Source organism: Balaenoptera ricei, chromosome 13, assembly GCF_028023285.1.
Source record: "Balaenoptera ricei isolate mBalRic1 chromosome 13, mBalRic1.hap2, whole genome shotgun sequence".
NCBI lineage: Eukaryota > Metazoa > Chordata > Mammalia > Artiodactyla > Balaenopteridae > Balaenoptera > Balaenoptera ricei.
Genome location: NC_082651.1, coordinates 87,048,230 through 87,183,974, shown reverse-complemented (window position 1 = coordinate 87,183,974; position 135,745 = coordinate 87,048,230). Strand labels below are relative to the sequence as shown.

Sequence of the window (135,745 nt, the reverse complement as noted above, 5' to 3'; positions counted from 1 at the left end):
CCTGCCCAGGAGCTCATTTGAGAGAAAAGTGCTGTGACGTACTCTGGGGATTTCTACAACTGCTCCAGGAACTGTACCCCATGGGGAGTAACAGGCCAAGCGAGGAAATCCCCTGCCCCTGCCCCGCGGCTGGTGCCCAGCTGGGGCTCACCCAGAGCTGGCTGAACCAACGCCTCTTCACCTACTTTGCGATAAGAGGCTGAACGTGTGGACTTACCGGGAGCTCGGCGGCTGTGGGCAATCAGGCAATCAAACCTGCCTGCCTGTAATTGGGCTATTTCTCTCCTAGTTGAGCTGATGTCTAACAAGCAGAACACCGGTGGGTGCCCGGGACGCCAGGCTGGGTTGACAGAGGCCTTGCTCTCAGCCCCCTTTCTCAAGGACCAGCCATCTGACCATGGCTGTGGAGCCCCTCTCTGCTTCCAGGTACCAGATGGCATAGCCCTGGCTTTCAAGGGAGCAGCTGAATGTACCGTGGAACAGGAAAGGGAGAATTTCAGAAGCAGAGGTGGGCAGCGGACCTGGGATGGTGCGTCTCTAGCAGCTACAGGGAGGCACCAAGAGGAAGGATGCACCGGGGGGTATGTAAGTGCAGGGTGCATCTGTTCATTTGTGTGTGTATGGGTATGTGTGTACGTTCATGCAGATGTGTGTAGCCACGTGTGTGTGTGCCTGCTGTCTATATACAGGTGTTAAAAGATAAATTGAGGCATACTAAACATTTTAAGAGTTTATGGGAGCAAAATCGATTTGAACTGGGCAGTGCAAGAGGAGCTGGGGGCAAGACTTTTGTGGAGAAGGGGCAGAAGCAAAGCGAGGACATTATTTGATTGGCTACAGCTGAAGGGGTTGCCTTATTTGGGAGAGCCTAGTTGGCTGCTTGTGACTGGTGGTTCTTAGGTTTCAATTTTGGTTTGCTTACATAGGCTACTAAGGCATTAGAACCACCTCAGTATGTTTAACTTTTAACAGGTATTTCTGCGTTCCTGTGTCCCACGTGCACAAATGCATATGGCCCTGGTCGATGTTAACATGTGTGCTTACATGCCTGTGTATGTGCTTAGGTTACTGTCTCCAAGGGCCCACACTCAGACTAGCACAGGCACTGACCAATCAGAATGACACTGTCAGTAACAGGGCGGTGGCTGGAGTGGGGGTAGGGTGGCCCAGCGGGTCCCGTAGGAGGGGCTAGGGTGACGGGGGCAGGGCAGGAGGCAGGCATGTGCAGAGGTACTGACTGCTTCAGATATATTTCAGTATTTTAATAGCTGGTATGGCCTTCCTAGTGCATCAGTTCTGCTGTCACCAAAAATAAACTTGGGTGAGTAATTAGGAAAATATATTTCAGCTGTGTTAGGTTTTCAACAAAGGGAGCCATAGGATCGGATTTACATGTTAGAAAGGGTACTCTGTTAATCCTCCTGTAACACTGGGATGACCATACCCACCTTTATGTAAGGATGAGGTAAAGATGAAACGAGATAAACCCATACAGTGTGCATGGGCGGGAAAGTTGTTAAAATTATTGGTGTTATCATTTGTATTATACAAATGGCACAGTATATGCTTCCAGGTATGGTTTTGGAGATCACACAGATCTGAATTTTAAGCCCAGTTTTCTGTGTATAAGTTGTAAAGTTGAAGCTACTCAACCTCGGTTTCCCTGTCTGTAAAATAAAGACCACAGTGTGCTGCAGTGGGTTTGCTGCAATACTGTGAACACTGTCTCACACATAGGAAGTAATCTGTAGATGAGTCCATTAATATTATTTCTGATGATGATGATGGTAAAAGAAGAGACACAGTCTATCAGAACCTGAAGGCCTTTAGAAATTACCTGGTTCTGCTGTGGTCTGGAGAAATGTGACATGGGACTGACCTCCTGAGGGGCCCACTGAGGCATGAGAAGGCCAATGGGCCTTCAGCTGGGATGGCTTTCTTCACTTTGCTGAGTCCTGGGACTTAGTGACCTTGTGACCTTGGGACTTTGCGAGACGTTGGTGCCACGCACGTCTTTCATCACTTTTGATCAGCTTGTCAGTTGTTGCTCATCGCTGATAACTCGGTCCCATTCTTCGTATGTGTGTTGTGTCAGCAGCCTCCCTGGAACCTGGGGTTCTAGTAACTTTGGAGCAAGGGGAGCAGCGGGGAGGGCATCGTGGAGCCTCTTCTCTGCTGGACACAGCAGTAGCCTGGCTGGCTTACCCAGGTCAGGGCTGCCCTGGCCCCATCACCTGAGAAACATCCTCTCCGTGTTGTGAGGTCTGTGTAGATGCTGCCTTTAAGTTAGAGGCAGAAACTCAGTCAAGACAAAGCCTCCTAGTTCTCCAGGTACCGAGGTTACAAGAACTTATTGCTCCTTTTGGGGCTGGTGAAGTAGGTGGAGGCTGAGGGCCCACAAGGTGTTCAGTTGGGTCTCAGGGAAAAGTGGGGTTCAGAAGTCAGATCATCAGATACTAAAGACAGCAAGTACTTCTATAGCCTTCACATTGTGTCAGTCACCGCTCTAAGCAACTGACACGTATTAACGCCTATAATTTTCACAAGAACCCTCTGAGGTAGGTACTATTATGATCCCCATTTTACATCTGAGGAAATGCAGATACAGAATAGACCAGGGATCTCAGAAGCCCACAGCCCGGGCACACGACAGAACTGGAATTAGATCCAGGTGGCCAGGCCCTGGAGTCTGCTCTGCGTCCTCTGTTGGAGGATCGGATCGAAGGACAAGGCCCCTTCCTTCCCCAGAGTGAGATCTGGGCCGAATGCTGGGAAACTGAAAGCATGGGCATTTCTTCTGCACAGGAAGCCCTGGAGCTCCGCGCGGGGCTGGGCGGCTTGGGAAGCGGCTTACTCTGCATTCCACCGCGGCCACGCGCGGTTGCCTGGAGAGCCTCTGGGGAGCATCGTTAATCACGGCGTGGCCCCTCGTGGGGACCGGCCCCACCCGCCCTGCCCCTCCTCTCTCAATTGCCGAATTCTCACTGAGAAAGGGAGAGTGGCCTTCCCTTGAAGGGTGGGCTCCTGGCCTCCCGAAGGCGTGTAGTTGGAACCAACTCTGCCCTAAAGTTGATCTTAAAGGTTTTTCTGTGTCCCTGCCAGGGGCTTGGGTCCACGAGGCCCAGTCGTGGGCTACGGATGGGATGAGATGTATGAAACCCAGGCCTGGCCCAGGGCACACCCAGGCCACACGGCCAGGAGCCAAGAGGGCAGAGGGCTCACAGGAGCATCGGGGACCCTGGGTCAGAGAAGGCTGACCAGAGGAGGGGGAATCTGGGAGCTTTGTGGCAAAGGCGTGAGCAGACAGGTGTGGCGTGCTACTGGGAAAAGGGTGGGAGTGACAGGGGCTGCTGGCAAAGCCCTTGGGGCCACGTTTGTTGAGCCCTTTTCCTCCCGGGTCAGGAGGGCTGAGATCCCTCTTGGCGCTGGGCCGCAGGGCCCCATCGTGCAGGCTCCGGTATTCACCCCTGTGTACTGGCCTCACCCCTCTGTGCGCACCACGGGGCAGGGCCCAGAGCACATGGTCAGCACTTAGAGGAACAAAGGAACTAAGGACAAGTAACCGGGTGATTCCCCACCAGACCTTGGCGCCCCAGCAGAGCCTACCTGCAGCAGAAGCCCGGGCCAAGCCTGGAGGACGTAAGCGTGGTCTTCCTTCACCTTAGCTGTGTGCCTCTCCGGCCCGCCTGAGCCCTGGATTCGTGTGTGGGGCAGCTGACCCTGAGGGTGCTGCGTTCTCATCCAGGGTCCCACCCTCAGCCCAGGCACCTGGTCGGGGGCCCTGGGGAGCCCTCAGCACCCTTCCCCCTTACACCCTGTCACCAGGCAGGACTGGGGGAGATGCCGGGCAGTGTCAGCAGGGGGCCTCAGCCCTGATCAGTGCCCCTTACTCATTGGTTTCGGGGGGCGGGGAACACCCTTGGCCCTACCTTGGTTTAAACTGACCTCAAAGCCAACACGGTGGCGTTTCCTGGGAGCCAGGCCATGAAAGTAAGAAGGCTTCTCCCTCATCGCCAAGGGAGCACCACAGAAAATTCTGGGCCACCCTCTCCCCGTCCTCTCTGGAGTCTATGCATCTCTAGTAGGGAGCTCATCAGGATTTGCATACCCTGAAGACCTTTAAGTTTGATTTTCTATCTGTGGGCAGCTGGGAAAGCCTGTGGAGAGTGTGCCCACGGGCGATAGGCTCCTTCCTCCCCGCCCTGAGTAGGTCTCAGTCAAGCCCAATGACCCCACCCCTGCCAGGCTGGTGACATGGGGAGCGGTGGCTTGATTCTCAGGGGTCGCCGGGCCTTGAAACGTAACCTCTCCCAGAGCCGTTTTATATTCTCACCTCCAGCTTTATGTTTTGCTCAGAACTGTTCCCATTATACTTTAGCACTTAATTCAACAGCCATGGAAAATATGCTCTTTTTACTTTTTTCTCTTTTTGACCTAAGATCATGTTGGTGCCAATTTCCTTTAAAATAATTCATTACCTGTAGGCCGCTGGTGTGAAATCTCAGCGGTAGCACCCACTGACCCTCTCTCTGTAATTCCGTGGCCTCCCCTCGCTCACCCTCTCCTCGGGGAGCCTTGGCCTCTGTGTTTAGACACTAATGTTTTTTCTCACACATTCATTGTGCGGCTTTCCTTAATTTGGTGTCCCGCCGGGCACCAGCGGGAGGCCACTCAAACATTATGTCAGTGATCTCAAAACTGAACCCCAGGGCTTTCTTCTGCCAGCGGCCCGAGCAGATGTGTGGCACACTTTATTAACTCAAGTACCCACGAGTTGAAAATTTCATTAGTTTGAGGGGAGGGCTAAGTCCCATCCAGAGACCTGGTCTGGACAGATTCTTTGTGTCAACCTGACCCCTAGCAAAACGGATTATTGTTCTAAGTGAGACAAGTGACCTAATGTTCTGCCTGTTACGCACACATGGTCTGTAACCTTTTAAAATATGAGTGTGGGAAAACAGCGCATTTTGCCACATCCCTGACTGCAAATTCCTGACAGGTGGCAGCCGGGCTCTTAGCAACGCCACCAGGAGCCTGGAATTATCCAGGGGCCACGGTGCTTCCCTTAGGGCAGGTACAGGCCGGGTCTGGAGAAAGGAAGGGGGAACCTTGGTGTCCAGTGCTCCTGAGACAGACCAGGGTGCAGCCTTAGCCTGGGGCACAGGACGGACCCCTCCTAAGCTCCCTCAGCCTGGGTCCTGCTTTCCGGAAGCACTGGGGGGCTCAGCCAGGGAGCGCGGGAGACTAGCAGGGGAGCGCCCCTTGGTTTGCTGTGTAAGAGACTTTTCTAAGGCTCCGTGCTGGGCGTTGGGCACAGCCACGTCCCTGCACAAACCCATCTGCTCACCTGGGTCCCCTGCCGCCATCTAAGTGACCTCATGTTCTACCTGTTAGGTGTCCATGGTCTGTACCCTTCCGAAACCAGAGTGTGGGGGGCACAGCACCTCCTGCCTCCTCTCTGCCCACAGATTCCTGCCCAGTGGCAGCCGGGCCCTGGGGGAGAAAGGGCATGGTGAGTTCACCATCTCCTGAGGTTCCCTAGCAAGGCCATGAGCTGAGGCCCACGTGGACGGGGTGACCCCGCTGTGGCCTGGTGTGGTGTAGGCAATGGTCTGTCGGTCCGGAGGAGAGGATGGATGAACACCCAGTCGGGCAGGGGGTACGGTCTCCATTACATGATGTGGCTGGAGGGGGGAGGCAGATCTGACCACAGGGCCTGCAGAGAAGGAATTGAGCAAGGCTTGAAGACGGAGAGGAGTGGGCGAGGGTGGGGCCTGGGGAGAAGGAATTGAGCAAGGCTTGAACAGGCAGAGGAGTGGGTGACGGTGGGCCGTGGGGAGAAGGAATTGAGCAAGACTTGAACAGGCAGAGGAGTGGGTGAGGGCGGGCCCTGGGGAGAAGGAATTGAGCAAGACTTGAACAGGTAGAGGAGTGGGCGACGGTGGGCCGTGGGGAGGAGGAATTGAGCAAGGCTTGAACAGGCAGAGTGGGCGAGGGTGGGCCCTGGGGAGAAGGAATTGAGCAAGGCTTGAACAGGCAGGGGAGTGGGCGAGGTTGGGCCCTGGGGAGAAGGAATTGAGCAAGGCTTGAACAGGCAGAGTGGGCGAGGGCGGGCCCTGGGGAGAAGGAATTGAGCAAGGCTTGAACAGGCAGGGGAGTGGGCGAGGTTGGGCCCTGGGGAGAAGGAATTGAGCAAGGCTTGAACAGGCAGAGGAGTGGGCGAGGGCGGGCCCTGGGGAGAAGGAATTGAGCAAGGCTTGAACAGGCAGAGGAGTGGGTGAGGCCGGGCCCTGGGGAGAAGGAATTGAGCAAGGCTTGAACAGGCAGAGGAGTGGGCGAGGGCGGGCCGTGGGGAGATGGAATTGAGCAAGGCTTGAACAGGCAGAGGAGTGGGTGAGGCCGGGCCCTGGGGAGAAGGAATTGAGCAAGGCTTGAACAGGCAGAGGAGTGGGCCAGGGTGGGCCCTGGGGAGAAGGAATTGAGCAAGGCTTCAACAGGCAGAGGAGTGGGGCAGGGCAGGGGCCTGGGAAGGAAGACCGCAAGGTGTTGGTTTTGGTTGGAGTTTTGGGGGTGCTAAGAGGTGGCTATGATCATCTACAGTGTGCTTGCCCTGGACTGTGTTTCTGGCTGAGAGACAGGGCAGTTCCTGGGCAGAGAGAAATATCCATGTGGAATCCTTGGCCACCTTTCTGGTGGCACTGAGTTCTCCAGTGGGGCCTGTCGTGGGCGTCCACCTGTTGACAATTTCAGCTTTGGTGGCTGCATACGTGGAGACCTAGGACGCAGCCCCTAGGCCTGGGCTTGTCTCTCCCCAGAGGCTCTGTGACCTGGCCTCCCAGGGAACTGAGGAGAGGGCGGCCGTGGCCCCTACCTTCTGACAGACACAAAGCAGAGCTGGTTGTAAAAACTTAATTAAATGAAATATTTTAACAAGAAATTCCAAGAACAGAATGCCCTGCTCGTAAGCAAGCCCTCACAGAAATAAAAGCTGACGGGAAGCGTGTGTTCTGTCCAACAAGAGAAAGTTTCTGCGGGAATCAAGATGGTGCAGAGAGGCAGCCTTGCAGGACGGGCCAGTGAGCCAGGCCAGTTCCTGGGTCAGAGCCGGCAGGGGAGGGCTCAGCCCTCCGGGAAAGCTTGGACCATCCTTCACCCCATCAACACACGTTACTCAGCATCTCCTGTGTGCCAGGCAGTGGGCAGGCTGAGTGTGTCATGCCTTCAGCCGGCACCGGTGTCTCTGTGCTCCTGTGAGAGGGATTTTTATAAGATGCAGAAATGGAGGCTCAGGGAGGTTACGTGACCTCCCAGACTTAGGTCAGAGGTGCGAGTGAGGAGGAGCTGGGACCAGAACCCAGACCACTTGACCCCCAAGTCCAGTCTGCTTTCCACCTGACCTGCCCTTTCCACCACAAAGAAATTGCTGGCTGGCCGGAAGCAGGGCCACTTCCAGGGCTGGGGTGTGCCGTCATTCCTTCCCTTGGGGGGGTACAACTAAACTCTGTCCCCACAGTGAGCTGAGGGGAGTGGGGAACCTCGTCCCCACTCTGAGAAGAGGGCCCCGGGCCGGTACTGCTGAGGTGTCACAGCGAGACCAGCCTGTGTCAGGCCCAGAGGGCGCATCATATGATGGAGACAGTGGGGCTGCATTGTGGGCAGACAGATAATCAAGACTTATGGAGCTCAGGAGAGGGCTGGCAGGTCTTAGAAGGCTTCCTGGAGGAGATGGCACTTGAGAGGACCCTGAAGAGTTCCTTAGAGAGTCAGGGGAGGGTGTTCCAGGCTCGGGGAAGGAAGTGAGCAAAGCCTGGGGGTGGGTGGCTAAGCGCCCTGTGTAGCCAAGGGGGCAGGAGGTGCCCGCGTTGGAGGTGAGAGAGGAGCCTGGATCCGCTGACTGACTCCCCAGGGTAACCTTGCCCTCATGTATGTGCCAGTGACGATGACGTGGCAGGAAACATCTCCTACCTCCATGTCAGACTGGGGCCTCTGTGAGGAAAATGCGCCATATGTACAAACCAAGTGACCGGCCTGATTTCTCGATTGGATTTTTCCTAGAAGTATTTCTGTAGTCCTCCCTGATGTAACCTGGTATATTTACTGCACACTGTCTTCCAGTGCCTTCCAGTGGCCTCAGTAGGACGTGGCTGAGTACCACCCTGATTGAAGAAAACTCCATAAAACTCTGAAAACTGCGAAGAACATTCATTTTAGGGAGAACGTTTCATAGGATAAGAGTAAACTGCTTTACGAGAATCTTCCCCATCAGATTCTCTTATATTGTACATTTCAAATATTCTTTGGCAACATCAGCTACTGAAATGTTATTTTAAAGACACTTTACTTTTTTCCCTTTATCTTCCCTTCATTATTTTATTTATTTATTTACTTGGCCGCGCCGTGCAGCGTGTGGGATCGAACCTGTGCCCCTGCCGCGGAAATGCGGAGTCTTAACCACTGGATCGCCAGGGAAGTCCCTCAAATATTCTTTGATTTATCAAAGTGAACGCTCACATTTTCTTGGACCTAGTAAATGTGTAAAGTGAGTCAGGGATGTGATTGGCTTAGAAATCACCTTCCAATGTAAGTGACTTTTTTGCAGCAGAAAAATTGCCTGCAAATTCTATCCTCCACTCTCTCCTACCTGTTTCCTTCCCTTAGACACCAAAAGGGAATGCAGAGAATATTCTTTTTTTTTTTTAGAATTTTTAAAAAAATTATTTATTTTTTATTTATTTATTTTTGGCTGCATTGGGTCTTCATTGCTGTGGTTGAGTTGTGGTGAGCGGGGGCTACTCTTCATTGCGGTGCGTGGGCCTCTCACTGCAGTGACCTCTCTTGTTGTGGAGCACGGGCTCCAGGCGCGTGGGCTTCAGTAGTTGTGGCATGCAGGCTCAGTATTTGTGGCACGCAGGCTCAGTAGTTGTGGCGCACGGGCTTAGTTGCTCCACGGCATGTGGGATCTTCCCGGACCAGGGCTCGAACCCGTGTCCGCTGCATTGGCAGGCGGATTCTTAACCACTGCGCCACCAGGGAAGCCCCCACAGAGAATATTCTATTAGGAACCTGCATCCACAGGACCCACCTCTCACAACAAAACCAAAGCCTTGACTAAGTTTCCCCGTGCAAGGTTCTCATCTCACCCTCTTGGGAGAAGGCAGAAACACATGGGGGCCTCTCGTTACCTATCTAACTTGTCACAGGAAAACTGCGTGAAGAATTTTCGATAAACAGATTCTTTTAAAAACATGGTAGGATGAATCACTGCCCCATTTTATTTGTGAAAGGTAGGAAAAAATTATTTTAAAGCCGGCTGCAGTTGGAGCCTGTTGGCCTAAAAGGAAGGTAAAATGTTTCCTGGTAAGAAGACTGCTTGTTTTGTGTTAAAGGAAAATAGGTCGATGGGCCTTTGTTGGAAAACGGGAGGCCCCACTGCCTCCCCAGGAAGAGTCAAATCCTCCTGCCCTCCACAGTGACAGGAGTCTTCCTCTGTTGGGTGGGCAGGCAGGGTTTGGGGACCTGGGGAGAGTTGAAGGGGGAGGAGGAGAGAGCCCGAGAGAGATGGGAGCCATTGGCTCACAGGACAGCCATGTGTTAGGAGACCTCGGGGAGGGGGCGTATGTGGGCTGGAGCTCAATGGGTTGATTCCGATAGTAAAGAGGAGGGAGACCTTGGAGGCTGCATAATGTGGGCACATCCAGGCAGCCAACACTTGGTTGCATAGTGCATTTTAGGTTTGTGTTCTGTGTACATGGGATTTGCTCAAAGGGGGGCATGCCGTGGTCATACTGGACCCCCAGGCTGTCAGTCCTGGGAGGACCATAAGGAGGCAGGGTGACCTGCGCAGCTTCACAGCGCCAGTCAGGCCTGCAGCAGAGATGGAGCCACGCCTCCTGACTGCCGTGGAGGGACTCTTCCGAGTAGAGGCCCCGCTTGCAGATGGAGACTGCCCCGCTGGCCAGATGGAGGACTCCCGGGAGGCCAGATTTCCACTGGGGTTTCCCAGGACATGGTGGCCCTGTGGGGAGCATGGAGAAGCTGAGCAGCCGTCAGAGAAGGAGTGAGGAGTTGGGATTGGTGTGTCCCATGTTTGGACTATTCCCTGCCTCTGGTGTTACTGGGGAGTTGGGGCTTTATGTGCCTTCTGTCCTAGCCCCATGGCTTTGCCGCATACACAGATCTGAGGGGAGTTTGCATCTGTACCTGTTATAGAATAAGAGTCAGTCCTGCATGGCCTAGGAGACCTGTGAATGGGGAGGCGGGGTGCCAGGGCTGGGGAGGATAAAGCTGAAAGGTAAAAACACAGAATCTGGCATGGGAGCAAGCACCCAGAGGGAAGGGAAGAAGGCAGTCCAAAGTATCAGGCTCCAGTCAGTGAAGGTGGCCTTCTGTTATCCACCACCCGGGGTGTTAAGAGCCTTGACCAGAGGTCAAGGTAATAAAGCAGGCAGACAAAGTGATCTAAGACATCAGAGAAAGGAGGTACAATGGGAAGTGCCACTAAAAATGGACCAAAGGAACTGGCCTGATTAATTAAAATGCACACCCAGTCATCTTGGAGCAGAGGAAGTAGTGGTGGCTGGGTGGAGGCTGGGAAGGCAGCAGGTAGGTTGGAAGGGGGTTGGAGTTAGGAGGAGGAGGCCAGTTCTTACAGGGGGGATGTGGGTGTGTGGAGGGGCAGTTCCAGGGCTAGGAGCAGGTGTGGAGGAAAGAAGAGACACTTCCGCTTCCCACCACCCTGAGCAGCCCCTGGCAGCTCAGCCTCCTTGGAGGACATGGATAGTCTCTCCCCAAAGAGCCAACATCAGTCTTGTGGGTTTTCAGCCCCCTCCTTCTTCCATTCAACCCCTTTCGTGAGAGAAAAAGTCTACAAGTACCACTTCAGTGCAATGGTCACTCAGGCAGCCAACAAACAGCCCACAGCAGGGCTGAGTGGGTTGTCTCAGAGGAGTTCACAGAAGGGAATCATTGTTTCACCAAACTCAGGGGACCCTCAAAAGAGGCTGGGAAGGTTCCACAAGGTGGAACGTAGAAGAAAACTGACAAAGTCTTAGTGGAAGCCCATTGCAATGGCCTGGTTGATTTCAGAATTTGGTCTGGGGCAGCAACATGGGTCAGCAAAGAACATGGGTCAGTGCAAGCATGTGGCCTGGCTGTGCATCATAGGTGACCAGAGAAGGTTTCAAGGACTAAGAGCCATTATTTTCATATATATATATATATATATATATATTTTTTTTTTTAATGAAGTATAGTTGATTTACAATGTTGTATTGTTGTATTAGTTTCTGGTGTACAGCAAAGTGATTCAGATATATATATATATACACACACACACACACACATATATATCCTTTTTCATATTCTTTTCCATTATGGTTTATTACAGGATATGGAATATAGTTCCCTGTTCTATATAATAGGACTTTGTTGTTTATCCATTCTCTATATAACAGTTTGCATCTGCTAATCCCAACCTCCTAATCCATCCTTCCCCCTTCCCACTTCCCCCTTGACAGCCACAGGTCTGTTCTTTCCATCTGTGAGTCTGTTTCTGTTTCATGGACAAGTTCATTTGTGTCATATTTTAGACTCCACATAAAGGTGGTATCATATGGTATTTGTCTTTCTCTGTCTGACTTATTTGCTTAGTGTGATAATCTCTAGGTCCATCCATGTTTCTGCAAATGGCATTATTTCATTCCTTTTTATGGCTGAGTAATATTCCGTTGTGTGTGTGTGTGTGTGTGTGTGTGTGTGGTGTGTGTGTGTGTGTGTGTGTATATATATATATATATATATATATATATATATATATATATATATATATATATATATACATACACCACATTTTCTTTATCTGGTCATCTGTCGATGGACTTTTGTTTCCATGTCTTGGCTATTGTATATATATAGTGCTGCTGTGAACACAGGAGTGCATGTATCTTTTTGAATTATATTCCGGATATATGCCCAGGAGTGGAATTGCTGGATCATATGGCAACTCTGTTTTTAGTTTTTTGAGAAACCTCCATACTGTTCTCCATAGTGGCTGCACCAATTTACATGGCAAACCAACAGTGTAGGAGGGTTCCCTTTTCTCCACACCCTCTCCAGCATTTGTTATTTGTAGACTTTTTAACGATGGCCATTCTGACCGGTGTGAGGTGTAGCTCGTTGTGGTTTTGCTTTGCTTTTCTCTAATAATTAGTGATGTTGAGCATCTTTTCATGTGCCTACTGGCCACCTGTATGTAAGAGCCATTTTTTGCTGAGGCTTGAAGGATTTTCCTGGAGAGAATTAAAAAGGATCAGTCATGGAGATAAGAAAGTTTAGATACTGCAGAGGACCAAGACTAATTCAGTTTATCTGGAGTGCATGACTTTTGTGTTCCCATTTTGCAGATGAAGAAACTGAGGATTGAGAGGCAGAGTGACTCCCCCAGGACCCCACATCTAGTTTCCCTCCCTCCCTCCCTGCCCCTACTGTCCCCTGGGACCCTAGGGTTCCTGTGAGTCCTTCCCATCTGGGCCTCCCCCAGCCTCCCACTGCAGAGCCTTGTTCATTTCTGTGTCCTGAATGCTTAGGAGAGTGCCTGGCCTAGGGAAGGGGCTTAATGAATAGCTGCTGAAGATATGAAATAATTTTCTTTTGAAAGAGGAGTTTGTCCATCCAAAAATCCCAGGTTGATGCCATAAAGAAAGGGAACCACAAATTAAATTAAGTACTTAATATTTGTCAGGCCCTTGCAGGTTTTCTTTTCTCTCTTTAAATTTTTGAATAAAGTAAAAAAAAATAATTAATATATTTAAATTAATTAATAACATAATAAATGCCCCCAAACTCATCATCCAGCATGAGAGTGAAAGCATGACATAACTCACACCTACCTTTGTGTCCTCACCCATTGTGACAGTTAATTTTATGTGTCACCTTGACTGAGCCAAGGGATACCCAGTAGCTGGTAAACATTATTTCTGGGTGTGTCTGTAAGGTCGCTTGCAGAAGAGATTAGCACTTGAATTGGTAGACTGAGTAAAACAGATAGCAGTCACAATACTGGTGGGCACCAACCAATCTGTTGAGGCCTGGATAGAACAAAAGGCAGAGGAAGGGTGAATTTGCTCTTTCCTGAGCTGGGACGTCCATCTTCTCCTGCTCTTGGACATTGGTGCTCCTGGTTCTTGGGCCTTTGGACTCTGACCAGGGCTTACACAATTGGCCCCCAGATTCTCAGGCCTTCAAACCCAGACACCGCTGGCTTTCCCGGTTCTCCAGGTTGCAGATGGTAGATCATGGGACTTCTTGGCCTCCATTTTCTAGACAATTCCTATAATAAATTTCCTGTTAAATCTGTTTCTATGTGTATATATGTGTGTGTGTGTGTGTATATATATATATATATATATATATATATATACACACACACACATATATATACATACATATATATATATATACACACACACACACACACACACACACACACACTATTGATTCTGTTTCTCAGGAGAAGTCTGACTAATACACCCACCCTTTCCACTGCCTCTCTCCACCATATGTAACCTATTTTGAATCTTGAGTCTACCATTCCTTTCCTTTAAAACTATAATTCCAGAAAATAAGTTGTTTGGTTTTAGTTGATTTTAACTTTATTAAAAGGGTATCATGCTGTGTTTAGTCTTCTGGGACTTACCTTCTTACTCCATTTATGTTGGTAAAATTCCTCTACATGGTTGTGTGTAATTGTAATTATACTTCATTTGCTTTAACTTCTGTCAATATGATGCATTCAGTTAATCCACTTTCTGTGTGCCAGGTACTTCATATACAGTATTTCATTTCACCTTCATTACAAGCCTATAATGTAAGAGGGAACCACCCTCTATTCCAGCTCAGAGTGCTTCAGCCTATTCTTTCATTATTCCCATTTTAAAGATGAAACTAGAAAAATCAAGTGACTTTCCCGAGGTTATATAACTCATGAATGGTGAAGCCTGAATTTGGCTCCAGAGCTGAGCCTTCTTTTGAGAAGAGGGAAGTAGTGGCTGCCCCAGCTCAGCAGAATTACAGGCAGGACTCTGCCCTCTTTCTACTGTTCTTTCCGTGAACTTCCAAGGCATCATGTAATTCCAGGAGTGTTCTAATGACCTCAGCTCCGATCCATCTAGCCCAGCCCAGGTACAAGGCTCCTGGAGCTGTCCTAGGCCTCACTGCTCCATAGGGGCCTAGGTGCTGGCCTGAGTGGGACCTGCTTGATGGAAGGGAAGAGAAGGAGTGGAGAGTCCACCTGAGGGGCCAGGGAGAACTGGGGAGCTGGGCTGCTGACTGAACTGCCCTTTCCTCAGGCTACTCTCTAGCTTAGAGTCTGAACTGTGGATGCCTCTGCTCTGTGTGGTACTCATGCTGCACAGCTATGGCCCAGACACAGCTTAGAAACAAGGGTGGGGACACAGGCCTACAGCTCACGGACCAGGCTACCTCCAAGGCCTGCGTTGTCTCTCTCACTTAAAACTGGGCCTCGGTGGTGCCAGTGGAGGGGTAAAGTTGACACAAAGGTCAGAGCTTAGTGCCTAGCGCCTGGGTATCACTGACCCAGAGCACTGCTCAGATTCGGAGGAGGCGTGAGCCAGTTTGTACAGGAGGAGAAGGGCAGGGCCCTCTCCTCCTAGAAACATGTGTACCTACTCCACCAACTTTTACGAGGCCCTGGAATGTTATTTGTTAGTGACCACCCAACCATCCCACCAACAAATGGAGTGCTTGAAGGGAGTGCAGCTGACCTCTTAATGTGAAACAGCAAGACAAGGAGATGAGCTAAGAGGTAGGGTCTGTTTCTGCACATTTATCTCTGGTTATTAGACACTTTTAGAGGGAACATCTGTTTGTCCACTCTGGCTCCCATGTTACAGGCCCCATTTGAGGGCCAGCTTGGCCCCTTCTCTGACTGAATGGGGACTAAGTCATAAATTAGAGCCAGAAGAGGGACCTAGAATAAGAAGTCAGAGGGGGTTTTGCTCATCTCACCAATAAAGGGCAATTGGGTTCCTCAACTGACCAGCCGTCAGGTGAAAAGCAAAGAGAACTGAGGGGGCTCCAGATGCACCTGGTGGTGCCCACTCTCAATGGACCCAACGATTACAAGGTTTATTCTGGGGACAGCACCACTAGTCTAAGGCAGGACCTGGGAGTCGAACCAAAGCACGCAGCTTGATCATGCTTCCAGAGTTCCAGGGACCTGGGCTGGGCGCCATTATCTTATTTCTCCTTTGGTTTTAAACTTTGGATATTTGTTTTACGGGAGGAATAGCTGTGTTTATAGTAGTACTTTCCGAGTCATCTCACAGTATGTTCTCAGGACATGTACATGTTGGCTCACTCTCAGGTCAATAGGCCAAGTAATTGTACAAGGGGACAAACTTTGTTTTCTTGTTATGTTTCTAAAGGTACGTATAAGGACATAAAATCAATACAATTGGTTAAAATTCTCCTTAGTCCCCATTCCTTTGGATGTTGTTTCTCTAGCCCACATCTCCAATTTAATATTGGAGATATTTCTGCTTGGACATACCACTGCAACTTGAAACTTACCATGCGATCCCACACTCCCTTTCCAGCTGTCACTGATCATCTGTGGGTCCATGCCTTACATTAATAGTCTACCCTCAACACGTTTCTCCTATTTCTAGTGATGCCCCATAGGTCTTCAAGTTATGCAGGTTCAAAATTTCGTAACTCTGAAGTCTGCTTTAGTCATTCTTCCTTGTTCTTCAGGTCACTCCAGCAACCCCTCCAATTTTTGGTTCCAGTGAGTTTCCAAGGCAGCTCAGTTCTAATAGCTTTTGTACCCATCCCTTCTGTCCTAAACAGTCAGCCCCCTGGCTCTGTCTTATGTCTTCATGATGCTTCTTGTATCCAACCGGTCCTCACCATCCGCAGCATCTATGACTCGGCTGAGATGCTCAGCATCTTTTACTTGGACCTTGGAACAGCCTCATACCCAGATTCATCTCATTACAATTCGTCCTGCAAAAGCTGCCATATCAGTTTTCTTAAATCACAACCCATAACACCCTCCTGTTCAAATACCTTCATTGGATGCCCTCTCCAGCCAAGAGAGTACCACCTTTCACTCCAGCTTTCAAGACCTCTGCTGCCTTTCCAATCCTGTCTCCCCTTGACTTTTCCTGTGCCTTGGCCACCTTCAAACACACCCATCTATCTTTATTTGCTATGTTCTTCTTCTAGAATGGCATTTCTCCCTTATCTCTTATTAAAGTCTATGTAACTTCAAGATCCATTTCAGTGGTCTCCATGAAAACTTCTTGATTCTTATCCTTTCCTGTTATAAAACCTTCATAGTACTTTGTTTATACCCATCACGAGACAACACATTCCACCTTTGATAAACAGATGGACAGACAGACATCCAGGAACTGTGTCTTACTGATTTTTGTCTCCTCTGTAGAGCTTTTGTGCTTAGCACATAGAAGCATTTAATAAATGTTCACTAAACTGGCCAGTTCTCCTTGTCTCCATTCTCTCTCCTTGCCATAAACTTGTTTAAATAATAATCTAATAATAATAGCACTTCATTTCTACACAACATTAAAGGTTACAAAACTCTTTCACGTTATTATTTCAACTGATTTTCATGGGACAGCCTTACAAGGCAGGTAGGATAGATATTACCCTCATTTTGTAGATAAGAAAACTGAAGCTCACAGAGGGGAAATAAGATGCCCAAAGCTCCAAACAAGTAAGGAATGTAGCCATTAACTGAACCCAGAGAAGTATCCTGATATGTAGTGGAAGACCAAGGTAGAGGACAAGAAAAGTCCAAGCCCTGCCAAAGATCCCTTCTTCCAACTTTACTGAGCATGATAAAGATATTCTAAGCCAGCCAGGGGCACCTCGTATAAGGGATACCAGTCAGGGAACTGAACAGGTGGCACTGTGTGATTCTATGATCATTTTGAATTTGTGTCTGTTTTTTCCTCCTCTCATGCCCCAGACACAGATATGGCCATGTGAGCACCAGGAAGCTTGGACTCCTCCTTTCCCTCCAAATTAAGCCATAATCCCAGGCCTCCTTTCAATTTGAACACTCAGTAGATCCTTGCTGCTCACAGCTCGTCAGGGAAAGTCTCATAGAGTTATGCCTGGAACCGCTCATGTGCTGCTGTGGGACCTGGGCCTAATTTCTCCCCTTATCTCATGCTTGGAACTGACCCCTCATCTACCCTCTCATTCATTCACTCAACTATCTGTCCATCCATCTACCCATCCACTCATCCACTCATCCATCCATCTATTGATTCATTAGCCAAAAGACTTTCCTTGAGTACCAGATCCATACATATTCCACCTCCCTATGACTCTTTCTGGCTCCTCAGTTCTAGATAGAAGAATCCTGCTAAGGTACCAAGAGGCTAATGTGTTATCTTTTCCAGGTAATGCTTGTGTATTTTAAGAGTGGCCTTTACCAAGGGAATTTGAAGGCTTTATGAAAGAATGTTGCAGCTTGAAGGTATCTGGGGATAAAAAGGGCCTTTTCCAAACAGGTCTCATGTAGGACTTGGCGGTGGGGTGGTCTCCAATTTCCTATTCCCCAAAGGTCACACCCTTCCTTTGTCCTCCAGTGCCACTGAAATGCAAGTTATAGCTGACCTTCCCAATGACATTAGTGACAGCTGGGCTGCACAGCCTTCCCTCACCAGAGCTCATCCTGGATGCTCTGACTGGATGTTGCCAGTGTTTAAAATCAGAGTTTGAGGTGAGTGGATGTAGTAGGGGAAACGCTTGGGTTTTGATTACACTTAGGATGACTGGATATTAAGTTTGGAGAAATAAAGAAATTCAAGAGCATTAATGTATGCTTGGTCCCAGAAATGTTAGGAACCCATGTCCCAAGTCTCCTCTCCTACCCTTACTTCCTCTGCCACGAATGGATCCTGGCCGAGCTGCAGGGAGCCTTCTGGGATCCCTACTGCCATGAAACCCTTGCGGTTAGGACTTCTTTCTTAGCCATTCCTTTTCTACTGCTGGCAGGCGAGTCAAATAAAGGGCCTGATGGTTTATCTCAGAGCCTAGCAGAGAGCCTTGCCTGGCAAAAGCAGACTGATTGGTGAGGAAGATTGTGTGGCACATAATGAGATGCTCCTGTGGGTCAAATTATGTGAAAGTCTTTGCAAACAGTTTTTCATTCTCACTTGGCAAATACAGTCTCTGAGATCAGTTACTTTCTTCAAGGTGGCAAAGTATTTCCCTCCCTAAATTCTCCTTTTCCCCTATCACTCAAAACAGTGTGTGTTCTAGAGGTTTTGAAATGCCAGACATTTGAATAAGTAACCTCATTTCTCTATCTTTCAATATGAATGAGTCACATTGAGTGGTATGATACACAATAAAGAATTTATTTATTTGTTCTCGCTCTCCCAAAGTTTAGCAAAATAACTCAGATCCTGGTTTTCTTTAACTTGCAAAAAATGTCATTTCCCAGAGTTCAGAGACCTTCAGAGATCTGATGCCAGCTTCGATGCAGGTCCAGTTCATATGTGTTTCTGCATGTAGTCAGCTACCTGCTACAGGGCTGGCTTGGTGGATGATTATATTAATACATACAGTTTGAATATTTTCCCTACTATGTGGAAATTTAATTGGAGCAGAAGAATAAATGAGAATTGCTATAAAAAATTAGAAGGTGATAGTAAACTCTCCTGGAGCAACCCTTATGTAGGGGTTCATGCCATTGACTGTGGCCAATTGTAGCTCTTTCAGTAACTCCATGATATATCTCAGAAACATGTGGTATTTTTGAATGGACAGGTCAATCAATCTTTTGGACTCAGCAATGAATTTTTCATAGTAATCAGAGAGGTGGTCTGCAAAATCCTGTAGTTTATATGTGAACTGCTGGTGGTAATCAGAAATGATTTCCTTCACTGTAACAGCCCAGCTTTTAATTATTTCCTGAGCACTGGTAGAAAGCTCTGCAATCTTCTCTTTCCCTTTTCCATCTGCATCGGCAAGGATGCTCAGATATTCCTGGAAATCTTTCTGCACCAGTTGCTCAACCTGACTTGAGAGTTGGGAAGCAAAGCCAGCAGCACTGACAGTGTATTTGGAATGGAAGTCCTTAAGGGCATCTACTAGGTTCTTGATCAGGTTGATGATCTTTTCTTCAAGTTCATAATATTTCACTGTCCAGCCAACCATACTTGGATCAAAATATTCTTTGCGAAGAGCCTGCACATACTGATGGAGCTGCTGTAGCTCTTGAGAAGCTTCCTGAAGTTTGTTTTGAACAAGTTCATTAAACTCACCAAAGTTACGACCTAGGTTTTCTTTCAGGAGTCTAGAAACAAAGGAAATGAATATGTCGAAGGTTGTGCTGATGTCATGTTGGATATCATTAATGAGATCAGTAAATTTCTTCTCCTTTAAACGTTTAAGGTCTTCTTCTATCTCTTGGAAAATGCTATGTAGAAACTTCTTAAGATCACTTAGCATCTCTGTAGTCTTGACAGACTGGAGGTCACTAAGTGCCTTTTGGACATTTTGTGATAAAGATTTCAAAAGTTTTCCATACTCTGAGCCTATACCTATTAGTTGATCATACACTGAATCAAAGGGAAATTTATTCTTTAGGTCCTTGATTAATTCAGATTTCTCCATCAGGTCTTGGAAATAGGAAAACAATATTTCTAACCCACTATGGATCTTTGAATGTACCTGGGACAGCAGCTCCCCTACTTTCTTCAGGACCATAGTGTAGAGTTCGTCTTCAGTGTAGTTCCCGGCTCTTCCTGGGAGCTGGAATCTGGTGGACTTCAGGAAATCAATGAACGAGTCAATCACACGGTTGACTGTCACATTGTATTCCTGAGTAACTCCTATTAAGCTGTCAAACACCTTCTCCTGGAGTCTCTGGAAACCACTGTGGTCCTCCTGAGCCAATAGTTCCTGGTACAGACTCTTGGCCTTGTCCTTCCACTGCTGGTAGGTTCTAGTGGTGCCTCTGGCTATCTTTCGGAGCCCCACGTCCACCTCATCAATCTGCCTCACGGCCCCTTGATACACCTGCTCAGCGCTGTTCTGCAAACCTCTTCTCAGTTTTAAAGAAGCGTCTCTCAGATCGAGTCCCGTGTACTCCTGGTGGTACTTGTTGACATAGTCATAAGAGGCCCCCGTGGCCTTGGGCATATTGTCCTTGAGAGAGCTTAGCAATTCAGACACTGCTTCTTCTTCCCAGTTAGCTTTAATCTGAATTTCATCATCCAATTCCGGGACCCGCATCTCAATTTTGACTATGTTGAGTGTTTTATCTGGAGAGGACTAAAACCAGCAAAAAGGATGAAAAGAACATGTTTTCAATTATCTTGATTACATAATATACTACACTAAAACTTCATTAGCAGTTAAAAGTAAAGATCAGAGGATCTTTCATATTCTGATGGGGATTTATCTTTCATATGTCAGTTCATGTGTTTGTCTTACAGTTAAACAAATACACTCTTGTTAATTCCTCTTTAACACATGCCCCAGAAAGGACAAAATTATGTAAGGCATTTACACAGTAACATTCAACATTCAGGCCTGTCTAGGCCTGAAGATCAGAAGAGGAGGAGGAGGGGGAGGAGGAGGAAGAGGAGGAAGAGAACGGGGAGAAAAAAAACAGGGAAAGACTAATTCAGAGAAAGGAGAAGTAACAAAGAAGAAAAAAGCCCAGGGCCCATCGAGCAGAGACCTAGAAGACCACTATCAGGAGCCATCCATCCTCTAAGCCTGTGATAAACTTTAGTGATAGAACCTGATTATTTCTTCTCCTCTGCTAATGGCATCTTTGATTTGGCCCTGGCAGAGCTTGTAAAGTACGTGAGAGAAACTTGGCATATCTAACAATCCTACTGTGGGGAAGAATTTTGAAGCCTCAAATACTCCAGAAGCCCCAGTCTGAAAAATGTACTCAGCATATGGCAGAGTTTTTCCATGATTTAGGTGATGAGGCAAAACTCTCACCTTTCTAGAACAGCCCAAATGTAATAAAATAATAGTGGTAATATTAGGTCATGTGTGCAACTAATACAATCAATAAAAGACTCCTAATACTTTCTGGAGAATAGCTCCTCAGAAGAGAAGTTCAACCTGCTCATTGCCTGTGTTTCACCTAGTTTGGGAAAGCCCCTAGGTAATACTTTGTACGGACTTCAGTTTACCTGTCCATATTCTCTGTTTGCTCTTGGGGTGTGTAACCCACTAGATGGGACTCACCTGAGGGCGGTAGTAGAGGTTCCATCTCAGTAAGGTATCGTTAATGTTTTTCACGTCGATGACCACAGTGCCTATGGCTGGGGAGGCTACTGAGGAGGAGAGGTGGTTCTCGCTTTCTTGGTAGCGCAGACGGACATCAGTTAATGTCGGGCTGGTGATGTTAAGGTCGACCTTTCCATTCCAGTACCTGAAAGCAAAAGAAAGCAGATGGCCTGTCATGAAAGGGATGTGGAGATGGCAAACATCACAATGACTGGAAAGGAGATGAAAATAGAAGCTCCGTACCCAAGTCCTTGATATCTGCCATCTTCTTCATATTCTGCACTGAAGTCACGGTGTGCAAATGATCCGTTAGTTTTACAAACTAACATGCCACCTTCAATTTTGTGTGTTCCCACAACTGTATGGGAAAGATTTTATATTTCATTAGATTAGTAACTGCAGGATATAAACCTTTTCATTGTGAAAACAGAGAATTCTATCTTAACTGTCTTATATGTTTGAAACATGCAGTCCTCATTTAAAAAAACAGGAGACCTTTTTAGTCCTAAAATGATTACAGAAAAATCTATTTTCTCTGACCCTATTCTTCTGCAATTTCAGTAGGTTTTCAACAGGATGGTTTTCATATGTGGGGTATACATGTGTCTCCTTCCCGCCTCTTTTCAATTTTGCTATAGAGAGCAATTTTGCTTCGAGTCATATCTAAATACAGAATTATTTATTCACAACTCGCATTGAAGAAATAAAGCACGTAGGGGAGGCAGGAAATTTCCTTACCATTTAGGTCATATTCCAGGAACTGAATGGTGGAGCTGCATGTGGAATCCAGGAAGGTTTCAACGTGATCTTCTTTGTTTTTCAAACCAGCACTCCAAGTGGCATTATACAAGGGAGAGGCCACCTCGAAACGTGCAGTCAGTGTTCCAAAGGAAGGAATGAAAATTCCAGCAGGTACAGAGAACTTCATGGAAGGAATCTCAATAGTCTGCTCAGGCATGGTGATGGTTGACAACTCGAAGTCTGCAATGTTGCTGGCCACACTCAGATCCAAAACGGCACTGCCAACTGAAATACTTTTTGGAAGGGTGAAGTGGGACACAGTTAACTGAGATGCAGGCACAGTTATCTCAAAAAAGGGAACTGAGGAGACTTCTGGTTTAGAATATTGTGCTAACACATCAACTTTGGGGAATTTCACTTTGGGTAGTGTTGGTATGTTGAGGGCAAATGGCAAAGTACTTAGCTTCTTGTAGATTTTTATTTCACTGAAGTCAAGTATGTAGGATGGGACCTGAAGATCTGTAAAGGGTACGTGGAATGTAGGTGTGACGTTAACGGAATTTAGGTTATGTAGTTTCAGTCCAGGAATAATGAATTTATCAGCCAATTCTCGCACGGGGATAGAAACAGGATAGCCATTGGGGTTTTTGGTATATACAAGGGCAGTTGAAGCACGGAGATACTGTTTCCTATCGTTGTTGGTGGTTACATCTAGCTTTAGGAGGTCCCATAAGCTCTTGTCATAAACTGGTAGGACAACATCTTTGAGGAACCATAGGTACCCTTCTAAGGAGCCTGCCATGTCAAGGCGTGCCTCTTCTTGGTCATTGGAAAGCTGTATGTTGTTCTGGAGAGACCCAGAATGAACCTGGACCTGACTTTTCCAGCTGATTTTCTGGTTCTCAGTGTTAGCATTCAGGGACACTTCCTGGCCAAGGTAATTGATGTTAAGAAGGGAACTGGGCTGACGTGCACGGACCTGAACAAGGGCTGATACTTCCCATAGGGAAAGTTCCAGGGTGGCTTTGCTTGTATGCTCTCCAGATGTTAAAAAGAGGCCCCCTAGTCGTAAATGGTTTTTCGTATTTTGTTCCCAGATGGCATATATGCGTTGGAGAGTGGTTTCTCCAGCAAAATTTTCTTTTACTTCAAGGTTCCAGATACCATCTACTTTGGAAGCTCCTAGCAGCTTCACAGAAGATCGAGTACCCTTGGAATTCAAGTAAGTGCTGGCCTCACTGGCAAGAGTTCCTGAATATTCCTTTGAAAGGATAAAAGCCTTGACACCTCCTTTGGTAGATGACTCAATGGAAAAGTAAGAGGTGAGACATTCTAAGCTGAGCTTGTGGTCAAACGCCCCTGTAGCAGTAGTGTACACATGGGGCCAACTGAAATCATACTTTAATTCCATGGATGAAGAGACAGTAGGTTTTGACTTGGTATTTCCATTAAGTTCTTGCTTGAAATTCATTCTCAAAAGTGGAATTTGGACTCTTGCAGTTGTTGTCATGGATGCATCCATGTTTTTCTTGGTGAAGCTAATAGTATTGTCATGATTGCCCTCCACGAGTTTGTTACTCAGAGACAAAGCTGTGGCTAACTTCAACCCTCTTTTCCTCGTCAAACTTGATGTGCCCTCTAATTTGTACTGCAGTGCATCAATGACAGAAGAAGAGGAAGTAAGAAAATGAGCCACAATATCTGATTGGTTATAAAGACCAACATTGGTATTCAGTGTGATGACACTTGATTTAAAGGAAAAATCATAGGTAATATTGCCCATGGCTGGAATTAAAATTTTGTTTGTGGTACTCAGTACCTTGAACTCTGGAAGAGAAAGCTCAAGAAGATTCCTAGGGACATGAAGGGTTGGCAGCTCTAGGAATGGCAGGACTAATGTGTATGAGGGCACGTAGACGCCAGAACCCGGCATGGTGATGCTGGGGGTGCTGATCTCTTTGGGGATCACATACCCGAATGTCAACATCTTCACTGTGAATGGAGACACTTCAATGTTGGTAACTGGAATAGTGTATCCAGGAATTTTATAGATCCTGGGTTGCTGATTGAGGGATTTTTCAACCTTGTACTTATCAAATGTAATTTTTGCTTCATTGTAGGATTTGATAAAAAAATCTAATGCCTTGTTTCTGACTGTCTCGAAACGCCTGTTGAAGGAATTGATGTTACGATTGATAAATGCATAAAATACATCCAGAGGAACTGGGATGGAATGCTTGTCTTTGTTTTTCTTATACTGAGCCTTTACACTTAAATCGAACGATTGCTTTGTTGTTTTCAAGAATTCCTTCAAGCCTGTCTTTTCCCATAAGGAGATATCTTTCACCTGGGGCATTGTGAGCTTTGTATAAGGTAGAGTCATTTCAGGGATTGTTAAAGGAATGTTTAAAAAATCCAGGTTGGCTTCTCCATTTATTCCTATGTGGGCCTCAATGCTTTTCTCATTGTTTCCAGCAGAGAAATTTTGATTGTACTTATAATGATTGAACCTGGCACTTGCTTGCCAACTTGCTTGCTGGGCACTAGGACTCAGAAACAGTGCATAATTATTCAGAAAGTCTATCTTCCCTGTCAATTTTAATGGAAAACTAACTCTCAAGTTCCCTTCATTGTTTGTGGATGCGGTAAGCGCACGTGGCTGTGCTGAAAAGAAAAGAGAATTTTTCAAAGTTCCAATAACCTTTCCATTTAAATGCGCATCATGGTTGCCAGTTATCTCTGCCTTCCCTTCTCTAAGCAGTGCCATACCTTTAGCAGTTAGAACACTGTGGCCCAAGTACTGGCATTCAGCTTGTGACTGGATTTCAAATTTAGAAAAGTTGAGGAAGCGAGATTCATAAACTATATTTTGGTTTACTCTTAGGTGTTTGCTATTGATCTTATTAGACAATCCAAAGGACGTGATGGGTCCTTCCATAGTAAAGTTACTTTGGGATTCATGTGTTCCCTCATCTGAGAATTTGTGGCAGGCCAATTTCCAGGACCCTGTTCCAGAAGAAGTCCATGCTAGGTGTCCAGCTTCCAACAGGGTCTTGATTTCACTGCGCAGGTCAGCCTGGCTGGAGAAGTCCAGTTTGGGGATGTTCAATTTGTGGAAGTACTTTGTGTTGCTGTCCAGGGTAAGCTGATTATTTACCTTGACGAGCACACCGTTACTAAGCTCCAGTGTATTTTTTTCTGTGTGTAAACCTGCCACTGTGTTTGATTTTCCCTCAATAGTATTTCCAACAAATAGCACTTCACTCTCATGCTCTGTTTTCAGGTACTTGCTGGAGAACCTCATAGATTCCTTCAGAACAAGTGGATTAATCTTAGGGTCTGAAAGTTGTGCATTTGCTTGAAAATAAAAATTGAGAACTTCTAATTTGGATTCTCCTTTGGCAGTGATGGAAGCCTCAATCTCTGCCTGGTTTGCTGAAGCAGTTACATTCTGAATGTCAGCATTTGCATCTAATATGAGAAGGGGAGATTGGATTTTCAAAACGCCATACAGCTTGCCAAAAGTAGGTACTTCAGGTGTGTGTGAGATGTGGGGAAGTTGGAATTCTGGTATGTGAAGGTCAGAAACTTGAAAATCTGTAACATTGAGATGTGGGATGACAAGTTCTGGAATTGTGATTTCTGGTAAATGGAAGTCTGGCAGAGTGATTCTGGCAAGAATGGTGTCCACCCCGCTCAGATCCCTCAGGTACACTTCCGGGACTGGCCACTGCAGCTCACTGTTCAGCATTTGGTCAATGGTTCTGATGATCTTTGTTTTTATTTCTACCAAGTCAACTGTAAAGGAAGGGATGTGGAAGGTATTGAGGACAGTAAATTCTGGCGTGGAAAACCTGGATGGGATTTTTATATCTTTCAACTTTTTGAAGTTGATCTGAACGGATGGAATCTTCAGATCTGTCAGGGGGACAATGAAGTCAGGAGTCTGATACGTAGCCTCCTGAAGGGCACGGAGACTGACTTCAAAGGCAGGTATGGTCCCGAAGGTGGTCTGGATTTTGGGAACAGTGAACCCTTGTTCTACTAATGTTTTCAGGTTTTTGGCCCAGTCTTGGATAGAATACTGTTCTGCAAAGTCAGTAAGGTTCTTAGCAGCAAGATTCCACCAATCAGAAATATAGGTGACAAGTGTGCTGTAAACCTGGCCAACTAGGAACAGGTATCGCTGGACTTCCTGCTGCATATCCATTTGATACACTCGGTCTCGTATATCTTCCAGGGTCTCTTGGAATTTGGCTTTCATGTGAACTACAGAAACCTCCTGTAACCAATCAAAGAATAAGGTTATTTTGGTGGCCTTTAGGTTTTCCAGATGGATTGAGACTGTGGCCTTGATGTCCTCTGTAAACAGTTTTAGTGCTTTAGCTTTCTGTGGAAGTCCCAGAGCCTGAATTTCACCATTGATTCTGTGAGTCACCTCACGAATTTTGTTATTGGTTTTATCTACAAACTGGTGGTAATCAAATGACCTTAATTTCTTTACCAGCATGTCAAGGAATCTGTTTATTTCTTCAATGAATTGTTTAAAAGACAATGCTTCAAGCTGCTTGAGAGCATGGTCGGTAAACCCAATCAATTCCTCAACAAGGTCTGCCATCTTGACTTGTTGTAGGACACTGCTTAGCTTCTGAACAGTCTCCTGCAGCTTATATTGGTGGGCCAACTGCACTGATTTATCCATTAAAACCTGGATGTGGTGGTCTATTTTATACATCTCAGTGAACTCATGGACCATGACTCTGAAAGCATTGATTTCCTCAATTACTTCAAAATCTTCAAAAAGATTTGTAACACAGTATTTGACATGCTCAATAATTTCCTTTATTCTTTGAAATGAGATTGTAGTTCTCAACTGATCTAAAAGCACCCTGACATCAATAGCTTCAACCTGTTGTTTGAGCTTTTCAGCAAGGTGCTGGATGTCTACATTCTGAATCTGTGCATTGAGCTGCTGCAATTTTTCTTGTATCTGGATTCTGATTTGATACTTAGTATCCATAGTTTGAATCCAAGATGCAGTACTACTTCCAATTTTGTTAAAATCAATATTTTCAATAAAAAAATACAGATCACGGATTTTTTTTTGTACAGTTACACAGATATGATAATGTTCATCAAGAGTTTTCAATTTTTCAATTATTTGATCAATAATCTTAGCAATAGCTGCCTTAAAATCATGTAAATCATAATTATCTTTAATATACTGATCAAATTGTATCACATATGTTTGTAGCTGAGATAGTTTTCCATTAAGGTTGATTTTGGCATTGTCTAATGCAATCTGCAGATCATTTTCTGTAATTCTATAATTTTCTGTGAAAGCAGTTAGTTTCTCCTTGGCACTCAAAACTTGTTTCTCCCAGTTGAAAGCATTCAGATAATCATTAACTTGCTGTGGGAGTTTGTCCAAGGCTGTTATGTATTTCCTCATGCGTTCATCAATATTGATGTGTTTCAATTCTTTCTGTATAGCTTCCAGTGCACCTATAACTACCTCTCGAGTCTTCTCAAAATATTCTGGCAGGATTTTAAAGAATGGGAGGTTGATGGTGTGAACATCTTGGTTCTTATCATATTTTACAGAAGCAACAAGAGTGAATTCTTGGGGCTGGTCAACAGCGTCCCTCAGCTCTAAAGCGTCAATTACACTGACGGGCTCACTGAGTAAAAGTGGCACTGTAATAGGGGAGTCCAGCACAGTGAGGTCAGCCAGGGCTCGTCCACTGAGCTCAACACCAACTTTGTCTTTAGTGTTGTAAGCACTGAAGTCCTGGCTGTATTCATTTTGGTTCAACTGGGTCTTGAGTTTCCAGGTGCCTGTCTGCTCGGCCAGAGTGAGCAGGGCACTGATTTTATGATCAAGAGCGGTACTGATGCTCCTCCTGGACACGAGATGGTGACTTGTGGATCCTCTGTAATCATGAGAGAAAGTAAAGGCCAGAGGTTCTGCTTTCAACAGGAATTTGCTATACAGCTGCCCAGTGTGTTGTCCCCAGAGAACCAGTTTCCCATTGCCATTTGTATGCGTGTCGACGGTCATTGTAAATGGGGCCATTGCAGAGTGGAAAACATTGTTGAAATGCAGGGAGTCCGAATTGTAGTTTGTACTGATGTCAACGGTTGAAGCAAGCCCAGCGATGTTAGTGTTGAGCCGATGGCTAAACTCTGTCCCCTGCACCTTAGCTACAGTGTCTGCTTTATAACTTGCTGATAAGTCAGCATAAGAAAGAGTGTAGATGTGTTTTAGTTCATTATTTTGGTAGGCTCCTTTTATGGTCCCACCCACATTCAGCTTCAGAGGTTCAAGCCGTAATTTTCCATTGTTGGTCATATCCAGAGCACTGAATTTCAAGTCATTGTTTAAAGTAGTTACCAGGGAATAGGGCTGGAACTGTAGATTAAAATTTTGCTTATAAAACTTGTCAGAGCTATAAATGTTGTCAAGTTTGGAAGAGAAGTCCAGTGATAACCCTGCAATGTTCAGATTGTTTGTGTAGTCAAGTTTCATTTCAGCGTATGAGCCCATCATGTCATTTGAAAGCTTGAGTCCTTCCTGGTTGATTCTGAAGTTGAAAATGTTTTTGCTGTCAACACCCAGAATCACGGCCTGATAAGCACTTCCCAGGGACACCTCTCTGAGGGTAGCTCTTCCATCTAGACTGAATTTTGCATGGTGTTCCCGGAAGCGGCCATTTGTTGTTAATTTCAGGGATGCCCCAGAGAGGCCAAGCGCGGCATTGAGTTCATTCTCCAGCATTAGGGGACTATACTTCAAGTTGGTCATTGCACTGGTAGACATTCCATCTTGGGCAATCCTTAGTGTTGCCTTGTGAGCACCACTATTAATTCTGTCAGTGCCCAAGATGTCAGCATTTAACTCAAGACCGTGGGAGTTTAGTGATCCAGAAAGCAGGGTGAAGAACTTCAGTGACTTGTAATCAGCCTGATACTCAGAACGTAGCAATGCACTTTGCTTAGAGAAGGTCAGATCCATCTTGTTCGAAGTGGCAAAGTCCTCATACTTCCCATTAGTGTCAGATTTCAGAGTCAGCTCATAGTTCTCATATTTCAGGGAAGCGGTATTTTTCATGAGGCCACCTTGCAGATCCAAGGTGGACGTAATAGAGACTGTTCCATCTTCATATCTTCCTGTTATCTGGTTGGTGCCCTGGACGTAGGAGGAGTTAAACCTCAGGTTGGATTCCCCATTTAGCTGGCCAGTGGCAGGATCCCTCTGATAAGACAGGTCATATGCGCCTTTAGCATAGAACGAAGAGTCTCTGAACTGCCCATCAATCGCGACTTCTTTGACATACAAATGCTGTTTCTTTTTTGAGTCCAAATGGACTGAAGCAGATATCTGTGGTCCCCAGGCACTCGATGCATCGAATGTTAGAAAACCTTTTGAGGCTGGATTGTTTCCAGTTTTCTCTACGTGACTGAATTTGACAAGTGAATCCAGGAATTTGTGGTGTAGAGACCCATCACCTGAAAACGTGAGTGTATTCCTGTGGTCATACGTTGTTTTTGCAGATCCTAGCATAAAAATCAAAACACATTGGTTAAATGAAGTCATGCACTTCCACAACAATTTCTATGCTGAAAGTCTTTCAGTAAGAAAGTCCCATTGGTCTGGGTCAGTTGCGCAACAGTCTCCTCCATTTATAAGATGAGCACAAATTCTGATAGCAAAAGGCATTCCTCCTGGAAGCCTTCCCTGACCACCACAGACCTTGCTGGGTTCCCTTGTCCTCCACTGTACCTTACACACTATACCCTATCACAGCACCTCTCACACTGACTTCTAATTGCCAGTTTATCTGTTTTCTCTGTTACTGCCTAGTAGAATACTTGATACATAGGTGTTTAATAAATATTTCCAAAGGAAGAAAGGGAGGGAGGAAGGAAGGGAGGAAGGAAAAAGAATAGGGTTCCAAGTAGCAAGAACAATGTCTGCAAGAAAGCCCAAGTTTTTCCCTTCCTAGAGGAGGCTAGCCCATTGGAACCTGCAGCAAATTCGCTCTGTGAACCTCCCCTCGGGCAGGGCTCACCTTGCACGTGGTAGGAGAGCAGGTCGACCACGGCGTCTGCCTTCACATGGCACTGAGCCTGGAGGCTCAAGGGGTCTGTGCTGGTGTTGCCGCCAGTATAGGAGGCGGACCAGTTGTACAAGTTACTGTAGGTATTTGTGGAGAGGTCTAGAACACCCAAGAGAGGCACCTGCAGTTGATACAACTTGGGGATTGTAAAAGCGGGGACTTGGAACTCTTGAGATGGCAGGTGGAATCCCACAGGGTGTAAGTTGAGGGCTGGTGTCCGAATAGTCTCTAACATCTTTAGATCTTTGGAGGATTTGCCACCAAAAGGCAAAGGGATCTCAATGTTCACACTGTTCTTGTTCAGGGTGTATTTGATCCGACCGTCACTGAAATGAAGAGCAAAGACAATGTCCCTATAGTCAGACAGCAAGCCCTCTAAGTTCTCTGCCTCCTGACCTTCTAAGCAATAGTGCATGTGTCTCATTTCCAATCCTGGACCGCACTACTTCTCATGCTGCTCCCTGGGCCTGGCGTCCCTTGGCTTTAACCTCTACCTACAAATGCTCACATCCGTTCAAATCCCTCCCAAGAGCTGTGTCCTTATTTCTACCATCCCATCTAAGTCACAGTCAATTTCTCTTGTTCTTATAGTGACACAGTTGCTTCCACCTATCTCAAAGATCTTTTCATAATCTGCTTATATAACTAGCACTTATTTGTTCATTTGTCAGTGTCTACACAGTGTCTTCCTGTGAGGGGAAGGATTACGCCTTATCCAGTTTTTATTTTCTCACTGCACCTAATCTAATCTAGTACTGCACACAGGGGATACTTGATACGTATTTGCTCAACTGAATTGAGGCATCTTGACATGTGGAAAGAGCACAGGCATGGGCATCAGTAATCTTGAGTTATAATGTTAGTATCGTCAGTCAGTGGGAGCTATGCTAGTGAATTCGCCTTTCTGAGTCTCAGTGATGTTATCTGCGTAGTGAGGATAATAGTACCGTTTCTGCTGATCTCACAGAGCCAGTCTTGGATATGAAATGAGAAAAGATACCTAAAAGCACTTTGCAATCTTTTCAGTACTATGCACATACAATGGACTATTTTGACAACTCACAAGAAGAAAGTAGGATGGCAGAGTGTAAGTGTAGTAAACAAACAACTATTCATTGCATTACTCCATCAAGGACTGGGTGCTGCCTATCCAGATCCCAGCATTCATGATAAGATCCCATGCTGGATAAGGTCCCATCCATTTCTAAGGTCCTGTGGTCCTGCCTTTTCAGCACAGCACAGACAAGACTGATGGTTGGAAACACTAAGAGTGAAGGAAGAGGTTCCTGGGTCCTCTGAAGCTGCCACTTTTTTTCTCTTATCTTCATATTTTGTCCATATGAGTGCTTTGGTGAATTTTAGCCCTTTCACACACTTATCTGGTCTATTAAACTTTGCTGCCCAGACACAGACTATGGAAAGGCCCATGTGACACAGGCCACTTGTTTTCTAAACCCTGAAGATAACACAGAGAACAGTTAATCCAGAACAGACTGTAGTCTTTTGAGCTCATGCTCTGATTTTTAAATTTTCATGACAGACATCAAAGCATCACATGTATTTCTGTAAGTACAGAAGGGGACCAAGCATTTTACAGTCTGACTTCCCCATAAGGATGATGCTATTTTGCTAAAGTGACATATGCTCTCAGAATGTGCCTTCATTCCATGCCCAATGGCTGTCCTGACCCTCTGAGCTCAACAGCAAGCCTGTAGCCGACAAGTCTGCCAGCCACTCTTGAATTCTTCACGATTATGAGTATATCCTGATCCTGAGCATAAGGGGAGTTCACTTATAGTAGAGGAAAACTGAATGGCTTTCAAATTCAGTTTTAAAACTAAGTGAATAAAACATCTTAGGGTGAAAGTACCAGAATCTCCTAATTACTTTCTTAGGTTTTTTTTTTTTTTTTTTTTTTTTGACTGGGTTGGCATTCACGTTCTGACCTCATATTTAATAATGCAAAAATGCCACAATGTTTATGTGAGTTACTAATCTCCTTAAAATGCTTACCTTGTTTCCCTTAAAAATGTAAATTAAAAAAAAGTCTAAATCATGCTAAGTAAAATCTTCCATTTACCTTTCATGGTTCAAGGAATTTTTCTGGTTCCTCTTTTTACCTTTTTAAGAAGAGGTTTTCTGGGATGTGGAAGTCTGGCAATTGCATTTCCTGGAGGTACAACTCTTGTAGGCCACTGAGATGATCTTGTAAATTCTGGGCATAAGGAAGATTCCTCGATGCCTCCTGAAGCCATGTGCTTGTTGCCTACAAAATAATAGGAGTTTTCAAAGCAATGGGCATGGATGGGCATCAAACACAGTTAACATCAGGTGATAATCCATATTTGACAGCTTGATCGTTAAGCAGGACGGTATACTCAAAGTTAAAAAATAAAAATTATGAATTTTGGTTGTCAGTAATTAATCTCTTCCTGTATTTTATGAAAGGAATACGTAGCATAGTCAAACCCCTAGTCAGTGTCCTGAAGCTCCCTGTGGTATCTTAGGCACAGGCAACTCTTCTGCTTAGTAGTATTCATTTGGTATTGAAAAATATAGCCTTGTGTAACTGGGTAACTATGCATACGTGTTTCTTTTTCTCCCCAGGAATTCCCTGGGGGTAGGAAGCATGCCTTATCCATCTTTGGATACTCTTTCACCTAACTCAGAGTTGACTATGTGATTAGCACTTATAACCGTGTATTTATTGACTGGCTGATATGTACTTACAACTACTAATTTGGAACCCATGTGCCGGAAAGTCATGCCTGTTTGAGGAACTCTGTGATCCAGGAGACTACTGGCATACATATGCAAACTTTTAGGATAATCAGAGAGATCCACAGGGAAACTGGAAGCTGCTTTTTTGGTATCCACGTTGGTGCCTGCGTTCCATTCAAATTCAATCTTCTCCTCATCTGAAAACACACACGTGACATAGTTGTCAATAGTGCCAGGTCAGCTCCTATCTGTGGCTGTCAACACTGCCATCGAGTACACCGTGCTCTTGGAAGTGCTCACATGGGGAGGACGTGCTTACCATAACGCCACGCCACCTTCTTGGAAACTGTTGAGCCATAAGCTGTAGCAGATGAGTCCATCTGCAGGAGCAGTTTTGAGGGAGACCACTGGGTGAGGATCTCACTTCTGGCTTCTGCTTGCAAACGGGGTATGGAGATAACACCTCTGATTTTGCCTTCTTCCTTCCTGTCATAACTATTGAAAAAGAAAAAGTTGACGTCAGTGACTCCATTCATTCCAAAGAGATAGGCAGGGTTCAATGCAAGTTCCATTTGTGGCGATGAAAACAAGATAAATGAATGGCTCAGAGAAATGACCAGAGATGCAACTCCTTAACTTCTAAAGCTAACTCACTACAAATTCAGGACACTCCAGGGAGGTATGGGAGAGAGGTTTTCGAAAACTGAATCCTGCTCTACCATTTACTAGCTCTACTGCCTTGGCCAAATTATTTAACCCCTCCAAGCTACCACTTCCTTATCTATAAAACAGGGAAACTCATACCTATCTGCAGTTTCTCATGAGGGCTGAGATAATTTCTTTAAAGTACCCAGTATAGTGCCTGATGAATAGTAAGTACCCAATGAACGGTAGGCAGATCCAACTGGACACGTGCAGAGGGTCACAGTGTTGAGGGCTCTGTCTACCCCTTGAAGTGCAGACCCCTTGGTCAGCTTTAAAGCTGAAAAGGAAGAAAGGAAAGAGCCACAAAGGCCCACAGCTAAGGTCAGACCCCCCCCTTGAGCCTTCCTTACCTCATATGGCCGGTGAGGGTGACCTCAGTGATTTTCTTATTCTGAATGTCCAGGGTGAGCTTGTAAGACTTTTCTTCCTTAGCAGATTTATCATGAACTCTGAGGACTGTCCCAAGGTCAACGTCAAAATCTGGAATCTGGATTTCACTGGACAAAGTCTTACTCTGCCGGTTATATGTGAACATCATAGTCGCCTCGGTCTGCTTCACACCTGGAAGAGTGTACAAGAGAATCAAGATGTCTATTCAGAAGATATGTTTAGGAAGGAAAGAGAGAAAAAGGCAGAGAAACCTCAAGTACTTAATGTGCTCAAATGAGGACACAGTTCAGGATTTTACCTTAAATTTTTAACTCAGTGGTACTTGCACATTTGTTCAATCTGTAAGTATTTATTGATTGCTTATCGCGTGCTAGGCACTGCTCTTGGCACTGGAAGCCCCTGCCCTCATGGAACTGACATTCTAATGGGAGGGGTACAGACAATAAGCAAGTACATTATTTATGTCAGGTGGCAATACATGTTTGTTAAGAAGAGAAGTAAAACCGCGTAAGATGATAAAGGAGAGAAAGGGATAGAAGAGGCGCTATTTAATGTGTGGTGGTCAGAGAAGTTCTGACAAGAGGATATGTGGGCAGAGACCTGAATGAAGAGAGGCTGAGCCACGCTGCATCCTGCAGGGAGAGCCTTCCAGGCAGAGGGAATCGGAAAGGCAAACGTCCGGATATGAGAAAAACTCAGCGTGTTCAGGGACCAGTAAGGGCTCGAAGTCCTTCTGTGTCAGGCACACGTGACATCTCTGTATGATCGTCGGCCTACGACACCCTTCCTGGTTCGTTGCCACCCTGCCCTGCCTTCCCCTCTCCCCAGCTCCTCCTTTCTTTGTCACAAGATTTCCAGGTTTCCTTCAATTCACAGGTGTACCCATTTTATATCTCTTGTAAAATCGTTACTTGACACTTTTTATCAGTACGTGCCCCCTGCGTGCCCCCCCCCTTTCCTGTGGGTTTTGTTTTCCTAGTTTAATTTTGCGACATATCATTCCTACATAAAACATCTTCCAAAGCGAACATTTAAGCTTCTCCAACCCCTAAAACCTGCTCTTCCATCTCAGGACGTGGCAACCCTGTCCTCCAGCTGCTCAGGCCAAAAACTTCGAGTCATCCTGATTGCCTTTTTTCTCTTACCCTGAACATCTACTGTGTCAGCAGATTTTGTCTTCCCAGTCTTCAAAACATGGCCGAGTCCAACCGCCTTTGCCATCACCACTCCAACCCAAAGCACCACCGTCTCTGGCCTGGATTACTGTGATGGCCTACATACTAGTTTCTCTGCTCTTGTCTCCCTAAAGTCTCTCTTCAACATAAACATAAATCAAACAGTAGCTTCTTCAAAAATAAACAAATAGGACATAATCAAACTTATAACCACAGCAAAGGAAACCATAAACAAAACAGAAAGACAACCTACAGACTGGGAGAAAATATTTGCAAACAATGCAGCCAACAATGGCTTAATTTCCAAACATACAAACAGCTTATACGGCTCAATATCAAAAAAAAACAACCCAATCAAAAAACGGGCAGAAGAACTAAACAGACATACACACGGCAAACAAGCACGTGAAAAGATGCTCAGCATCACTAATTATTAGAGAAACACGAATCAAAACTACAATGAGGTATCACCTCACACCAGTCAGAATGGCCGTGATCAAAAAGTCTAAAAGTAACAAATGCTGGAGAGGGTGTGGAGAAAAGGGAACCCTCCTGCACTGTTGGTGGGAATGTAAATTGGTGCAGCCACTATGGAGAACAGTATGGAGGTTTCCTAAAAAACTAAAAAGAGACTTACCATACGATGTAGCAATCCCACTCCTGGGCATATATCCAAATTAGACAAAAACTCTAATTTGAAAAGATACATGAACCCTAATGTTCACAGCAACACTATCTGTAATAGTCAACACATGGAAGAAACGGAAGAAACGTTGTGTCCATCAACAGATGAATGGATAAAGAAGATCTGGTATATACATACAACGAAATACTACTCAGCCATAAAAAAGAATGAAACACTGCTATTTGTAGCAACATGGATGGACCTAGAGATTATCGTACTAAGTGAAGTAAGTCAGATAGAGAAAGACAAATATCATATGCTATCACATGTGGAATCTTTAAAAAAATGATACAAATGAACTTATTTACAAAACAGACTCACAGACATAGAAAACAAACATGGTTACTAAAGGGGAAAGGGGGTGGATGGGTAAACTAGAAGTTTGAGATGAACAGATACACAGTACTATATATAAAAGAGATAAACAAGGATCTACTGTATAGCACAGGAAACTATAGTCAATATCTTGTAATAATCTATAATGGAAAAGAATCTGAAAAAGAATATGTATATATGTACAACTGAATCACTTTGCTGTACACCTGAAAGTAACACAACATTTTAAATCAAGCATACTTCAATTAAAAAAAATAGTAGCTTCTTACTTCACTCATCGCAAAAACTAACATCCTTACACAGCCTAGAAGACCATCCTTCCCTCACAACCCCCTACATCTCTGACCTCATCTACCATTTTCCTCCCTGATCTCCCTGCTTCAGCCATACTGGCTTCCCTCCTTTTCCTCAAACACAGTAGCCATGCGCCTGCCTCAGGGCCTCTGCACCAGCTCGCCCCTCAGCCTGTAACGCTCTTTCCACATGGCTTATCCCCTTCCCTCCTTCAGGTCTCTCTTTTATGCTCCCTTTACCAGTGAGGGTTTCCCTTATCATTCCAAATGGCACTGGCTTCCCCCATCCTTCCTCCTTGCTGTCACTCCTGACATTCCCTAGACCCCTCTGTGCTCTATTCTTCTCCCCAGCACTAATCTGACTTTCTGAATATTTACTTGTTTGGTTGTTTACTATAAACTCCACAAGGATGGGGACTTTATCTCCATTGTTTACTATTCTAGCCTCAGCTCTCAGAACAGGCCTGACACTTATCTGGCACTCAGTAAATATTTGTTAAATACATTAAATTAAATATATTCTGCTTGTGAGTCCTGGACCTGAGACCGAGGGCAGAGATGGAGGGACCCTTTTCTGGGCACTTGCCTTTTGCCTGAGTTACAAACTTCAGCATGTCCACCAAAGCTTCACCATCTCTCTGGAGTTCGTAGAATGCCCTGGCAGAATACTGCTCTACTTCTCCTGTTGGCTTCAGTTCCAGTTCAAATCTAAAGATGTTACAATGCGTGTGATGCATAACGTTAGAGCTTTCATGATGATGACAACATCCCCAAAACAAGTCAGCCTCAATTGCAACAAAAATCTGGTCCTTATTCAACATTGTCTCTTGTCCTTAACTAATGATGATCTTTATGATCCCTTTCAGTCCCTCCAAAAGCCCAAGGCAAGGGCAGATCCCAGGGTGCTTGGGGTTTTTGGACAAGCAGGAGTTGGTTGGTTGTGTCAGCAAAGCTGAGAACAAGGATAAGACTTGTCCTATAAGTCTTATTTTAATTTATTTTATTATTTTTTTGGCTGCACCGTGCTGCATGTGGGATCTTAGTTCCCCGACCAGGGATCGAACCTGTGCCCCCTGAAGTGGAAGCGTGGAGTCTTAACCACTGGACCACCAGGGAAGTCCCTTGTTGTTTATTTTTTGAGCGAAGACCTCCCTTAGGGGTCATGACGCCTCACGTTCCAGCACCGCCCCACTCCTACCCACCTATGAAGACGCCCAGCCCTAGACTCAAAGGTTAGGTAGGTACCCTTCAGGTGTGTTGGGCAAAGGACCACTGTTCTAAATAACCAAAGGACAGTGCAAATTTCTGAGGCTGGTGACGCGACATCTACAACACACAGCATTTTTTCTTGGCCCTGCTCGGTCGCCATAAGGTAGGAGGTAAGCACACGCTGAGTGGGGACACTGAGCATCTCTGACCTGGTGTCCCCAGTCAGCGGGTAGTAGGAAGAAGAGTCTGTGGAGCTGGCGTTGGAATAAGCGACCGCGGTGCAGTAGTTCAGGCCAATAAAGAAAGGCTTGCAAGTTGACCAGGACTGCCTGTTCTCAACGAGAGGTGGGATCACTTCCGTTTTGGTGGTAGACACCAGATGCAATGTGTTACTGGTGAAGGAAGAAAAAACCTGAGTTATCTTCAAGTCATGGACCGAAATGAACATCACTGATTCTCCCAGCGCAAATGCCCCCTTATCCTGCGCTCTGTCTCCCCTCTGTCCACACCCACCTCAAATTCTTTGATTTACTCAGAAACAAAGAATAGTAAGAAGAACATCAACAAGGCTAACAATCACGGTGACTCTTATGTTTCCCGAAACAACCTGCACTTAGACATTGCACTAAGTTCATCACATTTGTTCTCTGTAATTTCCACAACAGTGGGCATTAAGAGTCTCCTTTAACAGAGGAAAGAGGCTCCGAGGGGTCAGTAACGATCACGGGGATCTGACCTCAGGGCTGCCCCTTCCTTCCTAAAGTGTGGATAAGAGGTGTCCTGCTTCTCTTTCATCTGCAATCTCTCTCTACTGGCTTCTTTCCACCAGTATTAAACATGCTCAAGTCTCTTCTCCCACTGTGTGTGTACACACACACACACACACACACACACACACACACACACCTTTCCTTCCCTTCTAGCCCCCTCTTGTCTCCCTCACAATCAAGAAATTTGTCTGCCTTTGCAGTCTCCACTTTCTTTCAACACCCATCTCACTGAACAGGGATCTGACTGTCACCCCCATGGTGCTTCTGGAACTGCTTTCATCAGCAGCTCCAATCAGCTCCAAAGGACATTTGGAGGCTTCGTCTTCCTTGATCTCTTGGAAGCATTCAGTGGAGTTGCTCACTTATGGCCAGATTAAGACTTTTGAGTCCAAAACCCCTGAAAAGATTATGGTATCCTCCTCCCAAGTATGTACTTAAAAAATTAGTAAGTGCCAGAAAGTTCAACAATGTCCTGATTTCATCCAAGGATGAAAGGATCTTTGATATATCATGTTCTTTTCTCAGTATTGTTTCCTCATCTTAGGGAGTGCCCTAAGACCAACGTTTGATGGTGGGCTGGAATCCTAAGTGCCAGCGTTGGCCTGTCTATGGGGTGATCCACCCCGTGGCCACGCCTGGGCTTCTGTGCCCCTTTACGGCTTTGGTCACCCCTTCTCACTCGTTGCTGCTTATTCCTCTCCCCTTCACATGTGTCTCTTCTGCCTGTTTCCGTCCTAGTCCCTCATGCCTTACTCTATACTAATCACTGTTGGACTTCAACAACCGCTATGTGCCAGTGATGCCCAGATCTGTATTTATAGCTCAAACCTCTTCACTGAGCTCAGACCCACTGGTCCGTTGACAGCTGGATGTTCCCATCGGCTGTCTCACAGGACTTCCAGTGCAGTGTGTTGAAAACAGAATTCGTCACTGTCTCCCACACCAGCTGCTCTTCCTCTTTAGTCCTTATTTCAATGAAGGGCACCCCTGACTCCTCTTGCCTCTTTCTCCGCCCCCACCCCGCCCACCATATTCAGTCAGTCAATAACCAGGTACTTGTGTTTCTACGTCCTAAGGATTTCTGGGGTTGGCTCACTCATCTGTCCACCTGGCCCTTATCGGGTGTGGCCACTGTCATCCCCCTCCTGTATGTGATTGTAACAGGCTCCTGACTGGTCTCCCTGTTGCCAGTCATGCCCCCTTTTCACCCATTTCCCGCTCTGGAGTCAGAGTTTTCTAAAGCACCGACCTTATTTTACTTATGCTCCCACTTTAAACCCTTTTGCCTTCAGAAGAGCCCAATCTCCCTAAGACGGCTCACAAGACTGACCCTTGCCAGCCTCTCACTTCCTCTCTCACCATGTTCCTCGTGTACTTGACCTCATGGAATTTCTTGTAGTTCCCAAACCGTATCATTTTTCCTTCAGGCCATTGCATGTGCTTTTCTCTTTGCCTGGGAACACTCATTCCTTTCTCTTTTGTCTGCATAACTCTGACACAGCTTCCAGGGATCAGCTCAAGTGTGGCTCTCTTCAGAAGGTTTTCCTTAACTGCCACAGGCTCCATGATACGTAATTTCATGGTCCTCTCCTGCTTCCTCTAACCGAGCCCTCACTTGATAGTCACTGCTTGCCTCACTATATTTGAATTGACAAATTAATGTGTCCAAAATATGGAAACTAAGGTAAATCAACGTTTGAAGATTTCATTGAAAACGGAGCTCTCAATAGGAGGCTGCATCCCATAATCAGGAGAGTAGGACTTCCATGCTTTATGCACTGAACTAGCCACTGCAAATCAGTATGTCCTTTGGTGGTTTTCCTGGGAAAAATACCCATTTCCCAAAGATGATTTCTCTATAGCTAGTGCTTCTTCATTCTCAAAACAAACAACAAGAAAACACAACCTAACAGCAACTCATTAATCAGTAGGTCTTAAGTCTCATCTTAGTAAAATGTGAAAAGTCAAGGAAACTGTAATTATATACTGAGTCTAAGTCAGGTTAAAAATAGGTAATCCAGTACCTTCTCTCTCTCCAGCACCCCCCAGATCCACTGGGGCCTGAATTATCTCAATCAGCTGTCTAGCCTGGCCAAACCCTGCAGTCATAATTCCTTCTTTCAAACTGGCTGATCAGATCTTACTGAAAGAATTACCTGCCACTGAACAGCCTGACTGGCCTCTTAGGAGAAGGAACGATGAACTCCAGCTGCCCAGCTTTCAGGGCTACTCTCGCCTCCAGGCCTGTCTCATGGAAGAAGTTGGTGTTCATCTGGACCCCACTCCTAGCAAAGTCCGGAATGATGATGCCCATATTTGTCACAAACTCCACAGACACAGACGGCTTTGTCACCAGTTCTGCCTGTATCTGTAAGTCACAAAACAACCTATTCAGCTTTGTTAAATAACCTCAGTCCCCTGTAGTCAGATCAACCACCCTTCCCACCCCCGGGCAAATATCTCTGGATGGCTCACACCAGAGGAAACATTACTGAGATTCGTTTGTAGGAGGAAAAGCCAAGTTCTCAGTCCTCCAGGGCCAGACCGATACCCAGGACTAGGAAGTGCCCAAGTTAACTTGAAGCATAACAAGATACAAAGACGACAGAAACAGCTGAGTTCTCATGCTACTGCTGTGCCCGAGCAGAGCTAGCGAGGTGGTGCATCCTAGTGGAAGCCTAACGTTTGTCATAAAAGTTAATGAGGTGATTCCAATGGTGATGCACTTCGTCTTGAACTGGAAACACATTTTTTAAATTGCACAAGACACCCACCCTGGAGGAAAAGAACAACCTAAGGAAGGAAAAAGTGGACGGGGTCTTACATTGGCTACTTCCAGTTTCACTCCAGCCTTGATTCCAGGAGTGATGACTCCAGAGGAGGACACCTGCAGTTGTAATCCAAGTCCGGTGGGGAGTTCAAAGGCATTGTCCATGAAGATGTAGTGAAGAAACAAGTCACCCTTTGAACCTTTCCTTACGAGCTCTTTAATCTGTAGATCCGACAGGGGAGAGGAAAAGTACGCTTCATCGAAGTGGGCTTTGTGAAATGCGACCTCCCCCCCCCCATTAGACAATGGTTATTCTTCTTTATCCAGAAAGGAAGGGACCAGCATATTTTAATTAGCTGAATAGTTTAATAAGTAAAGATGAATGATTACTGATTTCAACAAATTGGGATACAAAAAATTGCCCTGTGTAAATATCATGTTGTTTTCAACTGGTGATTTAGAAGGCATTTCAGAATATTTCTGGGCCTCTGAGATTTATGAACTTTAAGTATCACTGCATACCATGGCTTAATTCTGATTTTTTGGAGTCTAAATGTAAATGAGGGTTTACTTGCAGCATGATATATTATGGTAAAACCAATTTTTAAACAGTGATGGGCTGGGACTTCCCTGGTGGTCCAGTGGCTAAGACTCCATGCTCCCAATGCAGGGGGCCTGGGTTCGATCCCTGGTCAGGGAACTAGATCCACATGCCGCAACTAAGAGTGTGCATGCTGCAACTAAAAGATCCTGCACGCCGCAACTAAAAGATCCTGCACGCCGCAATGAAGATCCCGCAGGCCGCAACTAAGACCCAGCACAGCCAGATAAATAAATAAATAAATAAATAAATATTTTAAAAAATAATTAAAAAAAACAAAACTGATGAGCTATTTAGATGATGTACATATCAGTATGCATTGTTCTTTGTTCTTTATAACACATCTGTAAAATAACTTGAGATCTCTTTTATTAAATCCACATTATTATTCATTATATCCTATGGAGTATACTTGGATATTTTCTCCCTTTTTAATAAATTAATAATTATAAAAAACTATAGGGACTTCCCTGGTGGTCCAGTGGTAGAGAATCTGCCTTACAATGCAGGGGACGTGGGTTCAATCCCTGGTTAGGGAACTAAGATCCCATATGCTGTGGGGCAACTAAGCCCACGCACCACAACTACTGAGCTCATGCACCTCAACTAGAGAGCCTGCGTGCCGCAAACTACAGAGCCCACGCGCTCTGGGACCCACGTGCCACAACTACAGAGCCCACGCGCTCTGGAGCCTGCACGCCACAACTAGAGAGAAGCCCATGTGCCACAACGAAGAGAGAAGCCCGTGCGCCACAACAAAGAGCCCGCATGCTGCAACTAAGACCCAACGCAGTCAAAAATAAAAAAAAAAAAAACTATAGTTCATATTTAGATAGTGGATTACAGTTTTCTACATATGTTGTTTCATAATCACTGCATCATTTCAATATTAAAAGGAACCTGTAGCATAGGTAGAGGGAGACACACTTAACATTGTTTTCCGGATGAACAAATGAACGCTGTTAAAAGATACATCTAACATGATGAATAGCTTAATTTCTAAATGTTATCAATTCCTTAGGATCCAATAATCTTCTTCACTGAAATTCAAGACAAACCTGCCTCTTTGAAGGAAGTACAAGCACTTTCTCTGGTTTGTGTGGCTGGGATCTTAAGGGAGCCTGGGAGATCTAAAAGGAGCCCAGGCTAATCTCGTCACCCTATGACGGGGCCTGGCCCGCTTACCATCTGAGGGACCCCCTGCAGGGTACGGACACCGTTCAGCAGCAGCCTCCCCAGGAGCTGGAGGTCCTGGAGCTTGACAAAGCCAAGCTCTTCTCCCAAGATGTGGAGGTAGGCTCTGGCTTCTGGGAAGTCTTTGGATTTCAAATCTTTGATCAGCTTCTCAGCATTGAGCATAATTCCGTTGACCATGTCCTGGGATTTTAACAACAAAATATCTAGTGAGGTGTGAGTGTTGTCAAACAAACACCCGTAGATTCAGATGTGGGACCTACCTGCTGCAGCCGTGGTGGGCCTAAACACAAATGCTCAAGGCGGGGGCACAGGGAAGACACTGAAATCAGGCTCCCACCTTTTATCAAAAGGTAGATAGCTCCTCCAGACTGAGACGAAGAACACTCAGGGACAACGGCGCTTCCACTCTGTTTTTAACTTGAATGATGTAGGCATAGTAAGGGGCACCTCTGCTCTCCAGGACACCAGGATCCCAACAGCTCCCCAAGATTAGAAGACCCTCTGTCTGCCAACCCCTCCCCTGCTTACTCCCTCTCTCCTTTGACAAGGCAAAAACACTAGGGGTTTCTTGGGAAAGCATAGCTGCTATATACATTGGCCAAAGCTTGAAAAACACCTGGTCTAGGTAAGTTCTTATCTAGGTAAGTTCCTAGAGATAAGAATTCCATAGACTGATGCTTAGGCATTGAGGAAGAAAAGAGTGATTGATTGAAAGGCTCCAAACAGATCAAAGACCCTCAGCCTCAAGCGGAGGTAAGTAATAGAAGACGGAGGTGGGACCATTTGCGAGCATGGAGGAGTAAATTATGGCCCTGCTTCTCAAACTGAAATGTGCACACCAGTTTCTTGGCAGTCTCGTTATAATGCAGGTTCTGATTCAGCAGAGCCCAGTAGGGCCTGAGAACCTGCATTTCTAACAAGCTCTGATGTGATGCCAATGACAACCACACTTTGGGTAGCAAAAAGCTAAAGCATAAGAAGCTCCAGATCATACAATCTATTTTCTACTCCTTAAGTGGAGGCTTATGCTAGCTTCAAAGAGGATTTTGCTCCCATAAGCTAGTGCACTGGTGTGGGTGAGAGCCAAAGAAAGTAGTTATTAATAATGAAAATATGAAATTAAAGAGTATAATACTATCTGCTTCTTGAATAATCAATACAAGAGTCAGGTACTTTGCTTCGCTTTTTACATACTTCAGTTCATTTAGTCTTTAAATATCCTCGTGAAGGGTATGGATTATTATTAGCAATCTGGGGATGTGGAAACAGACATAACATCAAGCAACTTGCCCAGGTATGCAGAGCTTGAAGAGAGTGAGGTTAGATTTCAAACCCATGCCCCAGAGTTCATACTATTATGAACTCTATCTTAGAGAGCCTCTAATGTTAGAGAGCCTCTAATTATGTTAGAGAGGCCTCTAATGGGTCTGGATGTGGGTAGACTGAATCTCCAGGAGGCCCATACCTACAGAGGATACTGGCTCTTATCCTCACTGGACTGGTTAATAATTGCCGTAGTTGTCATTTCAGTTAGATAGTACCTTGGTCACTTCCAGGCTTAGATTAAGAATGTTTTCGCATTGAAACCCAAAGCTTTCCTTGAGAGGATACTTAACAGAAACATACCTGCTCACGTTTATCATCTTTGTTGTAGCCAAAGTGATCCACCAAGACCTTGGAGACACGATCAGGAACTTGACCATCAACCCAATACAAAGCCTTGTTGACACTGTCTGGGAAAAATCCTTGCTTCCCAAAAAGAGCTTCCAATGTTGGCTCAAAGCCTTTTCCTTGCAAACCAATCTGAGAAAGAAAATCAGGCAAGAAAATGCCATCATGTTTCTCTGTTGCCTGTCAGCCTTCCATTCCCCTCTTTATGCCCAATTCATTAAACGAGTCTTCGGTGACTACTACAGGGCAGGAGCTGAGCTTAGCACTCCACGTGAGTTTTCTTATTTAAATCTCAACAGAATCTTGACAGGCAGAACTTATCACATGCCTGTTTTCTGGAAGAGGCAGCTAAGGTTCAGAGAGCATAAATAGTTAAACCAAAGATTCAGAGTTGGGAGTGGACTTGGGGTTTGAACCAGAGCCGTCTGACTGCGCAGCCCATGCACTTCCTTGGATTTGGGGTCTAAGGGCTTCTCTGAGACATCTGCATTTCCATTCATATAAGGAGTCATGCTTCAGATGGCCCCTAGTGGGGAGGCAGGAAGGTGAGGGAGGAGGGAAAGAAGTGATGGTACCACTGCCTGATGATTCTTGTTCCTCCGTAGCTGGCTCACGGCTCCCTTGACTTGACTTTATGTTTATGATGTAGAACAGAATGGCCTAGAAAACATAAGACTCTGCTTCAATCTCACACATACCTCAAAGAGGTCAGCTGGAGCTAATCCGAAGACTGAGAGGGTCATTTTCAGCATGCTTTCTTTAGGAAGGTAATTACTTGGATCAAATATAAGATTCCCTTCGATTCTGCCTGAGACTGGGTCAAGTGATGGAAGAGAAATAGATTTGGAAAGGTGATAGTTCCGGGAAAACTTTTTGAAGTCCGTGACAGTTGGAAGTTGAGATTTTTTCAGAGCTTCTTCCACTAACTTTTTCAACCTAGATGAAGAGGAGGAGGATATTGTGAGCCGACACACATCACGTTACTCTTCCACCCCCAAGTAAATATGGATTTCCAATCGCTACCAAACTATTTGGGTTTCATCTGCCCCAAGAGCTTGGCTCAGATCTGCCACCCTTTCACCCAGATGTTTGTTCCAGAAGAGAGAACAACGTATGAAGGGCAGGCAGTGGCTAAATCAGAATTGAGGTTTGGAATTTCAGCCCCCTGTGGCAGATGGGGACGAATTCACTCACTCCTGGACATACAGCTCTTCTGAGTTTAAGATGTTGGCGATGTGGGAAGCCACAAAGTTCTTCACTTGCTCATTCTGTTCCCGTGGGAGGAGTTGGGTGATTTTGTTAATATCTGACTGGGAAGGGCTGCCCATCAGCATGAGATAGGCAGCCAGTCGCTTATCCCCTGGAGAGGCGTCATCGAGGAAAGTCTGAAGTAGGACCTCCCGGACCTGCAGCCAAAAGAGACTGTTGTCACTGTCAGAACACAGAACACGCCTGGCAAGCGTGCCTCGTCTTACGCGCAAGCTGAATTTCTCTCTAAGAATCCTTCAAATGCTGGTACTGAACCTTCTTGCCCGTGTTCCCCCCAGAGCAACCAGCTCAAGGAAGGGTTCTCAGAAGACACCTATCAAATGCGTGTTGAATTCAACTGCATTAAGATACACAAGTTTTGGACAAGTTACAACTTGTCGGAGATCTGCCACTAACTGAAGATAAAGTTGTTTTAACATAAATTATCTTAATATGAGAATAAAGGTGGGAAGGGACAGTGAGAATTTGGTGCTAATAAGTAAGTCAGGTTGTCTGCAAAGCTCTGGAGTCACTGCCACTTTCTGGGGCCAGTTTGACTATCCTAGTCTAGGGGAACTGGGGAAAAATCAGCCATGTTTTCCCAAGAGGGGAGCGATGGTCAGTCTGGCGGGAGGACAGCGTATAGTGAACATCTCACATTCCGCCTGCTGGAGTAGCAACAAGCGCAAATATTTCTCTCACGTCCACATTACTGCTAGGCAGTCACCAGGTGTGTTGAAAGTTGCAATTAAAAAGCAGTAGAATAAAGTCACTAGAATGAGGAGATTTAGAATCTCATTCCAAATCCTTGTCAGTCTGAATAAACTTTTCACTTTCAGTCCTCTTCTGTGGACTTTACCTCATCTCTCAGCTCCATTTTCCGCAGGGCCTGGATGGCGGCCTTCTGAATCAGCAGTGATGGCTGTCTACTTTTGATGCATTTCAGGACTGAAGATGGGAGTTTTGGGGTTAGTTGCTCCATGGTTCTACCAATATTTCCAATGACCTGCATTGAAAAGAAACAAGAGGGAATCAGGGCACAGAAGAAGTGAGGGGTGTACAGGAAAACTGCACATCATACAAAAAACTGAAAATACCCTCAGAATCAAGTAGGTGTGATCTTCGTTCCCAGTGCAGTCATTGCGAATCTGTTCCGACAGGTAATCAGCAATTTCCAGCAGGTCCTGTGTCCCCGTAGGGTTTGTCTTATGATAGCTACAGAATAAGAGGTAGGATTCAGCGAGCATAGCCAGATTTATCTTAAAATATACACTTATATTCGCTGATTTCTTTTTTCAAATCATTACTCTCAAAATGAGCAGTAGAAAAACAAAAGAGTAAGCATCATAATTTGAAAGTGGAGGGAGGGTACAAACTTAATACAGAGAAGCGGGGTCTTCCTTAGCTCCTACGAGGAGAACCAGTGTAATACTCACTTGTTGATCACGTGACTCAGAGCATAAAACGTGGCCCGGCTCTGCTGCTCCTTTGCCATGTTAAAGACTGCCCGCAGCCTCTCGGCAGAGGGCTTTGGAATCAAGGCCACCAGGTAGGTCACAACATCTATCAGAAGGGGGTTGGCTTTCTCACTTTTCAGCCACTGGAGGATGTGAGTGTAACACTGGGGCTGTCCGCATTGAATCAAGGCTTGTAAAGTGATGGGGCTGAGAAGAAAAGGGCAGAGAAAGTTATAAACATCACCTTCTAGGCAGCTAAAATATCCTTGGCTCGTGGTGTTCCCTCTGTCAGGAATGCCCTTATTCCCCTTATTCACAATCCAAATCCAACCATCTTCCAAAATCTCACTCAGATCCCTAGAACCAGAAAGCCTTCCCTATAAGCATTATCCACCGGAGAAGCACCACGGAGCAAAGTCTGAAGAAGGACCCCCTGGACTCAACATCCAGAGAGGTCTGTCATCCTTTGGTCAGAACACAGAACATGCCAGGCAAACACTCGTCCAGTCCTCAGTCCCTTCTCTGATCTTCACAGCACTAACAGTGAGTGCATTGGAGTAAAGAGAAGGCACAGTATTATTTTGTTTGCCTGAGTTCTCTCTCCTCTAGCCTATAGGCTTCCAGAAGGCACAGACTTCTTTTTCTCTCAAACACTCCAGGGTACCCATTACAGAACTAGGAATTAGAAGATACACATCAAAATGTGGGAAATATTTCCCTCCTGTCTTAATACACAAGTATGTATCTACCTTGGATGCAATGTGTGTACATGTGTATTGCCCATGGAACTCTAGACACCTTAGCTGATATTTCTCTATCCAGTAAACATTAACTGACTGACTAATTGATTAACTGGGTTGAAATTTCAATGGTCCCTGAGAGTCTCTGTTTGGCCGAGGTCTCAGCCAGCTACCACAGGTGTATAATCTATGAAAGATTGAGCTGCGACTATTCAAGAAATACCTGGACACCTCGATCAGCTTTGGCAAGAGGGATGTGACTGCCTCATTGCTGAGGGCTCGCAGCTCAGTCACCAGTTTATGGAAGAGGTTAGCTCTCTGGGCATTCTGCTCGGAGACATGCAGTTTCTGCAGCTCCTGGAGGGTCTTCACGATGGCCTCGGCCTGCTTTGGAGGTGACGTGGACTTGGTGCTCTCAAAGGCAAGACCCACCGCCTCGGCACCTGGAAGGAGGAATGTGTCAGAGGGATTCTGGTTTACCTCTGCTTCTCACCCTCATCTTTCTACTGGAAACTGGAGGTCAAGGAGGGGTCAGCAAAGGGGAAAAGAAAAGAAAACTATCCGGTACTGTACTTGATGCCCATTACGTATCTATCTGGCTCTGTGCTAGGGGTCTGACTTCAGTGTTTTCATTGACTCATCACACTCTCCCTGAGGGTAGTATTATTCCTCAATTTAAAGATAAGGGGGGACTTCCCTGGTGGCGCAGTGGTTAAGAATCCGCCTGCCAATGCAGGGGACACGGGTTTGAGCCCTGGTCTGGGAAGATTCCACATGCCGCGGAGCAACTAAGCCCGTGCGCCACAACTACTGAGCCTGCGCTCTAGAGCCCGCGAGCCACAACTACTGAGCCCACACGCTGCAACTACTGAAGCCCGCACGCCTAGAGCCTGTGCTCCACAACAAGAGAAGCCACCTCAATGAGAAGCCCGCGCACCGCAACGAAGACCCAATGCAGCCAAAAATAAATAAATAGAATTAATAAACTTATAAAAAATAAAAAAATAAAGATAAGGGAACTAAGACCCAGAGGCAAGCCACTCACCTTGCCCAAGACCTTTCTGGGTGTGAGAGGCAGAGCTGGAACTGAATCCAGGCTTTTGTGACTCTGGTATCGGATAACCTTTCTGCCTAAAAGACCTGGTGAGGAGGTACTGCTGCTGATGTGGCAACAGCTGAAGCTGACTCACTGCTGCTCACCCACCCTTTCTTCCAGCGGGATCTACTGGCAGTTTGTGGGGGAGGGGAAGACGATTTTGTGTCCCCTCCATCACCCTCCCTGTGCCAGGGAGGCAGGTGAATCAGCATGGAAATACGGTGCAGTGGAAGGAGTCCACTTAGAGTAGACCTGGAGGCCTATTTTTCACCACCTCTAATAGTCTGTGACTGTGAACACATCACTAAGCCTCTCTCTGGGTCCCTTTCACCTCTGATGGGTATAAAAGCACACGTTGCTACCACCTGACATCACAGGTTGCTGAGAACAACGAGGTAAGGCACACGACAGCTTCACATACAAGACACATGCAGGGCTGGGGTTGGACCAGAGGTCTCTATAGTTCCTTTCAGCTCTGAAGACTGATCCCTGACCCTGAGGGTCTCTCTCACTTGCCCCACCTTGTCCAGGCCCCAGGCCTTATCATGGGGTGTATGAGGCTGTCAGATCTACCAAAGGTTGACTTAGGAATCCAGTTTCCTACTTACAAAAACCCAGGTAGCTTTGGGGAACTCTTCCCTTTCCTTTATCCCATTGCCACCTGACATTCTGAAGTGAATGTGCTTTCTCAGTAGAATGGCCCACAGCCAGAACACTAGAGCCCATGACCTCATCACCAGCAGACATTTCATCGGGCCCAGCAAGGAGCTAAGCCATGGTTGGTACATCGTGGGCAGATTTCCCAGCCCTGGCAACCACGTGCACATAAAGTCTTACCTTCATCAAAGAAGCGGCTGTTGATCTTAGGTGTGTCTTCGAGTTTCAAAGTCTGTGTAACCTGTGCCATCATCCCATACTTATTCCTGGTAACAAAGGAGGCACATCATGTCATCGATGGCCAGCTCCCCAAACCATTCTGTTCTTTTCATGTTAAATGTTTCCCCCACCTCTGCTTCTACCCAAATTCTGCTCACCTTTCAACACATAGTTATAGCCAACTGTCCTTCACGGGTGTAGAGAACAAACAGATAGATACCAAGGGGGGAGGGGGGGTGGGATGAACTGGGGCATTGGGATTGACATATATACACTACTATGTATAAAATAGATAACTAATGAGAACCTACTGTATAGCACAGGGAACTCTACTCAGTGCTCTGTGGTGACCTAAATGGAAAGGAAATCCAAAAAAGAGGGGATATATGTATATGCATAGCTGATTCACTTTGCTGTACAGCAGAAACTAACACAACATTGTAAAGCAACTATACTCCAATTAAAAAAAAAAGCCAACTGTCCTTGATCCCCCTGGTGAACAGTACCACCTCCTTCTGGTCATGTTGGCTGTCCTTCCACCAGAAGGACATATGTACCTTACACCCTCCACCATTCTGGAGGGCCCAGAGGGAATGGACTAACATTGTGCTTTGAAAGTCCTTTGCACCTCCCACAGCACAGTGCCAAGACTATAGCAGTTACTCAATATACATTAGTTGACTGACCAGTTTTCAGAATGGATTTGGATACACAAGTCTCTATGCCAATTCCCAAATCTTCTGCAAAGCCTTTATAACCAGGGCAGGCTGTAATGATCCCCAGTTTTTCCTGATCTATAGCCCTTAAAGTCTGGGTCTCAGATATCTTTTGTTGGTTCCAAATTGTTTTGCATGCCTAAGATTTTCCTACCAAATTGCCTGTTAGCTTGAGACAGGAGGACAGGGATGGGCTCTGCTTTGTACCTCTTCACAACCCCCTCCCAGGCACAGCCTAGCCTGCAAGAGGGCACCTGAGAAGCATTCAGCTCCTACTGGCCCCATAAATAATGAATCAAGGCTGCAGAGGGTGACCTACTTATAGGAGAAAGGCAGGAACAGGTGTTGCTCCTTGCAGATGGCTTCTGACACGTGCTTCCTCTTAGGGTCCAGGGTGTACTGGCAGGACTGGCTGCTGCCAATCAGCGTTGACAAGGGGCGGGTCTGTGAATGAGATCAGGGGAGAAGCATTTTCATCAGTCCCTGGGGCTTGAACCGGAGTCTTCGGCCATAGGTATTTACCTTCAGGGAAGAAGGTGGGGGGAATGGGGGTTCTGTACCACTAGATACATTCAGTTAGAGAAGAGAGCTTGGTACTTGACATTTTGACAAGGGGATGCAACAACTCGGCAGACCCAAAGCTGAGTCAAGCTATAGACTCTTCTTATTCTACCCCAGTGGACCTATGATCCTGCACAAAGTATATATAACCTGGTACCCTACACACGCCTGTCTGTCCCACCAAACATAAACACTTCACAGCTGCGACTGCTTCTTATGTTTTCTTTGCCTACAAGTTTTCCTCTGAGATCCCGTATAGCTCTAACATTCCATCATTTTAATAATAAAGAGGCTGCTGTCGTGTGAATAGCAATGCTGATGTGAAACTTACCATGCCTTTGATCAAAGCCAGGGGGCTAACTCCCGTGCTAATGGGCTGGAAGCGATCACAGCTCTCCAGGTTTCTTTCGATGGATATTTCTGTTGCCACATTTCCCTTCCTTGTTTTAACGGTAACGTCACTGGAGCAGTTTCCATACACGGTGTCCTATGGGAGCAAAAGATACAAATGGCGTATTCAACATGGGGAAACATGTTTAGGTTCTTGGGGTGGGGCTGGGAAAGGAGCCAGGGAGAAAAGGTGGATGCAACGTGGCTTTGGGAGAAAGCTTCATCCTCTTTGACAGAGCGTGGGCATTGCTGGTTCCAAGGGCGGCCAGAGCTGGAGTGAGAAAACCACTTACGGGTGATCCTGGTTCTGAGGCATACCTGCTGGCCCTCCTAGGACCTAGCCAATGCTGGTTTTATATTCTGTGCTCGCAGAGCATTTTCTCAACTGTTCATTTATGGCTCGTATTCCAATCTGCCTTGTGTTCTATGTGTCTTGGTTCTCACCCCAGGTCCTGGGAACTCCCTGAGGAGAGGCCTCTGCAGGATGCAGCAGTGAGTTCTCCGCGAGTAGCGCAGTATGGAACTCAGAACATAGTAAGGGCTCAAAAGTGTTCGTGGGACTGAAGTAAATTGAATTCTCTCTCCGATCAAAACCTGAAATTCTTAAAAGAGGCTGGCAAGTAGATTCAATTATTTTCTGTGTTTAAAACAACACAGAGGCTATACCTTGTGGAAACAGAACAAAATCAAACAAAGGAGTAGGGTGGTTGGGACTCCCCAGAAACTGCTATAAAATTAGACCCAACCTGCTCAGGCTGTGTGGGCTGAGCCCTCAATGAGCCCAGAGGCTGGGGCGAGCCCTGGGCACTGTGCTTCACACCAATATCGGGCCTCCCGTGTAATTAGCCATGCAGCTGAGTCAACGATCCACCTGATGTATAAGTGGGACCTGGCTCCAATATGTGAAGATGCGTTCAAAGGGCCACTGTTATCAGCTTTCTGAATTCTCACCAGAAATAACACTTGTTTAGCCTCTTCTGTCTCCAGGGGAAGCAGGAGGGCAGAAATGATGCCCCTCTTGATGTTCAGGATGTGTTTAGGCTCTTCTTTCTCTGGGTAAAGTAAAACTTGCTTCCCTTCAGGAACAGCCAGCCTGAGATCGTACCTGTCCCAGAGAGAGTGTGGTCACTGAGTGTCCTTTCTCCACCATGAGCCTGATGGACATAAGCTGGGTGGCTTTGTAGCCTCCTTTTTACTTATTTTCTTTTTACATTTTTTCTTCATACATAGCAACACACATCTATATATATTTTTTCAAGAGCATACAAATATGTGTATGCTTTTGGTATTCTTTCATTTCTTTTCCTTTTTTGCTTGGCTCACTCATCCTCTCTCTCTTTTCTACCCACATCGGGTCTCTGCAGCCACACTCCCCCACAGAACAACCTACTGGGCATCCCATTTGTATCTCCACACTCAGACAACCCGGTATAGAAGCGTGGGAGTGAAAACACCTGCATAGAAAGAGTTTGTTGGTCCTTGTTTTATCCAAATGGGATGGTATTATGCATACTTGTCTTTCTCTTGTTTTTCTCATTTAATTTATACTCCATGAAAATCCTTCTGAGTCATTTGGTAGCGCTCTAACAGATTCTTTTTAGAAAGTTGTATAACATTCCATTCTATGGTTATATATACTTTATTCATAGTCCCCTGTTTGATGGCATTCACTTTCTCTTCCTGGATTTTTTAGGTTTTTTTTTTTGCCACACGAACAACACTGAAATAAACATTTTTATGCATCTATTGTCACACATTACTACTTTTCTTTTCATAGGCTAGAGTCCCAGCATTTGAAATTGCTGTGTCAAATGCTACAAGTATTTTTAATTATAGTAGATATTGACTAATGGCACTCATTCTCACCAGCAGTGCACGAGGGTACACTGTTCCTCATAGGCTTGTTAGCAACAAGTGCTATAGCTGTTTTCAATTTCTGTAGTCTTATGGGTATAAGGTGATAAATATCTCGTTGTTACATTAATTGCATCTCCTGACCCCTGGTGAATTGGAGCTCCTTTCCATACATTTGTTGGACATTCATTCACTCTTTTATATGATCTCAGGCTATGTCTAAAGCCTGGGTCAACTCGGATCTAAGGGACCTTTCTTTGGGGACTTCCTTAGGGGGTTTCACACGGCCTGGCAGCACCTGCTCTAGTTAAGTCAGAATAAAGAAAAGGAGACCAGGTATGTTTCCCACAGCTGTCCATCCTCTCAGAAAATTCCAGACACTGATGCAGGCTCACAGGAAAGCCTTGAGGTGGCCAAAAGCAGGAGTCCTTTTTTGCAGGAGGGTAAGAACCAAAAAGGAACTATGACTCCCTTCTGTCACTGCACCCCACTCCCTCAGATGCATCTAAGTCTTGGATAAAATAAGATGTATTGGTAAGAGACAGAAGCATCAAGGCCTATTCTGGCTTCCGAGTCTAACGTTTAACAAACTGAAAGAAGGGCACGGGGGGAGTTTCCGATGTTACCAAATCAACAAATCCATGACTGTCTATATTTGCACACACTCAGGACACTACAGACTGTGATCTGGAGATGAGGCAGGGATAATGTTCAAAAAAATCTAACAACCAGTACAACGTGAGCACTGATCAGTCAGAAGTGATGCCGGTCATAAACGACAGGCATGGCCCGGTCAGTGCGCACTGGCAAAATGCCAGCCCTGGAGGGCGACCAGCTCGGGCCTCAGCTCTCCCTGGACCCCTTGAAGCTGGTGTCCTCTGCTGAGCAGGCCCGGCACTGCCATGTTTGGCCACAGCAAGTCCTGCCGGGACCCTGTCTGAAGACTACGAGGCGCAGTCTTGTTTCATTCTTTAAACGTGAATTCTCTTGCTTAAACAAACCATCTCAGCTTTACTGTCTCAAGGAGTTTTAAAGCGTGAGATCTTTTAGGACCACATTTAAATGATAATTAGGGGAACTTCAGTAGGGGAGGGTAAATACTGCTTCCCTCTTTTTGATTGTTGGGAAAACTCAGCAATTCCCTGATCCATGGTGAATAGAGAATACCAATACTTACACTCACATACATGCCCAACATAAACACACACATTCATGCCTCAGTGGACACACACACACACACGCTCATGCACAACACGTGCAGTGGCACTCAGAGCTCAGAAATTTAAATGCACAGGCCCACGTCTTACTTGGACATGGCGGCAGCAAACTCCTCAGAGTTCTTGGCCTTCTTCAGCAAGGCCTTGCCCTCAGGGTTGAAGCCATACACCTCTTTCAGGGTGCAGTGGCTCGTCTTCAGGATGAAGTTGCAGAGTTGGGGGACCTCCAGCTCAACCTGACAACAGAGGGTAACAGCACACTAAGACTCTCCATCAAGAACACAAGATCCCCCCTCAGCCCAGGGCTTTCCGGCCTTTTCCATGTCCTAGGGTACCATGCTTCTGAAGTTTTCCCCCATGCATGCAAAGGATGATATCTTCTTATTGGTTCTAAATGTACTCCCTTTAAAGACGTACAACTGGCTAGAAGAAATGCAGCCTAGGAGTGAGGGTTTGGAAGAAAACCAGGAGGCAGGAGGAGAGCTATCACTGCTTTCAACAGCAAATGTTTCCTTAATGTAAATAGAAAAACCAAAAATTCAAGACCATTGTACCTATCAGGGCCTATTCAGAGCTTTGCATGCAGCTGGAGTTTAAACAGATCCCTAGTTGTTATCCAGCACTGCTTAAAGAACTTTCTGCAGTGCTGGAAATGTTCTATATTCTCACTATCCAATATGGGAGCTGCTAGGTGTGGGTGCCTATTGGGCATTTGAAATGTGGCTAGTGTGACTAAGAATCTGAATTTTTACTTTCATTCAATTTAAATAGCCACACGTGGCTAATGGCTACCTTATCTGACAGCACAGACGCTGGGACCCTAGAAAGAAGAGGGTGGCCCAGCCTGACTTCTCTTTCCCAGACCAACCCCAATAGTGGCCCTTAGATCTGTTCCACAGGAACATGGATAGGAGTACAGTCAGTCTCAACAATAAGTAAAGTTTTATTTGAGAACAAATTGCACATAAAAAATTTTCTTTTTTCCGTTTTGTCTTTAGTAGCAGATACTATTTGACTTAGATGATAAAAACGGCACTCCAGAATGCTTTCCTGGGATGCTCACCTCCCTTGGCCCACCCGCTGGACATCTCTCAACATATTAAATCTTCTGGTCTGCAATCCTGATATTCTAAATCACATATTCTAATTACATCTTGGAAGCTAATGGGAAAATAAACCTGGTGGGTAAAATTTGTTTTCTGTGGCAGACAACTTCTCAGCAAAGTGGCTGACTTTCAAACTGAGGGCCAGTCCAGCACTTGGAGATTACGACAGTCCTGGCACAAGCCGGGTTTGCTCAGCCCTGGGCTCCAGGGTCCTCCAGTGGCCCTCTATCTCCCCTCATACCTTGCAGTTGATCTTGGTGGAGCTTCTTGAATCAGCAGTCCCGGGGACTCCACTGGAACTCTCAGCCTCATAGTTGTATACATATTTCCTGAGGTGCTTGAATCGCGTTGCATCTTCTGCAATGAGGAGAAATAAGTCAGCTACATAGCAGAAATAACTTGCCCGAGGACAGTCAATCCTGGGCAGAGAGGGATAGTGGCAAAGATAATAAAAAATGGTAATTAAACTCAAATTATTTTTAATTGATTTTGCCTTATACTTAATTTTCCTTTATAGATTTAGCTTCTGGCATTATGATTTTGCTGAGGCTAATATTTAAATTAGTTGGTAATCTTTGAATATATAATCTGAGGCACAAGGCAGGGCGTGTCAAGTAATGAGGCTCAGAAAGTCTATAGAAAAGACTCCCTGGAAAATTAAGAGTTGATAGCATAAAAGCAAATATCTCTCATTGCCTTTTCAGCTTGAAAATACCATAATTCTGTGGCTCTTTTTTGATTCTACCAAACATCTGAGGCTAAGTTCATTAAGCGTTAAGGGTATCCGGCTGATTTAAGAAACCCCCAAGAAGGAATTTCCGGAGGTTTCCACAGTGCATGAGAGGCATTTTCTGAACAATTTAAGAAAAAGAACATTTGGGTCATGAGCCCAGGTGCAGTGATGCCAGATGCCCACGAGATGGCAGTGCTGCTCCATCAGAGGGCAGCCTCCGGCTCTTGGGAGAACACAGGGTACCACTGCAAGGCCAGCTCCTTTGACCCCTAGGAGTCAGGTAAATACAAAGGGGTGGGCATCTGGATTTCTGCACAAAGGTTAAAGTCAGCATTTCCTCACCTTCCTGCCCTTCAGATTAATGATTAGCCCCTCACAAACAGGACGCATGTCTCTTTAAAGTGTCTATGGACCAACAGTTGACGGTCCCTTCCCCACCCTACTCCCAGGCTGAACTTTTAGGACAGATGGGAAGGGCGGGTAGAAGAGAGCGGAGACCCCTTGGAGGGGGTCAGAGGCTCAAGGAACTGGCTTCTTGGGCCCAGAGCAGGGTACACCAATCACAGCATCACAGCATTTAAGTGGCCTGAGGTGTAGGGGGAGGGGGGGAGGGGTGCCCTTCCTTGCCCCAGCGGGAAATGCCTTACTTGGACAGCTCGGGCTGACATTTTCCGGCACGGTGTCTCCTGTAAGAAAGGGAGAACGACAACTGTGGGTTTTCCCGTTCTTCCAGATGGGTCCCAGCGTCTGACAGGGACGACAAGTGCAGAGGACTTTTAGCGTCTTGGAGGGAAGCAGGTTTTGAAGAACCCAATCCCCAGCCCCTCCCGTTACCTGAGTCTGGAGGAGCCACCCAGCTGGTCCTGTGCCCCTGTCCCCCGACCCTGTGGCTGTCCTCCCTCTGACCCAGGCCCGAGCTGCCCCAGCCCCCGCTCGTGCCCTGGCTCCCGCCCCCCAGCCCCGGCCTGGCGCCCCAGCGGCCGGGGGGCCTCACTCACTGGCCCGGGCGCTGGCGGCAAGCAGCAGCAGCGGCAGCAGCAGCGGCAGCAGCGCCGGCCTCGGGGGGCCCATGGCCGACCTGAGCGGCGGCTCCCTCCCGCCCGCTGGCTGGGCCTGGCCTCCGCGCTGCTCGCTGGCTCCTTAGGGACCGGCGCCCACAGGCAGCAGCTCCGCACCCGCACCCGCTCCGCACTCGCACCCGCGGGAGGAATGCGGGGCCGGCGCCCGGGCCTGATTTATACGAGGCCGCCCGCCCAGGGCTGCAGCTGAAAGAGCGCCGGGCGAATTGCAAAAGGTCCAAAGGGCAGCGTCCGGGGCCTGTTTGCTTTTCCGCACCAGGCCCGGCTCTGAGGACCGAGGAGGGGGCTCAGCCTGGACTCAGCCAGGGCCACTGGGGCCTTGCCTCTCGCCTGTCCTTTCCCCGGGGTCTCAGGGCCCCGGGCCAGTGGGCTCAGCACCCGAGGCGCCTGCCCTGCGCTAGGGGTGCCTCCGGGAGATGACCAAGCACGGGAACCAAACCCGCCCCTGCTCCCTGCGCTTTGTAACCACTGGGAAGCCAGTCCTTCACAGCGTCTTGGTGGAGACATCTTCCCACCTCTTCCTTCCGCCTTTAGTGGACTCTGAGTTTGCATGGGGGCCTGTAACCCGGATCAGCACCTGTGGCCCTGGGTCACCTGCCCTGGATTCAGCCCATCTGGAGGGAGCAGACAGCAAGGGGAAGGAGGGAGGTCTGGTGAGGGACTGACCCCCCACTCGACCTGAGGGACCACGTCTCAGTCAAAGTAGAAATCCAGGAGCCTAAATCTTCTAGAAACCCCAGTAAGGTGGGGCCTTTGGAAAAGACCAGCCTCCGCCGTCTTTCCCCCAGCGGCCCAATTTCTTCTTCAGAAATTGAGGAGAGGAGGCTTTTCCCTACGTGAACTGCTTCTGGGTTTCCTCACGGATGGGGGAGGGCAGCGAGGAGAAGTAGAGTAGTGGGGGGATGCATAATGTTCCTCCTAAACATCCCGGAAACGTCTCCATGAATTCTTCCCTTCTTTTCTAGGTACTGTCCATTTCCCACAGGAAACTTGTGCCAAGGCAACACTGACTTACTGACCCAGAAGCGATTATAAAGGGTGAATGATGGGATGGTGCTGTGATGGGATGGACAAATGTCTGGGACTGGCCATGTCCACAAGGCACCTCCAATCTGGTTGGGTAGACAAAGTGTGTAGACAGGAAACTGCTGGTGAGCAATGAAGGTAGGCTGAAAGCAATGCTAAACTGTATGGGGTATAACTGTTGGAGGAGAGCAAAGGGAGGAGTGGGAGGGGGGGACCCTGGAGCAATGAAGAGGGGCTATGGACTGATGGGGACACGAAGCACCAGAGGCAGAAGTCAGTATTTGTTGTTACAATTTGTTACTTATGAGATGTATCCAGATGTAACAAACTACTTGTGAAGTCATTTAAATCTTCTGGTGCCGAGAGTGATGGTCAGAAGGGTCACATTCTGAGACAGTAACAGTGTATAAGAACCCCCCATTACCTTAGCAGAGACTTGCAGGAGGATGTTTGCCTTGTTCCTGGCACCTGGGTCGCCACACTTCTCCTCAATTCATGTATTTTCCTTAGCCAGGAACTCCCTGTGGGCAGCTAAACTCCCTTCAGTGATCAGCTGCTTTGCATCCAAGGTATATTAATATTGTTAAAAGTGGATATTACAGAGGTTTCAACCCAAGGCTGCTCATACCTACACCACTGAATTCAAAAAGGTCTGGAAAAAGTAACTGCCCCCAAACCCCATTTCTCTGAACACTTTATTTGAACTATTTTATGTGGACTGTCTTTCCACGGGAGGAGCTGCTGCTAGTACATCAGGAAATGGTCATGCTCCCATGCATGTGGGTAAAAATATTTAGGTATAAAGAAACTGAAACGAGATGGTTAACTTCAATTTATAAGCACAAGGCCAGGATTTCTCTGTTGGATGACAAATGAAGCCACTGTCCTATAGTCAGTGTCAGTAGAGAACATTAAATAAGACTTGGGGTTGTAATGTACAGCATGATGAACATAGTTCATAGCACTATTCTGTGTATTTGCAAGTTGCTAAGAGAGTAGATCTTAAAAGTCTTTATCACAAGAAAAGAAAAAATTGTGCGGGGGGATGTATAGTGTCAGATGTTGGTATTGTGATCATTTCACAATGTACACAAATATTGAATTATTATGATGTAAAAAAATAGAGAACATCGTTTTTATGATTTGGGAATCAAAAAATGAATCTGCTAACTTGGACGCAGGGAAACCTTGTGGGTTGCTTAGATGCCCCTGAGCTGACTGTCACCATCTCTAAACGGAGACTTGGAAGCATCGGGCTCAGCTTCTCTTTCTTCCCCTGATTTCCTCTGAAAAGTCACCCCAGTGCTGGGTAGCAGCCAGCAGTACTCATCCTCTGACAAGGTCAGGTACAGAAGCACCACAGAGGAAGTGTTGGATCGTGGAGTTGACTCGGGTACACTTACAGAAATACTGTAAGGATTAGTGCGTAGACTTTTCTTACATTACTAAATCCACTTAGATCTTTTGTCAGAAGCTATTTTAAAACATAGCATTCAACCCACTGAACCAACCTTACCCACTGGGGACAGATACCAAAAACAACGGGAACTATGAACCTGCAGCCTGTGAAAAGGAGACCCCAAACACAGTAAGATAAGCAAAATGAGACGACAGAAAAACACACAGCAGATGAAGGAGCAGGGTCAAAACACACCAGACCTAACAAATGAAGAGGAAATAGGTAGTCTACCTGAAAAAGAATTCAGAATAATGATAGTAAGGATGATCCAAAATCTTGGAAATAGAATAGACAAAATGCAAGAAACATTTAACAAGGACGTAGAAGAACTAAAGAGGAACCAAGCAACGATGAAAAACACAATAAATGAAATTAAAAATACTCTAGATGGGATCAATAGCAAAATAACTGAGGCAGAAGAAAGGATAAGTGACCTGGAAGATAAAATGGTGGAAATAACTACTGCAGAGCAGGATAAAGAAAAAAGAATGAAAAGAACTGAGGACAGTCTCAGAGACCTCTGGGACAACATTAAACGCACCAACATTCGAATTATAGGGGTCCCAGAAGAAGAAGAGAAAAAGAAAGGGACTGAGAAAATATTTGAAGAGATTATAGTTGAAAACTTCCCTAATATGGGAAAGGAAATAGTTAATCAAGTCCAGGAAGCACAGAGACTCCCATACAGGATAAATCCAAGGAGAAACACGCCAAGACACATATTAATCAAACTGTCAAAAATTAAATATAAAGAAAACATATTAAAAGCAGCAAGGGAAAAACAACAAATAACACACAAGGGAATCCCCATAAGGTTAACAGCTGATCTTTCAGCAGAAACTCTGCAAGCCAGAAGGGAGTGGCAGGATATACTTAAAGTGATGAAGGAGAAAAACCTACAACCAAGGTTACTCTACCCAGCAAGGATCTCATTCAGATTTGATGGAGAAATTAAAACCTTTACAGACAAGCAAAAGCTGAGAGAGTTCAGCACCACCAAACCAGCTTTACAACAAATGCTAAAGGAACTTCTCTAGGCAAGAAACACAAGAGAAGGAAAACACCTACAATAACAAACCCAAAACATTTAAGAAAATGGGAATGGGAACATACATATCGATAATTACCTTGAATGTAAATGGATTAAATGCTCCCACCAAAAGACACAGACTGGCTGAATGGATACAAAAACAAGACCCATATATATGCTGTCTACAAGAGACCCACTTCAGACCTAGAGACACATACAGACTGAAAGTGAGGGGATGGAAAAAGATATTCCATGCAAATGGAAATCAAAAGAAAGCTGGAGTAGCAATTCTCATATCAGACAAAATAGACTTTAAAATAAAGAATATTATAAGAGACAAAGAAGGACACTATATAATGATCAAGGGATCGATCCAAGAGGAAGGTATAACAATTGTAAATATTTATGCACCCAACATAGGAGCACCTCAATACATAAGGCAAATACTAACAGCCATAAAAGGGGAAATTGACAGCAACACAATCATAGTAGGGGACTTTAACACCCCACTTTCATCAATGGACAGATCATCCAAAATGAAAATAAATAAGGAAACACAAGCTTTAAATGATACATTAAACAAGATGGACTTAATTGATATTTATAGGACATTCCACCCAAAAACAACAGAATACACATTTTTCTCAAGTGCGCATGGAACATTCTCCAGGATAGATCATATCTTGGGTCACAAATCAAGCCTTGGTAAATTTAAGAAAATTGAAATCGTATCAAGTATCTTTTCCGACCACAACGCTATGAGACTAGATATCAATTACAGGAAAAGATCTGTAAAAAATACAAACACATGGAGGCTACACAATACACTACTTAATAATGAAGTGATCACTGAAGAAATCAAAGGGGAAATCAAAAAATACCTAGAAACAAATGACAATGGAGATACGACGACCCAAAACCTATGGGACGCAGCAAAAGCAGTGCTAAGAGGGAAGTTTATAGCAATACAAGCCTACCTCAAGAAACAGGAAACATCTCGAATAAACAACCTAACCTTGCACCTAAAGCAATTAGAGAAAGAAGAACAAAAAAACCCCAAAGCTAGCAGAAGGAAAGAAATCATAAAGATCAGAGCAGAAATAAATGAAAAAGAAATGAAGGAAACAATAGCAAAAATCAATAAAACTAAAAGCTGGTTCTTTGAGAAGATAAACAAAATTGATAAACCATTAGCCAGACTCATCAAGAGAAAAAGGGAGAAGACTCAAATCAATAGAATTAGAAATGAAAAAGGAGAAGTAACCACTGACACTGCAGAAATACAAAAGATCATGAGAGATTACTACAAGCAACTCTACGCCAATAAAATGGACAACCTGGAAGAAATGGACAGATTCTTAGAAATGCACAAACTGCCGAGACTGAACCAGGAAGAAATAGAAAATATGAACAGACCAATCACAAGCACTGAAATTGAAACTGTGATTAAAAACCTTCCAACAAACAAAAGCCCAGGACCAGATGGCTTCACAGGTGAATTCTATCAAACATTTAGAGAAGAGCTAACACCTATCCTTCTCAAACTCTTCCAAAATATTGCAGAGGGAGGAACACTCCCAAACTCATTCTACGAGGCCACCATCACCCTGATACCAAAACCAGACAAAGATGTCACAAAGAAAGAAAACTACAGGCCAATATCACTGATGAACATAGATGCAAAAATCCTCAACAAAATACTCGCAAACAGAATCCAACAGCACATTAAAAGGATCATACACCATGATCAAGTGGGGTTTATCCCAGGAATGCAAGGATTCTTCAATATACGTAAATCAATCAATGTGATACACCATATTAACAAATTGAAGGAGAAAAACCATATGATCATCTCAATAGATGCAGAGAAAGCTTTCGACAAAATTCAACACCCATTTATGATAAAAGCCCTGCAGAAAGTAGGCACAGAGGGAACTTTCCTCAACATAATAAAGGCCATATATGACAAACCCACAGCCAACATTGTCCTCAATGGTGAAAAACTGAAACCATTTCCACTAAGATCAGGAACAAGACAAGGTTGCCCACTCTCACCACTATTATTCAACATAGTTTTGGAAGTGTTAGGCACAGCAATCAGAGAAGACAAAGAAATAAAAGGAATCCAAATCGGAAAAGAAGAAGTAAAGCTGTCACTGTTTGCAGGTGACATGATACTATACATAGAGAATCCTAAAGATGCTACCAGAAAACTCCTAGAGCTAATCAATGAATTTGGTAAAGTAGCAGGATACAAAATTAATGCACAGAAATCTCTTGCATTTCTATACACTAATGACGAAAAATCTGAAAGTGAAATTAAGAAAACACTCCCGTTTACCATTGCAACAAAAAGAATAAAATATCTAGGAATAAACCTACCTAAGGAGACAAAAGACCTGTATGCAGAAAATTATAAGACACTGATGAAAGAAATTAAAGATGATACAAATAGATGGAAAGATATACCATGTTCCTGGATTGGAAGAATCAACATTGTGAAAATGACTCTACTACCCAAAGCAATCTACAGATTCAATGCAATCCCTATCAAACTACCACTGGCATTTTTCACAGAACTAGAACAAAAAATTTCACAATTTGTATGGAAACACAAAAGACCCCGAATAGCCAAAGCAATCTTGAGAACGAAAAATGGAGCTGGGGGAATCAGGCTCCCTGACTTCAGACTATATTACAAAGCTACAGTAATCAAGACAGTTTGGTACTGGCACAAAAACAGAAATATAGATCAATGGAACAGGATAGAAAGCCCAGAGATAAACCCATGCACATATGGTCACCTTATCTTTGATAAAGGAGGCAAGCATATACAGTGGAGAAAAGACAGCCTCTTCAATAAGTGGTGCTGGGAAAATTGGACAGATACATGTAAAAGTATGAAATTAGAACACTCCCTGACACCATGCACAAAAATAAACTCAAAATGGATTAAAGACCTAAGTGTAAGACCAGACACTATCAAACTCTTAGAGGAAAACATAGGCAGAACATTCTATGACATACATCACAGCAAGATTCTTTTTGACCCAGCTCCCAGAGAAATGGAAATAAGAACACAAATAAACAAATGGGACCTAATGAAACTTAAAAGCTTTTGCACAGCAAAGGAAACCATAAACAAGACCAAAAGACAACCCTCAGAATGGGAGAAAATATTTGCAAATGAAGCAACTGACAAAGGATTAATCTCCAAGATTTACAAGCAGCTCATGCAGCTCAATAACAAAAAAACAAACAACCCAATCCAAAAATGGGCAGAAGACCTAAATAGACATTTCTCCAAAGAAGATATACAGATGGCCAACAGACACATGAAAGAATGCTCAACATCATTAATCATTAGAGAAATGCAAATCAAAACTACAATGAGATATCATCTCACACCGGTCAGAATGGCCATCATCAAAAAATCTAGAAACAATAAATGCTGGAGAGGGTGTGGAGGAAAGGGAACTCTCTTGCACTGTTGGTGGGAATGTAAATTGATACAGCCACTATGGAGAACAGTATGGAGGTTCCTTAAAAAACTACAAATACAACTACCATACGATCCAGCAATCCCACTACTGGGCATATATCCTGAGAAAACCATAGGTCAAAAAGAGTCATATACCAAAATGTTCATTGCAGCTCTATTTACAATAGCCAGGACATGGAAGCAACCTAAATGTCCATCAACAGATGAATGGATAAAGAAGATGTGGCACATATATACAATGGAATATTACTCAGCCATAAAAAGAAATGAAATGGAGGTATTTGTAATGAGGTGGATGGAGTTAGAGTCTGTCATACAGAGTGAAGTAAGTCAGAAAGAGAAAAACAAATACAGTATGCTAACACATATATACGGAATCTAAGGGGAAAAAAAGCCATGAAGAACCTAGTGGCAAGACGGAATAAAGACACAGACCTACTAGAGAATGGACTTGAGGATATGGGGAGGGGGTGGGGTGAGATGTGACAGGGTGAGAGAGTGTCATGGACATATATACACCACCAAATGTAAAACAGATAGCTAGTGGGAAGCAGCCGCATAGCACAGGGAGATCAGCTCGGTGCTTTGTGACCACCTAGAGGGGTGGGATGGGGAGGGTGGGAGGGAGGGAGATGCAAGAGGGAAGAGATATGGGAACATATTGTATATGTATAACTGATTAACTTTGTTATAAAGCAGAAGCTAACACACCATTGTAAGGCAATTATACTTCAATAAAGATGTTTAAAAAAAAAACAAAAAAAACATAGCATTATTTGTGAACACAGATATCACCCTTCATCTCTTTGCCTTTAAGAAGAACATTTCTCAGTTCCCTCTCCTAAACACATTCAAAGTTTCAAAGGACAGTGACCTGTCTTCACAGAGACATCAAATGGTGTCAGGAGTCAGGAAATCTTCTAGTATAAGGTATTCATTGAACAGAGAAAACCCAGGTCGAGCAAGGTCAGCTGATGTAAAGGAAAGCAGTATGAGTGTTAGACTCAAGAAGACCTGGGATTGTGTCCTAGCTGGGTTTCTTGTGGGGCTTGTAACCTTGGGTGACTTCACTTTCCTAAGCTTCTGTTTAGCCATCCCTAAAACTGGATTAAAAACAGCAACCTTCCTCATAGGAATTTTTGTGAGAATTAAGTGAAACAATGATGTAAATAATTGCATTGATAGCATGATGCCTGGCAAAAAAGACAGTGAATGATAAATTATCATTTATTATGTGTGTGCGTTGGAGTGGAAGTATATTTGGAGGGTAGCTATTGAGCTAGCTAACCACAATGGATATAGAGACAGAGATTAACAGAACAAAAACAGGAAATCGCTTTAGGGAAAGAGAGCAGAAACAAGATAGGGCATCCTTGAGGGCTGCGCATAGGGGAGATAGAACATCCATTTGTCTCTGATGATTCCTAACTTTTCTGGGGATTTGAAATCACTGTCCTTTCTGGGGGTGAATGGAGGCCTTCCTACAGCAAGCAGACTAGTGACTCTAGCAGAGACACGTTCTGATATCACAAAGATTAATCTCAGCTAGTGGCTATGACTTAACAGTTTGTGAATGCAAAGTCCCATCAAGTGAACGATCAGTCTGAGTAATCACTAAGCTCTGCGTACCCATTAGAAAGTCACCTGATTAATGGAATTTCAAGGAATTAGATAATGCCGAGTATTTCAGTTAACAGTCTCTAGAAGTGAAACTATGCATTCTGTTTATTTGCAGGTGACCAGAAGGGTCCTGGTCAAGTTCAGGGACCTATGGAAACTATTAAAAGCCCCTCAGCAGCCCAATATCCTGAGTTCAGTGTAGTTCATATACTGAAATAGGTGTTCAATATATATTTGCTGAATACAAACGAATCTACGCCATTCAGTTATACCCCACTGCTTCCAGGATATTTATGTACAGTGACCATGATGCTAAATAAATCTTTACAGTGACATAAAACAAGGAAATACAATCTGATGCAAATTATTCCCAGCTATACTGTTCAAATAACTCATCTGGCAGATAAGGACCAGTACTGACAATGACTAATCAGCCTATCTCTTTTCTGCCTATGACAGCATTATAATTGCAAATGATGCCCAGAAGCTGGAAAGTAAACTTCAAGGATTGTAGATGGAGTCATGCCCAGTGTGGTCTGTGCATGCTAATAACAAGTGCACACAGACATATATACAAACACATACACAAATGATAAATGTCAAGGAAAAAATAGTGCATTGAAGTGAGTGGTACAAGTGGAAGATGGTGGGATGGGCCCAGTGTCAACCAGATGAAGACATTACTGATGGATGATTAACCTCCAGTGAGGAAGCAAAAAGAAACTTTCCTATTTGGTTATTCTGCTATCCAAGAGATAAGGTCAGAATGTTGAGCAGCGGTTCTTACTGGGGAGAAAAGTCCGAAGTCAGCACCGTTCAGCGTGCAGTCGGGTTCTATGTGTGTGCAGCTATCACTTCCTTGACCATGAAGGTCCCATCCCTCCACCCTGCCAGGGCCTGCTCCAGCCCCACCTCCTTTGAGGAACCTTTCTCTGGCTCCAGTCCAGTAAGACCTCATGGCGTCTGACCCTGGTCTCTTATCAGTCAGTTTCTTCACAGGGCAAGTGATCCTGAAGGGCCTTCATACAGACCTGCTGTTGCCCTGAACTTATATTTGTCTCTGGTGATATTATCTAATTTTTCATGTGTTTACATGTTATCTTGCCAACCAGAGAGAGAAGCTTGGAGGATGAGAAGTGTGTGTCGTTTTCACCTTTGTACTCCTCTTCCCTCTCCCTCACCAGCACCTCACACTAGGCAAGGCAGATGGTAGCAAAGGAGTAAACGCTGTGATTATAATGTGAGACGGTCCTTGTGAGACAGGTTTTTTTCATACCTGCAACTCAGTTTTACTCTCGGGTGCCGCTGCATATGCTTATATCTTAATTTAGACTGCATGGTGAATCTGAATCAGCACGAGAGAGGCAGGATCTCGGAGCTGGGATCACGGGACAGTCTCAGACTCTCTGAGTGTGGTCCCTCACCTGTGTGATGAGTGGACAGGACTAGGTGACCTTTTAAACTCACTGCAGCTCTGACTACTTTGATTCTGTGAAGACTTTGGAACTTAAAGAAAACAGCACATAAATTACCCTGTGCTCGGACCTCACTATGATGAGAAGCTGTGGCTAAGGATTTGGAATCATTGAGCAGGATGGATTTCTAGAAGGCCACCTACCTCAAAGACCTGCACTCATAATACTGTGCAAGAAATATAACCCTTCACCCATTTTAAACAGATTTCCGAATACAGAGTGGTCATGCCCTCCTGGGGATACTGGAGACTCTCAGGAAGTCCTTCCTCATGTCTAACTTTAGGCTTCATCCTTGCCTGGCCTTCTTTAGGTATACCTTAGCTTTTCCTTTGAAAGACTTTTTGCTGGTTTTGGTCGGCTGCTCTTCGCTGATTTTTTATTTTCTAAGTTTCCTTTGTCTTCTCATGGACTAAGGCTCAGGATGCACTAGCCTCGAAGGGCTGACTGGCGCTGATGATAAACAGAGGGCTGGCTAGCTAGACAAGCCTCGCCATCCCCATGTGACTGCTGATTCTCTTCAGGTATTTAGGGAGCCTCTGAGCACTCTGTCTTCTGAGAGCTTACAGGTGAGGAGAAGGGCCTGAATACACATCACAGCTAATAAAAAAATGAAAAGATAAAGCGTCCAGAGCAGGGTCTGCACAGCCAGACTTCAGTGGTCTGACGTGGGTCTCAGAGGTCCTGGAGGAGGTGGGACTTGCGTGGATCTTGGGTGGGTGATGGGCAGGATTTGGGTAACTGCACTGAGTGGCACCACTGAAAGGGCGACGGCAGGGAGCTGACACCGTCTGACACGCCTGACAGTCTGTAACCCAGCCGGCCAGCTGAGTCCATGGAGAAGGCCGGGGAAAAGCAGGATGGGGGTCAGCAGGGAGCACACTTTGCTGTGCTCAGGACAGAGAGCTTGCTGGCTAATTCAGTCTTTGATTTAACTGTGAGTTACTGTGTAAACTGCACATTGGACATTTGGCATTAAATAGGGAACATATGGCATTGAAACTCTAGCTAGTATACAAGGCTATGATTATTGGGCTGGATTCTCCTTGTCCAGAGCTGTGAAGGGAAATGGAGGAACAGGGATTCCCAGAGTGTCAGACAAACAGAGGTCTTTTTAAAAATAATTAATTAATTGGCTGCGTTGGGTCTTTGTTGCTGCACACGGGCTTTCTGTAGTTGCAGCGAGCAGGGGCTACTCTTCGTTGTGGTGCACGGGCTTCTCATTGGTGGTAGCTTTTCTTGTTGAGGAGCACAAGTTCTGGAGTGCAGGCTCAGTAGTTGTGGTGCACGGGCTTCTCATTGCGGTAGCTTTTCTTGTTGCGGAGCACAAGCTCTAGAGTGCAGGCCCAGTAGTTGTGGCGCACAGGCTTAGTTGCTCCACGGCATGTGGGATCTTCCCGGACCAGGGATAGAACCCGTATCCCCTGCATTGGCAGGTGGATTCTCAACCACTGTGCTACCAGGGAAGTCCCATACTGAAGGTCTTAGAGGCAGACTCTAGACAATATTCTTACTTTATGGATAGAGAAACTGAGGTCTCGACACCCTGAGGTTCTTTTTTGTTCTTGTTGTTTTTCCCAAACAAGGGCAAATGTAGGGCAAGAACTCGGGTCCCCTAGTTTATGATTTAGAATATTCATTATACTCCAATTGCACTAAATCTATGTTGACTACGTAAAATTGCTTGGAGATTGCTTTACTGAAAATGAATCTTTGATATCAGTGTATTTCCTTATAATCTATTGCTCATTAAAAGTGAAAAACTTAATTTTTTTGTGGGTTTGTATTCAGAATAAACATTGTTATGTTACTAATTACATAGAATCACAGAGATTCAGGGTTTCAAAGGGCCATTAAGGTCACTGCATCCAACTCATCTCCTAATACGGGGATCTCATCAGACTGAGAATACCTGGGCACCCATTAGCAAGCTGCCTAAATGGTGGAATTTTGTGAAATTACACGATACTCTAGTCAGCATAGCAATTAAAAGTCCTTAAAAGGGACACTCCTCCAGCCTGTTTATCTGCAGAGGACCAGATGGATCCTGTGTATGGACAGCAATGCCTTGTGGTCATATCTCAGGTTTATTCTATTTCTGTCCTCTGTCCAGGTCAGACCATCCATCACAGGGAAAGCTGAGAAAGGTGCCAGTTTGGGGATGGAAGTTTCTCGGATACTGTCTTTATCTGTATTTTGAAGTCAAGAGCAAATAACTGCCAGATTGGCTGATGTTATTTTCATCTGTACATCCTTTCTTTCCTATTAGCATGGGGGGAGGAGTCAGGCCATCCCCAGAACCCAATCTGGTTTGGTGTCTTGGTATTCAAAGCAGAAAGTGGATAGAAACGTGCTGTTTAGTATCTCTGTCTTCTTTTTAATAGTGGCACTTAGCTTTTAATAGTCATTTTAAAAAATAATGGCCACCTTCAGCTGTTTTGAGATCTACCTTGGAAAAGGACTTCTTTTTTATCAGCTTTATTGAGATACAATTCATACCATAAAACACACCCATTTCAAGTATATAATTCAATGTTTCTTCGTGTATTCAGAGAATTGTACAACCATAACCACAACAGATTTTTAGAAAAATTTTAACACCTCAAAAAGAAATCCTGTGCCAATTAGCCAGCACCCCCTAAATTCCCCATTCCCTCATCCCTAGGCAGCCACAAATTGCCTATTCTAGACATTTCATATAATGGGATCATACAATGTGTGGTGTTTTGTGACAGGTTTTTTTTACCTAGCATAACATTTTCAAGGGTCACCCAGGCTGTAGCATTTCATTCTTTTTTATTGCCAAATAATATTCCATTGTTTGGATTTACCAGTTTATTTTATTTATCTATTCATCAACTGATGGACATTTGTGTTGCTTCCACTTAGTGGCTATTATGAATAATGCTGCTATGAACATTTGTGTACAAGTTTTTGTATGGACATATGTTTCCACCTCTCCTAAGTATATGCCCTAAGAGTGAAATTGCTGAGTCATATGGTAATTCTATGTTTAATCATTTGAGGAACAGCCAGACTTTTCCAAAGTGCCTGCACCATTTTATGTTCCCATCAGTAGTGCAATCTCTCTGTACCCTGGCCAACACTTGTTATTGTATGTTTTTTTGATTACAGCCATCCTAGTGGGTGTGAAGCAGTATCTCACTGTGGTTTTGATTGGCATTTCCATGATGGCTAAGATATCGAGCATATTTTTGTGTTCTTATTGGAAATTTGTATATCTCCTTTGGAGAAATGTCTATTCAAATCCTTTGGGTTTTAAACTTTTTAATTGAGTTATTTTGACTTTATATTATTAAGTTGTAAGAGTTCTTTACATATTCTAGATACAAGCCTTTTATTAGATATAGGATTTGCAAATATTTTCTCTCATTCTGTGGGTTGTCTTTTCACTTTTTTGATGATGTCCTTTGAAGTACATTTTTAATCTTTTTTCATTATTTATTTATCTATTTTTAACATCTTTATTGGAGTATAATTGCTTTACAATGGTGTGTTAGTTTCTGCTTTATAACAAAGTGAATCAGCTATACATATACATATATCCCCACATCTCCTTTGATAAAGTCCACTTTATTTATTTTTGTTACGTGTTCTTTTGGTGTCATAGCTAAGAAACACTGCCTAAAACAAGGTCAAGAAAATTTACTTCTATATTTTCTTCAAGGAGGTTTATAGTATTGGGTGCTATATTTATGTCTCTGATCTATTTAGAGTTAAATTTTGTATATAGAAGTTACCTTCTAAGCCTTGCTCCTGGAAGTTTCTAGGTTCTGTGAGCCTGTACCTGACTCTGAGTAACCTCTCCCACCTCTCTGCTAACAGGGCGTGACCCGTTCCTGACGAGGATGATGTCAGTCCTCTTGCTCAATGAGCAGATCAGTCCCTTATTGGGCGCTGCTCCTCCCTGGTGCTTTCCAGGCAGTGACCAGTCACCAGTGACCGAGAGCCACAGTCACCGAGGGGACAGGCCCTGAGCCCTTGTCTTCTCAGAAGGACAAATGATGCTTTTGGTCTCTGAAGCTAAAATCCCAAAAGCTCCTTTTCAAGTCCACGATCCTCTGATAACCATGCTTCCTTTTTCCTTCAGAAAGTATCCAGTGGTTAGAGAAATGAGGCTTTTCTGCACCCAAAACAGCTCACATGTTTTACAAGGAAATATACAGAACTAGAAACAAACAAACAAATAAATAAATAAAATAAAGTGACATCAAACACATTGGAATGGTTGCTTTGGGGAGGAAGGGGAGAAGATCAGGAGTTGGAGGGTGGGGATGGGGAGTTAGGATGGAAAGTAAACAAATAAACCAATAAACTGAGACAGGGGCTCTTGTAGACCTGTAACAGTGTGCCAGATGCTGAGGAGGGGGGATAGTCATATGAGTGGTAACAGAACAACAGTCCTATCGTTATAAATGTTAAAAAACATTAACATTTATCAAGAACTCAAAATGTACTAATCATTGTTACAGTTAACTTTCATAAATTATCTGATTTAATATTCAAAAGATAAAACCTGCAAAATAGGTATTTTTAACCCTCACTCCTACAAATAAGGAAGCAAGGGCTAAAGTCTACATAAGTTATGCAATGTCTTCCTTGTGATCCCTAGAAGAGGCAACTATGAATGTATAAGAGGATCAAATGAGCAGCATAAGGTTCATCTCAGTGACCCCGGGCACATACACTTAAGTTGCCCTTTATCTGGGGAAATAAGCTAGTGTCTTATTAACAAGAGCTGCAATTGCATGTTGCTTTAAGGTTTGTTAAAGGCTTTGGTATCCATTATTTCTTTTCATCTTTCTAATAACCCTGTGAGTTTTATATTAGATATCACAGGTGAGGAACCTGAGGCTCCTTGGAGTTAAATGACTTTCTGGGATCACCTGGCATGTAACTAGCTGAGCTAGAACTCAAAATCAGGTGTTCTGATTTCATATCCCAAGGAGCTCATACTCCACCATCCTGAATCTTAATGAGAGGATTAGGGAACCCAGGACTTTTTAGGGAATTTGGTAGAGAAATAGGCATGGGGGTTCTGAGCCTTAGCTGGCTCCCAGAGAGGACACTCAGAGAGGCAACATAGAAATACTGTAGCAAACCACTGCCAGAGAAGGAGATGGGGCTTGGCGGCATTTCTGAGAGGCTGCCTTTGATAACATCCTGATTTCTGATGAAATGTACTTAGGGAAGAAGCAAAGACGTGGTGAAACACCTGTGGTCGCTGCTCCTTGGATGTGTTCTTAATGTAAATACTGTTTATTGCAATTTTCCCCTTCTAAATGCCTTCATGCATTTGTACTAAGTAGATAAACAAGAAGCTGGCTCAGACACCTCAGTTCTTTTTCCATACTTATCTTGCACATAATGGCCTTGCACGATTATTCCTATGGATTAACACTCTGGAATGTGAGACACTGTTATCACAACCAGGAAATATCTCTGAGAATGAGTCAGTATGAAATGATATGTCTGTCTTCTTATTACGGACCAGCTCTTGGGACTGGAGCCCCTGGCAGAACACTGGCTGACAGCATTCTCTATCACTGGCTGACCCACAGGCAAAGCTAAAGGCCATCGATGTAACTTAATTTGGACAAGTCCTATACAAAATGGTAAATTGAGGCAATTAATTCAAATCAATATATTCCTCTTGACTCTTACACCTTTTTTACCTGGACTTCTTAGTTGAATACGGTGATGGATGTCTGAATTATCCAGATAATTACTTCATTCTCACTTCATTAATAACAGAACTGTGTCTCCTCGTTAGAGGGCAGAGGAGCTATGTGCACCCTTACTGCGCACAGAAGCTAGAACCTTCCTGAAAGGAGGGAGGTACAGGGGTGGAAGAGTCAGATAACGCAAGCAGCTTCCAAGGCCACCCCATGGATAAGCACACCACCACCTTTAGGGCAGAGCAGCAGCTGCCCTGCTTTCCCCCCTCTAATATGCCCCTCCCTAAAATCCTCCCACGGAGGGAGAGGAAGCACTTCTGTATGTGACCTGCTTCTCCTCCCACCCCCTCACCTCACTTTGCTCCTTCTCACTCCTGCTCTCACTCCCTCAGTGAACTCTCTCTCCTGCCCTGGTCACCAAACCTCAGCCCTAATCTCCATTTTCTCTATGAAGGTTGTCTGTCCTATTCTTCCTCCTCTTTCAAGTGTGCTTTATCTTCGCCACCATTTTAGTACCTCATTATCTCTGAACTGATTTATATTTTGAGTTACTTTATGGACTGAGATGCTGGCATATACGTGAATATGCTGTAATGACTCCCAATATAGCCTGTGCATTAGTTTGCTCGGGCTACCATAACACAGTACCACAGGCTGGGTGACTTACAACAACAGAAATTAATTTTCTCACAGCTCTGGAGGCGAGAAGTCCAAGATCAAGGTGCTGGCAAGGTTGGTTTCTTTTGAGGCCTCGCTCCTTGGCTTGTGGACAGTCACCTCCTCTTCCCTGTGTCTTCACATGGTTTTCCCTCTGTGCCTGTCTGTGTCCTAATTTCCTCTTCTTATTTGTAAGGACACCAGTCCTAGTGGATTAGGGCTCACCCTAATGGTCTCATTTTACTTAACCCCTTGAAGAGCCCTATCTCCAAATACAGTCATGTTCTGAGATACTGGAAGTTAGGACTTCAAAGTATGCTTTAGTCTGCTCAGATTGCTGTAGCAAAATACCATAGACTGGAGTGCTTAAACAATAGAAATTAATTTTCTCACAGTCTGGAAGCTGGAAGTCTGAGATCAGAGTGCCCGCACGGTCGGGTTCTGGTGAGAGCTTTCTTCCTGGATTGCAGATGGTTGCCTACTCCCTGTGTCCTCACATGGCAGGGGAGCGGGAGTAGGAGGTAGGGGGGGAGACAGAAAGGGAAAAAAAACGAAAGCGAGAGCGAGAGTGAAAGAGAGAAGGGGGTAGCTCTTTGGTGTCTCTTCTTATAAGGGAACTAATCCCATCATGAAGGCCCTACCTTCATGACCTTGTCTAAACCAATTACCTCCAAAAGCCCTATTTCCAAATACTGTCACAATGGGGATTAGGGCTTCAACATATGAATTTGGGGGGAACACAATTTTGTTCATAGCAACATATGAATTTTGGGGGGATACACTTGAGTCCATAATAGTCTGAATGGGTTCTGTAAACAAAAGTACATGATTTCCTTACAATTGACAGTGATATGGACCCTTGTGATTCCTAAGAAGGACTCTGGAAAGCTTCAAGAAGACCCAGTTAGCTGAGTAGCCAACTAGGGACTATGGTCCACATGGCCTTGGAACTGCCTCACTGAGTTAATGGCTTCCTCGGAGTCCTGAGATGGCTTTTGGCCATGTGATTACTGCAGTAGAAGGATATCGCTGGATAATAATGCCTCTAGAACATACCTTTGGGCAGCCAGGAAATCCTGTGGTAATTCCAAGGGTAGGACAAATCCAGAAAACAATTGGTCTGGGAAATTTAGACAGCCTATCAACAGCAGCAAAATAATTCAGAAGAAGAGTAATAAAGCTTATTGACTTTTGTTCTTTAGGGGCTATTTTTCTCCTAGCAGAATAAACTCATCTCTAGGGGATTAAAGACAGTCTCCCAAAGAACTATGGAGTCCCTTGTACCTGTGGGCCAGCAATCCCCTTAGATCAGGAGCAGTGCAGCCAGCGACCTTGGTCTGATTAGGTAGGGCAGATTAATGCTTTAATACTGTGAATGCTTTGGGTGGAGAACGGAGAAATAAAAGCGTCTCTTGCAAGGAAAAGATAGGTGCAAAAATCTACAAATTAGAAAAGACTCATTTATGTGAAATACCAGGCTTCTCAAAAAAATGCTGGAAGAAATATTTATGAGATTTTTAAAGTGACACCACTAACATCAACCAGCCTGTGAAGAAAGGCACAGTAATAGCATATTTGGTTAACATGACAAAAATAAGGCAAAAATAGCATTATATTATTTAGTTGAGTAGCTTGACTGAACCCAAAGGAAATTTGATTTCCTTATGGTCAGAGAATGTACTCTGTAGGATTTCAATTATTTTAAATTTGTTGAGGTTTATGTCCCAGAATATGGTCTATATCAGTGAATGTTTCAATGATCATTTGAAAAAATGTGTATTCTACTGAGTTGGCTGTAGTTTTCTATAAATGTTAATTAGATCCTGTTGGTTGATGAGTTCTTCTATATTCTTGCTGATTTTGTTTATTGGTTCTATGAGCTGCTGAGAGTGGGGTGTTGAAGCACCTGACTATAAATGAAGCTGGGACTCAAAAACAAAAAGAATAAGGCTTCCTCCTATCAGTCAGTCAGTAAATCAATTAATCAGCAAAAGAGCATTTATTGATTATTTTCAGCACTCTCAATCCTATACTGGGTGGTGAAAGAAAGAAGATATGGATCTAGTTAAGAAAACTGGGTATTTATATCATGTATGAAATCAGTTTGTATGGGCTCATGATGACATTCTGAAATATTTGTAACTTCCCTTTATAAAGATCTTTATGTGTTCAATTAATTCATCTGGTTAGCCAGACTTTGTTCTAGATAACCAACAACAAGGAAGCTGGGCTTCCAGGTTGGATGATCTACTGAGCAACTTTTTCTTGTAGAACAAGCTGATTCCAGCAGACCCAGAAACCCACCATTTTTTTCACAGCTGGGGACCGGATGCTTCCTTTGCTCATGTATCTCTTCTTTTTAGGAAGTGCATTAGCAGAATGGTTAAGAGCACACATTCTGAAGCCAGAGGTCTGGGCTTACACTACAGCTCTGTCACTTATGGGTTATGTGACTGGGGGCATGTTATTTAATCTCTTGTGCCTCTGTTTCCTTATCTGTAAAAAGGGGATCATAATACATAATAGACTGTTCCTACCTGATAAGGTTTTATGATTATTAAATGAGTTAATACCGATAAGGTACTAGGCACAGTTCTTGTGCATGGTAAATAGTCCATAAATATTAGTTACTGTCATTGATCTGTCAATATATCCTTTCACATTCAGTTCCCTTTCTTCTCCCAACTGTCTGTGATCTACTGATGTGCACACATAACGTCTACTTCAGATATTTTCCCAAGATGAATAAAAAGTTTTTCTGCTAGTTTACACTCTTATAGAGGAAGTAAGACCTACAAGAATAGCCAGACTATGAGACCAAATATTATTGCCCTAGAAGAGGTGGAGCAACAGTTGGGGTCACAGGAGGTGGTTAAGGGAGATGAAGTGATATGATGAAAGATCCAAACCTTTGAGGAATTTTGCAATAAGTTCCTTTGGATGCCAGCTGAATGGCCAACTGACTTTTTTGTGATATTTATGTTTTACTAAATATGGCCATGGTATTTTCTTTATTAGGTGGGATTTATCTTTTCATTTGAAGTAGCAACACTTAACTTCTCATTTTGTAAACTGAGTTTCAGCTTCTTATTTGGTATCTTTATACTTTTAGTGGAGATTCTCAGAAATCTGGAAACTCTCAAATTATTTTTGGGTAGGCATTTCCTTCATCTAGCTTTAACATTTATGAAAAACAAGTAATTCTTTTCCCACACAATTTGTAAAAATATCGTCGTAAGTATCATTATAAAGTTTGTAACACAATTAAAATATCCATGGTTAGGCTGAAAGTTGAGTTGTCTTAGAACCTTCTGAACAGGGTGGGAGTGGATGGGCTGCCCAGGTCTCTGGTCTCCAGTCAGGGGTGGAAAGTAAACCCTCGCACTGAAGTCTGATAAGGGATATTCTTATGTTGAAGAATTCAGAATTGGGATTCGTAATTTTGTGATTTGTTACGTAGAGAGATATTCTCCAAAATTTTAGTTTCATGAAAGGTTAATACTAGAGGATAAAATGCATCTAACTCTCCGCTAATCTAATCGGTTGTTCCAAAGCTGCTTAAGGCCGTGACTCTCCCAGATACAGCCATGAAGAAAAAAAGAAAAGAAAAATGGACTTTCAGACCTTGCCCAAGTCTCTGAGTCTCTAAGGATCTTCTTCTTACCTCATCCCCAAATCACAGGAGTTTAACTAAATAATCTTATTCTATGGTTATTTATTCCCTCTGCTCTCATCCTCTGTAACTTTACGTTAATTATTTTTTGAAAGTCACTACCTTTTCAAACCCACACTAATACATCATTTAAAAAATGTCCATTACAGGGACTCATTTCAACCTACATATATGCTTTTTGACATGTATTTGTTGACTGCCAAGGCTTTTGTAAGATAGGCTAAAGGTTCTAGACTCCCTATAAAACAGAGAAGATTCAGTGAGGGATTTTACATATAGATATGGATCCAGCAGAAACAAGAACATTTAAAGAATGAACAGGGAAAAAGAAACAGAGAAAAAAGAGCTCAGAGGAGTAAGAAGAGACACGGAAGAGAGCACTGGTGCCTGCCCCTGCCTGCTCACACCCTACGCAGGTAAATGTGGGCACTGCAGGCTCATGTGCAGGCTCTGCTTCATCTGGCCCAGCGCTCATGTGACCTGCCCAGGAGGCACCTCATCCCCACTAGTCGATCAAGTTAGAAGTGGGTCTTGCTGTCCTGGTTCCACTGTGCCCCTGGAACCCATGCCCTAAGCTACACCTCTGTGTCAGAGCAGCAGTGTAGCACAGTGGTTAAGCATGTGGCATTCAAGGCTACTTTGCCCCGTTTGAACCATACTCTGGCACTTTATCAGTTGTACAACCTTAAACAAGTCACTTGAGTTTCTTATGCTTTGGTTTCCTTACTATGAAAATGGCAATAACCACAGCCCTACCTTATAAGGTTGCTGTTGTTATAAGGATTAAATGTATTAAGATAGGTAAACAGCATCTGACAAAAGTAGGCAGCAGTATGATACAAATATTAGCTTTATATATTGTTACAATTATTATGTGTGCCAAAACCACGGTTTGCACTGGATCTCCACTTACTGGAAACTACACAGCGGATGCCCTGCCTAGCCCTTGCCAGTCCCTCTTCTGTTGCCCTCTTCTGTTGCTTCAACCAGGATGGAATTTCTCTGGAAATCAAATACTAGCACCTATTAAAACACTAGCATCTAACTATTAGTTTGAACCATGTAGGACATGCCATTTTTGTAGGTCACAAATAACTGAATATTGAAAATTTCATATGGTTTGACCTAAAGCAGCACTCTTGGCATAAAATCTGTTTGTCAGACAACCACCACTTAACATTGTGAATTACGATCTTGACCTTTCTGGAGACTGGCTCTATATCCCTGTCAGTTCCTCAAGTCCTGGCACTGCTTACTCTTGGCTCCTCAATGCCCCCCTCCACATTATCCTGGGGCTGAGGTCCTAGAAATCTCTTAATCTTCCATGTTATGACAAGTGGCCTCACAGAAGCCAAGAGAAGTGAGGATTTTAAGAAGGGTCCAATGCTTCAAAGAGAGGTCCAATGGGATCAAAGGATGGAAAATGTCCATTGGTTGTGGAAATTAGGAAATTATTTGAAATCTTGTTTTTTGGAAAAAGTGTGAGGCCTAAAGCCAGATCACAGCAAGTTGGGAAGTAAATGGGAGATAAAAAGGAGGAGACTCTTTTGAAAAGTTTGGTTATAGCGAAAAAAGGGTGATCTGAAGAGAAGAGCACAGAGAAGAATTTATTTTGGCAAGATGGAAACATGGATATGTTCTGAGGTTATGAAGGAGAAAGTCGATGGTATAAAAAGAATAACTGACGGAGTATTTTCCCAAAGGAGTTGGGAAATGAGGGGGAAGGGGATGTGGTAAAGGTTGAAAATAGATATCTCAGTGGGGAAAAGAAACTGAGAATAGGATGATAAACTCTCAAGGAGAGTTGAGTGTCTAATTGAAGTTGGAAATAATGTTTGAAATGACCCTGAGAACTCAGTGGGAATTTTCTCCAGCAGAGATACACAGCCTTGAAACACAGATACTGGACAGCCAGAGTAAGCCAGGATTTGGGATTGACTGAGGGATGTGAAGAAGAACAAAAAAGTCAGGTAACCAAGGGGGGTAGGGTAGTCTTTGGAGGGATTCACTATGAGCTGGAATCTAGAGATGAGAGGGCATAAAGATAGTGAAGCATGGACAGATTAGAAAGGGGGTGAAGGGATTGAAGATTTGATGAGGGTAAAAAGAGGGCTTACTGGAAGTTAGGGTCAGATGTTGGCTTTCTGAGTTTAAGATTTCAGAAGGAGAATCATTCTGGGGTTCTGGAGGGAGAGACGGTTTGGAGTGTGACCATGGATGTGGGTTGATGGAATATAGGTGAAGGTCATTGGAGTTGAGATGATTACAGAACTTTGAGTCTAGAGTATGGGTGAGTCACTGATTTAGAAACCAACATTATTAAAAAGTTGGCAGGAAATGAAAAAAGAAACTTGTCCTGTCTTTATTCATTCATCCTGCATTTATTCAACAAACACGGATCAACATGTATTTGTCTTAGTTTTAAGAAAGTCCAAATAACTTTATATTCCTATGTTAGTGTACCACACAGTTTTTCCCCAGGACCTATTCTGGAGTGATCCAAGTAAAAAAAGAGACAGCCTACGTAGCAATCTCTAAGGCTTTTACTTACGTAGCTTTAAACAATTTTTGAGATAATTGCATATTCACATGCGTTTTAAGAAATAATACAGAGAGGTCTTGTACACCCTTCACCTGGATTCCCCCAATAGGAACATTTTTTAAAACTATAGCACAGTATCACAACCAGGAAAATGACATTGCTACAATCCGCTGATGTACAGCTTGCACCAGTTTTGCATGCATTTGTGTGTGGTGTGTGTGCATATAGTTCTGTGCAATTTTATTACGTATGTAGATTTGTGTGAGCACCCCCCGCAGGCAAGACACAAATCTGTTCCCTCACAGACTCCTTTGCACCCTTTAATCACTGCAACTACTTCCTGCTCAGTCCCCCCCTCCTTAACCCTTGGCAACCACTAATCTGTTCTCCATTTCTATAATTTTGTCATTTCAAGAATGTTATATAAATGGAATAAGACAGTATACACACTTTTGAGACTGTTTCTTTTTTCACTCCTCATGATTAGCTACAGATCTATAGAAATTGTGTGTATCAATAATTTTTCCTTTTTATGGCTGCGTAGTATTCCATGGTGAAGATTTATCAGAGTATGTTTAACCACTCACCCTTCGCAGGACATCTGGGTGGTTTCCAGGTTTTTGGTTATTAAGAAAAAAACTGCTATAAGCACTGTGTATGGGTTTTTGCAGGAACATAAGTTTTCATTTCCCTGAGATAAATGTCCAAGAGGATGCTGGAGTAAATATTATGCTGGTGCCTTGAGAGCCTACAGAGAAGTGTTTGACCTTCTTCCCTGGGCAAGCAATACATCTGCCTGTCTGGCTTTGCTTGTGGTGTATTAAGAAAGCATCAGGGTTGGCCTCAAAGAGTTTCTTTCCAATCCTGTGATCTGTACATTCCTGGATTTGTTCACATGTTGCAGGTAACAGACTAATTGCTTCACCTGTGTTGTTATCCTCTTCCACTTTTCAAGGTTCTTTTTTTTTAAATATTTATTTATTTATTTGGCTGCGCCGGGTCAGAATTATTCCACGTGTTGTGCCCTCTCTCTCTTATCTCCAGACTCTGCTCCATCAGCAACATGGTTGTTCCAAGCTTTGGAATCAGGCATCCTGTGCCCATCCTGCTTTGAAACTCATCGATTGACCTAACAGTAGGCAAACTGTTTAACCTCTTAGACTCAGTATTCTCATCTTTAAAAGGGTGATAAGAACTATCTTATTACTTCACAGACTTTGGGATTAGACTTCTGGTTCAATTTTGACTTTGCTGTTTTGTAACTGTATGCCTGGAGCTATACATTACTTCTCTGTCCTTCAATTTTCTCATCTGCAAAATGGGGGTGATAATACCAGTTACCTCATAAGAGTTGTTATGAGGATTAAATGAGGTAATACATGTAAAGTGTCCATATCCTACATTGGAACATAGGAAGCACTCAGTAAATGTTAAATATTATTGTTATCATCTCAGAATTCTGAGAATTAACCAAGAATGCATATCTAAAATGATTAAAACTGCATATAAAACATGCTATGTTGTTTGCATATATAAAACTTGTCAAATCCTGACTATCTTAAAAAATGTTTTTGATACTGAATCACTAACTACCACCCTCTATTCCTCCTTGATTTTCCCACAGCTTTTCCAAAATGCAGTTCACATAAACATTGCCTCCATTTTCTCACTTCCAATTCACGTCTCAGCTCAACGCAATCTGGTGGAGACCCTCTCCACCACTAAAACCCATGAAAACTGCTTTATTAAGGGTGCCAAAACTTATTTAACACATCCGGTGTCAGCATCTCAATCATTATTCTGCTTGACTTAACTTCAGCTTTCCATATTGATATGTGTTGCCTCTTTCTTGAAGTCCTACTCTCCTGATGAGTTTCGTGTCATTACAATCTGCTAGCTCTCCTCCTATCCTGCGTATAATCTTTGAAACCTACTTTACCCAACTATTGCTTTATCTGTTCTTTAAGTGTCTGTCTTCTCTCGGGCTCTGTTCTTATTACTCTCTATCTCACCTGTCCTGTGGCTTCAACCTCTATCTATATGCTGATGGCTTCTCATTTGTATTTTCAGCCCAGTTTTCTTATTTGGGATCCTCACCTACATATATAATTGCCATCCAATTGGATGTCCTGCAGGCATCTCAAATACAACATATTCAAAAATGAATACATTACCTCACCCATCCTTGAATCTAAATCTCTTCTCCACGTACATTCCCTATGTTAGTAAACGGTGTCCTCCGTGCGTGCAAACCAGAACCCTAGGAGTCCTTAGAGCCTCCTCCCTCTTCACAAAACCTAGGCAAGTCTACTTTCTAAATATCTCCATCACTTGTTTCTCCTGCCATTCTCTGCTGCCACTGATCTGGACATGTCTTGCCTGTACTACTGCAATAGCCTTCTTGCACCCTAGTTACAGCCACACAATTCAACACGTAGTTCCCTGAATATTTCAAGGTCTTTCATTTTTCTGAGTCCTTGAAGATGCCACTCTCTCTGCTTGGAATGTTCTCCTCCCATTAGTTTGACAAACAAACTTAAAGTCCTCTCTTCAGCCTTCCCTGATGTCCCCAAGAAATTTAGTTGCTGCTCTTAATGCTACCTGTGTGCTTTGTATGTATTCCCATTATAGTAATATCTGATTGTATTGTAACTGAACATTTGTCTGCCCATCTCTTCATTACTCTGAGCATTTTAAGGGCAGAGGTCCTGTGTTTTCATTTTTGTCATCTCAATGCCAGGCACATCAAAACATCTCCACTTGGATATCCCATAAACATTTCAAACACGACATGTTTGTTGAATGAATAAATTTGTTGAACACATCTTTTTCACCTTCTGTATCTTAAGTGTGGGCATTTTCATCACCCTCGGTGGCAAATATTTAATCATATGTCTTGATTGATGGAGATTCATACTTATTAGTTCTCATCTATCATTAACAACTTGTTCCCTTCTCAAGCCTCAGTTTCCTATACAGTGTGACAAATAAGACTTTTAAACCTCCAATGAAGTTTCCATTGTTCATGGAAAGATCATTGTTTGAATTAAAGCACACTGTTAATAGGAATGCTTCCTAGATGCACAGTTGGATTTGAACAGGACATTGGTGTTTCAAGAAGTTTCCTTTTTTACCTGGCATGCATTTTAAAAGATTAAGAAAGATAATTTCTATTGCACAACCATTTGCAAAAGTTCACAAACCTCAAAACATTTAGTGAATAAACAAGGAAAAAAACTCAACTCACATTGTCTTAGTGCAATAGATGGTTTTTAGCAATTTCTACTATCTGTTTGGTCAGAGTGAGAAAATATTCCTCCTCTGTGTCATGTTAAATTCCTTCTAGCTCTACACTTTATAAAACACTGTTCTACTCTGAGCAAAAGAACAGAGCCTACTTTTTAATTCTTTTTGTATGATTTGTATGTAATGAGATATAACTTCCACTCTAGTAAAATTCTTTGGGGTTTAGAAGAATGAAGTGGTTTAGAATTGAAAATATAAATGCTCTGGTACATGGACCACTGGCTCACTTCTTCAGCAAAAGAACCTATCAATTCATACCAATGAAACATAAAGCTGTGAAGGGAAGAATATATTTCTCATTTCTCAGCTATCTGAAAAATGTCACTGGGCCAACTTTAATCATCTTTCCCATTACCATTTAAATGTATATTTGAAATACAGCATCATAAACTAAATGGATATTTTAAAATTGTCATGTTAGATTTCCACTGGTCATAAAGCTGCTTGATATTATTTTCTATTATTTCAGCAGCCAACTAGAGCTTATTTTATGCAACTCTCTAAAATCAACATTACATAACTAAAGCCACATGGTATAGTTAACTGTTAACTTTCCCTACTTTTCATTATTCCATCAGTAATGACTCAGTTATGATAGAAACAGTTATTGATTTATCAACAGACTATTGGAAAGAACGAAGAGAGGATAACTTACATTTTCTACAGCCTGAATTTTTCACTTGTTCTCAGACCACTGCTTTTAAAAGTGAATGAATTAATTTTGCTGATATTAATTATCTGTAAGAAATGTAATACTTAAATAATTAGGTATCTTCATACAAAGAGAAAGAAGCAACTCCAGTTTAGGTATGGGATTAACCTTCTTTGAACTCAGGAAAGCTACAAGCTGTGAAATTAGGCCACAGTTAATCTTCTGATAAAAACACCTTGATTTAGATTACACAACTGTGTAAAAGTTATTTAGTCATTTAGAGGACATCAGGTAAACTTTTTTCTCAGATCTTCAGCAATAAAGACAGGAATGCCTCTCCCACAAGAGAAGAGAAGAGAAACATCCCAATTTCAAAGAATAAATTTTAGATTTGCTTAGATTCAAAATTTAAAAAATCAGACTGTATATACACAATGTGGTCAAATAACAGTTAGCAAATGGGACTCTGAATTGCAATAAGACAACTCAGTAAGAAACTTCATGGCTTAGCTGGATACAGCAGAGTCAACACTGTCTATTCTCTCCATATTTTCAACAGCAGCAATCAGAGGGACAGAATCCACCATGGGGTAATCTATACCCTTCACGCTGATGACAGAAACAGTGGGATTGGCTGTATTGCAAAACAAATCGACTCTCTTCAATTTACTTGCTTTTGAACATGCTGCTACAGTAGGATAGAAACAAATGCTTGCACAAATGGTATAGGGATTCGTGACATACGACACTACATTTTAAGGAGTTGAGGGTCAGCCTTTAGATTTGGTCAAAGCGCTTCTAACCGATCTTCTAAGGGTCCACGTTCCCACTGAGGCAGTAAGACCCTGACCACTTACTAAGTAAATGCTGGGGCAGTAAATCAGATAGAAGCCAGCTTCTGTTACTCACAAGGCCTTTTCTCTCCTTTTCATCCAGGGTTATGGAACTACTCTTCTTAATATGAGAATATATAAAAATTATACTTGAGAAAACTAATTGTTCTTAAAAATTTGGTGGGCCACAGAACCCTGCCCTTTGATGATCTGATAAAAGCTAGCATCCTCTTACTATAAATATCTACAAATGACCAGCAAGTTTTGCACAGAACTTCAAGACATTGTGAAGCCCCTGGAATCCATCCATGGCCCCCAACAACTCCTTAGTTAAGCTGCTTAATGCGACAACTAACCATGTTCATACTTCATCCATCTCTGTAACTTTAAACTTCCCAGCACAGTGACCAGCCTGGAGTAGGATTTCAGAGTCTTTGGGAATGAACAATTTATCAGGGGTTGGAGTTGGTGCTCTCAGCCACAGGGAGCTCCAGAGCACCAGTAGGAAACCTCCGAGAAACTCGGTGCACTAGTGCCAGCATCTCCAAAGGTCTAGTCCCACCCCGCCCCCCCACCCCCAGCCCACTGCAGCCACTGGGCGTTCAGGAGAGAGGATTTCAAGAAGGCTGGGCAGCACGGTGAGTGCTGGGTGTCGGGGACACCCACATGCCGGCAGTAGCGACCCCAACCTGAACACACTGGGCAAGTCATGAGTGTGTGGTCACTGCTGTTAGGATGACCTGGGTTTTTGGTTCTTTGGCCCATGATATTAGATGCTAGAATAACACTATCCCTCAATAAATAGTACAGTTCACTGCTCCTGTGTCATCAAGAAATCCTGGAGGGAGCCAGACAATGAGTGCACTGAGTCACAGGTCCAGAACCAATTGTCTTGATAGGGAAAATGTGTGCTACGGAAAGAAGGCAGCAAATGGCTTCAAATGTAGTCCATGCTCCAGCCTTAGAATCGGGTTTTCCTCAGGGTGTTGCCGTGTCTGCGTGTGGGGGGGGGGGCGGGGGAGAGGGAGAGAGAGAGAGAGAGAGAGAGAGAGAGAGAGAGGGAGAGAGAGAGAGAGAGAGGACAGAGAAGGAAGTCCCAAAGCTGTGGGCTCAATCTGTGCTTCCAGGGATATTTCGAGGCTAACCTTCCTAAAGTCCATGTGACCTGCGACACGACTTTAACTCCTGATCCTGAGCCTTCGGCACTGTCCCAGATGCCTGCTGTGCCTTAACGGTGCCTTAATGGTGGAACCACACCAAGCCGTGCAGGGCAGGACGTATCTGATAGCTCATCAGTGCAGAGATCAAGTTTCTGTGAGAACGCCCTGGTGGCAAAGGTTCACTTCAAGCGCAGTAGCTCACGAATACAAATGTGGCAAGTCTCAGATTACAGGCTGTTCTGCCTGTCTCTTGCCTTTCCTGGCCTACAGTTGCTGTGCACAGTGACTGGCCAGGGTTAGGGCTGAGGGAAGATGATGCAAGGGGAGAGAAAGCCAGGCTCTGCTTGCTGAGAGCTGGTAGCTGGGGTCAGCTAGGCAGGCAGGAGCTCATGGGCACAGGAGACTGGCCAAGATGTCGACCCTATTTGCATGGTGCCGCCCCTGTAAGTCCCTGTCTCTAGGGTTTGCTCTCAGTGGACTTACCAGAAATCTTCCCGAAAATCTCAGTTCCACCCCCATCCGGTGACATTCTGTTACTGAAGAGTAATTATTACCTGGTGTGACATTTAAATATTCTCAATACTCTCTAGTTACTTTTGGTCATTCTCCTTTCCTGATTAGGTCCTCGAGAGTAAGATGTCTGTAGGCACCGCCCCATGGGGCTGAGCAGGTGTAGAAATCAAGAAATACTGGCTTGAGTGAGTTAAGAATCTAACTATTGAATTATTAAAGAAGAAACAAGGCTGAGTCCAAATAATTTTATAAACATTCGAGTGGAGAGGGCATGCAGTCTCCTCAGCATTTTTCACACTTTTTGAAAGTGACCTATAGTAAGAAATTACTTTCCCATTCTAACACAGTACATGCACGCACACACACGAGACAAAAGTTACCTGAAACTTACCCTTACTACATGTGATATACTCTGATTTTTTCTATTCTGTTCCATTTCAATAAAAAAAAAAAAAGAAAAAAAGAAAAAAACTGGTCACCACCCATTAAACAGATTTTATGATCCACCAATGGGTGCCAACTTGTTGTTTGCAAAACATTGGCTTACTTCATGGGATTATATTAAACCTGACAAAGAACCCTGCTCTGCTTTGCACTCGTCACTAAAAACCATAAAAATATTTTCTATTCATACATAATTTACAAACATTTCTTAAATAGGTTTCACTGTGTTTCACAGCTAACAAGTGGTGGAATTTAGAGCCACAGCCAGTCTTAAGATCCCAAATCGAGGGCTATTTCTGCTTTATCATGTTGTACTCATGATCTGATTTGTGCCTGTCTAGCCGCCCCAACTTGGTTGTAAGTGCCCAAAGGACCAGGAATGTACCTAACACCATGCTGGCTGCCCCAGAGGTGCTCAATGGTAAACAGGTTGGTCAAAAGCCATGTTCTGGTTTTGACATTGTATTCTGGGCATTTTTGTGCCAAAACTTTTATAATGCTTTATAATCATACCTTGTAAAAGGTGTGATTATATTTCATGGATAGTATCATATCTATGATACTCTATGTGTCAATGGGTTGCACTGGAAAAGTTTCCCAAGCTTGTAGGGCTTTTTCAGTGAACAGGTAGGAGGGGATGAGAGAGGGACACTGTTTGTTTCCTACCCGTGCTTGAGCTTTCCCCAGAGTTCAAAGAGAAAATTCCAGAAAGGCCAATAAAAGCAACAGACAGCAAAGTCTTTGTTTCTGCTAGTTTTCCCAAACAGCTGGTTTTCCTCAGGCTGTAATATGTAGGCCTAGCTTCTACCAGACCCCGAACCCATGATAAATGGTAAACTATCAAGAATATGCCCCAATTTGCTGCTACTCTGGGGCTTTCCAGCTAAAATCCAATGTCCTTAGGGAAACACAAACATAACATCTGTCCTAAGGTATATACATATGTGTATGGGGAGGCATAAGAACTGTTAAGACTGAAGATTCACTAAATAATTGTCTGTTGAATGAATGAATGAATATGGATGAAAAAATCAAAGTGTGAACATATGCTATACATACGTGGATATTCAGGATTTTTTACATGTTCTCATATAAAACTCGTTTCCTCAATGTCCTAGGAGCAGGAAATGTGACAATAACAGTCCTGGGGTTATCTGGATAGGAAAGGATGGGGGAGAAAAGAGTTGAGAGGAGAAAAGGGAAGGTAGGAATGGGAAAAAAGAATGCGAGGAAAACGTGGCTGGAATTGCAGGAAGAAGGCCCAGCAACACTGAATGTTGATCACATCTTTGTTAGTTCTAGAATCATCTTTATCTTACTTGCTACTCTGTATACTTTGTTGGACTCAAAGTACACATTTCATATGCCGGAAAGTTCCCTTGTTTACTTATTCTTCCTGATCCAGCTTTAAATGGCTGTCTAACCATCTCAGTATGTTTCTTACAGCTGATATACTTGTGAGCTGAGGTAAGGAGTGGGAGAAAGCAGCGTCAAGGTGGCTTCCTAAATCCAGTTCATGCGAAAGAAACCTTTCCTAATATTAAATCAAGTGGAACCCTCTCAGTAGGAGAAAAATAGGTGATGTTGCAATGACAAGACTCACCTTTCAACCTCATGATTGATAACGTTTGGGGGAAAGAACGATATTCTGTTCAAAAGTCAGGTCAAAAGCTTATCCACACATTGATTTCTCAATACAGGATCTGTAATGTCAAATAAAACAAAATCCCTTGTCCCAAATGAAGTCATTAGCAAATATCTCTTTGCTCTCCTGGGAATTCTGTTCTCTCACAACATCTTTCTGAATTATCACTTTGCATTGAGTTAAGAGTTTAAAAAGTCTTTCAAATGAAGTATATGACCACAGAAGAAGCCAGTGGTTCTGAGGGCAGAAGGGAAGGCTGGTACTAACCTGGTGCCTGGGAGAAACATTAAGATCAAGAGTACAGCTATGGGAGCCAGACTGCCTGGATCTGAAATTGTTTCTGCCACAAGCAATGTAAGTTACACAACATTTCTATACCTCATATGTGAAAGTGAAATGAAATAGTTTTATTTCATAGGAATAAATAAGTTAATACAGGTGATGCACTTAAAACAGCGCCTGAATATAGCAGGCATTCATTAAGTCCTAGGTATTAATAGGATATAAAAAAAGAAATATTCATTTGCTAAATTTGCAATTTATTTTGGTAGGTTTTTTCCTCATTTTAATAAGGGCCAGTGGTTTTAAGAATCTTGGAATGATAGATCTGAAAGGAATGTTTATTTTACAGAAATGTAAAAAGGCCACACAGCTACCTAGCGGTACATTCAGGACTAGAAACCCGACTTCCTGATTCTAAACCATTCTCCACTGTACACACTCTTTCTCTGGAGGAGGATGTCCAGGACCAAGAAAGTTCTATCAGGACAATAATAACAGCCAGAACTGCCGTACCTCCTTCAAGGGCTCCCTTGTCAATCTAATGACAATCTTAAGTTCATTCATTCTTTCATTCACTCACTCACTCACGCATTCATTCTTTCATTCACTCATTCATTCTGGTTCATTCATTCTTTCATTCACTCACTCACGCATCGCTGAGTTAAGCTATCCATGGAAGGTACAGAAAAGTAAAACACAGCCTTTGTCCTTAAAAGACTTCAACTGAAATTGGAGCAACAAAATAGGCAGAAATAAAATGATACAATAATACTAACATTTATATAATATGAAAAGTATTAGAGAGGTTAGTCATCTTTTGTTATATAACCAATCAGAAGTCCAGTAAAAGAGTTTATGATAAGTTAGTACATTTATGAATGGCTAAAATAAATGAAGCCAAGCGGGTCTACTATGAGCTGGGCTGTGTTTAATGTTTGCTGTAGCTGTAGGTACCAGAGGCTTCAAATCTCTATAGTGCCTTTGTTTTTGTCTCCCCTGCTGTCCAGGGGATACCCTAATAAGTCCTCCTTAGGTAGAGTCTGTATTTTGCAGTGGTTTCAGCTGTAATCCACTGCTATATTAGAGCCCTGTTTGTGTGGTGGTGAGGTGTCTGGGCGGGAAAGCATTCTACAGTTTTATAGTTAAATCTCAGTGTTTTAGTGTGCTTGGGTCCCTGGTATGCGACCTTCACAAGTGTTTCATAGACCCCACCCCGTTAGGGGCTGGAGGCAGGGCAGTGTACTTCTCCCAAGCTGAATAAGGCTCTGGAAAAATCTTGCCCCTGGAGACTAGGGCTTTGTTATGGAAAACATCTAGATTTATTTCAAAAGAAGAAAACTCCACCACCTGTCAGAGCCATGAGGTTATCTTTCTTGATTCTTCACTGTGAGGACCTGGTGGGTTTCCTGGAGGTAAAGCCCATGAAAGCATGAGTGACCCCTAAGGTCACAGACTCCAGGATTCTGTCACTCTCACACTAGTCCACACTCAGCTCCAGCAATTTGTCAAAATTACCGCAAAAGTGTTCCTATCAATGTAGGGCTCCAGTGACTTCCACTCCAGGTAAGCAGACCTCAATGACTCTCTGACTCTACTGTCTGTCCAGATTTTGGGGTGGTTGTTTGCCCTGCTACCTCAGCTTCATGAGTCCAAGAAAAGTCACTGATTGTTAGGGGTTTTTTCCCCCCACTTTTTTGGGGTAAGATTGTGAGTGTTTTACATGTAGGGCTGAAACCTAAAGATCCAACTTCATTTTTTACATTTGGATATGCAGTTATACCAGCACCATTTGTTGAAAAGACTAGTCTTTCCTCATTGAATCGTTTGGCATCCTCGTCACAAATCCTTTGACCATAAATGTGGGAGTTTATTTCTGGACTTTCAATTCTGTTCTCAATTGATCCATATGTCTCCTTTTATGACCGTATGACACTGTCTTGATTACAGTAGCTTTGTAGTAAGTTTTGAAATTGGGAAGTGTGAGTCCTCCAAATCCATTATTCTTTTTCAAGATTGTTTTGGTTATTCCAGTTCCCTTGCATTTCCATATGAATTTTAGAATTAGCTTGTCATTTTGTGCAAAGAACCCACCTGGGATTTTGAAATAAATTGCATTGAATCTTTAGATCAATTTGGAAAGTTTTGCTATCTTAACAATATTAAGTCTTCCAGTTCTTAAATATGGGATGTCTTTCCATTTATGTAGGTCTTCCTTCTCTCAATGATTTTAGGTGTACAAATATTACACTTTTGTTACATTTATTCCTGAATATTTTATTCTTTTAATGCTATTATAATTGGAATTGTTTTTCCTAAGTTTCATTTTTGGATTGTTCATTGCTAGGGTATTAAGATAATTGATTTTTGCATGTTGACTTCATATCCTGCAAACCTTGCTGACCTTGTTTATTAGTTCTTATGATGTTGGAGTATTTCTTTTAGGATGATCATTTATAATTTCTCTATAGTCCAGTGAAACTGGGATTAAAAATGCCCATAAGACTTATCAATTAGAACCACTGTTATACTAAGAAAGCACACTCTTAATAAGATGGTGATGATAAACAGTAGTTAGAATGAGTCATGCAGTCCAGAGGGCTTGTATTTATTATGGGCCTGACATGAGCATGTTTACAGGCTGAAGAGAAGGAGCAAGTGGGAAGAGTTTATTTGGAAAAAGAAGGAGATGACTGACACAGAAAGTGTCAAAGAAGTCAGAAGGGGGTGGACTTAAGGTTGACCTTGTTTTCTTAGACTTTGAGATATGATATGAATGAGAATATTGGCTAGAATTTACATTAAAACTGCTGAATAAAAACAAGACATGATAGAGAGTATGCTTGATGATGATTTCAATTTCTCCATGACATAGGTGCTCAGGTGATCTCCTGGGGGAGGGATCTGAGGGAGAATGGCGAAGGTCCAGGACAACTGTTCAGGAGCTTAGAGAGCAGTCTGACCAAGGGCAGATGAAAGGGTTAATAGGTGTTAAGGGACCAACTGAGGCTAAATTACAAAAATGGTTGTCAGGTTGATTTGTAGGATTTCTCTAGTCATGTGTGCACAAGAATAAAGATAATAGTAGGCAGCAATGTTGTGCTGATCTTGGGCCGGAGATTTACTGTCCAGGTGCTGTTGTGGTGAAGGTAGACTAACAAAAACACATCAAAGATACTGGTAAAAAAAATAACTAAGACAACCAATCATGTTATAACAGTTTACGTTGGCAAGGAAGCCTTAGAGAGTCCTCACAGACTGGGAAAAAAATTATGGGGTCAAAGAACTGGAGGTCGCTCTGAAGTTGAAAGTAGGTACAGTGGGAGTGAAGGCACAAGAGAAGTAAAAGGATAAGACATTAAGACTCATAGAGGGATAGTGCAGATCAGAATTTTGGATGTGGTGCAGTTCCAGGTGATGATAAGATTCTAGGTGTGACTTGGCTAAAGTAGAGTGGATGTGAAAGCCACTGGAATTAAGAAAGTCCGAGTGTACGTTTCTGGATGGCTCATCTACATGACCTTGATGTCACCCAGAATTAATGACAGTAACTGGGGTAGAAAGAAAGATCCAGGCACTGTATTTGCCAGTTAACGAAGGGGAGTATCTGGGAAGTTGGTAGATGACAGTAATAAAGTGAGGCAGAGGTTGGTAAACCCATCTTACCTTAGGGAATCAAGAGCTTGCACTGAACATACCCCAGGGTTATAAAGCTCTCCGTAATCATAGTGGCTCATTCTGGGATGGTTCTTAAGGTGGGGAAGCATCCTGAGGGAATATTTGGGATGAAGCAGGGAGGCAGCCCATATCTGTATTAGAAAACTCAGCCTGGTTGTTCCGATACAACCATCAGGAGGTGTTATTTCCCACTGTTCTTCTCTTCCCAGTGAGAACTGCTGCTTTAAGGATGGCTACAGAAATCTAGGAAGAATTCCTGAGGAGCATATGGCTTCTATCCTATTCATACTCCTGTGGCTTGCTACTTATGACTATATACAGACACGAATCTAGATTTCTGAGAGATCTTTCCAAGGAAAAACACACATATTTTTCATAATTTTGTTTATTTTGATACGAAATAGCATAAATGCATACATTCATTTTTATAACAGGTGTTATTTACAGTGAAATGAACAGATCTTAAATGCACAGTTTGGTGAGTTTTCACAAATGCATAAGCCCTCATCTTTACCAGGCTATAGAATATTTCCATTACTCTAGAAAGTTCCCTGGTGACCCTTCCCACTCAATTCCTGCCCTACTTGATGCAACCACAGTGCTGATTTCTATCATCACAGATTAGTTTGTCTATTTTAGAACTTCATTTTAATGGAAACACATTGGTATTCTTTTGTGTCTGGCTTCTTTTGTTCATCATAACAAGGTTTAAAGTTAGAATTTGGGTATTAAAGCAAGTCATTCTAATAGAAAATTCTCATGATTACCAAAGGTGACTGAATTCAGACCAGAATGAAGGCAGATGTGTAAAAGAATCGTGGTGTATTTCCACCTCCTGGATAGTTTGCCAAGAAAGCCAAGACATATTTAGTTATGTACTGCAGGAACTATCCTGTGGCCAAAGCCCACTTGGCTTTGTGTCCCCATCACCCCTTCCCCTTCTGAACTCTTTACCGTCTCTGAAATGAATCAGTGAGGAAAGGGTTCCTTTCCATACCTCTGAGAGGGATAGAAAACCTGCTCTGTACTTGGTAGTATGATCCTGCTCCTGTCTCAGGGCTTAAAAAGAAAACCCTGAAATATGTTCTCCAAGTTAAAAATGAAATTTCAGCTTAAACATGAAATCCTAGGATAGATTTCTTAACATCTGTTTCAATAGAAACCACAGTCTGAGTATTTTTTCCTTCCTCAAAATTGTGCCTAGGTATGTGGAGGGTCTGTGGACTGAATGCTTGTGTCTCTCCAAATTCATAAGTTGGAGCCCTAACACCCCAATTCAATGGTATTTGGAGGTGAGGCTTTTTGGAGGTAATTAGCGTTAGATGAGGTCAGGAGGGTGGGGCCCCCATGATGGGATTAGTGACCTTATAAGAAGAGATACCAAAGAGCACCTCCTTCCCCTGGACACACAAAGAAGAGGTCATGTGAGCACACAGCGAGATGCTGGCTGCCTACAAGCCAGGAGAAGAGGCCTTATAATGAAGCTACCTTGCTGTCACCTTTATCTGGGGCTTTCCAGGCTCCAGAACTGTGAGAAATAAATTTGTTTAAGCCACCCAGTCTATGGTATTTTGTTATGGCAGCCCAAGATGATTAAAACAGGAGGTAATATTTAGTAAGTACTAACTATATGCTACGCATTGTATCACATTTACTCTTTGAAACAAAACTAGGAGGTAGGCATTAGTATCTCCACTTTTCCAGGGAGGAAAAGAAAACTCAGCATCACACAGCTACTAAGTGATGGTAGATATTATGAAATTGCCCCCTACTCCAAGGATGCTGCATCAATTTATTCTCTCACTAACAATCCCCATATACCTACCAACCTTGATAAATAACCACCAAGCCTTTAAAATCCTTGATAGCTCTGTATCACTGTAAGGTCTTGATCTCATTACTTCCTTTTTTGAGCTAATGGTTGAAAATGGGGATAGCTTCTAAAACTGGTAAAATATTGGCTTTGATGCTTCCTTATCAACATATACACTCTACATGAAGATTCTTGGGGAAACAGAAGGTTGCTGGGTACTGGTACAGATGGGTAACGGTGCCTTGGAAAGCAAAGATATGAAAAAACAACATTTAGGAGAGAGCTGCAGAGAGGAAGACTCTAGTTTTACCCTGTTTTATTGTCTACCTTATTCTAAGGGGGTTCTGAGCTCATAGGTAAGATCAGGGGAGCTGAAATTGCTTTGGAATTTAGTTATGTGTCCCTAATACACTGTAAATTTTGACTGAAGTCTGCCTACTGGGTGAGAAACTTAGCGTACTTAGAGCCTCACAAAATAGGGGTCTCAAAACACACAAAACAAATAAAAATACAACTGAAGGAAAGCTGAAGCTAGGACCCCACCCCGAATTATCCTTTCCCTCTTGCTTTCCCAGTAAGGAAAGTAGTAGTATCAGCCTGAGGCAGTGGTTATCATCATAATGCTGAAGGCTGTCTTGGATGGGTAGCTTCCACTAAGATAGGTAAAATATCAAGTTTACACAACTGGGAAGTGGCCAAGCCTGTATCTGAACCTGGTCTTTTTTTTTTTTTTTTCCCCAATTTTCTTGTCATAACTGACAAATAAAATTGTAAGATATTTAAAGTGTACAACATGATGATTTGATATAGGTATACATTGTAAAAGGATTTCCACATAGTTAATTAACACATCCATCACCTCATATATTTTTATATGTTAAAATCTATCTATCTATCTATCTGTACCTGGTGAGAACATTTAAATTCTACTCTCTTAGCAAATTTTAATTATACAGTATAGTGTTGTCAACTACAGTCACCATGTTGTACATTAATTAGATCCTTATTCATTTTATAGCTGAAAGTTTGTACCCTTGTACCAATGTCTACTTGTCCCCCCACCCTACCAGCCCCTAGTAACCCCTTTTCTACTTTTTTTTTCTATGAATTTGACTTTTTTTTAAAGATTCCACTTGTGATACCATGCAGTATTTGTCTTTCTCTAACTTATTTCACTTAGTATTATGCCCTCAAGTTCCATTCATGTTGCTACAAAAGGCAGGATTTCCCTTTTTCATGGCGGGATAATATTCTAGTTCATATATATATATATATATATATATATCTCACACCTTCTTTATCCATTCATCTGCTGATGAACACTTAGGCTGTTTCCATATATTTGCTATTGTGAATAATGCTGCAAAGAACATGGGGGTGCAGATATCTCTTTGATATCCTATTTTCATTTTCTTTGGATATATACCCAGAAGTAGGATTGCTGGATCACATGGTAGTTCTATTTTTAATTTTTGAAGAACCCCCATACTGTTTTCCATAGTGGCTGCACAATTTACATTCCCATCAAGAGTGCACAAGGATTCCCGTTTCTACACATCCTTACCAACCTTAACTCTTGTCTTTATGAGGATAGCCATTCTAACAATTGTGAGATGATTTATTGTGGTTTTGATTTGCATTTCACTGTTGATTACAGATGTTGAGCACCTTTTCATGTATCTGTTGACCATTTGTATAACTTCTTCGGAGAAACGTCTATTCAGTTCCTCTGCCCATTTTAAAGTCAGATCATTTGTTTTTGCTTTTGAGTTGTATGAGTTATTTACATATTTTGGATATTAACCCTTTATGGGACATATGATTTGAAAATATTTTCTTCCATTTCAGAGGTTGCCTTTTCATTTTGTTGACTGTTTCCTTTGCTGTGAAGAAGCTTTTTAGTTTGATGCAGTCCCACTTTTTAATTTTTGCTTTTGTTGCCTTTTCTTGTTGCCTGACATTTTCACTATTCCGGATAAATGTGCTTTGCTGACAAGTGAGTCCAAAGTTTGGTAACCTAATTATAGACTTTCTGGTGTGTGTGTGTGTGTGTGTGTGTGAGAGAGAGAGAGAGAGAGAGAGAGAGAGAGAGAGAGAGAGAGAGAGATGCACAGTGGGCAACATTTCTCTGATGGAACATGCTCATCAAGGACGGCCAGAAAATTTCTACTGTCTAGTCTATCAAGTAATGTTTAGTTAAAATCTTCTGTTTGAAAGGATAAGCAATCAAGTTAGGCTAGTTTAAGTTACAAAGGACAACTTTCTGGAAGAATACAGAGCAAACTTAAATAATTAGTCCTTAGGAATTTTGGGATCTCAATGGCAAGAATGTATAGACTTTTTGTTTAACATTCTACCACTAATACAACTCAACTACAAATTCCCAATCTCTGTGATTCTTAAAGAGAGAGAATTAGATTACATAGCTGGATCAGGCATATGATCTGCACTGTATCTCTAGTCTTCACCTTCTACTTCCAGATGTTCTTTTCAGTCACAGACGTCAGAGTGATTAGTGATCATCTAATTCAACTCCATTATTCAGATGATGAAACATGAGGGAAGTAAAGCCACAGTCAGTAGCAGAGGCAAGGATACCGCAGTATAAATCAAGAGACTCCAAGCCATATTTCCACTTCTGTCCCTTTTCACCCCCATTTCCTTAGACATCACTTTTGTCTTGACTTTTATTACCTCAGATCCAACACATTACAAGAGACTTCTAAGGATCTCTTAAGACTGTCCTTAAGGGTGTCCTCAGCCTGACTGATACTGAATCACTATAAGAGATCTCACCAAAACAATTATGATTGTGCTATTCTTTTGATTCAACTCAAAATCTCCAATGGTTACCCACTGTCTATCGGCCAAATCCCTCATTATGAATGCTAGTTTGTGTGCCTGGGAAAAGTTCATAGGAAACTGGAGTGAGTTAACACCTATCCTTCTCAAACTACTCCAAAAATGCAGGGGAAGGCACACTTCTGAACTCAATGAGGTCACCATCATACTGATACCAAAACCAGACAAAAATACCACACAAAAAATAAAATTACAGGCCAATATCACAATATCAATGAACATAGATGCAAAAATCCTCAACAAAATACTAGTAAGCCAGCTTCAACAATACATTAAAAGGATCATACACCATGACCTAGTGAGATTTGTCCTAGGGATAATTTTCAATACCCACAAATCAATCAATGTGATAGACCACGTGAACAAACTGAAGAATAAAAACCATATGATCATCTCAATAGATGCAGAAAAAGCTTCTGATAAAATTCAACATCCATTTATGATAAAAAATCTCCAGAAAGTGGGCATAGAGGGAACATACCTCAATATAATGAAGGCCATAAATGACAAACCCACAGCTAGCATCATACTCAACAGTGAAAAGCTGAAAGCATTCCCTCTAAGATCAGGAACAAGACAAGGATGCCCACTCTCACCACTTTTATTCAGCATAGTTTTGGAAGTCCTAGCCACAGCAATCAGAGAATTAAAAAAAAAAAGGAATCCAAATTGGAAAGGAAGAAGTAAAACTGTTACTATTTGCTGATGACATATTATTACATATAGAAAATCCTAAAGATGCCATCAGAAAACTACTAGAGCTCATCAGTGAATTTGGTAAAGTAGCAGGATACATAATTAATATAAAGAAATCTGTTGCGGTTTTATACACTAACAATGAAGCATCAGAAAGAGAAATTAAGGAAACAATCCCATTTACCATCACATAAAAAAGAATAAGATACCTAGGAATAAACCTACCTAAGGAGGCAAAAGACCTGTACTCTGAAGACTATAAGATGCTGATGAAAGAAATCGAAGTTGACACAAACAGATGGAAAGATATACTGTGTTCTTGGACTGGAACAATCAATACTGTTAAAATGACCATACTGCCCAAGGCAATCTACAGATTCAGTGCAATCTCTATCAATTTACCAATGGCATTTCTCACAGAACTAGAAAAAAAAAAAATTCTAAAATTTGTATGGAAACACAAAAGACCTCAAACACCCAAAACAATCTTGAGAAAGAAGAATGGAGCTGGAGGAATCATGCCCTCTGGCTTCAGACTATACTATAAAGCTACTGTAATCAAACCAGTATGGTACTGGCACAAAACCAGTTCACACAGATCCATGAACAGGATAGAAAGCCCAGAAATAAACCCACACACTTATGGTCAATTAATTTATGACAAAGGAGGCTAGAATATACAATGGAGAAAAGACAGTCTGTCCAATAAGTGATGCTGGGAAAACTGCACAGTTACCTGTAAAAGAAAGAAATTAGAAAATTTTCTAATACCACATACAAAAATAAACTCAAAATGGATTGAAGACCTAAATGTAAGACCGAATACTATAAAACTCCTAGAGGAAAACGTAGGCAGAACACTCTTTGACATAAATCGCAGCAGTATTTTCTTGTATCTGCCTCTTAGAGTAATGGAAACAAAAGCAAAAATAAACAAATAGGACCTATTTAAACTTTAAAGCTTCTGCACAGCAAAGGAAACCATTAACAAAATGAAAAGACAACCTATGGAATGGGAGAAAATATTTGCAAATGATGCCACCAACAAGGGCTTAATTTCCAAAATACACAAACAGCTTATACAGCTCATTATCAAAAAAAAGCAAACAACCCAATCAAAAAATGGGCAGAAGCCCTAAATAGACATGTCTCCAAAGAAGACATACAGATGGTGAACAGGCACATGAAAAGATGCTCAACACCACTAATTATTAGAGAAATGCATATCAAAACTACAATGAGGTAGCACCTCACATCGGTCATAATAGCCATCATCATAGCAGCACTATTTACAATAGCCAAGACATGGAAACAACCTAAATGTCCGTCGACAGACGAATGGATAAAGATGTGCTATATATATATACAATGGAATATTACTCAGCCATAAAAAAGAATGAAATAATGCCATCTGCAACAACATGCATGGACCTAGAGATTATCATACCAAGTGAAATAAGACAGACAGAGAAAGATAAACATCATATGATATCACTTTTATATGGAATCTAAAAATTATACAAATGAACTTATTTATAAAACAGAAATAGACTCATAGACATAGAAAACAAACTTCTGGTTACCAAAAGGGAAAGGGGGAGGAGGAATAAATTAGGAGTTTGGGATTAACAGATACACACTACTGTATACAAAATAGATAAACAACAAGGACCTACTGCATAGCAGGGAACTATATTCAGTATCATGTATCAACAGTAACCTATAATGGAAAAGAACCTGAAAAAGAATACACACACACGCGCACACACACACACAACTGAATCACTTTGCTATATACCTGAGTCTAACAAAACATTGAAGATCAATTACTTTAATTAAAAAAAGAAATTTGAGGGCTTCCCTGGTGGCGCAGTGGTTAAGAATCCACCTGCCAATGCAGGGGACACGGGTTCGAGCCCTGGTCCAGGAAGATCCCACATGCTGGGGAGCAACTGAGCCCGTGCGCCACAACTACGGAGCCTGCACGCCACAACTACTGAAGCCCGTGCACCACAACTACTGAAGCCCGTGAGCCTGGAGCCCGTGCTCCGCAACGAGAAGCCACTGCAGTGAGAAGCCCACGCACAGCAATGAAGAGTAGCCCCCGCTCTCCACAACTAGAGAAAAGCCCACGCACAGCAATGAAGACCCAACGCAGCCAAAAATAAAATAAATAAGAAAAAAAAAAAGAAATTGGAGGGATTCTTGGGACCTAATTTCTCTGAAAATAAGATTAACAGGTTAATTAAACACCAGATGATCTCTGAGGTCCCACCCAAGCCAAACTTTTCAAGACCCTATACCATATGTCTTCAAATTACCTTCCAAGCCTCATCTTCTCTAACTCAATATAAACCAGTCTTTATTCTTTCATATGTTCATATATTTTCACTATTAGAAATACATTTTTATATCACCTCAGAAAAAGTAAAATTCAACACTTAGGAGCTCAAGAGCAATGAAATGTTTTTCTTCTCTTCAAATGAATTTACTAATTCAGCTCTTCATGTTCCAGAAATTGTCACTGATTTGGTAATTTGTTGAAAACATTTATATACAAATATTCCACTAAAACATAACATCTACAGACACCAAGAAGTTTATTCAGCCAAATATGTAATCTTAGAATAAAATACTCTGAATACACACAAATGAGTAAGACATAAGAATATAATAAAATAGCATTTATGCTGGAGGGGTTTGATGATATATGCCCCTAGAGATAAAATTTCATTAGAATTACCTTCTCTCCACCTTCTTTTATTTCAAAGACTTTTTGTACAGCACATTGCTTTTATGTTGGGAGTTTACCACTAAATTTAACTTTTTTACAATCTTCATTACTTTATTATTTCTTTTTCCAAAGCCATTTGAAATACTGGAATAAAATCAGTCATTGCCAAGTTTTATGAAAATATATATCAAATTCTAAACTCTCCTACTCTTCTCAATGGTGTTACCCTAGAGAGCTGCTTTCTCCATAGTCATTCTTTTCAACACCAACATTTTTTTTTTTCGTTATTTCTGAGATATACATTTTAAAGTAATAACTAGAATTATGACTTATAACATTATACCAGAACATATAAGATTTTTAGAAATTTCATGTAATGTCTGAAACATTTACATTAACATATTTCCATGCAAATAACCCAATGAAACTTTAGTATTAGTTGTTTTGTTTGTTTTTTTATACTGCAGGTTCTTATTAGTCATCAATTTTATACACATCAGACAACACCAACATTTTTATTCACTTTATTGTTTTAAAGAAAATCTTTCTATAATGAGGACATCCTCCTCAGAGAATAATGAACAGAGCTCAGTATTTTCTTTATGATTAAAGGTTATCCTTAACCTTTTCCTTTCATTTCAGAATAATTTATTGAGCATGCATTGAACAAATTGCTGGAGATGCTACTACACTCACTCTGTGTAGGATCTAAGTACAAGAAGACATGCTCAGGGCATATTTAGGATGGCGGGACACAAGTGGGTTGCTGGTCTGGAGATGGAAAAGTGTTGTAAATGCATCATAACTGGAGTGTCTTCATGTTTTTTCATTTTTGTTCCACACATACCCTTCAAACTAATGCTAAATCTCCCACTTATGTCCCTCTTTATTCATTACCAGATGTTCATTCTCTTTTCACCCTCAAAAACAAATTTACAAGATAAACGGGCTAATGGTATCCTTCTCATATGGTGGGCAAAAAAAAAATCTAGGCCATAAGGCTACGTGCTTGCCTGGACCCTGCAATATGTAGCTAGCTGAAGGGAGGATATATTTTCTTCTAACTCGTAGCTTAACTCCTTGGTTTCTTTCATAATTTTGTCCAATCTTCCCACAAAGTAGGAGAGGACTCAGTAGTTCTGAGTAGGAATGGAACTATGGTGAAAAGTAATGCATCTACAATGAAATCTATCAGTTTCTTTCAAAAAATAAGTTTGCAAATCTCCACACAGATGGGGTAGCTGGAGCACAGAACTCTGACTTTCAGCCCTGAAATCCACTTTCCCCTAAGTGGTTTCTTCCTGCCCTGTTATACTAGCCCAAGCAGGTATCCAGACCACTTTCTTATTTCTCCACAGCACAGCTGAGAAATGATTTTTCCAATTTTTTTTTTTTTTGGCTGTGTTCGGTCTTCGTTGCTGCGCGCGGGCTTTCTCTAGTTGCGGCGAGCAGGGGCTACTCTTCGTTGCGGTGCGTGGGCTTCTCACTGCGGTGGCTTTTCTTGTTGTGGAGCACAGGTTCTAGGCGTGCAGGCTTCAGTAGTTGTGGCACGTGGGCTCAGTAGTTGTGGCTCGCGGGCTCTAGAGTGCAGGCTCAGTAGTTGTGGTGCATGGGCTTAGTTGCTCTGCGGCATGTGGGATCTTCCCGGACCAGGGCTCGAGCCGGTGTTCTCTGCATTGGCAGGCAGATTCTTAATCACTGCTCCATCAGGGAAGCCCCAATTTTTTTTTTTTAACATTGATTCATTTATTCAGATTTTCTACTCCATCTTAGGTCAACTTTAATCATTTGTATTGTAGGAAATGTATCCATTTCATCTATGTTTTCAGGTGGATTAGTACAAAGTTGTTACAGTATTCTCATAATTTTCCTTTATCTTTCACATATTTGTGTCTATGACCTTTCACTCATTCCTCATGTTTTTTTGTGATCTCTTTTTGTTCCTTGGTCAATCTTGCCAAAGGTTTTATTTTATCCAGTTAACAACAAAAATAAAAAATGGGGAAATTCTGTGGGGCTGATAAACTCCATCCATTCAATATATATGTATTATGCACTCTATGCCAGGCACTGATCTATGGCTAAATGTTGCTGATTGGTGGGGTGACCACATGACCCAATTTATGCCTATTTTCAGCTGTAATAATTAACAGTGCTCTCTTACTCTCTTTTACTAAGTGTCCAAGATTGTAAAATAAGTTACATGATCAACCCACTGATGGTTCAAATAAAATTAAAGTTGAAATATACACATGGTGGTCTTTACAAGATATGTTTTGGTGAAGTGCTGAAGACAGAAGCCTGATTAGGTTTTTTTTTTTTTCTTCTTTTTTTTTTAAATGGAGAACAACTGGAGACAGTGAGAATAAGCAATTATTTTGAAGAATTTTGCTACAGGAGACAGGAGAAGTGAGGTAGGAGGAAGAGGAAATGGACTTATCTATTTGCTATTTCATCCGTTTCTGCTTTAATTATTTTTATTTCTTCTTTCTATGGGCTTGTTTGGGTTATTTATTTCCTAGCTTCTTAGGTTAGTGTGTAATGCTTTTGAAGCCATGAAAAAACATATAAGTTCTGATATGGAGTGCTTTCATTTTCATGAATTTATAAATAATTTTAAACTACAATTTTCACATTCTCTTTAACCAATAAATTATTTAGAAGTGACTTAAAATATCTAGATGCCTGGATTAACTTTTTAAAAAATTTAAAAAAACTTTAATATACTGGGGTTGGTTAAGTGGTCTATATATCTCTATATTTCATTTTTTTCCCTAACTGTAATTTCTTTGTGACATTCTATACGACCAATTTTTGTAAATGTTGACTGAGTAAATGAACAAGTTGCATATTCTCTATTGGATGTGAATTCTATTCATATATATTAGCATGAACTTATTAATTACATTATTTAAATATTCTATATTTTTATTCATAGTCCATCATAGTGGGAGACTTTAACATACCTCTATGATGTGGATTTTCTAATTTCCATCTGTGATTTTATCAATTTTCCTTGTATTTCCAAATGATGTTAGGGGCATTTAAGTTTATGATTATTATTGCTTCTTGGTGAATTATTTAACCATGCGAAATGTCCTTTATTAAACTTTTAATGTTTTTGACTTTCAATTCTACCTTGTCTGGTATTGATGGTGCTATTGCCACCTTTCTGTTAGTACTTGCTAGGGATATGTTTTCAAACTTTGAGTTATCACAGTTTTGGCTTTCTCTAGTAACCTGCACATAGCTGGATTCTTAAAAGTCCAAACTATTTTCCCTTTAATGAAACAAACATAGGCAATTCATATTTACTGTTACATTTGATACACTTAGACCTATTCCTGCCGCCTTATTTTGTGTTTTCAATTTACCATCCTTTTTCTCATGCTTGCATTTCTTCTTCCCAGCCTTTTCATGGATTAGTGGAATTTTCTTTGTTCCTCTTTTCATTTACTGGTTTGAAAATCATACGTATTCTATTTTTATTTTTCTAGTAGTTACACTTAAGCTTTTATCATAAGTGGTTAGATTTATATTTTTCTAATAGTGTCTGAAGTTAATCGCTACCCATTGATTCCTTTTGATGAATCTTAGAATGCTTTTATTTTCCTAAATTCTTCATCAGCACCCTTGCCCCCATCTTCCCACATCCCATGTTGACATAATCTGAAATCTTGGCACAGTATTGTTTTTTAAAAGTAATTTTATAATCATATCTATAGAACGGCTTTATTACTTTTTTTGCTAACTATTGCAGTTCATTGTTAAGTTCCGGATTGACTTTTTTGGGGGGTATATTCTCTAGTAGTTCTTTCAGCTTTCAGGGAGAATCTGCTGGGTTGTTAAAATTTGAATTCTTGGATATTTGAAAGAATCTTATTTCATTCTCACATTTCAATGATATCATGGCTGAACACAGAAATTTAGATTTGAACTTCTTTTCCTTTACCAAACTAAAAATATAGTCCAATGTCTTTTTTCATCCAATATTGTTGATGACACATCTAATGCCAAATCTGATTAGAATTACTTTGAACAGTCTTTTTCTCACCCTCTCTGGAGGCTGCAGCAGTTTGTCTTTATCCTTACAGCTTTTAGCATATTGACTATATTGACCAATGAAAGTTCTGAACTTGCATTACTTTTGTACATTGCCTTTTATTTTTGTTGTGTGTTTATCCTATTCTGTAGTTGGTGGACCATTTGAATCCTCAGATTTATATATTTCTTCAACTATAAGAAATTCCATCCTATTATTTCTTCAGATTTTACCTCTCTTCTATTCTCATTATTCTCTATTGGGTAGATCCTACGACTTGCAGAACTTTCTTCCATGTCTTAAGTTTTTATCTTTTTCTCGCCTTGTACTTCATCCCTAGGCTGTCTTCCAGATATCTAATTTCTTTTTTAGCTATGCCTATTCTTCTATCTAGTGCATTTTTAATTCCAATAATTATATTTTTTACTTCCAAGGTTTGTCTTTGGTTTGTTTTATAACAGACAGTTTCTGATTCATTATTGCGACATCATCCTATATCTGAAGACACTAATCATACTTGTTTTAAAGTCCTTTTCTTATCGCTCTATTAACTTTTGCATAGTTGTAATTCTGTCGGGTTGTTACCTATTTTTCACGGTGGCTGCGTGCCAGATGTTGGTGATTTTTGACTGTGGGCTCATCTTTGTGGTTTGGATCCCATGCTGGATCCTTTATACTTCTAGTCTTTCAGCCAGCCTTGGGGGAGGTGGACAAATAGCTACTGAGGTTTGTGCTCCCCACTGTTTTCAGTGAGAATGGGGAAAAGGTGGGATGTATTCTGGATGGAATATCTTAGAGGCTGGTATTCCGGGCTCGGTCATTATCTCTGGGCATTGTCAGGCCCTGCCTCTCCTTCAGCATGGCTCCTGCCCAAAGACAGATCCGAATGGATGGAGAGGAGGGTGGGATGCACACGACACACTGTGGGTACCCCAACTCATTTTCCTGTCATTTGCATTGAACCACTCTTCTCTACTCCTGGCTTCTTCCACCTGTAGGCAGGAGGAATTCCTGGTGATTCTCCCATGTTCTGTGTAGTACTTTCCAAAGGGATCCAGCACAAATTCCAGGCTGCGATTACCCTCTTCAAACTTATCCTTTGTTCGTTTACTCTCAGGAATTTCTCATAATTTTCATTAGCCAAAATTTTCTCTTTGAATTTACAGAACAAGGTATATATTCCCATACTCAAAAAAGAAATCCAAGGCTTAGAGTAGAAGGATAGATGGGATTGGGGAAGGAGAGAACATTGCTGTGTGCAATTAGTTTCCCATCTGGAAGGCAAAAGCCTCCATTTTTACTTTGGGTTGTTTGTCTTTTTCTTATTGATTATTAGAGATATTAACCAACTTTCAGCTGTGTTGTAAATATTTGTTACATACGTCTTTTAATTTTGTTTAAGGTACCTTCTGATATACAGAAATTTTACATTTTTATGAGGTCAAATCTGTCCATTTTTTACTTTAAGATTTCTGGATGCTGTGTTATGCTCAAGAGGTCTTCCTAATCCATAATTAAAACCTATTTTACTATACAGTGCCTTTTACTATTTCATAGTTCAGTCTTTTGTGATTAGATATTTCATGTTTAGATACAGATCCAACAGGATTTTAATTTTGTGTTTGGTCTGAGATTTGGTATGTATCCTATTCTCCCCTTTCCAAGTGGAACTTTTTATTGCTGTTGTCCTTTTCTGCTCCACTAACTTGTGCTGGTGTATGGGTGTGCAGGAGCAGTTAACATCTTTTAGTTCATAGGTCACCAAACCATAAAGAACTACATATTTGATTTGAAGTATTTGATGGAATGGACTGCACAGCGGTCAGAGTTCTTAAACTTTGAGATGAATGCAGTGACTGCATAAGATTTGGGGTCATCTCTCTTGGGGAGGAAATGAGTGTGAAGAAGGGTATGTAGATACAGGTAGCCAGAGAAGCTGACTGGGGTAGAGAGCACTAACTGTCCACAGAAACCACTTTCTAGTTTTCCCTTTGAGCGCACAGCTAGAATCCATTTTCCTGCCTCCCTCACAGTTGGGTACAGCCATGGGACTAAGTTCTCCCCAGGGTAATGTGAACGGTATTCGTGCCAGGCCCATGAAAAACTCTCCCTTGCACTCCTTCATCCTCCTTTCTGAGGCTGGATATAGAGGATGAGGTTCTAGGAGATGGGGCCACGAGATGCGAGGATTCTGAGTACCTGAAAGACTGTGTGTAGGGCTTGCTAACCAGAAACACTCACCTTGGACTATTACTTAAGTGAGAAATAAGCTTCTTTGGTATTTGCCCAAACTAAGGAAATTTAGGTTTCTACTAGATATGCCGTATCCAGTTAGGGAAGTTTCCTTCCATTCCTATTTTACCAGGAGACTTCCTTGTTTTAATCAGGAATGGGTGTTAAATTTTACTAAAACATTTCTGACATCTATCAAGGGTATCATAGAAATCTTATCCTTAAATCTCAAAATGTAATAAATTACAATTGATAGATTAAAACTCTCCAAATTCTTGATTGGCTTATAGTTTTCTTTTTTTATCCTATCTTTGTCCACTTTTGGCACTGAGTTTATACCAGATACAAATTGACAAGCTTTTCAGCTTTTTCTTTGGTCTTGAACAACTTATGTATCATGAGTCACCGGGGCCTGGTGTCTTTTTGAGAAATACGTTTTTTACTACAGTTCTAACGTCCTCTATGGTTACTGGTCTACTCAATTACTTACAAGTGAAACATCTTTCCATTCTGGAGTTTTCTGGGCCATAATTTTTCTAACTTATATCAAGTAAGTGAGTAAGCAACCAAGGCAAGCCCACATTCCTCTATGTTTGGTATTCTTGAGGTATAATTTTACCCATGTAAATCTTTTAGAATTTTAGTCTTATTGTGAATAAAAAGGAACCTGAATCCTTAGCGATAATCTATTTCTTTTTTTTAATACTAATTGGAAAAATGTACATATTGAACTTATCTATATTAAAACTTTTGAATTCTAAAATTATCACAAATATGAGAACTTAAACAATAAAAACTGGCACACTTCTGTCTTTAAATGTTTTAGTGTCTATATGTGAGAAAGACATATCTTATTAATATGACATGGTGATTTATGTTTCTTGATTATCTGTATCTTTGGAATTAGCTGAATAGAAACTTAATATGACCATAAAATAACCATTATATGATTTGCTACAGAGATTTAAAGATTCATTTTATTTTGTTTTTTCCTAATCATCTTATTATTAAAACCAAAGTTACATATTTTTATGCACAGTGAATTCATTCATTAGGAGGCTATCTAATATCACCTCTGGTCTATATTATCACAGTTCAGAACATGGACTTCGGTGTCAACTTTTATTGGCTCTGTGACATTTGGCAAGTATCTTAACCTCTCTGTGCTCCAGCTTCCTCAAATGTAAAGTGAGGATAACTATGCTACCTACCTGATAGGATTTTCCCAAGGGTTAAGAGTTCAAAATGTAAAGTTATTAGAACATTCCTGGGGAAAATATTAGTACCGTGAAAGTTAGCTATTTTTATTATAATCTAGAAGCAATCACAGGTATCTCTACTGAAAACTTTTCTGCTGATTTTCTTCTCATTATTAGAGTGCCCTTAATGTTTAAGGGACATTATACAAATTGTCATAATCTTATCTTAAACCTAGTGATGTAGGTATTATTATGCTCCATATGAGAAACTAAGAAAAGTGAAATAACTTTTCAAATTCACAAGGTGGTAAGTGGCAGAACTGGGATCCAAATCCAGGTCCGTCTGACACCAAAGTCTTGCTCTTTCCATTACATTACTCAGCCTGATGCCCCCATTCTCTGAAAAATTCACTACAATCACACCAAACCAGAGCAAATTTTTTTTTTCTGGTAGACTGAAAAGATTGTACTTATAGCAACAATGTAGTACCTCTGTACTGGCATTAAACTGTAGGTATCTGATGACATTAATGATTAACTCCTGATTCCCTCAGCTTAACCCAGATAATGTGTCAATCAATACTCAGCCTTTTGGTTTACTCTATGCCATGCCTCTCAGTTTCCAGTTTCAAATAGGCATTTAAGAATGCCTCTCTGTACTTCAGACAACACTAAAAGCTACAGTATTCAAAACAGCATGGTACTGGCACAAAAACAGACATATAGATCAATGGAACAGAACAGAGAACCCAGAAATAAACCCACACACCTAAGGTCAGTTAATCTTCAACAAAGGCAGCAAGAATATACAATAGAGAAAAGACAGTCTCTTCAACAAGCAGTGCTGAGAAAGCTGGACAGCTACATGTAAATCAATGAAATTAGAACACTCCCTCACACCATACACAAAAATAAACTCAAAATAGTTTAAAGACCTAAATATAAGACATTACACCATAAAACTCTTAGAAGAGAACATATAGACAAAACATTCTCGGACATGAATCATACCAATATTTTCTTAGATCAGTTTCTGAAGGCAAAAGAAACAAAAGCAAAAACAAACAAGTGGGACCTAAGCAAACTTATGAGCTTTCTCACAGCAAAGGAAACTACCGACAAAATGAAAACACATTCTATGGAATGGGAGAAAATGCTTGCAAATGATGCAACCAACGAGGGGTTAATATACAAAACATACAAACAGCTCATATAACTCAATATCAAAAACCAAACAACCCAATCAAAAAATGGGCATATAAGAACTAAATAGACATTTCTCCAAAGAAGACATACAGATGGCCGACAGCCACATGAAAAGATGTCCAACATCACTAATTATTAGAGAAATGCAAATCAAAACCACAATGAGGTATCACCTTACACTGGTCAGAATGGCCATCATCAAAAAGTCTACAAATAATAAATGCTGGAGAAGGTGTGGAGAAAAGGAAACCCTCCTACACTGTTGGAGGAACTATAAGTTGGTGCAGCTACTATGGAGAACAGTATGGAGCTTCCTTAAAAAACTAAAAATAGAGCTACCGTGTGATCCAGCAATCCCACTCCTGGGCATATATCTGGAAAAGATGAAAACTCTACTTCGAAAAGATACATGTACCCCAACGTTCATAGCAGCACTATTTACAATAGCCAAGACATGGAAACAACATAAGTGCCCATCAACAGATGATTGGTTTAAGAAGATATGGTATATACATATACAATGGAATATTACTCAGCCATAAAAGGAATGAAATATTGCCATTTGTAGCAACATGGATGGACTTAGAGATTATCATAGTAAGTAAATCAGACAAAGACAAATATATATATATATATATTGCTTATATGTGGACTCTAAAAATTAATACAAAAATGAATCTACATACAAAACAGAAACAGACTCACAGATATACAAAACTTATGGTTATCAAAGGGGAAAGGGAGGAGGGATGGACAAATTAGGAGTATGGGATTAACAGATAGAAACTGTTAAAAGGGAGGAGGGATGGACAAATTAGGAGTATGGGATTAACTGATAGAAACATAAAATATATAAGCAATAAGGATTTGCTATATAGCACAGGGAACTATATTCAATATCTTATAATAACCTATAATAGAAAATAACCTGAAAAAATATATATAACTTTGAATCACTTTGCTGTACACAGGAAACTAACACAATATTGTAAATCAACTATCATTCAATTAAAAAAAATAATGCTGAATGCCTGTCTCTAGTTCTCTGGGCAGTCTCTTGGAATGAAGGCGCTACACAATATAAAATGCCAACGAATCAGTTATTGCACTGGATTCCTGGCGTTCAAATTAGAATGGGAGGAAAATGGCTGCTTTCTGAGGTGCAGACAAGAGGGCTAGTTGCTGGGAAGATGCTTCCTAAGCCTGGAAATAAAGTTTTGACTGTGCTCATTCAAAGGCCTATGTCCAGTCGAGGTCTGCACATCCATGGAGGCAGTCACCTCTCTAGTCACACCGATCCAGCGTGCTCACTACTGCCTCCTTGCATCTCTTGAGAAGCTTCGAATCACAGAGTGGTGCCTATTAGTCTGGACTGTTTTATGTATTGTCCAGTTTTTCTAACAAAATGGTAACTTCCATATGTTTTCTTTGGTATTCATATCCTCCATATCCTTTGCCAAGTGGGGACCATGTAGGGACCATTATCTTCTTTTTCACATTGTGATAAAATGTACATGACATAAACGTCACCATTTTAACCATTTTTAAGTGTACAGTTCTGTGGCATTAAGCACACTCACACTACTGTGCAACTATCACCACCATCCATCTCCAGAAAATTTTCATCATCCCAAACTGAAACTCTGTACCCATTAAACCATAACTTCCTCTTCTCCCCTCCTCCCTAACCCCTGGCAATAACCATTTGACTTTCTGTTTCTATGAGTCTGACTATCCTTATATAACTGGAATTGATTCATACAATCTTTGTTCTTTTGTGTCTGGCTTATTTCACTTAGCATCATGTTGTCAAGGTTCTTCCAGGTTGTAGTGTGTGTCAGAACTTCATTTCTTTTTTAGACTGAATGATATTCCATTGTATGTATATACCACATTTTGCCTGTTCATTCATCCATGGATGGATATTTGGGTTGCTTCTTCATTTTGGCTATTGTGAATAGTGTTGCTATGAATGCTTGTATAAAAATGTCTGTTTGAATCCTTCTCAAATTTTTGGGGTATATACCCAGTAGTAGAATTGTTGGATCATATGGTATTTCTGTGTGTGTGTGTGTGTGTGTGTGTGTATGTTTTGAGGAACCACTCTACTACTTTCCACAGTACTGCACTGTTTTACATTCCAATGAGCAATGAACAAGGGTTCCAATTTCTCTACATCCTCCCAACACTTATTTTACCATCATTCTTCTGACTTAATCCTCATAACAAATGAAAAATTTTACTGTATCTGGCATCTGTATTACACTTCACAGTTGACAAATTTTTTTTTGCATATATTACCCCTTTAAACCATTATAATAAGCTTCGGTTTAAGTATTATATTTTTATTATGAAAGAAGAAATTGAAGCTTAAGGGTGTTACATTACTTGTCCAAGACCACAGAGCTAATAAATGGAAAAGTCAAATACATAACTTTACTCCTGACTCTTTTCTTATTGGGAAAATTAAACAGTCTACGTTCTTTGAGATTCTCCCTTGCATGCTCTGTTCACTCTGAATCACAGCATTGAGAAGTTTCCAGGAAAGGATACTTGCTGTTTTCCCACATCTCCTAAGGTATCAAAAAAAATAAAGGCTTAAATAAGTAGCAGGAGTGATTTAGGTTAGATATTAACTGGGTGGCTGATGCTGGCGAGACACTGGAAAAGATTACCAAAGGATACTTTGAGATAATTCCCGTCTTGAAAAGTGCTATGGGTTGGAGTCCATCCCGGTAGATGCCTACAGGTGCAGGGAGTAATTCAATGAATCCTTGTTAATTATTTGAAAGCAGGGGATAAATTGGATGACTTCACAGAGTTTCTTCCATTCTCTGATTCTAATAACAAAGATTCTACTGAATGGATTTGTACTACTCAAGAAAGTTGTTCTCTGGTTTTTGGGAATGGGTCTTTTTTTCTTGACCCCCCTCATCTTTGATCTCTGGAGAAGGCCTCACTCAGTTCCATTTCATACCCTCAGAGTTAACCAAGGCCTCGGGGGAGAGCTCAGAGATGACCTAACTCACCTGGGGTCCTAAGCTACATCTTGGACAGTTAGCTTTCTATACCACTGTTGATTTGATTTCACTTTGCTCCCCAGGGAGATCTGAAGGAGTTGCAATTTTGGCCTGAGATGAAAGGGGACAGCTTCAATTTCCAACCTTTATGGGTCGTCAGTGCTGAAGCATAAAGAAGGGACAAGGTAGCTGGCTGAAGACAGTAAGCCTAGAAGAAAGATACCTAGTGGGGAAAATAAAATTATCTGGGTATTTGTCTAGATGCTGCCGCAGTCATCTATCTGCCTTAGAGCAGCAGTCTGTAGGGTATTTAGACATGCATGTGATTTTACTCATGGTTGAAAGTCGCTTCCCTCTCCGACAGAACTGTATATTGTACAACTTTTAATGACCCTATCAGCAAGACTAATTCTGCTTCCCTGATGTGCTTAATATCTACGCGTTTTAGTTTCCTCTTTATTCAAAAGAAAGAATCAAAACTTCCCACCTCACAGTTGTTAGAGAGCTAAGCAATGAAGCTTTCTGAAAGGTAGCATGCATTCCAAGTACTTTAAAGACCCTTTCAGGAGAATGTTGAAATTAAGGAAAAACTATTGTAGAAGTCATTTAACAAAATGCTTCCTAAAAAATTAAGGTAATGCACCATAAGCAAACAAAAGTGGTAATCAGTTAATAAGTAATGTGCATTTGAAACTCAAAAAGATAAAAATAAGAAGAAAATTATTATTTTTTTAAAAAGCAAAAGTACTGCCTCTCACCCACATCCTCTTTCTTTCCTTTCCTATTCTTTGAAGCCCCCTTGCTGGGGGCCCTTACTTCCTACACTGTAATTGATAAGCAAAGAACTGGGTTTAGAGGGGCAGTCACTGAAGCACTGCTTTAGCAAACAGCCCAGCTTTTCCATAAGGCCAGCACTGTTGACCCGAGTAGAGATCACACTGCTCCTGCCTAGTGCAGGACATTTAGTTTTTAGAACCACAGACCAGAGAATGCAGAACCGGGGAGGGTACTCAGTGATGAGCCCATCCAACCAACCCTGTAATTGTTCAGATAACAAAACTGAAGCCAGGACAGGTGCTGATTTTTTTTCTCTTTTATATTTCAGAGCTGGAAATTGAAGAATGCAATGAAAAGCAAGGTAAAAAGAAGGCAAGCGTATACCCATTTATCTCATACCCAGGGGGTGCTTATTTGCAAGTAGACCTGCCTTCAGATGGTCCACTGGGTCTGCAGAGTTTACAGAACAACTAAAGATCCCTCCAAAGCAGGCATCGTCTCAATAAATACATGGAGTTAAGGCCAAGAGAACTTAGCTTAGCGCTTAGCTGATCCTCATTCTTGGCAGAACTCCCTTCTAAGCCCAGATCACTTCAAATAAGATTAGAAACTGCCCTCCAAAGATCTGCCTCTTTACCTCTTCAGGGCAGCTGGAGGCTTCTGTTGGCAGCTCTAATCAGTGCAAGATCAGCACAAATCCACAAACCTCAATCACTCTGTTTTCACCTCTTCGAGATTGCTTTCTCTCAAATTTAATTGTCTGAATTTTAGTGTCTGTGATAAGAACTCAGGGGTAATATCACACACCTCCAGAATCCTTCCACTGATTATGGACTGTGCCCGGCAAGTGACGAAAGTAGGATTTAGGCAATTAGGAGTGCAGGATTTTCTTGGCCCTGCCAGCGTCTTCAGAGAATGTCATGCTGTGCACACTCTCATGGAGCTGGCTTGATTTGGCAATTTTTTTACAGCCTATTGTAATATATGGCCTATCTCAAAGAAGGTCCCTGTCCAAGCATGCTTTGATGTTTTATGAAATAAGTGGCAAAATCCAGGATTTAAACATCAAAAGTAGAAATCCACATTTTTCTGTTTTATTCTGTAAGATTTAACGTGTCAATTATATCTTTAATCACAAAAGAGCACGGTGAACAAAATGTGCTGTTGTGGGATTATGAAAATGTCTTAATACTTTTATATAATTTAAAATCTTTCTACCAAGAAAATTTATTATATTTATAACCCATGTGTTTTAAAGACGCCCTCCAGGTGTCGTGGGGCTTGTTGGGCCCCCGAGAGGCTTTGTGACACTGGATCTTAGGCACCCCCTCAGCCCCACCACGGTGGGAAACACTGACTTCCAGGTTTTTGGCTACCTTGAGATTTTATGATTCCATGAAAGCGCTAAGCTCGTCATCATTAAAAATGGATCACTAGGGGGCTACCCTGGTGGCGCAGTGGTTGAGAATCTGCCTGCCAATGCAGGGGACACGAGTTCGAGCCCTGGTCTGGGAGGATCCCATATGCTGCGGAGCGACTAGGCCCGTGGCCCCCACTTGCTGCAACTAGAGAAAGCCCTCGCACAGAAACGAAGACCCAACACAGCCATAAATAATAAATTAAAAAAAAAAAAGGATCACTAGGGCCTGGAGGATGATTTTGATATTATAATAGTTTTACTGTTCTAAAACCCCAGATTTGGGACTTCCCTGGTGGCGCAGTGGGTAAGAATCCACCTGCCCATGCAGGGAACACAGGTTCGAGCCCTGGTCCGGGAAGATCCCACATGCCGCGGAGCAACTGAGCCAGTGCACCACAACTACTAAGCCTGCATTCTAGAGCCCACGAGCCACAACTACTGAGCCCACGTGCCACAATTACTGAAGCCCGCGTGCCTAGAGCCCGCGCTCCGCAATGAGAGAAGCCACCGTGATGAGAAGCCTGCGCACCGCAACGAAGAGTAGTCCCCCGCTCGCTGCAACTAGGGAAAGCCCAGGCGCAGCAACGAAGACCTAACGCAGCCAAAAATAGATTAAAAGAAAAAAAACAGATTTGGAGCTGGAATGCTTCAAGAAATCTCTACTTGAGGAGCTGAAGACAAGACAGGTGGTCCTCCAGGAGGGGTGGGGACTGGGAGTACGTTATTGTTGTTCACACACCTGTGAGTTCTGCTTCTTTGGTGTTTTCGTCAGTGTGACTAACGAAAATGCTCTTTGTTCTCTGTTCCAGAGTCAGAGAAATCCCTGCCACGTGGCACACAGATGTACAACTCTGGGCAAAGGTTTCCACAAATACCATTTCTTCACTCCAAAGTCCATCTATGTGTTTTCCCTGAAATACAGAATGCTGCATGTCTGTCTGCCAGTCTCTTATCCTAGGAGCCTCAGCAGCAGAGGCAGAAGGAGCTCCTATAACTCTGGAGATAAAACACTGGCTCACACAGGCTGACGCTGCGTAGGGGCACTCATGGACTTTATTTATTGTTCTTTATTCAAATGGACATAGTGTCTGCGCTGACAGAGGCAGCCTAGAAAAGAGAAACTGTGTCTATTGTAACTTTTACTTAAGTGGTGTAAATGAAAAGATCATCACCCAAAGATTTGGTGAGATTTCCATTCAGAGAAAGAGAATGAGTTCAAACAAACAAACAAAAGAGGACAAGATCTGGGATTAGGTTTGATGGTCTGAAACATACAAGGAAGGAAATAAAATTTCTGATTCCATATCTGGGAGAGAAATCAGAATTTTCGATGGCTATATTACCCTGCCCCCACCCACCTCTCCCATGAAGAGAGGCAATAGGGAGGTGCTTGAATTCTTTCAGGTCCTATGGGTGTCACTGAGTAATTCGTTTCTTAAGCGTCTCAAATAAACATGGCTGAAATAACAGATAAAGCTCATGTGGGAGCCCAACGGGGGGGAGTGCATTTCTGATGTCCAAAGTCCATGTGACAATGCCATCTGAAAAATATGTGACTTGAAGCCAAAGCAATGACACTAAACCCACTCTAGTGAGCAATTCTGTAAAAGGCATCCATCTTGGAGCCCAGCCCAGACATTAGTGAAACTCAGTGTTGTACGACAATCTGACTTACCACAAGGTCTTACGGCAGAGTCCAGGTATGGTATTAACCTCTGAATCACCTAATCTGGGAAGGAGCCAGCTGGCTTACAGAACTCCTGAAATTGAAACACTACCAGAGATGGGAAAGTATGCATGCCTTAGTAACTCTGATAAGAGGCTCTCAAAAACTGAAAACCACACAATGGCCAACAATGTTTTAGTTTCTGAGAAGTTCCTTGTCTAGTGGGGAAAGCAGATAAAAAAATAAAAAGCTTAGAAAATAATTCAAGCGTAATAGTAAGGGTAGGTCCAGGGTGCTGTCAGAACACAGAAGAAGGACACCTCATCCAGCCAGATGGTAAGGGCCAGGGAAGGCTGTCACTCTGTCTAGTTATAAGAAATTCAGAGTACATTTGATATGTCTTGTCTTGAAGATGACACTTGTCCTCCAAGTAAATCAGACTCTCCCCAGAACCATGCCAGAGGACTTAGCTCTTCTCATAAAACTGTATGTATTTATTCATCTGCATCCTTGGTGAACGCAAGAAAGGTCAGAAATGTGTCAATGTTTAGACATAGGCCAGTGATACTGCTTTTTAACCTATGGTCCACAGCCTTGTCAACTGAGTTATTGAATTAATATTCCTCCCTACGTGCTTTTCTTTAAAAATCCTGTTCTTTCATGTCTTCCAATCTGAGCGCCTACTTCTCTTTACATGATTTTTAACAAATCTCTACCTAACCACTTGGACAAACTATTTAACTTCATGTGACCTTATTTATTCTGGAAGATAAAAACATAATTGCCTTAGACAAAATTTTTTTTAGTTTACATTATGCAAGACTTCATCTCACTTGATATTTGCTATTTTCCCTTCCCCATCTTCTGCATACTTCCAGGAGGTCTCCTGAATAGTCCGTGCCCAAGCAGCATAAGCCTAGGAGTTATTTTCAGTATCAGGTCTCTCTTTATAACTAAATACCTAGAAACATTTCCATTTCCTGTAAAGTTATCTGAGTCAGGTGAGCTGAAAATTGGAGAATGGGCTCTATCTGGGCTGCCCGGAGAGCTCAAGGCCCTAAAAGTGAATGTCGTCTTCTAACTGCCTGACGAAGCTGTTTGTCATTCCTGGCTTAGTACTTTACATCCAGGACAGGGTCTGACCAGCCTGAATCGTGACAAAATTAGGCTGCATATTGGAAACTTCGTATCCTTTTCTCTTTTCTCACTGGCAATATTCATGTGTCCATTATTCCTCTGGACTAGAGAGGCCAAAGGAGCTCAGGAATGACAACGGCTGGGCCCTTTCAGTTGCAGGCTGGGATTACGCCATGGGTGTCCTCCGGATGCACTCTCTGTCTTATGGTGGGTCTCTAAGAGTGGAATGATTTGTTGTTCAGTAAGGGCCATACTCAAGGATTTTATCCTGAGTTTGGACACAATGCAGGGTCACGTTAATTACCTTGGAAATGAGAGTGGTGGTAGCCAGTGGAGAGGCTATTTTGGAATAAGACAGTAACATTATCCAAAGCCACTTCCAGTTCTAAGATAAATATGCATCAATTGATAGAACATGCAGATTTTTCTCATTAGATCTGCTAATGTAGTGAATTAAATGGACAGAGTTTTTAACAGCTCTGTTGAGATATAACTCGCATACCATAAAATTCACCCAATTAAAGCAGACAACAGTTTTTAGAACAGTCACCTAATTGTGTAGCCATCACCACAATCTAATTTTAGAATATTTTCATCACACCAAAGAGAAACCCTGTTATCCATTAGCCATCACCATCCAATGTCCCCATTTCCCTCTCAGGCCTAAGCAACCACTAATCTACTGTCTGTCTCTATAGATTTGCCTATTATAGACATTTCATATAAATAGAATCATATAATATGTGGTATTTCATGACTGGCTTCTTTCATTTATCATAATGTTTTCAAGGTTCATCCTGTTGTGGCATCTAACAGGGCTTCATTCTTTGTTATTGCCAACAAATATTCCACTCTGTGAAAACACCACTCTTTGTTTTACTGATTCATCAGTGGTTGACATTTGTATTATTTCTACTTTTTGGCTATTATGAATAATGAGACTATGCCTCATTATTTACAATAGCTAAGACATGGAAACAATCTAAGTGTCTATCAATAGATGACTAGATAAAGAAGATGTGGCATATATACATACAGTGGAATATCATTTAGCCATAAAAAAGGAGGAAATCCTACCAATGTGACAACATGGATGGACCTTGAGGGCATCATGCTAAGTGAAATAAGGCAGACAAATACCATACGATCTAACTTATCTGTAGAATCTAAAACAAACAAACAAAAAAACTCATAGAAAAAGAGATCAGATTTGTGGTTACCAGAGGTGTGTGTGGGGGGTGGATTGGATAAAGGGGGTCAAAAGGTACAAACTTCCAGTTATAAGATAAGTAAGTACTAGGGATGTAATGTTCAACATGACTATAGTTAACACTGCTACATGGTATGTATAAAAGTTAAGAGAGTAAATCCTAAGAGTTCTCATCACAAGGAAAAAAAATTTTTTTTTCTCTTTTTCTTTTTTTTTTTGGTATCTATATGAGATGATGGATGTTACCTAAATTATTGTGGTAATCATTTCACAATGTAAGTCAAATCATTATGCTGTGTACCTTAAACTTCTATAATGCAGTATGTTAATTATATCTCAATAAAACTGGAAAAAATGCAGCTACGAACATTCACGTTCAAGTGTTTGCACGGACGTATGTTTTCACCTCTCTTGGGTATATATCTAGGAGTAGAATTGCTAGGTCATATGGTAACTCTACGTTTAACCTGTTAGGAATTGAGAAAACCAGACAACAATGGGAATTTTTCCTAAGAAAATGTTAAGGACTGGCAATAAAAGGAGATCAAGGTTGGGACTGAAAGGGGCTATCCTCAGCCAGACTGCTCTAAGTCTGATAATCTGGGTATCAAAGGTAGTAACAAAAAATATTTCCTAGGCAACACAGAAAGCAAAACTGCAAGTAAACTTTCCAGTAGTCCTACCATCCCAAGATTTTTTCTAATTCAGAGAGGAAGGTAGGTAGATTTTCTATTCTTGTAAATTATTTCTACATGACATGTCTCAGAAGTACTTCAGGAGGAATTGTGTAGATTTCACTGTCTAGAGTCAGATCTGGATCTTATAAAGTTGTGCTGTCAAGTATGATGGCCATTAGTTACGTGTTATTAGTTAAATTGGCTTTTGCAATTAAGTTAATTAAAACAAAATAACATTTAAAATTTAGGTCCTCAGTTGTACTAGCCACACTGCAAGGGCTCAAGAGCCGCATGGGGCTCGTGGCTACTGTATTGGGCATTTCCCTCATTGCATAAAGTTCTATCAGACAGGATTGCTGTAAAGCAGAGGTTCTCAAATGGTGGTGATTTAATCCCACCCTCCACCTCCCAACCCTCCCCCCCCCCCCGCCTCCCTCCACTCCCCTCAAGAAATCTGGCAATATCTGGAGACATTCTGTTTTTTTCAACTTGGGGAAGGGAGGGTGCTGCTGTATCTAGTGGGTAGAGGCCAGGGATGCTGCAGAACATTCTGTGATGTGCAGGGCAGCCTCCACAATGATTAGCTACCCCAGAACATCAAAAGTTCCAAGGTTGAGAAACCCTGTTCTAAAGCAATGATGTCCAAACCTGGCTAGCTTTTTATCAAAAAATCAAAAGAATCACCTGGTCAGCTTTGTAAAAATTCATATGCCTGAGTCCCACCCCGAAGATTCTGGTTAAGGAAGTCTGAAGACAATCCAGGAACCTGCGTTGTTCAAAAGCTTTCCAAGAGATTCTTATGGTTGGCAAGATTAAGAACTATTGTGTGAAAGCAGACTGACTCTGGGCTCTTAATTCAGAGGAAAATCACCTGGTAAACATTAGCAGTACGTCCAGAATAGAGTAATGGCTCCAAGGCCATTACCTCTTCTGTTTAATTTCTCCAATTACCTATTCTCAATTAATGGGGTCATTAAGCACTCAAGACCTGCATTAATGTCCCTCCTCTTTAAAAAAAAATTCTTTCATTCTGCATAAATCCAGTTTGCAAATGATTACCTCTTGTTAATTATTGTACACTTTCTGTTTACAAACAGAACAAATGACTTAGAAAATGTTTGGCAGCTCTCTATGTTCATTGGTGTTTGATGAGAAACAGCTGAGCAAACAAGCATGCCAGCCCTATAGGTAGTATGGCACAGCATATTATTAACCATTCCTTTGCTACCAACTAAATACATGGAAGTGAAATTCATTTTAAGTGGTTTAAAGTTGCATACTTTAAGGTCAATATAATTCTTCTGAACTTAGAACAGTGTGAAAATGAATTAATTTTAGCTTTAAGGCATTTTTTCCTTTCCATTTTTCATCAGTCTGTAATAAATTACAAAAAGGGAACAGTCCCTGCTCTTAAGAAACTTAAAAGGTAGTAGCGGAAAATGAGACATAAACACAAGTATCTGTAAGAAAAAAAGATGTTAAATTATTTTGAGAGGGTACAAATTTGAGAGGAAGAGATCCTGAGAGATCTGGGAAATTTTCATGGAAGTAGCAGCATCTTCACTCATTCAATAAATGTTAGCTGGCGCTACCTCATGCTAGGTCCACCATATTAGGAACTGGGGCTAAGTAGGTGCAATCCCTTTATTCACAGAATTTCATTTCCTGGAGACTAATCAGTCAGTCAACAATTTATTGCGTGCCCATGGCGAGCCAAGCATACAGACCAGAAATGATGATTCAAAGTGATCAGTGTTAACGTAGGGGAAGGACATGGTGTAATTAATTACTGGCTGGATTTCTATCACACTGAATCCTGCTTTCTAAGCACTGACATTTCTCTGACTTCATTTGCAAGGCCAGTATCATAGGGAATGCACTCACCCTTAGCAATAATTTAACCATGACATTGAGTTCAGCAGCAGCTATTTAGTAACACGTTGCAATCATCTAGTGGATCACTAGTGTTAACTCTGGCATCCTCCAAGGAATGCGTTAACAACTGTAACTAAGAAACCACTGACATGATCCTCGGTTTAATACCTTTGAGGAAGTTGTGTGATACAACTAATAGGTATTGACTGTTGTCTGTAAATCTGGTAGCTACATCATGTGTGAGATTATTCAGGAATATGATCACTATACAGCACACTTTGTTGGGTGATGTTTATAGCATGACTGACTTAATCCAACCTCAAAATAATTTTAAATTCTAAAACATTTCAAACATATCAAAAGTATAGAAAATAATATAACAGGCACCTACAGGTACTCCCCATAACACCTAAAAGATAATAATATTTTTCTTTTTTTGCCTTCAGTTCCATCTCTGTCATTTTCTCTGGGACACAAATGAAATAAAACATTAAAGATATAGCTAAAATCCCCTTTACACCCATCCCCCACCCCCCGCCCAATTCCTTTAGGCTTCTTTTCTCCCAGGGAAAACTAGTGTCTTAAAGTTGATAAATTAGCATTCTAATTCTTATGAGAATTCTAATTCTAAATAAGAATTAAAAATAAAATTTTTAATTAAATAATAAAATTTAAATTACAGATTTTTTTCTATGTATGCATGCATAAAGAATACAGATTGTTTAACATTTACACAAATGTACAATATTGTACATACCCTTTTGAAACTTATTCTAATTCAAAGTTATGTTTTCAAGATTTTTAGGTATATGTAGATTCAGTTCATTCATTTTCACTACTGGACAGGAGTACATTCAGTCAACCTTATCTGTAGTTCAGGTCTCTTTTCCCCATAATATTTTATATTTGCCTTTCCTTTTTTTTTTCTCGATCAGTCTTGCAAGAGGTTGGCTCATAATATTCATTTTCTCAAAGACAGGAATTTATCTTTTATTTTATTTGCAGATGACATGATACTATACATAGAAAATCCTAAAGATGCTACCAGAAAACTACTAGAGCTCATCAATGAATTTGGTAAAGTTGCTGGATATAAAATTAATATACAGAAATCTGTTGCATTTCTATACACTAAAAATGAATGAGAAATTTAGGAAACAACCCCATTTACCATCACATCAAAAAGAATAAAATACCTAGGAATAAACCTACCTAAGGAGGTAAAAGACCTATACTTGGAAAACTGTAAGACACTGATGAAACCGAAGATGACACAAACAGATGCAAAGATGTACTATGCTCTTGGACTGGAAGAATTAATATTATTAAAATGACCATACCACCCAAGGTAATCTACAGACTTCAGACAATACTACGAAGCTACAGTAATCAAAACAGTGTGGTACTGGCACAGACACATAGATCAATGGAACGAACAGAAATCCCAGAAATAAACCCACACACTTATGGTCAATTAATCTACAACAAAGGAGGCAAGAATATACAATGGAGAAAAGACAGTCTTTTGAATAAGTGGTGCTGGGAAAACTGGACAGCTACTTGTAAAAGAGTGAAATTAGAACATTCTCTAACACCATATACAAAAATACACTCAAAACGGATTAAAGACCTAAATGTAAGACTGGATACTATAAAACTCCCAGAGGAAAACATAGAACACTCTGACAAAAATCACAGCAATACTTTTTTGGATCTGTCTCCTAAAGCAAAGGAAATAAAAGCAAAAATAAACAAATGGGACCTAATTAAACTTAAAAGCTTTTGCACAGCTAAGGAAACCATCAACAAAACAAAAAGACAACCTACTGAATGGGAGAAGATATTTGCTAATGATGTGACTGATAACGGGTTAATATCCAACATATATAAACAGCTCATACAACTCAAAATCAAAAAAAAAAAAAAAAAAACCAAACCACCCAACCAAAAAATGGGTAGAAGAACTGAATAGATGTTTTTCCAAAGAGGAAGTGCAGATGGCCAACAAGCACATGAAAAGATGCTCAACATCACTAGTTGAGCATCTTTATCACCTCAGACCTGTCAGAATAGCTATCATCAAAAAGAACACCAATAACAAATGTTGGTGAGGCAATGGAGAAAACGGAACTCTCTTACACTGTTGGTGGGGATGTAAATTAGTGCAGCCACTGTAAAAAACAATAGGGAGATTTTTCCAAGAACTAAAATTAGAACTACCATATGACTCAGCAATTCCATTCTTAGGTGTATATCTGAAAAAAACAAAAACACTAGTAATTCGAAAAGATACATGCACCCCAATGTTCACAGCAGCACTATTTACAATTACTAAGGTATGGAAGCAACTGAAGTGTCCATCAACAGAGTAACGGATAAAGAAGATGTAATGTATATAATGGAATACTACTCAGACATAAAAAAGAATGAAATTTTGCCATTTGTAGCCACATGGATGGACTTTGGAGGGCATTATGCTAAGTGAAATAAGTCAGATAGAAAGACAAATACTGAATGATACCACATGTGTATTCTAAAAAATACAACAAACTAGTGAATATTACAAAAGAGAAGTAGACTCACAGATATAGAGAACAAACTAGTGGTTACCAGTGTGGGGGGGTGGGGGGAGGGATAATATAGGGGTAAGAGAGTGGGAAGTACTAAATATTGGGTGTAAGACAGGCTCAACCATGTATTGTACAACATGGGGAATTGAGCCAATATTATATAATAACTGTAAATGGAAAATAATCTTTAAAAATGTATAAAAAATTAAAAAAGATTAAAATTAAAAAAAGATAATTCTTTTAATAGATTTTAATTTCATTCTTACTTATGCTCCTCTTCTTTTATGTTTACACTGCCAACAGTTTTAATTCTACAGAATCATTAAATTTGTTTAGTTTCCACTTTTATTTTGAGGAATCTTCAATTACTTCACAGATATAGCATCAGCAATTATTTAAATTTATGCTAATTTCTTAATTAGAAGAGATTCGTTTCCTTCTCATTCTTCTGATCACAAATTCTGTTGGTTAAAGCAAATCAAACCATAAGGCCAGCCCAGATTTAAAGGGAAGGGAAATAAACTCCTCCATTCAGTTGTAAGATCTGCAGTCATTTTGCATTTTAACCCTTTTGGTACCTACCCACCCTCAGAAAATCAATGAACTCAATAGTGTGTCTTAAAATTGATGGTGTCTTAGAAGTGAGTTTGCTACATATACAGTAATGTCATCTTAGCTCACTCACACATTAATCCTCCATTAAAAACTATCAAGTACCTGTGTGCAATACACTGTAAGATAGATGTGATTCTGGTCCTTATCTAACTTACCTTAGGTCTATAGGCCACAGTCACAAGGTCCTGTTAATCTTATGTTCTAAATAATCTTGAATCTGATCCATCTTCTGTTTCCTACCTCCACTCTGGCTCAAGCCCTTATCATGCCTCACATCTGTTACTGCAAAAACCTCTCTCCCCACAAATCCATTTTTTCCATAAAACTCTGTGATTTGATTTCATCACTCCTTAAACTTAATTGGCTCATCCATCCGTTCTAGGATGAAGTTCACTCTCTATAAAACATCATGCTCTGTCCTCTGTAATCAGGTCCCTGCTGCCCTTAGGCTGTGTCTCTGAACAAGCTTCTCAATTTACCACCACGTATCACTGATTTGAGTTCTCTGTGCATTTCATGTTATTTTTCTTCTTTGCCTTGGTCTATATTATCCTGACATGCCACCATGTCCTCTGTCTCTGCCTGGCCAACTCCTCCTCATCCTTAAAGACTTAATTCAGTGTCACCTCCTGGAGTTTAGGAGGAGAAAAAGAATTGGAGTTTTCAGGAAATATGATGAAAAGGGACTTGAAGGCTATGAGAATGGAGCTGGATGCCAGAATGAAGGAGAGCTGTGTTGGCAAATGGCAAAGGGCTGGGTGGAAAGGAAAGGAAGCTAGGGCTGTGATGGCAGGATGAAGCCTGGGTTTTGGAGAAGGAACAGGACAGGGAGCTCCGAAGGAGGTTGGGGAAAAGAAGAGTGTGGGCTTATGTGGGAAGTCTTAGCCTTCTAGTTGTCCAGGAGGATGCCACGCTGAACCAGGACGGTGTTTCTGGGACCTGAGAGCAGATATAAGGAAATGGAAGCAAATGGTGCTCTTCTATTTAGTACTTAAAATTGTCTAGTGTATTTGGGAAAACATTTCAACAATATCGTGTTTAACAGCCACAAAGTAATCCGCTGTATGATCTGAATTCCTTATTGTTGAACCTTTACGTTGTTTCTAGTTCACATTATTATAAGCAAAGCTGTATGGAATGTCCCTGTCCCTGACACTCTCCCTAACTAAGGCCTTGACACTACTCTTAACACAGGCACTGACACTGCCCCTAAATAAGGCCCTGACACTACTCCTAAATTAGGCCCTAACACTACTCCTAACTCAGGCACTGACACTGTCCCTAAATAAGGCCCTCACACTACTCCTAACTCAGGCCCTAACACTACTCCTAACTCAGGCATTGACACTGTGTCCAACAAAATCCATGACACTTCTCCTAACTCAGGGCCTTACAATGTCCCTAACTAAGGCTGTGACACTACTCCTAATTCAAGCACTGACACTCTCCCTAACTAAGGCCTTGACACTACTCTTAACAGAGGCACTGACACTGCCTCTAACTAAGGCCCTGACACTACTCCTAACTCCGGCACTGACGCTTAGAACTAAGCTACATTTTTGCTCACAGCCACAATAATTTCTTTAAGGGACATGACTAGGGGTGGGAGAGTGGTTCTGAGAAAGGGGAATCCCAGGGCAAAGGATATAAACACTTTTAAGGCTTTGGATATGTAGTTTTTGAATTGCTCCAGTTAACACTTCTACCACAAGTCTATGACAGTACCTGCTCCCCGACGTCCTCACTAACACTGTGTATTTGAAAAAAAAAAAAAAGAGGTCAGGTTTAATTGCATCTTAAGTAGAAAAGATATCTTACCTTAGGAAGCGACAGAATGACTGCAGCTGTACAGGCACCGAGGGTGAGATCACAAACAAGTCTGTGCTGCCTCCTGGTGGCACCTAACAAACCAGCATGACAGAAAACCCAGTTAACCTGAAAGGAGGCTATCTGAACAAGTCGTCAGAGTTAATTTATTTAACGCTGAAGTTCTAGAAAGTGGGTGGCAGAAACACAGAAAAAATGGACCTGACTTTAGGATATTGGAAAAACTAGGAGAAAAATATTCTTACCTACAGTATAGCACATGGCATGACATGCATGATACACTCAGAGATGATTTACTAAACTTAATGATAACAAAAGAAAATTAACGTTCAAATGGCGTGTTCTGAGGAGGGATCACGTGGAGCTTCCATGAAGGGGGTGATGGAAACGACTATATTTTATAGATTTTATATCTGCTTTTCCTACAAGATGGTGAAGGCAATGAGGCACAAAAATTTAAGAGACTTGCCCAGTTCACAGTCTTCTAGAGTAATTGTTTCACTGAAAAGAACACTCTTAATAGTAGCTATGGACTCTGGATCTTAGACTGGTTTGGTGAAGCTGGGTTATTCTTACTTTTGTTTGCTTCCTATGTCCAAAACACTGTGCTCCCTATTAAGGACAAAAGAGGAAAGGAAAAGGGAAAGAGGTGTAACAACAAATGACACAGTTGTGGCCCTAATAGGAGCTGTTAATCCACTGCTGTTTTCCAGAGTTCCATTTTCTGCTCTGCTTACGTGTTCCAGGTAATCTCATCTACTCCCAGGACTGCAAATACTACCTGCACAGTAATGTATTTGTTCATTCAACCTTTCACTTAAAGATTCACTGAGGAAAAACAATACATTCAGTATTATTTCTATGAGACTTGATGTTGTAGGAGAAACAGACATCAGTAGTCATACCAGTAAATATGTATTTACAGATTATAATCAGTAAGGGAAAAAGTCCAGGTTGCTGTGAGAAAATATAATTTAGTAGTTCAGTGGTTCTTCAACTTTTTTGCTGTCATACCATTAATGCTCCCATGTCTTTAATGACTGAATGATTGATTGAGGACTTGACTAGATTCTTCAATCTTCATTTTTTTTTTTTTTTTAGTGCTAAAATTAGAGACTACTTGACTTGAATCATCTTTCTTAGTTTCTGGGAAGTTTCATAAAAAGGCCTTATCAAAAATGACCAAATTACATGTGTTATTCTTTCACTTAGATGTGACTGACTTAGCAGATATACTCAGAAAAAACATTGTTAATTTCCACAATTTTTTTTCAAAGCTTGTTTTTCTCTTTTTTCATTGAGGTATAACATAAAGTATACTTGTCTTAAGCGTACAGATCAGTTAACTTTTACATAAAGACACTGGTAGCAATAAATCCTGGAGTTGAAGATTTGGTGAATTCAATTTCTAAAAAGTTTCTGCATGTAACCTAATTTCTAAAAGTTTCTGCATGTAACCTAATTGCCAAAGTGAGTTCTCATTTTCAAATCATTTAGCCAAATCTAACTTGTTTTCTTTCAGATCAATTCTGACTTTCATTTCAAATCAACATTTTAGTTAAGCATCTCTATGATGATCATATTATTTCTGAATTCTAATTCGAAAATAGATTGGTAAATAAGGAAAGGACCATTGCTGTGAGTTTGTAGCATGGATGAAATGAAGTACTTCTGCTTTAAAATGCCTTACCTACATTTTGGGGTTTGATCTAATAGAACTTTCTCTTCGGAACATTGTATTTTTTAAAAACATCAAAAAGATGGAAAAAAAAAAAAAGAAATCTGTTCTTAACTTTGCTAGGGTTGCCAGATAAAACACAGAATGCCCAGCTACGTTTGAATTTCAGAAACTAATAATTTTTCAGAGTTCTAGTATATCTGAGGCATCTTGTATTAAAACATTTTTTTGTTGTCTGAAATTCAAATTTAACTGGGTTTCTGTATTTTTACTTGCTAAATGTGGCAACCTTACCGGTTTGACTCTACATTATGTCTATTAACAACCCAACATGCACCAAAATACTCCATTATTAATGCTTTGCCTGTCAGAGAAATATGAATAATATAGGGAAAGACACACAGGGAAGTTTCACTGATGCTAATATTTTGAACTGCTGCCTATTTGTTTGCTCTTCTAGAGGAATTTACACTCCAGGGGAAATCATAATAATAAATAGAGGTGCTAGAGACATACTTTTATTTTACAAAGTGGGAACAGGGCAATAGTGAAAGGGAAGGAGAAAGGGAGAACCAATCACCTACTTCGGCTCGTGGGTGGCTTGGTTCTCAATATTAGGAAAGGGTGCACATAAAAGGTGAGGCTCTGGAAATTAACTCCTTTAAAGCTATTATGCCTGTGCCCCCTTGGGAAGTCTTTGGGCATTTCTAAGTATATGGTAATCCAGTTTGATGACTGCTCACCCAGAGCCTAGGGAAGTCTTCTCAGAGGAGGTGTCATTTAAGCTGAGAAATGAAGGGTGAGTAGGAGTAAATTAAGGACAGGGAGGAGATGGTCTATCAGATGTTCACAGAAACTCCTCCCAGCAGATCTCGGGGAAAATCATATAAGTTAGAAAGGGTAAGGTGATAATTGAAGTTAAAATGTCCCAAGGTCCTTATATTGTTCATGAGGAGGGTAAAGGTATTTATTAACTTCAGAATTTGTTCAATTAAATATGTGTTATAAATTGTAGGGTGACCACCAAAAGATAGTACCAGAGTGAGTAACTTCCCATGTAGTAGAGAAGAAAATGGCACATGGAAGTGGGGTTGAGGCATGGAAGGATAGGTTCAGTAAAAATTCAACCTCAGAGAAAGCATCAATGGAGAAACCTAGAAAACGCAACAAAAGCTTAACACTTAAAGTGGTAGAAATGAAGCACAAAATACCAGAAAGCACAATCAATGTCAATGAACCAAAAAAAGCTTCTAATGCTGAGTAAATAAACATCAAATAAACACACAAAAAGCAAGCGAGCAAACCTTGAGCTGCATGTTGTTTACAAGAGACACACTTAAAACATAAGGACACAGAGGTTCCTAGGTGAAACATAGAAAAAGATAAGCCAAGGCAAATACTAACTAAATGAAAGTTGGCATGGCTAAATCAATATCAGGAAAAACAGACTTCAAGGCAAAAATTTTCTGGACTTGAAAAAGGCGATTACAAATTGTTAAAATGAGAAAATCATCAGGAAGAAATTTTAAACCTTTACATGCTTTATAAAAATGGATTCCAAATATAGAAATGGAAAATTGGCAGCCTTAACAGAAGCTGACAGAAATCACTTTCTGTACCTGATACAGCTGACAAAAACATCAGTAAGGATATAGAACACTTGAACACAATTAACTACTTGATCTAATGTTTACAAAATGATCAGATACTAGGGTATGAAGGAAATCTGAAGAAATTTTAAGTGATTGGTATTATACAGACCACATTCTCTGACCATAATGAAGTTAATGCAGGTAAGTTATAGATGAATATCAAAAAGCTTCCACATATCTGGAAATTAAGAAAAATTGTCTTTGACCCATAGACTACAAAAGAAATCTCAATAGGAATTAGAAAAATTTAAAACTGAATGATAATGAAAGTATGCCACAAAAACCTAAAGGATACATCTAAAGCAGTACAGGAAAATTAATAGCTTGCACTTTTTAGGAAAGGAGAAGTTAAAAATAAAGACAGTCAACACTCAACAGAAGAAGTTGAAAATTAGTAGGACAAACTCAAAATATTTTTTTAAAAAGGAAAGAATACAAATAAGAAAAGAAATACAAAAGAGAACAACAATTAGAACAAGAAAAACCAATCGAAAAGATTAATAAGATTTGTCAAGAAAAAATTGAGAAGACATAAATGAACAAAGTACAGAATAAAGGAGGAAATGGTCAGGCACAGATTTTAAAATAATATGCTTGTATTATTAAAACCATACATTAATAAAGTTGAAAACCTAGGGGAAATGGATGCACTTATAGAGAAAATAAGATGACAAAATTCATTCGAGGAATAGAAAACGTCACTAGACCTGTGGGCATCAAAGAATTTTATATGGGAGTCACAGAGTTTTGTCTTCCCCAAAACACCCACACCTAGATGACTTCGTGGCTGTTCTTTTTTTCAAGGAACTGTTAATTACTTTGTAATATAAATTGCTACCGAATACAGAGAAACAGTGACTGTACCACAGCTCTTCTTAGGAGGTTAGTGTAATTTTTAAAATTAATTTTTCTTTTTCTTTTGAAATAACTTCAAACATACAGGAAAGATACAAGAGTAGAAAGAACATACCCCTCCCCGCCAAATCCCCCAAATTTGAAAGTAAACTGCTGACATCATACCCAATCACTCCCAGTACTTCAGTATCTATTTCCTACAAGCAAGGGCTTTTTCCTACATAACCCACAAACACCCTTTGGGATCAGGAAGTTAACATCATAAATGACTACTATCTATTTCATAGATCCAATTCCAGTTTGGGATCAGGAAGTTAACATCATAAATGACTATTATCTATTTCATAGATCCAATTCCAGTTTCTACAAAATAGAGAAATAGAACTAAACGCAATAACATACATAAATACCTGATTCACAGGTGTTCAATAAATGGCCGTTACTTTCACCAGACCGTAAATTCACTGGGGGCTCCCGGGCTTCTTTCTTGAGCAGCCACTGCGGAGGCCTGTCTGCGCGCTCTGCAGTCTTTGCACAGAGAAGTGGGGTGACCGCCCCGCCCCGTGCCACATCCACGCGGCAATCTACAGCCTTTACACCCCCCCTAGACCCGCCCAGAGACCTTCCACAAGTCTCTAACCCAGGCCTTAGCCGGGCCGTGAGAGACAAGGCTGTGAGGGTGTCCACCTGGAGCTAGAAGCTCAGATTGGGCACCGCGCTGCCCAGGACCCAGGCAGCCCTCGTCCTCGGGCTGGAGGAACTACGCGCAGCTGCGAGCCTCCCGCTGCGCCCGCGGCCTTCACGCCCTGCGCATGCGCCCCGCGGCGAACGAGGGCCGAGAACAGGCTTCAAATGTGCCGCCATCTTGGGTCGCGGCCGTCTTCCTGGAGCTGCGGACAGAGCCGCCTGAACTGCGCTGGGGTCTCTCTGTAAGTCCACGCTCTACTTTTTAATGGTCAGCCTGCTGTAGGCAGTATTGTTTTCGATGGTGTCCGCTCTGCAGCCCCTCTGCGCCTTTGTTCCTTGAACCGTCGTGGCTTTGGTCTCAGGAGCGGGACCGGCCGTCAGCCCTCGGTCTGTGGTGGGATCCCGTCAGCTACGCGACCTCCCTGCTTCATATCGGCGTTCGTTACTCGGCTCCCCGTGGGCGCCGGGTATCGTTGACCTGAAAAATGCCATTTTCAGAGAGGGTGTATCCCCCAGGGTCGGCTCAGTGATGGCTGATAGTGTTGTCCGGGCGCTTTTACTGTGGAGGTCAAAAGGCATCAAGTCAGAGTGTGGAGGTGCTCTTCTGAAGAAACTGAGTTTTGCTGAGTCACTTGATGGTTGTAATACTTTAATACACATTCAACAATAACCTTTCTACCATTTAGAATTTAGGGAAAAACGTGCCAGCCCTTTGCAGTGTAGCAGCTAAACAGAGGGTAAAGTTCATCTCCCCCCACCCCCCCACCCCCGTTTTGCCAATTCCAGCTCCTGATTTATCCTTCATCCCTTCATCTGTTTGCAGAGAGACACATATTCCTGTGCATATGTAGGATATCATTTTTATTTTCTATACCTTACTCTGAGGCCCCCCCCCAACTTAACAGGATTCCTAAGACCTGTTTATCAGAGCCAATAAAAATAGATGTAATTTACCGCTTTTCAGTAGTAACCAAAAGAATAAGAGATGCTCCGTAATTTATTTTACTCTTCCACCATTAATAAACTTGAGGTTGTGTGTGTGAGTAAAATTTATTTTACTCTTCCATCATTAATAAACTTTAGGTTGTGTTCAGCTTTACTGAAGTATAAGTGAGGTACAACAAACTGCACGTGAAGTGTACAATTTGACATTTGGCAAATGTATATATGCCCATGAAACTATTATAATCGGGATAATAAATATATCCATCACCCCCAAGAGTTTCTTCTGCCCCCCTCACTATAGATTAGTTTGCATTTTCTAGAAATTTTACATAAATGGAATACAGTGTATATTCCCTTAGCTTTCTTTCACTCAGAATAATTATTTTTGAGATCCATCTGTGTTGTGGTGTGTATCAATACTTTGTTCCTTTTTATTGCTGATTAGTTTCCATTGTGTGGCGTACAGTCGTATGGTTCCATTTTTACTTCAGGAACAAACTGGTCATTCAGATTAGGGTATTTTGCAGACATTTTCTTGAAAATGAGTAAAGTGAGCTTGACACTTTAAGGAAAACAACTGGTGGTGTTTGTCAATGATAAAATTCAAGCTTTAAAGCCCAAAGTTTTCCAAAGGTGGAAAACTTGTGCCTGTCACTGCAAGCTTTGATGACTTCCCAGTATTTGAGTTTTTTAATGAGGTTGGTGGTGATATTAATTTGATTTGAGATGTTGGGTAATGTGCTATGTCAGTATATGGAAGTTCTGTATAACTGAACCAGTATTTTCAAATGAATCAATGTAGTATCTTTTAAAATCATTCATGTTTAAAAATTCCATTCAAAATGCATGATAGACTAAGGGATTTTAAGGTAACAGTACAAAAAGTTTATTTATATGGTTTAATATTCCATGTTGTAAATAATTTTTAAGAAATGACCACTCATAGAGTTTTTGTGAAAATCAAAAAAAGACTATCCTCAGTTATATAAAAAAGCTATTAAAGCGTTCCTCCCTTCTTTGAGTTGGCCAGAAAGTTTGTTCGGGTTTTTCTGTAAGATGAAAACCCGAACAAACTTTTTGGCCAACCCAATACATTATCTGTGTGTGGCCAGCTTTTATTCACACACTTTACCCCGAACAACCTATTGCAACATACTGAATGCAGAAGCAGCTGTGAGAATACAGCTACTTTCTATTAAGCAGACGTTGAGATTTTCAAAAATTGTAAAACCATATTACTCGTTAAATTTTTTTGGTTCTGAAAAATAATCTTTCATGAAAATATTAACATTTAATGGGTTTATTGTTATTTGAAAGTGAGTTCCTAAATATTTTAAAATTTTCTATTATTTCTAATGCGGTGAATGTTGACAGAAGCCAGATAAATGCTCTTTGGGTTATGTCCTAGCTGGGGCTGCTGTAACAAAATACCTTAAACTGAATGGCCTATGAACAAGAGAAATCTGTTTCTCACAGTTCTGCAGGCTGGGAAGTCCAACATCAAGGAGCTAGCAGATCTGATGTCTGGTGAGAGCCTGCTTCCTAGTTTATAGATGCCTGTGTTTTCATTGTATGCTCACACAGCAGAGAGCAGAGAGAAGCAAGCTCTTGTGACTCTTATAACCAATCACTAATTAGTGAAGGATACTAATTACATTCCCGAAGGCTCAATCCTCATGACATCCTCTTATCCCCTCACATTGGGAGACAGAGTTTCAACATATGAATTTGGGGAGAGAGGACACACAACCTCAGTCCATAACAGGGTCCTCGTTAACTTTAGGTGTATAAAAGGGTCCTGAGGCCAAATATTTGAGAACCACTGGTTTAATGGAACTTTTTTTGGTGCTAGAGAAAGAGGCGTTGGGGGGTGGCTAGAGACAACTAAATTAGAGGAAGCTTGCTGTTTTAAATAGTGGTCAGGGAATGCTTCACCTGGAAGGAAACATTTCTGACCAAAAACTTGAAGGAGGTGAGGGAGCAAGCTGTGCTTTGGGAACAAGAGGCTCAGAACCCAGAGGCAAGAAATTCAAGGAATGGCAAGATACTGTAGCTGCAGTGTGATGAGTGTAATAGGAATAAGGTAAGAGAAAACGTGGGAGGTCCTGGTGGTGGTGATAGCAGTTAGATCTCATAAGGAGAGGACTTCATAAGCCATTGTGATGGCTTTAGTTTTTAGGAGCTACCGAATTTCTTGAGCCCAGTAGTGCATGTTGTGGTCTTATATTTTAAAAAAGATCATTCTGGTTACAATGTTGAGAATAGTCATGAATGGGGGTAGGGTGGAGTTAAGATAGAAGCAGGAAGACAAGTTAGGTATGCAGTATTACAGATGACAGGAAGGTAGTTTGGGCCAGGGTTGTAACAGCAGAGATGGAAGAAAGTGTCAGAATTTTTCTATGCTGTGCAGATGAAACTAATAGGATTTCCTGACGGATTGTGTGTGGGATGCAAAGAAGTGGAGTCAAGGGTGATTGAAGATATTTGGCCTGAGCAAATCTTTTTTATGTGGTAGATTATATTGACTTTTAATTGATGTCAACTTTGTTATACCTTCATTTTTTTTTGTCTGTGATTTTTTAAAATTTTAATTTTTTTTTGTAGCCTCTAGATTTTGTCTCTTGAAGAAAGCTTTAATGTAAGATTAGATTATTTTCTACTAATTCTCTTAGATGGTTTTAAAAAATTAGTTCTTTATCTGCTTGGGATTTGTTTTTGGTTTTGGTAAAGCATTTTCTCAACCTCTGCACTATTGTCATTTTGGTGTGGATAATTGTTTTTTGTGGGAGGTTCTTCTGTGCATTGTAGGATATTTAGCAGCATCTCTGGCATATACCTACTATATGCCAGTGGGAACGCCTGCTCTGACCCAGGCCCAGTTATGACAAGGAAATATATCTCCAGACATTGCCAAATATTCCCTGTGGGACAACATTGTCCCTGGTTAAGGAACTACTTCAATAAAGAATGTTAAAAAAAAAATTGAAGCCCTGATTTTGAAATACATAATTTAAAAAGTTCTCTATGCTGTTTTATTTCTCCTGCATCAATATCCTGAATATTGATATTCAGGATAGAATATCAAAGACCTGAATCTAGAAACCATTTAGAATGTATGGAGAAGATAGGAGGAGGAAAACCAAGGCACAGATGCTTAACTTGAGCCAGTCTTTTGGAACATGGTAACCTTGCCACAATACTAGTCAGAGTTTGACCGGAATTATCTTAAATTTTGAAAAAGGAAGAATAAGCTCATTCTATCCCGTAAGGGTGCTTTACCTGTTTTGTTTGTATTTTTGGTTTTGGATTTGTATCTTTTACCTTTTATTTCTTGTCCATGGTTACATGGGTTAGTTGAAAGAGCAGTGTGAAACAGTGGGAGTAATGTACA

At 42.1% G+C, this 135,745-nt stretch overlaps 1 protein-coding gene across 1 annotated transcript; it reads right to left on the bottom strand.

Annotated features, from left to right (window-relative positions):
• Positions 1-18,693: 18,693 nt before the first annotated feature.
• On the bottom strand, positions 18,694-57,761 carry APOB (apolipoprotein B). The gene is made up of 29 exons (XM_059943047.1): positions 57,689-57,761; positions 57,338-57,376; positions 56,199-56,314; positions 54,942-55,087; positions 52,732-52,885; positions 51,722-51,877; positions 51,149-51,273; positions 50,075-50,160; positions 48,365-48,584; positions 47,381-47,608; positions 47,042-47,159; positions 46,804-46,950; positions 45,891-46,102; positions 45,395-45,632; positions 44,652-44,828; positions 43,014-43,205; positions 41,282-41,449; positions 40,614-40,825; positions 37,897-38,079; positions 37,065-37,186; positions 33,950-34,160; positions 33,214-33,389; positions 32,904-33,091; positions 32,294-32,439; positions 30,126-30,499; positions 22,051-29,610; positions 21,556-21,670; positions 21,271-21,457; positions 18,694-20,334 (listed from the first exon to the last, which is right to left on the bottom strand). Exons 1-29 carry the CDS (start codon positions 57,759-57,761, stop codon positions 18,694-18,696), a joined length of 13,710 nt encoding a protein of 4,569 aa, XP_059799030.1.
• Between the last annotated feature and the right edge of the window lie 77,984 nt (positions 57,762-135,745).

What these genes read in the sequence shown, in the direction of transcription:
- APOB (XM_059943047.1), bottom strand. Translation starts at nt 57,761, where the DNA reads ATGGGCCCCCCGAGGCCGGCGCTGCTGCCGCTGCTGCTGCCGCTGCTG. An exon ending in AAGCTGATCGAGGTGTCCAG is followed by an intron (nt 47,609 to 48,364) that starts GTATTTCTTGAA and finishes TTTTCTTCTCAG; the next exon opens with CCCCATCACTTTACAAGCCT. An exon ending in ACCCTCACCGGCCATATGAG is followed by an intron (nt 33,390 to 33,949) that starts GTAAGGAAGGCT and finishes CTTTTTCAATAG; the next exon opens with TTATGACAGGAAGGAAGAAG.